This window comes from Quercus lobata, chromosome 11 (genome assembly GCF_001633185.2).
Source record: "Quercus lobata isolate SW786 chromosome 11, ValleyOak3.0 Primary Assembly, whole genome shotgun sequence".
NCBI lineage: Eukaryota > Viridiplantae > Streptophyta > Magnoliopsida > Fagales > Fagaceae > Quercus > Quercus lobata.
The window spans coordinates 45242688-45356176 of record NC_044914.1 but is presented as its reverse complement, the minus strand read 5'-3'; the positions used below and the strand labels follow the sequence as shown (position 1 = coordinate 45356176).

General features: G+C 34.2%; 7 protein-coding genes and 1 long non-coding RNA gene across 14 annotated transcripts; 3 read left to right on the top strand and 5 right to left on the bottom strand.

Moving 5' to 3' along the window:
- Positions 1-16047: 16047 nt before the first annotated feature.
- Positions 16048-23247, top strand: LOC115967825 (BEL1-like homeodomain protein 6). Its single transcript, XM_031086975.1, has 5 exons — positions 16048-16965; positions 18009-18987; positions 21134-21513; positions 21618-21678; positions 22317-23247. The coding sequence occupies exons 2-5, from the start codon at positions 18073-18075 to the stop codon at positions 23004-23006; spliced, it is 2046 nt and encodes a 681-aa protein (XP_030942835.1). The 5' UTR covers positions 16048-16965; positions 18009-18072; the 3' UTR covers positions 23007-23247.
- Positions 23248-25368: 2121 nt separating this feature from the next.
- On the bottom strand, positions 25369-34629 carry LOC115969634 (protein CHROMATIN REMODELING 35-like). 3 transcript variants are annotated; one of them, XM_031089329.1, is made up of 9 exons: positions 34430-34629; positions 34157-34206; positions 32266-32786; positions 31421-31831; positions 30048-30260; positions 29507-29914; positions 28284-28442; positions 25829-27609; positions 25369-25743 (listed from the first exon to the last, which is right to left on the bottom strand). In XM_031089329.1, the coding sequence occupies exons 2-9, from the start codon at positions 34191-34193 to the stop codon at positions 25740-25742; spliced, it is 3534 nt and encodes a 1177-aa protein (XP_030945189.1). In that variant the 5' UTR covers positions 34194-34206; positions 34430-34629; the 3' UTR covers positions 25369-25739. The 3 variants fall into 3 exon arrangements, with proteins under 3 accessions (XP_030945189.1, XP_030945190.1, XP_030945191.1); XM_031089330.1 differs by having other exon boundaries at positions 31436-31831; positions 34430-34628; XM_031089331.1 differs by lacking the exons at positions 31421-31831; positions 32266-32786; positions 34157-34206; positions 34430-34629 and adding an exon at positions 30711-31394.
- An 8138-nt stretch (positions 34630-42767) lies between these two features.
- LOC115966964 (probable E3 ubiquitin-protein ligase ZFP1) lies at positions 42768-43518 on the top strand. The gene has a single exon (XM_031086085.1). The coding sequence runs from the start codon at positions 42922-42924 to the stop codon at positions 43516-43518; it is 597 nt and encodes a 198-aa protein (XP_030941945.1). The 5' UTR covers positions 42768-42921.
- LOC115967768 (protein CHROMATIN REMODELING 35-like) lies at positions 43429-56183 on the bottom strand. 4 transcript variants are annotated; one of them, XR_004086546.1, is made up of 11 exons: positions 56159-56183; positions 55707-55827; positions 55446-55488; positions 53882-54202; positions 53670-53791; positions 52843-53238; positions 47466-47693; positions 46754-46912; positions 44636-46389; positions 44471-44542; positions 43429-43508 (listed from the first exon to the last, which is right to left on the bottom strand). XR_004086546.1 is itself a non-coding variant. In XM_031086906.1 (10 exons), exons 3-10 carry the CDS (start codon positions 55480-55482, stop codon positions 44539-44541), a joined length of 3021 nt encoding a protein of 1006 aa, XP_030942766.1. In that variant the 5' UTR covers positions 55483-55488; positions 55707-55827; positions 56159-56183; the 3' UTR covers positions 44160-44538. The 4 variants fall into 4 exon arrangements, 2 of the variants coding, with proteins under 2 accessions (XP_030942766.1, XP_030942767.1); XR_004086547.1 differs by lacking the exon at positions 43429-43508 and adding an exon at positions 44160-44373; XM_031086906.1 differs by lacking the exon at positions 43429-43508 and having other exon boundaries at positions 44160-44542.
- A 2889-nt stretch (positions 56184-59072) lies between these two features.
- On the bottom strand, positions 59073-66636 carry LOC115968088 (protein CHROMATIN REMODELING 35-like). 2 transcript variants are annotated; one of them, XM_031087294.1, is made up of 7 exons: positions 66291-66636; positions 66116-66191; positions 64374-64951; positions 63002-63259; positions 61911-62069; positions 59777-61530; positions 59073-59681 (listed from the first exon to the last, which is right to left on the bottom strand). In XM_031087294.1, exons 2-7 carry the CDS (start codon positions 66162-66164, stop codon positions 59678-59680), a joined length of 2802 nt encoding a protein of 933 aa, XP_030943154.1. In that variant the 5' UTR covers positions 66165-66191; positions 66291-66636; the 3' UTR covers positions 59073-59677. The 2 variants fall into 2 exon arrangements, with proteins under 2 accessions (XP_030943154.1, XP_030943155.1); XM_031087295.1 differs by having other exon boundaries at positions 66315-66636.
- Positions 66637-81324: 14688 nt separating this feature from the next.
- On the top strand, positions 81325-89898 carry LOC115968092 (SUMO-activating enzyme subunit 2). The gene is made up of 11 exons (XM_031087323.1): positions 81325-81693; positions 81777-81866; positions 84212-84295; positions 84366-84584; positions 85062-85163; positions 85887-86345; positions 86488-86717; positions 87404-87497; positions 87611-87793; positions 87870-87967; positions 89248-89898. The coding sequence occupies exons 1-11, from the start codon at positions 81661-81663 to the stop codon at positions 89579-89581; spliced, it is 1926 nt and encodes a 641-aa protein (XP_030943183.1). The 5' UTR covers positions 81325-81660; the 3' UTR covers positions 89582-89898.
- A 1473-nt stretch (positions 89899-91371) lies between these two features.
- Positions 91372-92375, bottom strand: LOC115968940. The gene is made up of 2 exons (XR_004086830.1): positions 92073-92375; positions 91372-91753 (listed from the first exon to the last, which is right to left on the bottom strand). It is a non-coding gene; the product is annotated as an uncharacterized LOC115968940 (long non-coding RNA).
- A 4206-nt stretch (positions 92376-96581) lies between these two features.
- LOC115967614 (probable receptor-like protein kinase At2g21480) lies at positions 96582-99774 on the bottom strand. The gene has a single exon (XM_031086753.1). It carries the CDS (start codon positions 99681-99683, stop codon positions 97038-97040), a length of 2646 nt encoding a protein of 881 aa, XP_030942613.1. The 5' UTR covers positions 99684-99774; the 3' UTR covers positions 96582-97037.
- Positions 99775-113489: the final 13715 nt, after the last annotated feature.

Here is a 113489-nt window from a genome sequence, read left to right as displayed (position 1 = left end):
ATGTATTGCATTAAAAAAAATTAAGTTAAGAAGTTATATATATATATATATATATATATATATATAAACAATCAAGAATGAACAAATAAACAATTTGCACATCCTACCAAATGATAACCTGATAAGCTTTTTTTAGGAGTTGACACAAATATTAAAACTATCATCAATTGTATTCAACATATACACATAATTGTGCTTATTTTAAAATTCATCAATGCATTACATGCTAGTAAGATTTTATAAACCCAAATCATCATTATATTCATATTTTTAATTTTAAAAAATATACATTATTATATATCACTCGATATCAATTAGAACTTATATACAAGTTAAAATATATCACTATCATATATATTTATTGAACTTTTTTACAGATCACATGGATTGGAAACTAAGTAAATACAAATTCGGATAAAATTTAGTTCTGAACTAGTTTGGCTTAATATCATCAAACATACTATGTGGCAATTTACGAGACTATCAATTATGTGATTAAAACTACACACAAATGATCTCTTTAATCGTCACATAGTAGATTGGAGGACTAAACTTTTGCCTATAAAATTAAGTATCACTATCCTTTAAAAACGGATTAAGGTATTGTGCAAATTTAATTGCCTTATTGGAAGAACACCACTTGATATGTAATACTTAAACTACTAGAAGAAAAAAAATTAAATAAAAAAAGAAAAGAAAAAAGTTGGCCTAATATAGGAATGCTAATGCTACTCTATTTTACCAATGAGACAAGGAGGTGATGTTTTCCAACCTTTGAAAATAAAATTAAAAATAAAATAAAAAACTTATTTTGTCTTATATTATTAATACTTTAATAGTATTGTTTAAAAAATCATTTTTGTAGAGAATATTTTTTGATGCCTTGTTACTATCTCGCTATCTTTAATGTATAAGTTTTCAATACTATTCTCCACAATTTAAACTATAATAAACAAATAAAAAAATAATTATACGGCAAGCCTCATAACTGGTTTAGGTCTAATAAAAACTGAACAAACAAAAAAACAAAAAAATCATTTTGATTAGTTTTATTTTAAATTAGCTAACATTAGTTTAAAATTTTCAAAATTCAAACTAAATTTTAGTGGGAATATGCACTTAAAAAAATTTTAAAAATAAAATATTTGAAAGAAGTAAATTTAAAGCTAGTCTTAAAAAATATATATAAATAAATAAGTTAAAGCTAGTATTTAATAGAGTCTTCTTATCCCGGTTATTAGAACCAATAACGCTTTGAACAAAAAGCTGTCAAACCAAAAACAATTCAAATTAGTTATGTTGGCTCGCCAAACACACCATTTAGTCATTTACTTTTTAAATAAAGTAGATGACTGAGGGAAAAAATTGATGATTTTGTTTTCACCAAAATTTTGTTATGGTGAATTTTTAAACATCAACATTGATTACAAGTCTAAACTCCTAACAACATGGTATGTTCAAAATACATATATGCTGTTTTCTAAATGTTTTTCTGGTTCAATTTATTATGCATCCCTTATTTGAGAGAAATACTAAAAAAGATATTATCAAAAGACAAATTACCTATGATTGTAAATTATATTACTCCTATATACTATTTTTACACTTTATTAACAATCAGCAAAAATGTGTAATTATCAAATAATAGTAACAATGCCCTGAAAACTCAAATTTTTAATGAAAGGGTCTTGTTAAGGATTTTCTTAAGGGTACATGTAGTTGTAATGCATGCTTTTTCCTTTATTTAATATATATATATATATATATAGAGAGAGAGAGAGAGAGAGAGAGAGAGAGAGAGAGAGAGAGTTTTCTTTCAAATTAGATTAGATAAATCTTTTCCAACCTAGCACGTGACAAGTTATCATATAGTTCATTAGACTATCCATGAAAACTAAATCTAATAATTCATTAAATCATTTAAATAAGTCGTATCATTAAGTAGGTTATATGACTAAAATATACGTGAATATTAAATGATCAACTATTAGTTGTAACACATGTTCGTTTTTTATAGAAAATATATAAGGACAAAGTATTCCTCTAAACTAGATTAGGGGAATCTTCTTCAACTTATCATGTGATAGACTGTCACGCAATTCATAAGGCTGTCTATGAATATCAAATTGCATGATTCATTGAATAATTTAAACAAGTAACATCTTAAGTAGGTCATATGACTAAAATATTAGTAAATAATTTGTTAAATAGGCTATACGACTAAAATATAAGTAAATAATTTTTTCTCTTGCCATGGGGTAGATCATAGGAAAACATTTTGGATTTTATACCATATAGTTTCATAATTTGAATTTTACCCTTAAAGTTACATTATGTTTGCATTAGTAGCCAATTCGTTCATATTTAATGATGCTATAAAATTAAGTAGCGGCATTGTAAAGTGTCAGTTAAGAAATAGTTTTATGTCAAATCATTTTACTTATATCAAATTTTTTACCAACTTTATAGGGTGTAGAGTTAATAAAGCTAAATTTTTTAGTTTCGCCGGTCACTTTAATAATATTTTCAATCACTCTATCAATTTAAACTAATTTTTTATTAGGTGAACCTCACAATATTAATGGTCCCATTATAAAATTCAAAGACCCAAATGTAGTTTGCACTTTAACAAAAAAGAAAAAAAGAAACAACATTTGGAATTTTAATTATCAAATGCTAAAAATCAAAAATTTCAAAAGTTTGTTGAGAATCAAGAATTTCAAAAGTTTGAAACATGTGTACCCGACTAAACTAATATATACTATGTATATACATATATATTATTATATTTTGGGTTTCTGTAGACCGAATCTAGTTTGAATTTTAATCTTGTTGGTTTAACCAAAGTACAATGATTACGTTGGGTTGGATCCGAGTCTAGGTTTTGTGTCAGAAAAAAAAAAATGCAAAAACGCAAAACCCCAAAACCCAAAAAAAAAAAAAGTTCTCTGAAATCATTCATACGTAGGAGTGACCGTATGAGAGCAACAAATCTCGAAGGTTTTTTTTTTCACACACACAAAATCCATTGGCCAATCAAACCCCTTCGTTTTCATTTAACCTTAGCTATCACTTTCTCTCTTTTTCGCGAATCCCAAGGTTACATGTTTCTTTCTCTTTCTTTCATTCACGTCCTTCTGCAACACTCTGCAACTCTGTTGCAGCGACCATATTTATTAGGTTCCTTACACGTCATCACAACCCCCACCCCAATAACTTCAGGGCTCTGTTCCTCTGGTCCCTAGCAGGCTACCTTTTTTTTGGGTCAATATGTTTGTGTTTATTACTAACGTGGTTTTCTTCTTTATTTTTATTGCTTTTTTATTCATCTACTTCTTTCCTTTGGATTGTGCTAACGAGGTTGTTAGCATTTGAGGGATTTGGAAGTCACTCCATAATTATTGAATTTTGATTTGTCTTCTAAGAAACATATTGTTGGTTTAATGCTATATTTAATTTTAACAAACGAGAGTATTCAAATTTTTTTTAATATTTGATTATTTTCTTGGGTGTATGTAGTTTTTTTTGTCTCACACACATTAGGTTATTATGAGAAGGAATCTTGTAAGAGTAGCTTTAAGACACCGATAAGAAGTTTTGAACCCAAGATCTCACGATAAGATAATAAGGTGTTATTTTTTTAATATATAAAACATGCATGAATAAAATGAGGTTGCTATTATTATTTGTTATGCTTTTTATAAAAAAAAATTAGTGGGAAAATGCTATTTATACAAAATTTTGTAAGCAAATTGACAATATAGTCACCAAAATGATCTAAAATCTTGGTGAGTTAAGCTATGTTTGGTAACTCTACCTAGAATTCATTTTACAATATTTGATAAAGCTAAATGTATTTGCAATTTTTTTTGCCATATTTGGTATTTTTCCTTAAACAATAAAGTGGATTTTTCCTAAATAATGGACTTTTTATTTCTCATTTTCTAAAATTAAAATGAGACAAAGGATTTTTATTATGCCCGCTACTTCTTCTTTTTGTTGTTGTTGTTGTTGTTGTTGTTGTTATTGTTGTTGTTGTTGTAAGATATGTGTAATCCACATGTACTAATGTACATTACAAGAAACACCTAATAAAGACTCTCTCCCTTTTATTTCTTTTTCCTTATATTTTCTCTCTGATTTGTCGGCGTAACCACCAAAGCCTAAAATCCACCCCACCCCCCCAAAGCCTAAAACATGACAAATTCCCCCATCCTCATTAATTGTTGCAAGCCCAAATCAACCCTAATCAACAATGACCCTAAACCCACAAGACCCAATCAACAACAATATCCACTGCTACCACACACCTCTATTCCCAACTATTTGGTTTTCTAATATTGGCTATTTCCATTTCAAAATTTGTGCTAGGATATTTGGAATTGGTTGTATTTATTTATTGTATGTTTGTCAAGATCTGCTTTGAAGATCTTGAAGAAATTAAAGACTAGAGCTTTCATTCAAGTTAAACCAAATTCGCTCAAAAAACAAATTTCACACAAGCTAGAGTGAATCTTGCTCAAGCAAAACTTTAAAACAACCTAAAAGTTCTTTTGTCTCTCACTCAGGTGAGATCATGTAAAATGTAAAAGGTTTCTTGTTTTTTCTTTTCTTTTTAAACCTACATATATAATTTACTCATTGCATGACTTTTCAATAGGGAGAAAGGTGGTCACACTAAGTGCAACACATAGAAAACCTTATGTTTTTTCTTTCGTGTGTCAAATTGGAAACCTAGATACAATCAACTCATCTTGTGATCTAAAAATAAAAAATAGTGATTATGAGGTTGTTTTGAAACCATACAAATTCTTTCTAGTGAGTTCATTACGATAGATGTTTTCTCTGTGTGGATGTGGCATTCATGGAGAAAATCATCATTAAAGGATTTCAAATTTTTAAGGATTACTTTAATTGAAAGGCAATTCCGATGTTTATAAGTATTACATAAAAAGTATAGGCTACAAAACTTTTGTAAGTTTCAACTAATTGTAACAACTCCGTTATATTGTATTTTTTACAAAAATTTAATCCCCGGGATGGTTTTTTATTGGTCTTTTCACTTGTTACCATATCTTTTTGTTAATGGTTTACTGTTTTAGATTTTGTATTTGATTTTCATGGTTGATATATCTGTTTGTGCTAAAATCCCCAACAAACTTACTTGCAATAAATTCATTAATTTATGCAACTTTTAGTTTAAAATTGAATTTTCTCCAACAATAATCTCAATTTCAATGATGAAAGCCACCACCATCCATGGTGATTTTTGCAAGATTGTGTGTCGCCCGGGGGGGGGTGGATTCATTGACTTGTAAGAGAGAAAAAAGATAAGGGAGATTTGGTTGGAGCAAGAAGAAGAGAGAGATTGGTGGGGAATAAGTGGTGGGGGCAAAAAGAGAGAAAAACAAAAGGGGATGAAGAAAAAGGTGTGGATGAACGAGTTGTGTGGGGGCGAAAATAAAAGAAAAAGGGGGAGTGGGGAAACAAATTTATGAACCAAAATTTGTAGGTGAAAAAAAAAAAAAAAACCATCAGAATTAAATTAAGTGCTGTGAAAAAAAATTGTAAGTAGGTTTCAAATGATTTTGTTGTTGTCCTGCTTAAATTCATGAGATATTTGTATATTGTAGATATGTTATGTAAAAATTGTGGATACTTGGTAGAGACATTTTATTAATTAGTTTAGTTTTTTTTTTTTTTTTAATTTAAGAAATGAGGGAAACTGTTAATTGGTTATAATGCTTTCTATTATAAAGTATTTTTGTACAAAATTATATAATTAAAAAGAAACTAATGTTTATGGCTTGTTATTGGTGTTAGAAATTGCGTTTTTAGAAATTTATTCCTGCAAATTACTTTTTATATTGGATTCTTTTATATGCATTTGGAATAGAACTATGTGGATGTAAAATTAAATGTTTGTTTTTTAAAAAGTGAAATTTAGGAACCCATCATCTTGTCATTGACTAACAAACAAGAATGAATTTATGAAAAAATATATAACTAAAAACAATTATATTCAACATAATTACGTTTTAGGAAAAATTTATGCACTTTTAAAAAAAGAAAAATGCATTCTCCTATAATGAATTTGCCGTAAAGTTACCAAACACTGCTTAGCAATGATATATATGTATATATATATATATATATATATATATATCACCCTTGAAAAAATAAATATATCGCCCTTGAACTTTGAGGTGAGTGTATTTTTTTTTCTTAGTCTTTGAATTTAAGCAGTTAGTTCCATGTAAATTGGGTTGCAACAAATTAAAATTTTTGTTAATGTTTTCATCAAAAACTAATGGATTTAATTATGTGATGTACACATGATTTCTATTACATTATCAATAAATTTAGAATACCATTATTACCATTTGTGATTAAATCTGTTAAAATTTCATAAAAAATACAAATATAAATTTGCTTCAACAATTCTATAAATACACCCAATTTCACATCTTATTCAATTTATGATGAAACAATATCGTTTTTATATAGGTTTATTATTGACACTACATAGAGAGTTAATGTATCAAGACACAATTAGGGGCTGTTTGGCCAAGGTTTTTTCATCACTCAATTTTCATCACTCATAACTCATCACTCATCACTCATCACTCAATTTTTCACACTATTTGTGGGCTCATACTTGTCAGCCGGTGTAGCTTTTTTTTTTTTTTTTTTTTTTTTTTTCAGTACCCAAACTCACCGAAGCTATAAAAAAAAAAAAAAAAAAAAAACCGAACTGAAGACCGAACCAGTGAAAAAAAAAAACCAGAGCTGAAGACCGAACAAGTGAAAAAAAAAAAAAAGTTTTAAGGTGGTCAAAAGTTGCGACTGTGGGTCCCTCCATGTGTGTTTATTTACGGAAATAACATTGAGTTATGAGTTATGAAAACTAAAAATAGCCTTTGGTTGTTTTCAGTTTCCATAACTCATAAATCAAAAATAAAAGAATTGAGTGATGGAAACAGAGTTATCGTTTGCCAAATAACCTTTTTACCATGAGTCCCACCATTTTTGAGTTATGAGTTATGAAAATTGAGAATTGAGTTATGAAAACTTGCAATCCAAACAGCCCCTTATTATTTTGAGAATACATAGCAGACTAAAGTTAATTGTTCAAAACTTCGCATCAAATTTTCAATTTCTCACTTTGAAGACATAGGGTACAAGTTCACGGGTACATTTTAATGGCCTAAATAATAACAAAACTAGCTCATTTCCTTTTGCAGTAAGACTGTTGAAATCCACTATTCCACATTTCTACTATTACTTTATGCTGAATGATAGTGAATTAATGGATTGAGTACAAAAGGACCAGGATTAGGTACATAGAATTCATAAAAAAAAAAAGGATTAGGTACATAGAAGAATAGTCACTCCAAAAAAGAGAGAAAAAGTACATAGAATAGCAGTAATATATTAAATGAGGTTGACCGTTGATATGTTAAAATTTAAAGGACCACTAACATCCCTTCAAAAAAAGAAAAAAAAAAGGACCACTAACATTAAAACATAAAAAGAAAAGGAATGACTAACGTTGGAAAAAAAAAAGGAAAAGAAAAAGAAAATAATAAAACAAAACATTTATAAATTTCTTTAAAACAAAAAAAGTGATACTATTTGTGTTGACTCAAAAAATGACATTATTGGCTAATAATTACCACTACTGCTAGAGTTATTTTGTGATTTTACTGGACGTTTAAAATTTAACAGTGAAAAAATATTGCCAGTTGTGAATATGAGAGTAGTAAAACCCAGCTTTGACAAGGGGTTTTTAGTAGATGAATGATAATGCTGTAGTCACAAATTTTTTTATTTTTTTTTTATAATAGTTGAATTAACAAGTTTTTCTTTAAGTAGATTTCAGTTAGGTCAATCGGTAAAGTCTCTGATGGTTAAATAAAATATTTGAGATTCAATTTCCGCCTACACAAAAAACCAATTGATGTCTTAGTCTAATGATAAAGAGTTATATTATCAGGAACGGACGCCATAGATTGAAACTCTCTAAAAAAAGAAGTTTTTCTTTGTTCTCATACTAACTAACCATTAACATTATTATTTTTTAATTTGCCAATAACAACATGTCATCTCAACAACTGTGAAATTTTTTATAACTTTTAGATTGATTGTTCTATGAAATGTCCATGAAATTTTACTTTGTACAAGGGATTTTTTTTTGGGGGGGGGGGGGTTGGTTTGTGGGAGTTGCCCAAATTTAAATCTTTTTCATATGGGGAGAATTGGAGAAATATTATCTCCATTTGTTTTTTGAAATAAAGACGGTTAGTTTCATGATAAAATTTTTTTATTATTATTTATTTATTTTCAAATTGATAATGTAATGTTAGAGAGAAGAGAAGATTTGAATCTTGAATATTTTCAATAGAAATACCAAGAAATACTATATGAGACACAAGGCTCTCAGCTCATCATAACGATTTAGCAGTTCATAAATATAAGTATTGTGGGGCCAGAGGATTTGTGATCCTGGCCCATTTTACATTGGGGCCCAAAGCCCGAGTCGAGGAGGGAAATAGCCGATGACCTACAGTGAAAGTCCAAGTAGCCTTGAGACGTGGCCGAGGATGACTCTATCCTCGGCATCCCCAAGGCACTCCTAAAAGAAAGGGCTAGAACGGCATAGAAACAGTTTTGGAAAGATCCGAATACATCCGCGTTGATAGATAAAGGAGTCCTGGATAATATGGCGACAAAGGACAAGGGAAAGGCTGCCATTACTGCAATTAAATACTCTGCGCCAGACAGAGCAATGTTTTCCAGCTTTTACAACCACCCCCAACCACTTTTGGATATGGGCTGATAGGACAAGTATCAGCATTGGAAAATTGAACCTACATGTGGACGTTGGAAGAGGCGTAAAGGCTAATATAAAAGGAGAAGTAAGAGTCCAGAAAAAGGGGCTGGCCAAAAACTAGAGCCTCCTAGACCGTATCGAGGAGAAAGACTTCTCGAGCGAACATGATTTACTTTTGTATGAACACCATGACTAACCACCGTTCGGTGACCAAGGCCTAACCTTTCAAGCCCACGCTCTACAAATTATATTGTTTGGGCCTTTTAACATACGAACCCAACATCATTTTGGGGTTGTTACAAATTGAGTCCTTACAAGTATAAATATAAAGGTGAATGTAATGTAATATTATTTAAAACTAGCAAGTAACCCATGCAAACTCATTGGTGCATTTAAAATTAAACACAATTTTTATTTTAAATATATAAATATTTAGTCAAATTATTTTTTGAAAAAATAGCATGTAACACATGCATAGGTATGAATACATTTAAAATTAAACACAATTTTTGTCATAAAAATATAAATAATTAGTCAAATTATTTTATTAAAAAGCAAACTTAACCAGTCACATATTAAAATTCTTACCTAAATTTAATACTACTTATGATCATTTTTTTCTTCTAATTTTTAATAATATAGAACATATGGTGATATTTGTTGTATAGTGATTTTTATTGAGTATATGTGATTGATTGATTTTTAAATTTTTTATTTTATATTTCATTAATATTAGATTCTTAGTATTTTGCACTCATTAACTCACTTTGCACAAAAGATTAAAAAAACTTAAGTGGACACTTGACACAAACTTAAGTAGATAATTATGATGTGGTCCCCACATAAATTTAGACACATGACACAAAGTTGGGGGCAATTATGAATTCTCAGTAACTAAGTAAGGGTTAATCACATGTATTTTTGGCCAAAAAAAAAAATCACATGTATTTTTCATATTTATTTTGTTCTATTTAAAATTATATTTTCTATTACCTCCTTAATTGGCATTTTTTTTTTCACTGCTTCTCCTAATGTTTTATTATTATTATCATTATTATTTGTGTGTATGTTGTCCTCTCAACTTGAATTAACTCACTATTTTTCATTAGTGAAAGTAGGGCTGTCCACGGGTCAAGTTTGTGCCCAACCCGGAACCGACCCGTCGGAATCGGGTGAGAAAAAAATGCACCCGCCGCCGACTTGCCGAAGTAATCGGGTCGGATGGTTCAGACCATCAACAGGTGGCGGGCGGGTCGGTCGGAGTCATAGATCTGAGAAGACAGCGAGAAAACAGTGAAAAAACACAGATCTGACGAATAAATGCAGATTCCGGCGATAGTTTTCCAGATTCCGGCGAGATTTCCCTTAGATCCGGCAAAAATCTCACCGGATTTGATGAGATTTCTCCAGATCCGGTCAAAATCTCACTAGATCTAAAGGAAATATTGCCGGAATCTGGGCTTCTTCGCCGGATTCTGGAAAATTATAGTCGAATTTTGGAAATTTTGGCCGGGATTTGGAAATTTTGGCCGGAATCTGGAAATCTTTTGGTCGGTTTGGGTTTTTTAGGTTTATGAGGAGGAAAACCGAAACCGACCCGCTGGAATCGGTTTATGGTGGTGAAGACCCGCCACTGACCCGCCGGAGCAGTTGGGTCAGCCGGATTCGGGTCAGGTTTGGTCGGTTCTTCGGGTGGGTCGGGTTGCTGGATCAATCTAGACAGCCCTAAGTGAAAGGAATGTGTACGATAAGTGGAATTTCCAAAGTCACCCATTCTATAACTTTTTTTTTTTTTGAGAAACCCATTCTATAACTATTATAGTCGAAATTATGATACGATCCAGCGTATTAGAGCCGATACGAAATGCTGTATTTTATATTTTATATTCTAATAAAAAAGAAAGATCTTCCTAACTAAGCGTCATTTCTCATCCCTCTTCCCCTATATATGTGTGTGTGTGTTTCTTAAATAAAAAAGATACTCAGTGTTGTCGAGTCATCCCACATCGGTAAGGGGTTTATCACTTGTTCCGCGACATTAACTGCCACATGCAGTTTTGGTGTTGGCGTATGAGTGTATTCCCTTATCTCATCCCCTTTCCCTATATATGTGTATGTGTGTTTCTCAAATAAAAAAAATACTTAGTGTTGTCGAGTCATTACATATCGGTAAGGTGTGATACTGAGAAGGAGTTTATCACTTGCTCCGTGATACTAACTGTCGCATGCAATTTTGGTGTAGACGTGTGAGTGTATTCCCTGATCTCATCTCCCTTTCTCTATATATGTGTGTGTTTCTCAAATTAAAAAAAAAAAAAAGAAAAAAAGAAAAAAAAGCGTCATTTAAATGCCTCTAAAAACCGTTGTTTAGGCTAATGACCCAAACAATTAATCATGCCAGCATTAAATGCATGGATTAGGAGAATGGCCGTTCTGCCTTCTGGTCTTTAGACTTTAGCCAATAAGATTTATTTATTTTATTTTTATTTTTATTTTTTGAGAAGGACAATAAGAATTTGATTAAAGGAGCTACTACTTTTTGGCAGCCAGTTCAGCATCCCATTGAATACATAATAAATAGAAAAGCAAACTAAACAAAAAATGCTGGTGGAATTTGCAACAACTCGTTTTTTCTCTCTCTTTTTTTTTTTTTTACTATATAAATAAATAAATGAATAAAGTGTTTGTTAATACATGTCCGGTCTACATTAATTAATTATTTTAAAATATTTTAATAAAAAATTAAAAAAATTGTAAAAAAAAGTGAGTTATTTTTTAATTTTTCCATAAAAATTTTTAAAAATAATTTATTAATTTATGTCTTACACGATAATAAATTCCATAAATATATATATATATATTAATTATGACTTCAAAAGTTTTTTTTTTGGGGCTGAATGTCTTCAAAAGTCTTACTACACAAATCATAGGACCCATCATCATCGACCATAATGACTCACATCACCTTTCGAGGTCCCATAGGCCAGAGGATGAGTCTGTTTAGCCACCATCATCAGAAAATGACCCTATTGATTTTATAACCAGTGCAAGCGTAACACTCCATGATAGTCAGAAGTTTTAAAACATAGAAACATTTTTTTGGACTATTCCATGCAATCCAAGAATACGTGTTGTTAACTCTTTGTATTGCATAATGCATTATGCATAGCACGTCGTAATTGGTTGAAGCTTTCTCTCAATTAACAAAACATTACATTAACATAATTTTAACCTTTAAATATGAAATCATAATGATAACTATTTTGAGCATTTTCAATTAACAAACCCACCAAGCATGCGCTACTTTATGAGTAATATTGGTTTATAGTTTATACCCTCTAATTAGAAGTTTTCAAATGTTGAGATTTAAATATATTTTGTGTGTTAATCTTCTCCACTATTAGATATAAAGTAAAAACAAACAATTAAACCAACAAATATTATTTTTTTAAAAAATCATATTTTTTTAAAGGGTCATGTTAATGAGTGCTGTAAGGACACGATTCGTGGCGGACCGTAACAGTGTCGGGTTCGCACGTGAAAAGGCCCTAACAATATCATTTGTAGAGCGTGGGTTTGGAAGGCTAAGCCTTGATCGACAGGCGGTGGGTTTTTCGTGGTGTTCGTACAAGTTTAAGTTTTCCTTCACCCCTGGAGTCTTTCTCCTGGAGGTGGGCTGGGAGGCTCTGGTTTTTGGCCATTTTTCCCAACCCCCTCTTTAGGTTACTTATTTTTCCTTTTATATTTGCCTGCGTTCATTGTCCTTCGTCCACGTATAGGGTCAACCTTTCCAAGATTGATACTTGTCCCATCAGCCCATATTCAAAGTCGTTGGGGGTGGTTGTAAAAGCTAAAGAATGCGGCTCTGTCAGGTTCAGAGCATTGAATAGCAGTAAGGGCAACTTTCCCCGGATATTTTAGATCTTTCTTCAAAGTTTCAGTCCTATACCGTTTTTACCCCTCTTTCAGGGGGGACTTTGGGTCTGCCAAGGACTGAGCTGTCCTCGACGGTATCCATAGGCTATTTTGTCGAGCTTGGGCCATAGCCTTCCTCGGCTTGGGCCTTTGGATTCTCCCCGGGTAGATGCGCCTGGCCCATAAATCATTTGGGCCCCACAAGTGCCATTGAGGTAATTGTTAATAAACTGTATTAGAAAAGTTTTGACACCATTTTTATGAGAAATATAAAAAACTGCCAACACAATTAATTGTTATATCATTTTTCCATAAAAATATTTCTAAAAATAGTTGCTAAACCAATGCTTTTAGAAAATTCGTTAACATTTATCTTTTTTAAAAATGGAATAGGATGCTTGTTTATTCACATACTAACAATTTTTTACAACACCAAGTTTATATACAACATAGAGATGTCATGTTCATGTCCGATTAAGTTCTTCCATACCAGCTTGCACCTTGAAGCATGCTTTTCTTACTAGCACGTGTTGTGCTAGTAAAATAATTTACTCATAAGTAATGCTAGGGACACACCCCTTCTTACATTCAAATCCACATTTTGCTTATATGTTAACTCCTGACCGGATTTAAATACATTTACATGGGTTTATCGTATGTACTTAAAAAAGTTGAAATTCAATTAAGAGTTGACAAATAAGCAATATGTGGATTTAAGTGTGGGAAGGGTTGTATACCTATTATTACTCAAATTAATATTTCCTTCTGTTCCCTTTTTCGATTTTGTTATAAAAATTAAAACCTTAAGTGGTTGCATGTAGTTATAAATCACATTACAAACATAATATAAGTGGTTTCAACTAATATCAAATTTTGAATTTTAAAATAGTAAAATGCACTTTGTTTATAATTAAAAATACTTTTTGCAGTTTCCATATGTTTCTTTAACTTTGAGTAACATTGTAACAATATTATTTTTAGGAGAAACCTATGCTGCATTCATGATCATAATATATAAGTAAGAAAACAATTTAAAATATTATCTTTTTTTTTTATGGGATTTAAAATATTATCTAAATAGAAAGCAAAATGGGGTAGTTAATTATTTGTGCACATATCAAATTACTCCTCCTCTTTAATGTAAGGCTGTGTTTGGTTCGCGTAAAATCATTTCCGGAAAATATGCTATTTTCCGGAAATGCTATTTTTTGGAAAGGAAAACGTTTTCATGTGTTTGGCTGTCACAAAATTCATTTTACGGAAAATTAATTTTGGTGTTTGGTTCGTTTAATCAGTTTACCAAAAATACATCAAATTCGACGAAACGCTTGTCCGACGAGCGGCGCTCGTCGATCGACGAGCGCGCTCGTCCATCGCGATCGTCGATCGACGAACGATCGCGATCGTCGATTGACGATCGCGATCGACGAACGCGCTCGTCGATCGATGAGATACGAGCGCGCTCGTCGATCGCGATCATCGATCGACGAGAGACGAGCGCGCTCGTTTGTGCTCGTCGATCGCGATCGTCGATCGCGTCGCTCGATCGACGATCGCGATCGTCCACCGCGCTGCTCGTCGGCGTGATCGTCCCTCTCTCTCTCTGATCTGGGCTCTCTCTTCTCTCTCTCTCTCTCTCTCTCTCTCTCTTTTTCCGGAAATGAAATGAAGTGAAAATGAAGGCAGATTCTAATTTCCGTGGTCAAGGCTTCAAATTTCGGTCAACAGGAAAAGGATTTCCGGAAAATAATATTTTCCGTCACAGCCAAACGCTCCATTTTCCGGAAATTGATTTCCGAAAATCGTTTGAAGTCGATTCAAACGCACCCTAAGTGGAAAATGATCCCACCTATAAAAAAAAAAGTGGAAAATGATCCCATTACTTTTCAAAAGGCTATGCCTATCATTCGAATTACAAACCCTACCTAGATACCTTTTCATTGTAACAATCTAAAAGAGTAGGGGGAAAAATCAAAAGAGGAAAGAATATATAAAAGTGACCATCTGAGTAGTGCCAATTAGTGGGTTAGGCGAGTACAGTGGGCAGTGTTTGATATACAACTCTAAAGAATATCCTCATCACATTATTGAAAAATTCCTTATATGATATTTTTTATATGGATTTTACTAACGTGTGCCCTACACAATAATATACCATTTTTGAAAAATTTTTTATCGAAAATTGAAAAAGTTTTGACAACTTTTTCAATTCTCGATAAATTTTTTCCAAAAACGGATTTGTTAATGTGTACCTTAAGGACATATATTAACTGAACCTTTTTTATATTTCGATTCTTAAGATGACTATGTTGCTAATAAATCCACTAGCAAGTAAGACAACCCCTACACTTCATTTCTATCTATTTTTCTTGTCATTTTCATATGTAACAATTTTTGAAGCATGCTTATGTTAGAATAATAATTAAATGATTAAATTCATACTTTTCTGATAATTGAAGCTTTTGAACAACTAATCGTTTATCATATTATTAAAATAAGCGGTATATTCTATCTTTTATGCACACGGAAAAAAGAAAAAGAAAAGAAGATTAAGTAGTATTAAATTTGAACTATGTTAAAAACTCATACTTTCATAACATGTTAAAATTTTGGGATTAGGAATAATTTATTAGTTCATAGATTTCCTTTAATGCTTAAAAATCCCTACACCCACCGTGACCATGTTTTTACTTCTTTAGCGTACAATTTTCAGTAATTTATGAATTCATCATTGTCCTCTACTTCATGTATTTAGTTTGTGAAGACTTTTTGAAAGAAAGATGTTTGTCCCTTATAGTGCATGGTCCTCAGTAAGTGCATTACCCTCTTCCATGGCAAAGGATGATATTGACCACTACTCATACCATTATCAATTTATCCATAAAAAGGCTACAATTTTTTTCATAATGGTTTATTGTGATTCATGCATTATAAAAACTGACATTGATAATAGGTTCATATAAAATCGTTACTATTCCAACTTTCAATCTTAACCACTCAACCAATTATAAATAATGTCGTTAAAAAAATTAAAATTGTTATTTAACATTGCTTTATCTATAATTACCAAAATTATAGGGAAAGAAATAGAAATACATGAAAAAGACAGGATCTAGTGTATAAGAAAACAAATTATATTACTTGGAACAAAGAGACAAATATAGTGATATGAGCACCTACAGGTGCGCCTCTTTATATTAAAAAAAAATCTAAAAGAATAGTATATATAATAATAATCAAGGGAAAATATCAAACAAGTAAAACAATAGTATATATAAAAAAATAATTATAAAATAAAATTGAACAGAAAGAAAAAAATAAAGGAAAAAGATTAGAATGTGCTGTATATGGTGGATATTGCAGCAACCAAAGACAGACCTTCCATGCTCAAAGATGAGAGAGACAGCCAGAGGTTGAGAGAGAGAAAGAGAGAGAGAGAGAGAGAGAGAGATGGTGTATGGGTTTAAGAGAGGGTTTAGGTCTACCAACTGGTAGTTAGAGATAGAGCTCCTTAACCAAACACTTGTATCACCAGCAAAGAAGTTAGAGTAAGCTCAAGGAGAAGAAGAAGAAGAAGAAGAAGAAGTAGAGGAAGAAGAAGAAGAAGAAGCAATAGCAACAAGCCAACAAGTCAAGTAAACAACCACCAAACTCTTACAAGAAAAAAAGAAAAAGAGAAGAAAAGAAAAAAAAGCAAACTCCAAAAAGAGAAAAATTCTATTTTAGAAAAAGGAGACAGAGATAGAGATAGAAAGAGAAAGTTATCATTCTTTTGAGTTTCTCACAGAAACTTTTAGAGAGATAGAGAGAGGTTTGTATTGTATATGTGTGAGTCTCACGTGGGGATTGATGGAGAATCGTAGATGGGAGAATATATGATTAGAAAAAAAAGAGCTTTAAAGTGAAAAAAAAAAAAAAATTCATAGCTCTTTTGAATTATCATCTTTCTTTTTATATTTTCCTCAAAGAACAGTTTTTTCTTTTCTGGGTCTCCTTTATTTTACCTTAACTGTTAGTTCTGTTATTGTTGCTGTTGTTGTTGTATTATATGTATGTACGAAAAATTTGGATGAAAAGTGAGGCTCTGTGTTTTTGTATCTGAGAAGTCTTGGGATCGGAAAGTGTTTAGTTTGGAGAGGATTGTGTTCCTGCGGATCGGTTGGTGTCTCCAAGCTTTGCTGTTCCCCACAACTCCCACAACTGCTACGGGTTTCCAGGTCTTTTTTTTCCCTTCTTTCTTTCTCTCTCTAAAAACTGTATTAAAAAAAAAAAAACCCCGTTATCTTAGGCTACTGAGCTATAAATATTTCTGTAACTCTCTCTCTATTTAGTGCTGGATAAGATAGTGATGATGATACAGAAATGAATTTTATCCAGTTCTTATTATAGTTATTTTTCAACATATTCTGACTTGTTATAAAAGGTTATTGGTCTATCTTTTTATTCCTCTCTTTTTTGTTTTGTTTGTTTCTTTGATGCTTTCATTTTTTGCTTGTAAATTTACTTTTTTTCTTTGATTATATCTAGCTTATGTGTTTCAAAATCATGTTTTTCTTTTTAATGTTATGTTTCTTTCCCCTTTTGTTTGTTTCTGATATTTTTGGGGAGGTCATTATTGCTTATTTATGTAAGTGGGCGATGGTGAAATTTTCTAACTTGGTGAATAAGTGGGTTTTATGCAGTATTTGACTCGCTTTCTTTTCAGATTGTTTTCAGGGTTTCCTTTAATCATTATGGAAGATTGCTCCTTGTTGATGTTTATACAGTAAAATTCTTTTAAAATACAAAACAATAAATTCTTATATTCATGAATATAATGTCATGCAAATGAAGATAGCTTCTTTGATTATTGGTTCTTTTACTTCTGACCCTTAAATTTATGGCTTTTGTCTACTGTTGAGTGTTGTGACCATGAACTCTTTGTCTTGCCAGTAATTAGTAAAATAGCTCCTGTTAATGATAATGGATAACAATTCATAATTCTATCTGCTTGTGATATATTGTTAATGAGTTTTTGCTCTTATATATAGATTGCATGAGATGTAATTAGAGAAAAAAATATGATATATGTAAATATATATATTTATATATATATGGTTTTCTATTGCGCAGTTTACCTTATACTTGTTTGTAGTAAGACTAAAATTTGAATACTGATGGATTTAAACTCAAAACTTCAGAGTGACATTGTTTATTAATTTATTTTGTACATATACCAAGAATTGTTTATAACATGAAGCTATTTGATTGGTTTTTTCAGATCCCCAGTGACCATGTAATTGAAATCAAATAAGCAAGTGGGAAAGTTTTGAGATTTGTAAAATATGGCGACTTTTTACACTAGTTCAAATAATCAAAGAGATTCTGCACCAATGCTTTATTTAAGGGAACATTTGCCTAGTTCATATGCAGAAGCACCAGTTATTCCTGGTAATATGATGATGTATATGAACTCTGGGCCATATTCAGATGCTTTGGCCGGGAATTCTCAGCAGCAAAACAATTGCATGGAAATTCCATCATTGGGTGCTTCAAATTCCACCCCGCAGCAGCAAGAAATCATGTCAAATCTTGGTGGGTCGCACATTGCAGAACATGATTTCAATGCATGGAGGGAGGCTAGAAATGAGATGCTAGTTACACACCCAATGGGAGGTGCTGCTAGCATTCTTCATAGTGGACAAAACTTGCAGGGTCAGGGATTATCCCTCAGCCTTGGTACACAAATGCCATCAGGAATTCAAATGTCATCTATCCCATACCGGAATCCTAATCCAGGATTTGCTTCATTCTTGAGTCCTAATTCATCAATTTCAGGTGATAGTGCTGACAGGAATGGCTCTTCTAGAGATGAGCAATTGAGAAATGCTGAATACTTGCCACCTGGTTTCCCTGGAGGCAATCAAGATTTAAATAAAGGGGATTCATCTCCATATGGGATGCCAAGCATAGTGAGAAACGTTCCCAATTCCAAATATCTCAAGGTAGCACAACAACTGCTTGATGAAGTAGTTAATGTCCGCAAAGCTCTAAAGCAGGCTGATATGAAAAATGAAAGCACACATGAAAAGAATTCCAAGGAGAGTGATGGGGGATCAAAAAATGAAAATGCGTTGCCACCAAGTGGAGTGTCTTCAAACCCTCAAGAATCAGCTGGGAACACTCCGTGTGAGCTTTCTCATGCTGAAAAACAAGATTTGCAGAACAAATTGACAAAATTATTGTCCATGTCAGATGAGGTAAGACCAATACGTTAGTTTTCTATGTCTTTTTAGATAATCATATTTTCTGTCTTACTTATTGGTCATTTGACCATGAAGTGGACTATTTTTATAGTATTAAAAACTGGTTGCAAATTTAGTGATCCTGATTTCAGATAATTTTTTGCTCTATTTGATTAGTATGTTGATCTATATATTTGTTCTGATTAAAATTGTGTTTGTGTGCACATGTGCATTTTTGTGAAAAGTTGAGATTGATTAGCACGTTGATTCTTCTTTCAAGTTACCATTATTGTTATGTGGCTTGAATTTCTTCCTAGAATACAAACTATTTCACGTGAATTTTTAGAAACATTTGAAAATTTTGGTGAATTCTTCCTTGTGGGGCTTTATTTTTTTCTTGTGATACAATGGTAATTACTTTACTAGTTATTCACTTCTGTCAACTTTCCACATCGCAGGCTTGTGAGTCATTAGGTACTTTAATTCCCAATGTGGCAAGTTGTTAATGGTGGATAATAAAGTAGTGTCAATGGTGGGCCCATAGGAGAATCGATAATAACTTGCCAAATCAGGAGTTGTGATATTTATTGTGAAAATTGTTGTGTTTGTAGCATTGCCCATTATTATTGGTGTTCAATGGAATCATATAATACAAAAGGCTAAAAATAATTAAGAACCAATTTGAAGTTTCTTCTAAATTGACTATGGGGTGAAGAAATTAGTGTAGTGCTACTTGACATTTATTTATGCATCTAATATTTACTAGTACTGAATTAGTTTTGGGGAGTCTCAGGTTCTCCCTAAGATGATAGATGATCAATGCAAGATGATTTACTCCCAACATCATTGAGTGTTAATTGCGAGGATGTCTATGGTAAGAGAAGACTGGTTACATAATAATTTGATCCTAATTCATTAATAAAGTGGCTAAAAGAGAGGCTTGAGTTTGTTAAGAAATCACACTTTGGTTGCGTGTGTGCTCGATTATGGATATATGTATTTGTTAGGCTTCTTCACATACTAGTTTAAGCTTTTGGGTTTGATGGTTTAACATGGTATTGGAGCTCAATTTGTTTGTTATTGCATTCCATGTGCCTGGCCCCTTTGTCTTGGCTTTGGTTTTGGTTGGGTGATTGCACTCATTTATCTTGGTTTCATTTTTATTAAGCTTGAACATGGGGGGATTGTGCTTGGTTATGGGCATATGTATTTGTTGGGGCTCTCCACTTATTAGCTTATAGTTTTGGGGTTACCAAGCTTGTTTATTGTTGTTTCAGTTTCAATTGGTTCATTGGGTCTTTGTTCCAGTTTTTGTTGGTCCTGGACGAGAGTGAGGGTGTTAAGGTTGCGGGATCAAGTCTGGGAATCGGTCTCTACAAAAAAGGGGAGGGAGTAAGGCTGCCCTATTAGCTCTCCTAGACACCCCAAAAGTGGGAGCTTTGTGCATTGGGAATGACCTTTTGCATTGGATGTTTTAACAGAGTTGGTTCATTATCCTTTTCTTTTCTGACTGGGTTTCAGGTCTCTTGATGTTGGAAAGTTCATGGATTAGTTTCTTTTCACTGTTTCTGATTAAACTAAGTGATTATCAGCTTACTCTTTTTTCAAAAAAGAAAAAATGTTTCACTGTTTTGCAGACTGCATTTAATTTGCTTACTCTTAATTATTATTATTATGGTGGGCCATGTTTGGTGTCATTACTGAACCTTGTTGCTGTTATGTTGTATCTAATAACTTACTTTAGCCTCCCACACACATTAAAAAAAGATCTCCTATTAAAAAATGCTGCATCGAATACATGAAAATTATGCACTGTAGAGTCTTTTACTCCTTTTGAACCTTTAAATAATAAATACTATCCCATTTGTGATTTGACTCTCTTTTCCTTTGTACCTTTGTGCTTGTCGTTCTGTCTGAGATGGATCTATGTCATTAAAGTAGGAGTTCATCTACTTTTTTGGTCTGCTCTCTTTGTTTTCGTAATCTGTCTGTTATATAATATAATGCCTATATACCAACCATTATTGCTGTATTATGATACAACTTCTGTGCAGGCTATGATGCATTCCCATGGTTTTATCCCCGTCTCTACAATATTCTAAGGAGTTGAGAACGTCTTTTTTTTCCACAGGGTCTAATGTTCATCACTTTATTGTCACAGGTTGATAGAAGGTACAAACAGTATTATCATCAGATGCAGATTGTGGTGTCATCATTTGATGTGATTGCAGGATGTGGGGCAGCTAAACCATATACAGCACTTGCCCTCCAGACTATCTCCCGCCACTTTAGGTGCTTGCGTGACGCAATCACTGGCCAAATACGAGCAACTCGTAAAAGCCTTGGGGAGCAAGATACTTCTGGAAGCAGTAGAGGAGTTGGAATAACTCGCCTCCGATATGTGGACCAGCACCTCAAGCAACAAAGGGCTCTTCAGCAGCTTGGTATGATGCAGCAACATGCATGGAGGCCACAAAGGGGACTGCCTGAAAGTTCCGTTTCAATTCTTCGTGCTTGGCTGTTTGAGCATTTCCTTCATCCGTAAACCCTCTCACATAACAGTCCCCCCTTTCATAGTTTCAATTCTTCTTTCAAGATACCTTAGTGCATTATTTAAAGTAGTTTCTTACTTTGTTGTTTGCCAGATATCCAAAGGATTCTGATAAGATCATGCTAGCAAGGCAGACAGGCTTGACTAGAAGTCAGGTAAAAAAACATCTAATTTTGTTATTTTCTGGGGTCGAATATGAGGTGATTTTGTGTTCTTAAGTAAGGAAAATTGGAAAGTCCTTCATTCTTTCAAAATTTGGATACACATTCCATTTGAAAATTGTAGCCTATAGAAAAGGACTCAGTTGGGAGATTATGGTGGTAAAAGTTGAGAAGTCACTGGTAGGTTACTAAGGACATTAAGAATTTACAGAAACAGTTGAAGAATAAACTCAAGTCTGGTAGAGCTTCATTAGAGAAGAAAAATAACATATGTTTTCACTTCTGCTTTTAATAGTAACAAAAGCAATGGCTATATGTAGAAAACACATCGCTGATTTTTTTACTGGGAACATGACTTTGGGTACAGTGGTGGAAAATTTTGAATTGCCTTCACTAAGTAGTTGGGATATGGTTATATTAATTCATTCAAAGAGATGCTCTTTGTGATAAGATGTTTAGTATTGATTACAAGTGTTGAAATAAGGCTCAGAATGCTATTAGTGATCTAAAAGTAACTGGAGAACTGTTATGTGCTCCTCTTTTATTGATTAATATATCCTGTGTCATAGGATTATGCATTGGTTATATGTGTTCTATCTTTCTAAATTGGTGAAATATTTGAGCTGGCTTAGGTCTCGAACTGGTTTATAAATGCACGTGTGCGTCTCTGGAAGCCCATGGTAGAGGAGATGTACAAAGAAGAGACTGGAGATATGGAGATGGACTCTAATTCTTCATCAGAAAATGCAGTCAAGGCAACAAAAGGTGATAACAGGACTTCAGAGGAAAGAGGGGAAGATTTGCAACAAAGTGCAAGTTCAACAGCCACTGAGAGATGTAGCACTGGTCAACTCATGGACTCCAAATCCAATCATGTTCCTGATGTAGAAATGGCAGGGTCCAGTGTAGTCAATTTCCATAATGGGAGTCGTGGAGAAGCTGAAAATGAATATGGGTTAGTGAAGCGAAGGGAGGAGCAAAGGCCTAATGTGGATGACTGTAGTCTCTTCCCTGATGCAATGATGCAGTCTGATGCAGCCAGTGAAAGGTTCATGGCAGCTGCATATCACATGTCTGAGTTGGGGAGGTTCGGGAGTGGAAGTGGAGTGTCTCTCACATTGGGGTTGCAGCACTGTGAGGATGGCAGCCTCCCCATGTCTAGTGGGAACCATCACAGTTTCATGTCGATGAGAGGGGATGAAATTTACAGTGCTGCAGCATCATCTGTAGGGCCTGAAACCGCTGATTTTGAATGCATGAATCCTGGTAACCAGCAACACAGGTTTAGTTCTTCCCATCTATTACATGATTTTGTAGTGTGAAAAATATTGATTGCGATTTTTGAACTATTATTGCATGCAAGAGGAACAGCAATTGCCAGGTTTTAGGATGTTCCTTCGAGAACATTAGTCCTACTTGGAAATTGTAATAGAAAGATTGCAGTCCTCCAAATATGGAGACATATAGACACGGTTGTAATATATCAATGAATTGATTGGAAGATTAGTATATTTGTAAAGATACATATTTTTTGTTTGATATTTGGAAGGAAAAATTGTACAATTTGTGCCTACGTCAGTTTGATGAACAAAGATGTTATGAAATAAAAGATGAGTAGATGATTGTTAGTGTGATGTTGATAATGACCTCTAAAGATATTTTTTAGTGGAAAAATTCTGGTGCCACACCCAATTGTTGGGGGAGATAAACACCTTGAGAAGTTTCCTTGAATAATTAATATAACATATAGAGATGCATTTTAACCCAAAAGGCCTAAGCTCAATGGGTATGTGTTCAATTATAATTATTCAATGTGAGACTTTAATGTGTGAGTCTCTGTCTCTCTGTGGACTTCAAGACCTCTCTGTGGGCCATGAATAAGTCCTACTCACCTCCCTTGCCTGGGCGTTTTCCTTCACTAGCGCATCATCCATGGGCTTTCATGTGTCAACCCCATTCTTGCTCCAATTGCAAAAGGAATTTCGATAACCACCATAGGCTTTGACACCACTTTTTGGGGAGATAAACACCTTGGTGAGTTTTCTTTTCTTTGATACCAGTTGTTGGGAAGATAAACATCTTGGGGAGCTTTCTTGAATAATTAATATAACATATAGAGATACACTCTAACCCAAAAGGCCTAAGTCCAATGGGTACGTACTCAATTATGTTATATTAATTACTCATTCTTCTAATCTTTATTTAATGTGGGATTTTACTTACACGTGTATACCCAACACCAATTACACAACTTTATTCACAACTCGCCATATGGGCAAGTTGTGGACCTACCATCACCCCTCTACCAACCACAACTTGCCACAAGGACGAATTGTGGACAAAATTGTGTAATTGAGATTGGCACTAGAATTTCTATTTTTATTATACTGGAGGAGTTGGCGACTCTGTTGTTGCTAGTACCTTTTAATGGCAACAGCAGCAAGACAATACTTTGTTGGGTGACTCTGACAACCTTTTTTTCAATATAAGAACCACTCAGGTTTGTGCTTCGCACTAGATACTAGTTAGTGCTTTGTTGAAAGGAGCATTTCATGTTACGGTACGGCTATGATTATTCACGAGATGTTCCTTAGATTCTTTGACTGGAAACATCTTCTCTTTTCTTAATTGGCCCAAAAATCCGAGGCTAATGCAACAAGCATGTCAAGGCCCCTCCTCCCCTTGATGGGTATGTAAATCACCGTTGAAGGAGCCTCGGAAGTCGGAACTGTTGTGTTAAATTTCAATTAGGAAAGCCACAGGAGGGTTTTTGGTTAGTACAAGGATAATGATTATTATACAGTAATATTGTGCCATGCCGGCTGAAATGTTTTGAAAACACAGTATCACCATTTCACAATTTGAATTAAAATCATGTTAGTGTTAACACAATTTCAAGGAAGTGTGTACAACAGTGTTACCGCAAAGCCAAAAAAAAAAAAAAAAAAAAAAAAAAAAATCCTCCTTTTGCAACTATTGACTAGGTGTATAATAAAAATGATGTCACCATCAATATAAAAAGAAACTAAAAATAACTTGTCATCTTATCAAATTGTGAAAATTTCCTATTTCTAATTTTCTAGCATGCTTGATTGGACATTTTACCTAAAGACAGAAGTAAAGCTATGAATTGAACTTTGATGTCAACGCAAAACTATGCATAGTCATCAACCAATACATACGAATAGTCATCAACCAATACAGGCATATGAATAGTCATCAACCAATACAGGAGATACAATGCATTACAAAAGTATGACCATTATAAACAGGACGGTTCATCTATCACTATCAAAGGGCTTCTTCAACCAAATTTCTTCTCATTATTCCCAAGGCAAAACGGTCTCCAGGTTCTATTAGATGACCTCTTTAGAGCTTCATATTTCAATTCATAATTGCCGATTTGGTTTATTTGAATTTTGAATTCAAAAGCCAGGTTAAGAAAAACAAATTTCAATTCTCACCATCTTTTAAATGCCCCCCCTAACCCACTTTTGAGTCCAAAGAACACAAGAAAAATTCACTATATTCTCAAATTAACCTATATCCCAACAGCTATTAAAAAAAATTACATATTGAACCCATGGGTGAGATGGTAGCTTAATTTGGGAATGCTGTAAATTTTTGTTGTCCTTAGCTTATTATCTCTCCACACCACCCCCCCCCCCCCCCCCCTCTCTAAACCTTCGATCCTTTAAAAAACAAAGTATACATACAGAAAATATGAACAAGAAGCATTAATACTTCAAAAGGCAGGTCCTATCAAATAACTATATGGAATCATGAAGAAGCAAGCATTAACACAATAAAATTTACTTTCCACTACTCGTAAGTTTCTGTTTTACTTATTTTTGGTGCTCCCTCCTAGCAACTTTTCTGGATGATGACCAAAAGATTTTCAACATGTCAACACAATGGACATGGGCAATACAATGCCGAGGCCCGAGGGGAAGTTTCTTCATTGTACCTCCATCATACTGATAGTGTTGTGAGCAAAGCACTAATAAACAATCCATCAAGAAGCACCTTGTACTGAATGTTTTGATGATTTTGGCTTACCTGAAAATGCGAACAAACTTTTTAAGGGCAGATTGACTAATAATGTCTACCTAAGAAACAATGAAATCAGCATGAAAACTCTAACCTTTGAGACAAAAGCTTTATATCTTCCTGCAATGACAGACTTTCCAAGAATGGATCACCACAATCCTTCACATCACAAGTCTTCATTTCAAATTCGCTATGTCCACAGTTCTCATTCCACTCAAACCACATCTTTGAAATCGACTCCTTTCTGAAGCATGTGTTGTGATCTTCCTCTTCAGGTGAATCAGCAGCAATCAATCTATAAGTGTATACTTTTCTCTTTTGACCTGGTCGGAATGCACGGCCTATTGCTTGGCGGCTTACTGATGGATTAAGATGAACATCCAAAATTAGGATGCGAGAAGCCCCCACTAGAGATATACCTTCCCCACAAGCTCTGATTGAACCAAAGAAGACTTTTGCATCACCAGAGATATTAAAGCGTTCCATGGACCGTTCCCTGTACTCAGAATTTGAATCACCAGTTATCATAAAAATTTCTTTTTGAGGTCTCCAACCTTTTACCTTCATTGATAATCTCTCCAAGAGTTTCAGGGGCAATATGTATTGGCTAAAAACCAGCAGCTTCTCACCAGCCGATTCACATAGGCCCAACATATTAAGAAAGAACTTCACTTTTACTCCCTCTCTCACATTCATATTTTCTAACATTTCATCTATCTTCTCATCATCAACTAAACTTTTGTCTCCAGTTGATGGATATTTCTCCGAAAAATATTTCAACTGTGGATGCATATAGACAAGACTACCCAAAGAATTTCTTCTGAAGTAATCCAACCTCCTCAAATTTTCAACTTCAATTTTCTGTATTGCACTGAGATTGAGCATTACGTTGAAATCAACAAGTCCAGGAAGCTCATCCAGGAAATCTCCTTTGTAGTAATGTAGGACTTGGCGAGTCATCTCACGGAGGTCTTGTATGACAGTCGCTTTCCTCTTGGAGTTTTCATCCTTCTGTTGCAGTGTGTGCTCCACTAAGTCAAAGAAAGCTAAGTCCATGCCAAGTTTTAAATTCTTCCTCACGCTTGTTAACTGTACTCTGCTCATAATGCGCCTAACAATATCTTGGGAAGCTTGCAATCTAAGAAACTTAGGACGAACAAGATTCAAAATGTTGAATACCTCTTTCACATGATTTTGATAAAGAGTACCCGAAAGAATGACTTTGAGAGGTGTTTGGATTCTTGAAAGGGACTGAACCATATCAGTGTTCTCATTCCTTGGAGTATGACCTTCATCTAAGATAAGAATGGATGGGACCTTCAGAAGAATATCCTGACAATCAGTTGCCACCTTGCTAGTTCCACGGTCACAAACAATGGCAGAGAACTGCTTATATCCAAGAAATAGGATGCTCTTCTGAGCTACCCATTGTCTCAATACATCCAGCTGCTGAGATCGACTCTCTGCTTTTGAACTGTAAAAATCAAGCAACGGAATGTCCTCAACTTGCCATATTTGGAACTCTTTCTTCCAGGTAGCCAGGATGCCTTTAGGTAGAATAACCAGTGGCCTAGCATGGGGATACCTGGCTAGGAAACTCTGAATGAAACTTATAACCAAAAATGTCTTTCCAGAACCTGGAGCATGGGCCAAAATGCAGCCTCCTGGATTATTAGATAGCAGGTTGCTACAAAGAAAATTGAAGCCCTCCACTTGATGGGGTTTCATTTGCTTGCTATGCCTAGGATGAGCAAAAATCTCATTTGCCATCAGATCATCATCAGAAGATTTAACTCCAAGTGGTAAACTCTTATCTGACCCTATGCTGTTGTTACTCTGAGAATCACGCATGTAAGTTCGTGTAGTCCTTTTGCCCTGGATTTTGAGGCAGACAGGGTAAATAGAATTCTAAGAAGGGAGCAATTAGCAGAAATGGCATCAAAACTCGTAATATTTGGATCCAAGTAGATCATTAAATCAATGATTTTGAATAAATAACCAAGAAACTATCAATGGATCATGTATATCAAGAAAAATTCACAGTAATAGAAAGACCATTATTAAATAAAGCATTCAATTAGGAATCAATAGCAGCCTAGCCAAGAAATTCACAAAGCTCAGAAACATTCACTTAAAGATAGCAACAACAAAATTGTACAACTTTAAGTCTTTACTGCAGGAATTTGTGACCTCAGCTCCCATTCCCACTCCAAAAACTAAACCAATTGCTGTTCCTGAGATATCAATATGTTAATCCAGGAGAATCTGTCTTAAATTATTGGAAAGCATTTCACTAGGTGAGGAGTCTAAATGTATTCTACTTTCAATTATGTGGCCATGTCAAATATTCCCATTAAAAGATGATATAGTTCCCCATTAGTTACATCTAAGCCCCAATATTCATGTCCGTTCAAAAATTCAGTTAATTTATTACATAACCAGCTTGAAGTATCTAAATGCAGATCCACTTGACGAACAACATATAATTGAATGGTTAAAACTAAAGAATAAAAAAATGTGAAAAAAATTTACAAGAAAAAAACCCATACCTTACTATATTGGAATTCAAATATGGATTCTATTGCTTTGTCAACAACTCCACAAATGCGACAAACATAACCAAGATCGTCCTTCAAGAAAAAAGAATGATCACATTCTTCCCCACCTTCTCTTGTGTGTTCATCAGTTGAAGGATCAACACCAATATCCTAGCATGAACTTGAACTAAATCAAAAATAACTTTGGAAGAATTGAAAATTTTCAGCAAAGATTCTATGATAGATGATTCTAATACAAAGAGTGAGATTTTCAAGTCACCGGCAAAGTTAAAAAACCTTATACATCAAAAATAGAAATGCCACCTCAAAACCACAAGCAAAATAAGCAACAATGCCCATGTTTATTCTGCACTCCAAAGCATAATAAATGAGCTCATTGTTGGTATATAAGCATGAAATTCAGATGTAATCTTATGTAGTACAAAAGACTGGATACAAATATGGTGGAATACATGCATATCAGAAATAAGCTTAAGCTTAATCTATGATTTTTCAACTTGGATATGTTTATATGGCATGCATCCAACGTGCACCCCATTCATATTACTCACATAAAATATAAAAGAGTCTCCTTCAAGGAAGTATTCATGCTTTAGAAGATATGCGTTTGTGCAAGGTAGAAATGACTTAGAAGGACATGTAATATAGTAGGAATTTTGTCATTTTTCTTAATGAGATACATTTAAATTTTAACCATTAAGATTGCAGAAGACCTTCAATATTAATGCATCTAATAAAATCAGCAACAAGCTGGTGTTGCCTTGCTTTTCTAATTATTTGTAATTCTTTTGAGTTTAGGAATTAATGGCAATTGTTATTGAATTTTTTTTTTCAAAAGTACCACACACATCAAACCATATTTTTTCATTTATCCCTACAAAAACCACTACACTCTTCAAACTAAATCAAACTTCTGACTGTGACTAGTTCCAAAAAAAAAACTTTAATTCATTAACATATTCCCTTTATTTTCTGCAAGTGCTTGTTAATCAATAGTAGAACCTAAACTAGCATGTCAGAGTCATCCTCAAATAATAGTGCAACAACACCATAAATTCCCAAGCATTTGCAAGACTGCAAAGCAAAGCAAAGAAATAGGAGGCAGTCTTAGAGAAAATGGCAGCCACACTAGTCTATATGTTTTATGAAGCAAGATTAATGAATAAAATACAAGAAAACTTTATCATCATGTATATAAAATCGAATGCAAATACCTTGGAACATTCTAATGCGACTGCCATCTCATTCCACATATTAGCCAGACCATCGTCTTTAGCATTTGATTGAAGATTATATTCCTCTTCCTGATGAGAGTGGTAATTGTCTTCCTCAATCACCATATCCTCTCCTGAACCATAATATTTATCTTTATCTGTCCTGATATTGATTTCATCAGCCACATTTCTTACCCTTTCACTTGGAGCTTTGATTTGCTTATCATCCAGCCTATCATCTACAGTATTAATTTCATAATTACTTTCTTTCTCCTGAAATAACTGGTGACTCTCTTCCTCAACTAGTACATCTTCTGCACCAAAGTTCCCATCTTTAATTATCCTCATATCAACTTTACCAATTATACTATCCACTTTTTCCCTTTCAGCCTTGCTCTTTAGAATATCCTGAACCAAAATATCATAATCACGCCAATTAATATGAAGTAAAGAAAAAAAAAAAAAAAAAAAAAAAAAAAAAACAAGAATAATAGGGCAAAGGAAACTCAAAAGCAAGAAACACATCAGCCACATTTCTTACCCTTTTCCTTGGAGCTTTGATTTGCTTATCATCCAGCCTATCATCTACAGTATTAATTTCATAATTACTTTCTTTCTCCTGAATTAACTGGCGACTCTCTTCCTCAACTAGTACATCTTCTGCACCAAAGTTCCCATCTTTAATTATCCTCGTATCAACTTTACCAATTATGCCATCCACTTTTTCCCTTACAGCCTTGCTCTTTAGAATATCCTGAACCAAAATACCATAATCACACCAATTAATATGAAGAAAAGAAAGAAAAAACAAGAATAATAGGGCAAAGGAAACTCAAAAGCAAGAATATTTTAGTTTTAGCATAATTAAGAAAGATCTTGATTCAACACAGGCATTCCACATAGTAAGTTACATAAGTCTTAGCACTTGCTATGAACACATCTTAAACAAGGTCACTTTTTGGCAGATAAGTTTAGGTTTAGAGCCCCTGCACTACTTTTTAAATATGTTTTAGCCAGCAATGGTTAGACAAAGGGACCATAGCTCCCCAGAAACTTATTAAAAAAAAGTTATCAAAGCTAAAAAATGGAGGCAATCTTTACAGAAAATGGCAGCCACACTAGTCTATATGTTTTAAGAAGCAAAATTAAAGAATAAATGACATAAAAACTCTTGAATATCATGAATAACAAGTCAAACACAGACAGTTTGGGATGTTCCAATGCAACTGTCATCTTCTTGCATATCAGCCATAATCCTTCAGCATCCATTTCAAGATTATGTTCCTCTTTCTGATGAGTTTGGTGAGTGTCTTCCTCAATCACCATATCATCTTCTGAGCCAACATATTTACCTGTATCTATCCTGATCAATTTCGTCAGCTACATTTCTCACCTCTTTGCTTGGAGCTTTGCTTTCTATATCTTCCAGCCTATGAGCTACAATATTAGTTTCATAATTACTTTCTTTTATCCTGAAATAACCAGAGACTGTCTTTCTCAACCACTCAATTTTCTGCATCAAAATTCCCACCTTAGAAGAATAATAGGGCAAAGGAAATGAAAAGCAACAATATATTGGTTTGGCATAAGTAATGATCTTCCTAATTTAACACAGGCATCTGACATAGCAATTATTTCCGTCAATTTGCTTTGAACACGTTAAAATAACTCTTCTGCTGTTATTTTTAGACCCCCTGCACTATTTTTTGTATTTGGTCATTAGCCAACAATGGTTCACAAAGGAGGGTAGCAAAAAAGAGATCCCCAAACATTTGCTATAATGTAGACCAAAGTTATCAAAGGAAAGAAAATGGAGGCAATTTTTACAGAAAATGGAAGTGACACAAGTCTATATGTTTTAAGAAGCAAGATTAATGAATAAATGAAATGAAAACTCCTAATATAAAGATTAACCTCAAACGCAGATACCTCAGAACATTCTAACGCAACCGTCATCTTGCATATATTTGTCAGACCATTGTCTTCAGCATATGTTTGAAGATTATGTTCCTCTTTCTGATAAATTTGGTGATTGTCTTCCTCGATCTCCATATCATCTCCTGAGCCATCATATTTATCTTTATCTATCCCGATATCAACTTCATCAGCTGCATTTTGTACATCTTTGCTTTCTATATCTTCCAGGCTATGATCTATAGTATTAGGTTCATAATTACTTTCTTTTTCCTGAAATGACCAGTGACTGTCTTCCTCAACCTCTACATCATCTTCCACAACAAAATTACAACCTTTATCCCTCCTAATATCAGCTTCGCCAATCATGATTTCTACTTGCCCCTTTACATCTTCGCTCTTTAGAATATCCTGAATCAAAATATAATAATCATGCCAATTGATACGTGGCAAAGAAAAAGCTTAGAAGGAAAATGAACAATAAAGCAAAGGAAACTCGAATGCAAGAATATATTAGTTCAGCATATGTGTTAAAGAATTTGCTAATTCAACACAGGCATTCCGCAATTAGTTATATCGGTCTGTCAACTTGCTTTGAGCACATGTTGAACAAGATGACTCTTTAGCTGATAAGTTTAGGCATTTTTTTAGGTCATTAGCCAGCAATCGTTACACAAACGAAAGTAGCCTCACCCTATACTTAAAATAAAGTTCTACAGCCCTAGTGAAAGCTTGACATAATCCCAGGTCTCTACTCTCTAGTACAACCACCTTGGTAGAGAGGCCCTTACAATATCTGCACTGTCCATGTAAGTATAAAGTTACATATGCAGGAAAAAACTTACAATGGAATCCTTCACGGAAGGCTCCAACGCAACCTTCGGACATATATTAGAATGCCTCCCATGTTCATCATCTTCATCATCTGAACTAAGATCTATTACAGGTGGAACTACTGAAAGGGCATCAATTAACATACAGTCATCCTCTAAATCAATGATATTTTCAAGTGCAAGATGAGTGGCCTTCTGAATCACCAGGTTCATAGGCTCTTTACACTGGTTCTTTGGCACATCTGAAAATGTGAAAGGAAGCATAGGATTTTTTGCAATAACATGGTTCAGCAATCGTGACCTTCGTGCACAAAGGGCCTCTATTTCTTTTGTCACACTTCCAAACATATTTGTATCCAACATTTGCACCAAATTGGGACTGGCAAATGGTTCTGAATCATTAACAATTCTTGATGTGGACTTTTGTTTCTTCTGTTTGAACTTATCACGCTTAGTCACTGGATAAGATCTGCTAACATAATTTTCTACTTCAGAACTAACTTTCATTCTTTTGGACCCCTTGGAATGCAACTCTGTTTTCAACATAAAAATCATCCAAATTTTAAAATCTCAGCACTAAAAAAAGCAAACAAATAAAAGCATTTCGGAACCAACAAAGTTCATAAGAATTCATCATAACAAGTCCCAGTATATCATAAACAACAGAAACCAATGTCATAATAATTCTGGACCAACACAAACACCTTGGACATGAGTAGAAAGTTCCTAAAAGGCAAGTTTTATATACATGTCATAACAACAATTCAAAGAGAATTTCAAAGCACAGCAATGATTACAGATTTACAATGCAAATAAACTTTATTTGGTAAGTTACAACGTACATACTGCCAAAACAAATTTTGTGAAAATTGCAATTTCATAATTGTATTTGATGTGCTGCATCATCAAACATGTACACAGAGCTACAAAGTTTCAAACTTATCCCACAAGATAATATACGAGCAAATTGCCAGCATAACAGTGGTAGAGCATGTTAATCATACAAAGGCTGACTAAATATAAGTATAATGATGATAAAGCCTTAAATTTCTCTAAACTCATGACCGATGAAAACCCATTAAGCTCCATTCATTTTAACGTGATATCTAGTTACAGAAAAATCTTCCTGTTAAGGGTTACTCTCAGAGGTCCTACACATCTTAAGTTTTTTTTTTTTAAATATTTTTTATCATGCAGAAAATTATTTGATTAGTAAGTTACTCACACTCAGTGAGTATTGAACCCGTGAACTCATTTTTCACTTATCCCAGGGGCTTTGAATTCACAACTCCACTCTCCACATTCTTCTTGAAAAGAAAGTGTCATTTGAGCTAAAGCTCAATGGACAATAACTTCCTGAATTTTATAATGCCCTCTTGAGCTAGGATACACAAACACGGATACAATACGGTGACACGAGCAATTTCTGAAAAATTATAACATGATATGACAGATATGACACGGGTACGATACAAATACGACACCCAAATGAAGTGTCCATACATCCTAGCTCCTGAGTTAACCAAAAAAAAAGAGTCACAAATACTACATAAAGCTCCCCCTTTTATGGGGTTTGAAAGCAGTGATTGACAATACAGTCTTTACCCAATTTTCTTTTGCAAAATTGTTTTCCTAGGAAACATTTTTCTTCAAGACAAACATAGCCTTAAACCAACTTCCTTTTACATGTACAAAATGGGAACATGCTTAAGAAAAAAAAAGAAAAAAGGGAGGAAAGTGTGCACACACACAGTAGCTAGATAACATATAAAAATGATTAAAGTAAAAAATAAAAATAAAAATAAAAATGCATGACCATAAATCCAAAATAAACAAAACTATAAGGAACCAACAATCTATTACTATAATATAGCGATAAATCCAAATGGGTGGTGAAACTTGCCTGAAGATGGACTTGGGTATTCAATATCTGGATCCATGGCTCACTATTCACTAAATATTAAAAAAAAAAAAAAGAAAGAAAGAAAAAAAAAGTCATACAGTGATATTTTAAATTCTTTCTTGGCGAGGAAGGAACGAAGAAGAAAATGCTTAAATCAAAAGTATCCCATTTTTCACTTTTCCTTATACCTAAAGCATTGCTCTATCCCATTAGTAAAAAAATTATTTCTTAAAAAACCAAAAACCAAAAACAAAGCAGAAATGGAAAACTTACAAGTTTCTTCCTTCTCTATTTTCTGAAGGAAGGTAACTGCTGGAGATTCTACACTGTGTCTCTTCAGTTTCTTTAAGGTCCGTACACTTTTAGGTAGATCCGTGTATTTTTCTCAAAAAAAGAAAAAAAAAAAAAAAGTACACCATCACAAACTTTGTCCCACAACTCTTTCAAGGTGTAGAACACGAGTGATGGATAAAAAGTAATGGATATAAAAAGCTGTAGGAAAGAGCGTGACAAAGGTTATAGTTTTAGAATAATTCATCAAAGTGGACCCATTGGGTTTTTTTAAGAGAGAGAAAATTCATTCACTATTGGTCCTTAAGGTGGGAAATTATTAGTGGATTTTAGTTTGGTCAATTAGTAAAGTATCTTGATCAAAAGTCTCTGTTGTTCAACTGGTTTTTTTTAAATAACTATAGTTCAACTAGTTGATGCTGGTTGTTTCCAACTAAATAACAACACATATTTAGGATTTAAATCCACTCATCCTCTAACTACTAAATTATACTTTTTTTTTTTTCAAAAACAAAAATGGTGAAGGCTTTTGTCCCTTAATAAAAGATTTGAAGTTCGAATTCTAACTACACTAAAAACTGATTGATATTTTAGTTTGATGATATAAAGTAATTATCATGTAGTAAACGCTAAAAGTTGAACTCTATTATATTTATATAGATAAAAAAAAATGCAAACTTATTAGTCATTGACTAGAGATTACCTACTAAACTAGTTATCAAAATTTCAATAAAAGCTATTGATTTTTGAACTTTCGGAATAATGATGTGACTTTTTTTAAATGATATGGGAAAACTAGTATATCTTTTTATAAATACTATGCAAATAAACTACTAGAAGTAATCAAAAGCCAAAATTGAAACATACTTCCTCTATTTTAGTTTCAATTTGAAACTCCTAAATTTTAAGTAAATTTAAAAAGCAGTTTCCTCTATCTACCTTTCACACCTTCAGTTAGTTTTTCCTTCCTAAAATCATCATCTAGCAGTTTCAATGTTATCTAAAATTTAAACATACCGCATTTCAACAATTTAGAACTATATTATCTCTCTACTCATTCTCTTTTAATACTATTCAATTTTGAACAGAATTTCAGCACGCAGTAACCTCTAAAAAAAGAAAAAGCAATTATGCAAACGGATAAGATTATATTAATTAAGTTATTAGAGGAAAGCAATGATTTATTTGTTTCACGGTAATTTTTCAATGAAATGATGAAATACATATACTGATATATATACAAATTATTAATCTTTACTCAAATATATCCTTATTGCCAACACAAAAAATTCATTCAATCTTTTTTTCCAGAAAGTTACATGTGCCCTTTAATTAGATATTGAAATTCATTGATGATATTAATTAAACCATTCGTCTTGGATTGAGTGGCAACCATTAGACTGTTATAGGTGGCGGCGGAGGTGGCCAGTGGGCGATAGGCAATGTCCGAAGGCAAAAGGCAACAGTGGATGAGGAAAACCAAATGCCAGCCCCACATAAGAGAAAAGTATTTTGTATCAAATTAAGGCATGAGGAAAACCATTTTAATGTTGACCAAAATCATAGTGTTTATTTAACATGCAACCATGTCACACCACACAAAGCAAGCAAAACAGAACATCACTTCAACAATGTTTCACACCATGTGTATGGGACATAGAATGCCACACTAAAAAAAAGTGTAGGATTTCATAGGCTGTGTGTAACAAGATTTAGCATAAGAATAATTAGCATTAAACAACAATTTGCATGATTTTGCATGTTACAATCAAGGGCAGCTCAAGGACCAGGCAATTTAGGCATAGGTAAGGCCCCCCCAATTTTTTTAAAGAATTGACCCTTGATAAAGATGACACATCTCATTATAAAAATGTATAGAATGATGTTAGAGATATTACAAATTTGTGTCACAAATCACAAAAAATTCAAACATTTTATTATGTGGTTTAAGTTTATGAATTACATTTATTGCCACATCAATTTATGTATTTTATATCGTAAAGTTTGTAGTAATTTTAGTATTTTTCAATATCGTATTATAATAAATGGTTAAAAAAAGGGTTATGTACTATTTTTCTCACCTCCAAAAAGGTCTCCAATATGTTATATCAACAAAATCTCAATCCAATTGAAAACCTTAAAACTTTTTTAGGGAAAAAAAGTTGTTTTGATATTTTAATTTTTGTAAACCAATATTCTATTCATGATAGATTGTTAACATTACCCAATACCCACCTAATCTTTCACATGACCACACACCAAATAATCTCTCTCTCTTTCTTAACACCAAAATCAAAATTTATTATGATGCACCATCTTATCCAACACGAAGTAAACCTTTATTTTAATAGAATAATACATTTTTCTTTAATTATTTTTTTTTAAAATTTTTGAACCATGATATTTTTATTCTTTGATTAATATTGATTCCTAAAATTATTTTTTTAATTCACAAAATTTCTAGAATTAAATAAAATTTTATTTAATTGATATTTAAATGCAGTGGTCCTACCCTGATTACAACAGTTTTCCTAAAGCCCATGTTCAAGTGCCTAGTAAGTCGGTGGAAATCGTAATCCGGAGAGTGCAAGGATTAGCTTTTCCGTAAGAATTTTTGAAAGTTTGAGAATTCTATAAATACATGATATATAGTAGTTTAGTCTCTCACATTAATTACTCAGTTGTTTTTGTCTACACATCAATGGCTATTACCGAAGTTGTTAAAGTTGTGTTCAAGGAAAGAAGAAGCAGAGAAATCTCAGGAACGCTTCAAGTTTCTTATCACTCTAGTCTCTAGATATCAGAAAGGCCACCGGGACCTTGACGGCGTTCTACACAAAGATGTAGATATTTGAACTCGTTCCAGGCCATTGTTTTCAATCCGAGCTCCTACTGAGCTACTCTTGTTGCCGGCTTACCACCAGCACCGTGCCTACCTTTCACACGAGGTCGCAACGACCCTCACAACGCACCTCAATCTTGATCCTCAGATAAACTACTTCGTGACTCTCCAGATAGAGTCCCATGCAACAAAATTTATGGTCAAGAAACACCCTTTTGGCTACTCCATTAAGGCCGAGCTGGAACTCCTTCGGTTTGTAGAGTCAGTGACCGATAACGATGACGATGAAGATGTGGATTATGGTGCTTGCCCTGTATGTTTAGAGGATTTTTCTTCAACAGTTGGATCGAAGATGGTTATGACGGACTGCTCACATTATTTTCGCAAGTACGTCTTGTTTACTTCCTTGGTTAAAGAAGCAGAATTCTTGTCCCACATGCCGCGGTCGCGCCATGGAATAGTAGATGTTGAAGTTTTAGGATCTATTTGGTAATGTTATTTTAGTAATGTTGTTTGTATTTTTTGAAAATATGTATGAGTAAAAAAATGTGTGAAAATACGTGTAATATTGTTTAAAAATTGAAAACAGTTGTTTAAGTCCATGTACCAAACGGACCCTTAATTTTTTGATTTTTATTTTAGTAGTATAAAAAGTTTCTTGCTTTTTTTTTTTTCTTGGATGTTGAAGATTGAATTTCTTCTAGCATTTTATTTCAGTTGTGTAAAAAGTTTTTAACTTTTTATTATTATTTTTTTTTTAAAGATTCGCCCATGTGACGCTTTGAATATGAATAGATTTATATTTTACATTTTGCCTCACTCTCATCTTCTAATCAATGAAATGAAGAAGATATGATTCTATAGAAAATTATTGAATATTTTGGAGTATTATAAATGCATATTCTTTCTTCTTACATGAATTGTTGGTTACATTATAAATTTAATTAGTGTGAATTACTATTATGTAAGAGGATGGAGTATGCATTTATGATAGTTCGAGTTCTTTGGGACTTTAGGAGTGTTCTATAATTACTCTCTTTTCCAACTTCCACTTGTAAATTCATAAATTTCATAAATGAAATGTTTTCTCCATTTAATGTTAGATTTTCATGCACATCGCATAAGATTTTGGAGTTTTGTATAAATAGTTTTTCATTTAGCCTTTCACCTTACGCATAACACCTTATCATAAGTATTCCAATTTCACAAAATATCTAAAGGCCAAAAGAAAAGTAGGAATAGAGATATATGAAGATTGAGAAAATTGGTTATATTCCAAAAAAACCAAGAAAAAATATTATAGATGATATTAAAAAAAAATAAAAAGAGGGAAAAAAATCTACTCTTCCTTTGCTGATGGAGAAGAGGGCTAACAATAGCAAATATTACCTTCACTCACTCTCCTTTATGGGTTCAAGTATTGTGCTTACCCTTCCAGAATATGATTTTACTTCAACAGTTGAGTCGAAGATGTTTAATTATGACAAACTGCTCACATTATTTTCACAAGTCTTGCTTACTTCCTTCGTTAAAGAAGCAGAATTCTTGTCCCACATGCCGCCGTCGCGTAGTGGATATTGAAAATTGATTTTCTCCTTTGTATAACATATCAATTTACATATAAAAGCAGACAACTCATAAGAAATAGTATAAAATTTTGAAGTTTTTTTTTTTTTTTTTTTAGAAACAAACACACACATACACAAGGAAGAGGAAAAGATGTTCTAACACAAAAGCATACCACAACTCCACTCAAAAACCGTAGTAACTTTTAAGGGAGGGTGTGGCAAATTATACTACACACAACACACTCTCTTAAGTAATGTAGAACAATTATCCTTTTTTTGAGAAATAAACACACACACACACAAAGGAGAGGAAAAGGGGTTCTAACACAAAGGCACATCATAAAATTTTGAAGTTTTATATAAATAGCTTTTTATTTAGCCTTTCATCTCACCTCATCTTCTTATTAATGACCAGTCTAAGCTATTAATGTAAAATATTAAGAGATTTGATTTGGTTAAAAGGCCAAAAGAAAAATAGGAAGAGAGAGAAATATGAAGAGTGAGAAAATCTGTTAGATTCCAAAAAAGAAAAAAAAAATATTAAAGATGATATTTTTTAAAAAAAAAAAAAAAAAAAAAAAATATTAAAGATGATATTTAAAAAAAAAAAAAAAAAAAAACCTACTCCTCCTTTGCTGATGGAGAAGAGGGCTAACAACAGCAAATATTACCTTCACTCACTCTCCTTTCTAAATCCAAGTATATTGGGGGCTTACCCTTCAAAAATATGATTGAAGAAACTGGAAAAGACATTGATAGCAGGTTGGGTAGAGTTATTGAAGTTGACAAACAGTCATGGGAAGCAGATCAAGCTAAATTTATGTGGGTCAGGGTTGATTTGCAAATTGATAAACCATTAAGAAGTGGAGGATACATTACAAATGCAAAAGGGGAAAATTTTAGGTTACGTTCAAATATGAGAGATATTACAAATTTTGGGTTACATTCAAACATATATATGATGCCCACAATGATATAATAATACTAGAGATATTACAAATTTTAGTGTCACAAAAAAAAAAAAAAAAAAATCAAGCATTCATTTATTATGTAGTTTAAGTCCACCAATTACAATTATTTTTTTACCCTAAAAAAAAAATTACATTTATTTGCATAGCCATTTGTGTGTTTTATGCACGTAGTAAAGTTTGTAGAACTTTTAGCATTTTTCAAAATTGTATAATAATAAGTGGTTAAAAAAAAAAAAGTGTTATGTACTATTTTTCTCACTTCCAAAAAGGTCTCCAATATGTTATATATCTAGTACCAACAAAAACTCAACATAATCAACACAATTGAAAACAATAAACTCTTTTGGGGAATAGAATTATATATATATATATATATATATATATATATTATTCTTGAACCATGATATTTGATTATTTATATGAAATAAACTTTGCTTCGGTTAATATTGATTACAACAGCTTTCCTAGAGCCCAAGTTCTAGACTTCCAGTGCCTAGTAAGTCGGTGGAAATCATAGTCCGGGAAGTAAAAGGATTAGCTTTTCCGTTAGAATTTAGGAAAGTAGAAGAATTCTATAAATACATGATATATAGCAGTTTAGTCTCTCACATTAGTTACTCAGTTGTTTTGTCTACACATCAATGGCTATTACCGAAGTTGTTAAGGTTAAATTCAAGGAAGCAAGAAGCACAGAAGTCTCAGGAAAGCTCCTAGTTTCTTATCACTCTATATATCAGAAAGTCCACCGGGACCTTGACGACGGCGTTCTACACCTGGACGTAGAAATTGGAACTCGTTCCAGGCCATTGTTTTCACTCCGAGCTCCTACTGAGCTACTCTCGTTGCCGGCTTACCACTATGCCTACACATGAGGTCTCAACGACCCTCCTCGCAACGCACCTCAATCTTGATCCTCAGATAAACCACTCCGTGACTCTCCAGATAGCGTCACATGCAACAAGATTATTGATGGCCAAGGCACACCCTTTTGGCTATTCCCTTAAGGCCGAGCTGGAACTCCTTCGGTTTGAAGAGTCAGTGACCGATAACGATGACGATGAAGATGTGGATTATGGTACTTGCTCTGTGTGTTTAGAGGATTTTTCTTCAACAGTTGGGTCAAAGATGGTTGTGACGGACTGCTCACATTTTTATCACGCTTCTTGCTTACTTCCTTGGCTAAAGAGGCAGAATACTTGTCCCACATGCCGCCGTCGCGTCATCGAATAGTACTGAATCGATGTTGAATTTTTTTTTTCAGTTGTATAAAAAGTTTTTAGCTTTTTTTTTCTTCGAGCCATGGTGGATAATGTTGAAGATTGATTTTCTTCTTGCATTTTATTTCAGGTCTATAAAAAGTTTTTAGTTTTTTTTTTTTTTTAAATATGTTTTTTTAGATTATGCGTTTTTTAATTAATAGGTTTTTATTTAACATTTTACCTCACTCTCGACTTCTTATCAATGAAATACGGAAGATATTGATAAAAGATATGGTTCTATGGAAAATTATTGAATATTCTAAGAGTATCATAAATGTATTTTCTCTCTTCTTATATAAATTATTGGTTACATCATAAATTTAATTAATGAGAACTGCTTTTATGTGAGATGATAAAGTATACATTTATGGCACTTTTGATCATTGGGACTTTAGGAGTATTCTATAATTACTCCATTTAATGTTAGATTTTCATGCGAGATAGCATAGCATAAGATTTTGAAGTTTGTATAAATAGTTTTTTATTTAACCTTTCACCTTCATAACACCGACACGTTATTATAAGTATTCAAATTTCACAAAATATGATCAAAAGGCCAAAAGAAAAGTAGGAATAGAGAAATATGAAGAATGAGAAAATCGGTTAGATTCCAAAAAAAAGCAAAATAAATAAATAAATAAAAATTAAAAATGATATTAAAAAAAAAAAAAAAAAAAATCTACTCCTCTTTTGCTGTGGAGAAGAGGGCTAAAAATAGCAAATATTACCTTCACTCACTCTCCTTTATGGGTTCAAGTATGGAGCTTAACCTTCGAGAATATAACTGATGAAACTGGAAAAGACATTGGTAGCAGGTTGGTTAGAGTTATTGAAGTTGACAAACAATCATGGGAAGCAGATCAAGCTAAATTTATGTGGGTCACTGGGTCAGGGTTGATTTGTAGATTGATGAACCATTAAGAAGAGGGGGATACATTACAAATGCACAAGGGGGAAATTTATGGGTTACATTCAAATATGAGAGATTACAAATTTTGGGCTACGTTGGAATATATATAATGATGCCCAAAATGATATAATGATGTTAGAGATATTACAAATTTTGGTGTCACAAATCAAACATTAATTTATTATGTAGTTTAAGTCCACCAATTACATTTATTTGCATATCAATTTGTATGTTTTATGTAGTAAAGTTAGTAGAACTTTTAGCATTTTTCAAGATTGTATAATAATTAAGTGGTTAAAAAAAAATGTTAGGTACTATTTTTCTCACTTCCAAAAAGGTCTCCAATATGTTATATATCTAGTATCAACAAAAACTCAATGCAATTGAAAACCATAAATTCTTTTCGGGAAAAAATTGATTTGATACTTTAATTTTTGTAAACTAATATTTTACATGGTAGATGGTCAACATTACTCACCTAATCTTTTAAATGTATATCATTTTCTTAACACCAAAATCAAAATGTATTACAATGCATTACCTTATTTAATATAAAGTAAACCTTTGTTCTAATAGAATAATAATATTTTGTGTAAATTCTATTCTTAAACCATAATATTTGATTATTTATATGGAAATTAACTTTAGTCTGTTAATATTGATTCATAAATTTTTTTTAATTCACAAAATTTCCAAAATTAAATAAATTTATTTAATTGATATTTAAATACAATGGTCCTAACTTAGGACAGTTTTCCTAAAGCCCATGCTCTAGTTTCCTAGTAAGTCGGTGGAAATCATAATCCGTAACCTGCAAGGATTAGCTTTTCCGTTAGTACTTAGGAAAGTAAAGAGTATTCTATAAATACAAATTCTCTCTCTCTCACTCACTCTCATTGCTCTGTTTTTTTGTCTACACCATCAATGGCTATCACCGATCAAGTTGTTGACATTAAATACAGGAAAGGAAAAAGCATAGCGTTGGAAGCCTCAGGAACCCTACAAGTTTCTTACCGCACAAGGTATCAGAAAGGCCACCGGGACCTCGACGGCGCTCTACACTTGGACGTAGACATTCGAACCTTTTCCGAGCCTTTGTTTTCTCTCCAAGTTCCTACTCAGCTACTCTCGTTGCCGGCCTACCACCATGCCTACCTTTTACAAGAGGTCTCCAACACTCTCGCAATGCACCTCGACGTTGATCCTCAGATCAACTACTTCGTGGCTCTCCACATTGCGTCCCAGGCAACAGACTTGCTGACCAAGGCACACCCTTTTGGCTATTCCATTGCAGCCGAGGTAGAACTCATTGACATTGAAAAGTTGGGGGCTGATAATGATGATGATGAAGATGGTGAGGATTTTGGCACTTGCTCTGTGTGTTTAGAGGATTTTTCTTCAACAGTTGGGTCCACGATCGTTAGGACGGACTGCGCACATTTTTATCACGAGTCTTGCATTCTTCCTTGGTTGATGAGGCAGAATACTTGTCCCACATGCCGCAGTCAAATCTGCGAATAGTGGAGGTTGAAGTTTTATTTTCTTGAATTTTATTTCACTTGTGTAAATAGTTTGTGGCTTTTTTTTTTGTTTGGTGCCATAGTGGATGTTGAAGATTGATTTTGTTCTTGCATTTTATTTCAGTTATATAAAAAATTTCTATCTTTTTTTTTGAAATTCTATTATGAAATAGTAGAATTTTATATTTCTTTGTTCAAATGTTGTATTATTTTTGAGTTACTTGAGGAGTATATTTAGTTTTACAAATTAAAAATTATAGACCTTAAATCTAAAATTGTCAACCTCCAAAAGTTCACATTTTTTTCTTTTTAAGAAATACTCCTAAAAAAAGTAAAAAGAAATAATAAGAAGTTTTATATTAAAAATGTCAAATGTAAAAACCAAATATACATCTATGCCTGATTTTAAAAAGAAAAAGAAAAAAAAAAAGGCATGTGGTGGCATTTTTAGGGTCTAATTAGTTATGGTTACTTAAAAATATATTGGATTACAATTTTTTGTCTTCATTATTTTAGTGAAATATAATAAATAATCGAAAATAATTTTCCAAACATCATAACATGTATTATAAAATAACTAATAATGAACACCTGCAGTAAAAAAAACATTTAAAAAAAAAAAAAAAAAAAAAAAACCTTGTAAACAGACATTTATTACAGACTGATTCTAGTAACAGTAATGGAAAACTGCCTGTACAAAGACATGTTACATAAACTAAGATCAATAAGGAAATTTTCGCATGCCATTAAGCATTTGATTGGACATAATCAAGGACTCCATTGGAGAGATTATGCTTATACAGGTGCTTCCTTAGCAAAGAAAGAAAAACCAGAAAATGCAATTTAAAATGGATTACTGAAAAAGCATAAAAAACTGTTGTCAGTTTCAAAAACTACATTTAAGTTCATGAGCCAGCATACACAAACTAGTATGAACAGATGAAGATTCTTACTCAGGCAGATCGAAAGTAAGAAATACTTGAGCCTACTCCAGTGCTCAGACCTAGAATGATGCTAGGATCTATCTGAAAAATATATAGAAAAAAAGTTAAGAGCAGAACTATTTTGTATTCATGTCTGGATCATGACAATGGACAAAGATAGATGTGCATACAAACCTTTTGTACAGAACCCTTACATCTTCCCCTAACTGTGAACTTTCCAAGAAGAGATCACCGCACTCTTTCACGTCAATAGTCTCCACTTCAAAATCCTGATAACCACAATACTCATCCCATTCGAACCACATCTTGGAAATTAATTCCTTCTTGAAGCAAATGCTGTGATCTTCCTCCTCAAGTGAATCAGCTGCCACCAATCTATATACAAACACTTTCTTCTTTTGACCTGGTCGAAATGCACGACCTATAGCTTGGCGGGTCACTGAAGGATTCAGATGAATGTCCATTATTATAACACGGGATGCCCCAACCAAAGAAATACCCTCCCCACATGCCTTGATAGAGCCAAAGAACACTTTGGCATCAGGGGAATTGTTGAACTGCTCCATGGACCATTCGCGATGGTCAGAACTTGAATCACCTGTAATCACAAAGAGTTCTCTTCCAAGACTCCAACCCTTCATTTTCACTGCTAATCTCTCCAGAAATTTTAAGGGTAGGAGATACTGACTGAAAACCAGTAGCTTCTCTCCAGCAGATTCACATAAGCTAAGCATGTTGAGAAAGAATTTTGCTTTCACTCCCTCACTCACATCTAATTTCCCTATCATCTCATCCACCATATGATCAGATGCGTACTGATTCTCTGAGAAAGAATTCAGTTTTGGGTGAAGATAGACAGCACTCCCAACAGAGCTTATCTTGAAATTCCTCCCCATCTTCTTTAATTTCTGAACTTCAAGCTTCTGTCTTGAACTAAGATTCAGTATTACAGTAAAGTCAACAAGACCAGGAAGCTCATCTAGGAAATCCCCTTTATAGTAGTGAAGGATCTTGCTAGTCATCTCGCGCAGATCTTGTATGACTGTCACTTTCCTTCTAAAATCTTGGTCCTTCTGTAAAGTGTGTTCAACCAAGTCATAAAAGGCTGAATCAGAACCTGCTTTGAACTGCTTTCTTGCACCTGGTATATCTACTCTACTCATGATACGCTTCACAAGAGACCTAGAGGTTTCCATCCGCAGAAACTTTGGTCGAACAAGATTGATGATGTTGAACACTTCTTTGACGTGATTTTGGTAGAGGGTTCCTGACAGTACAACCTTTCTAGGTGTCTGAACTTTCGCGAGGGACTGCAACACGTCGGTGTTCTCATTTCTCGGAGTGTGCCCTTCATCCAGAATAAGAATTGAAGGAACCTTAAGAAGTATCTCTTGACATGAAGTAGAGATCTCACTGTTTCCATCATCACAAACAATAGTAGAAAATTGTTTGTAACCAAGAAATAGGATACTCTTATGCTCTACCCACTTATGCAACACCTCCAGTTGCTGAGATCGATTTTCTGCTTTGGCAGTGTAAAAATCATACAGTGGAATATCCTCTACTTGCCATGTCTTGAACTCCTTTTTCCATGTTGCCAAGATTCCTTTAGGAAGCACAACCAGTGGTCTAGCCTGTGGATATTTTCCCAGGAAACTTTGCATAAAACTGATTATCATAAATGTCTTTCCAGATCCAGGAGCATGGGCCAAGATACAGCCCCCAGGATTATCACCCACCAAGTTGCTAACAAGAAAATTGAAACCCTCCTCCTGATGAAGTTTCATTTGCTTCATATGCCTTGGATGGGCAGAGATATCAGTTACTGTCAGATCATCTTCAGAAAATTTAACTCCAACCATCTCAGTTGAGTCTCTGTCTTTGCCATTCCAAGAATCAGAAATGTGTGTTCGAGTACTCCTTTTGTACTGAAATAAAATGGAAATAATAATCAGAAAGGCTATTGGATTCCCAAAAAAAGACATTAGTTAACAAGGCATCAAAATATCCAAATATGGGCTCAAGCATATCCATTTATTACTGATGATTTTAATTTCAGAACCAGAAGTCAATAATATCAAGCATCAATTAACAGATCAACTTTTACCATAAAAGTAATAGCAACTATAACACTAGTATTTAGATATTAACAAAAAAAAGGCACCAGTTAGAACATCCAATTGCAATTTTAATTCTAATTCCATGCACACAGAGCTGATGCAGCCAAATTAGCAAACTAAAGGAGTACAGTAATATAAAATTTGAATAAATACACCAACAGAAAAATCTCACCTTATTGTACTGGAACTCAAATATGGTCTCAATTCCTCTGTCAATAACCCCACAAATGCGACAAAGATAACCAAGATCATCCTTTAAAACAAAAGAATGATCACAGTCCTCCTCACTTTCTCTCACTTCTACATCAGATGAAGGATCTAGAGCAAAATTCTAGTGAACCAGCATAAGATTAATGAAATATTAGAGTCAATAATGAAAAGTCAGTTATAAGTTTATAACTATTTCCCATAAGCAAAAGAGTGTTTCTCCGGTCTATTAAATTAACAAGGTAGACAACCATGCGCCTATTTTCTAGTTTTTGGTAATGCCAAGCATACACCTCAAAGTGAAACCTAGATTCTCATGATTGGGTATGAGTAATATTGCCTCAGCTTGTGTGGAAATTTCCATTCATAATAATTGAGCTGAAAATTAGTGAAGTTCTTGTTCCACAATTACCCCCACCCCAAGAAAAAAAATTTGAAAGTAAAATATAAATGTAAAGACAAACTAGAAAAGAGCTTATGCAATGCAAAGATAGCTGAGAAAAAATTACAGGAAGAAAGGTTTAATAGAAGAAAATAACTTGGATGTATGTTAAACTGGACCTTGCTCTGATATTATGTTAAATTACCTATTGTCTCAAAAGCTTGAGCTATTCGGATATGGTAAATGTAATCATTTAACCAATACTTATAACAAGAATGATTATACATAATTGTACCTTTGAACATTCCAATGCCATTGACATCTCCTTCCAAATATCTTGCAGCCCGTCATTTTCAGTTTCAGTTTGATAATTGTCTTCATCTTCTACGCCAACATAAACACCTTTTTCTTTCTTGATTTCAAGTTCACCTCTTGCTTCTTCTTGTTGAGTTCCGCCTTTTGCAGGGTAACTAAGGGATTGAGCTCCGCCTTTTGCATGGTTACTAAGTGGAATATGATAGTCCTACCAATAATGGAAGAATAGGATAGATATGTCATTAGAACAATAAATTGCACTAATTTTGAAATTCTAGGAACAAAAAAATAATGTCCTTTTGCTGATTCTGACAATTAAATTTGCAAATGGTAACACCTAAACTGAAGCACCCAAACTGAAAATAAAATAACACCCAGCATATTGAAAATGAGATGAAATTTCATGCAATTAATTACAAAAGAACACAAATGGAAAGAAGAGTAAATTATAAATCATATTTCACATAGTTGAAAACATACAGAAATAAAAACCCTTCCCAGGGAAAAAGGGGAACAGAAATAGAAAACAGAACCAAATCATTGACAAACACACACACCCAGCCACAAAATTAACATTCCGACACAGGTTAAGAATTAAAATATTCTGTGCGGGATGGTCAAACAGATTGTCAAGTAAGGCTCCAGGAGAATATTATTATTGGACCAGATCATCAGGCTTGAGCAGACGTGCTAATCCCATGTCAAAACAAACCATAACAGTGCTGCTCTATCAAAGACAATGCATTTAAAGATCCCACATGAGCAACTTCTAATGTCAAGGAAATGCAAAGACTAGAAATATCATTGCATTACAAATTGTACGTATACACTTCACTGATACACTAAACTTATTCACACCAAAACTGTTGCTTACTAGAGGCACTGCATTACATTCTCACGTTGCAAAAGATACATTCATGGTAAAAATGTTCACTTCACTAATAAAAAGCATAAAATGTTTTTGGGCATGAGATAATGCATGGTAAAAATGTTCACATCACTATTAAAAAGCATAAAATGTTTTTGGCCTTAGATTGCACTATATTTTGTCTACATAGTGAATGAATGACCTCCAGTTTACAATTGTATAAAAATTAATTCGAACCATCAAAACTCATGCCGAGAAAAAAGTATGGTTAGAAACAACATTTGATACAGCAAACTACAAAATTCATGCATTTGAGGTATGTTGCAACCCAAAATCAATAGATCCACCTTTTACACTACTATGGGAAGAGAACATGCACTGCAAAAAGAATCTCCACTTGATCCAAGGGAAAAAAAAAATTTTTTTTTTTTGGGGGAAAATGACTCGTTTTCTAGAAAGCAATTTCCCAAAAATGACCAGTTTTCTTGTGTTTAATTACAATCTTGAAAATGAGCCCCAAAAAAAAGCATTTTCTGTTGTTTTACTCACACAAAAATCAGGAATATTTCTTGTAATTCAAATGATTACATGAATAATAACCTTCACATCAAGAGCCTTGAATTTCAATAGCATTGCCTGGTCTCCTTTACGAGGTCAATCAGGGTTCACCCCCCAATTGTTGGAAACAATTAAAATTAAATAATAAATTTAAAAAAAAAAAAAGTATAAAGAAAGGGACTGGTTCACAAAAATTCCCTTTCTTTAAATAATAAATTAAAGAAAGGGAATTTTTGTGAACAAACTCCCACTTCCCCCCCCCCCTGAGTATGTGATGAGTGATGAAATATTTTCTTGTAATTCAAATAATTACATGAACAAAAACCTTCATGCCAAAGAACTTGTAATTCAGTAGCATCAGCAGTGTTTGGTCTCCTTTATGAGGAGTACCCCGAGTTTAGCCACCCACTTGTAGTAACAACTGAATTAAAACAAGGAAAAAAAAAAAAAACAAAAACAAAACAAAATGGTGTGGGTATTTCAGAGCTTCAAATGAAGAAAACATACCTCAAATTCAAAATGTTTGCAAAAAAAAGGGGTGGGAAATGGATTGGTTTGAGAAAGAAAAAAAGTCTTTTCAAAGAAAAAAAAAAATGAGTCTTTGAAGAGAAAGAAGCTTGTGTAGTACAAACACAGACTAGACACAAATATGGTGGAATGCATGCATATCAGAAATAAGCTTAAAGCTTAATCTAGATACCTTTTAGATGATTTTTCAACTTAGGGTTATATCTCTATATGGCATGCATCTGACATGCATCTCATTCATATCCACATGCATCAAATATAATATGGTCTCCTTTAGGGAAGTATTCATGCTTTGGAAGAAATGTGCTTGTGCAAGGTAGAAATGACTTAGAAGAACATGTGATATATTAGGAATTTTGTTATTTTTCTTAATGAGATAAATTTTAATGTTAACCATTAAGATTGCAAAAGACCTTCATTTTTAATGCATCTAATAAAATCAGCAGACAAGTTGGTGTGAATGTACTGGATAGTAAATGGATTATGAAATAGCATCAGCACATTGGATGACAATTTTAAATTATATGACTGGAAAATGAATGATGTAAAATGGTGTTTCATATTTTTTTATGAATAAAATAATTTTATTCAAAAGAGAGATTAGACCAAATACACAATACACGTACTGGAAAACTTGAAAGAATTACAATCTCAAACTCAAGAGGGTCTACAAAGTCCAAAATTTAAACATTTTATAAATGAGACAGTTCTTGATCTCAGGTGATCTTGAAAGTTGCAAGTATTGTGGGCATAACAAGCCCACGTAACCAAACAATCTTTCGGATGAGTCAAATTCTCTCCTTTCATTTATACCTACAATAACTATCCTTTGGAGGAACCACTACAAGAACCAATGGTGGATATCAACTTTGAACCATTCCTATGCCTAATGAGCCAAATCATCTTTTTTCATTTACACCTACAAGAACCACTGCGGTCTTTAAACGAGCCAAATCATCTTCTTTCATTTATCCCTACCAGAACCACTACGCTCTTTAAACTAAAGTCAAACTTCTGACGATGACTAGTTCCAAATCATAGCATAAAAGAAATAATAATAATCCAATTCATTAATGTATTCCCTTAATTTTCTGCAAATGCTTATTAATCAATAGTAGAACCTAAACTAGCATGTCAGGGTCATCCTCAAATAATATTGCAAAAACACTGAAAAATTCCAGGCATTTGCAAAACTGCATATCAAAGCAAAGAAAAAGGAGGCAATCTAACAGAAAATGGCAGCCACACTAGTCTATATGTTTTAAGAAGCAAGATGAATAAATAGATTACATGAAAACTCTTAATCTGATGTATAACAAATCAAATGCAGATACCTTAGGACATTCTAATGCGACTATCACCCCATTCCACATATTCACCAGACCATCATCTTCAGCATCTGTTTGAAGGTTATGTTCCTCTTTCTAATGAGAATGGTTATTGTCTTCCTCAATCACTATGCCCTCTCCTGAGCCATCATATATATCTTTATCTATCCTCATATCAATTTCATCAGTAACATTTCTTACCTTTTTGCTGGGAGCTTTGCTTTGCTTATATTCCAGCCTATCATTTACATTATTAGTTTCATAATTACTTTCTTTCTCCCAAAATGACTGGTGACTGTTTTCCTCAACCACTACATCTTCTGCACCAAAGTTTCCACCTTTATCTATCCTAATATCAAATTTACCATTTATGCTTTCCACTTTATCCCTTACAGCTTTGCTCCTTAGAATATCCTGAACCAGAATATAATAACCACACCAATTACAATGAAGCAAAGAAAAAAAAAAGAATAATAATGCAAAAGAAACTCAAAAGCAAGAATATTTTAGTTTTAGCACAAGTAATAATGATCTTCCTAATTCAACAAAGGGATTCCACATAGTGTGTTACATATCACTTGCTATGAACACATCTTAAACAAGGTGACTGTTCAGCTGATAAGTTTAAGTTTAGACCCCCTGCACTATTTTTAATATGGTAGTTAGCCAGCAATGGTTAGACAAAGGGGGTAGTGATGCCGGACCATATCAAATGGGGGATAAAGGAGAAAACTGAACAAAAGGAAAATGATAAAACCCACCGAGGTGGAATCAGAACCCAGCAATTGGAAATTTTCCAATTCAAAATTTCATGTCATCAAGTCTCCATTACATGTTTATTGGAGCCTTTTTTTAAATAGGCTTTCAAAGAGTACATCAATAAGGAAAGTAATTCAAACATAAAACATAACCCCAAAAAATCCTAACCAACAGTAACAACCAAATTTTAAAAGAAAACTAATTCAAAAAATAAAATCTAGTATCTCAAAGGAAATTTGAAAGAAAAAATTATGAAATAATTCTGGTGCTCCTTGCATCAGGTAGCCAACCATAGCTCTTCAGAAAGTTATCAAAGCAAAATAATGGAGGCAATATTTACAGAAAATGGCAGCCGCACTAGTCTATATGTTTTAAGAAGCAAGATTAATGAATAAATGACGTGAAAAGTCTTAATATCATGAATAACAAGCCAAACAAAGACATTTTGGGACATTCTAGTGCAATTGTCATCTTCTTGCATATATTTGCCAAGCCATAATCTTCAGCATCCATTTAAAGATTATGTTCCTCTTTCTGATGAGTTTAGTGATTGTCTTCCTCAATCACCACATCATCTCCTGAGCCAACATACGTACCTTTTATCTACCCTGATCAATTTCATCAACCACATTTCTCACCTCTTTTCTTGGAGCAATACTTCGTATATCTTCCAGCCTATGATCTACAGTATAAGTTTCATAATTACTTTCTTTTTCCTGAAATAACCAGAGACTGTCTTTCTCAATCATTACATTCTCTGCACCAAAATTGCCACTTTATCTGTCCTAATATCAAACTTTACTAATCATGCTTTCTACTTGTTCCTTTACAACTTTGCTCAACAGAAGATCCTGAACCAAAAATTATCATAATCACGCCAATAAATAATATGCTGCAAAGAAAAAATATGGATAGGACAGGAATAACAGGGCAAAGGAAATTAAAAGCGAGATTATATTAGTTTGGCATAGTAATAATGATCTTCTTAATCTAATGCAGGCATTCCACAAAGAAATATAAGTTGGTCAGTTTGCTTTGAACGCATGTTTAGGTAACTCTTCAGCTGATAATTTTAGACCACCTGCACTATATTTTGTATTTGGTCATTAGCCAGCAATGGTTTACAAAGGAAGGTAGCAAAAAAGAGATCACAAAACATTTGCAGAACTTCAAACCGAAGTTATTAAAGGAAAGAAAATGGAGGCTATTTTTACAGAAAAAGGAAGCCACACTAGTCTATATGTTTTGAGAAGCAAGATTAATGAATAAATGACATGAAAACTCTTAATACAAAGATTAACATCAAACACAGATACCTCGGAACATTCTGATGTGACTGCCATCTTCTTGCATATATTCTCCAGACCATTGTCTTCAGCATATGTCTGAAGATTATATTCCTCTTTTTGATGAATTTGATGATTATCATTCTCAATCACCACATCATCTCTAGAGCCATCATATTCATCTTTTTCAATCCTGATATCAACTGTATAAGACACATTTCGTACCTCTTTGCTCGGAGCTTTTCTTTGTATATCTTTCAGGCTATGGTCTGCAGTATTAGTTTCATAATTACTTTCTTTTTCCTGAAATGGCTGGTGACTATCATCATCAATCTCTACATCATCTTTTGCACGAAACTTATTAATATTAACTTTTCCATTCATGCTTTCTACTTGTTCCTTTACAACTTTGCTCTTTTGAATATTCTGAACCAAAAATCATAACAGCACCATTTAATATAAGGCAATGAAAAACAATTAGCGAGGACAATGAACAATGAAGCAAAGGATACTTAAATGCAAGAATAGTTCAGCATAAGTAATAAAGATCTTCTTAGTTCAACACAGGCATTCCACAGTCAGTTATATAAGTCTGTCAACTTGCTTTGAGCACATGTTATACAAGGTAACTCTTTAGCTGATAAATTTAGACCCCCTGCATTTCTTTTAGGTCATTAGCCAGCAATCATTACACAAACGAAAGTAGCCTTACCCTATACAGACAATAAACTTTATCAACCCCAGTGAAAGCAGGACATAATCCCAGGTCTCTAGTACAAACACCTTGGTAGAGAAGCCCTTACAGTGCTGCACTGTCAGGCATGCAAGTATCAGTTACATGTACAGGAAAAACTTACCATGGAATCCTTCATGAGAAGTTTTCCGACAGGCTTCAACACAACCTTCTGATATATATTAGAACGCCTCTGATGTTCACCGTCTTCATCATCTGAACTAAGATCTACAACAGTTGGAACTACTGCAGGGGCATCAATCATCATACAGTCATCCTCTACATCAATGATATTTTTATGTGTGAGATGAGTGGCCCTCTGATTCACTAACTTACCGGGCTCTTTACTCCTGTTGTTTGACACATTTGAACGTGTAAAGGGAAGCCTAGGATTTCTTGCAACATCATGCTTCAGCAATTGTGACCTTCGTGCACAAAGGGCCTCTATTTCTTTCCCCACACTTCCAAACATACTTGTATCCAACACTTGCACCAAATTGGGAGTGTCAGATGGTTCCGAATCATTAAGAATTCTTGATGTGGCCTGTTGTTGCTTGTGTTTAAAATTATCATGCTTAGTCACAGGATATGATCTGTGGCCATAATCTCCTCCTTCAGAACTTATTTTCAATCTTTTGTATACCTTGGAATGCAACTCTATTTTCAACATAAAAATCATCAGAATCTTTTTCCCTTGATAATCAAATCATCAGAATTTTAGAAGCTCAACACCAACAGAAGCAATCAAATAGAAGCATTATGGAACCAAAAAAAGTTCATAAGACTTCATCATAACTAGTCCCAGTACGTCATAAACAAAAGAAACCAATGTCATAATAAATTTGGACTAACATAAACACCTTTGCCATAACTGGAAAGTTCCTAAAAGGCAAGTTTTATATACACGTCATAATTAACAACAATAGAGAGAGTATATCAAAGCATAGCAATGATTGCAGATTTACAACATACTTAAAATTTATTCAGTAAGTTACAATGTACATACTGCTGAAACCATTTTTGTGGAAATTGCAATTTCATCATTGTATCTGATGTGCTGCATTATCAAACATGTACACAGAGCTACGGAGTTTCAAACATATCCCACAAGACAATATACAAGCAATTTGCCAGCATAAGTGGTAGAGCATGTTGTAGACGCCTGTTAATCATACAAAGGTTGACTGCAAAATATAACTTTAATGACAATAAGGCCTTACATTTCTCTCAACTCATGACCAATGAAAACTCAATTAGCTCCATTCAATTTAATTTAATATATAGCTTGAGAAAAATCTTCCTGTAAAGGGATACTCTCAGAGATCCTACTCATCTCACTGATTTTTTTTTTTTTTTTTTGGGGGGGGGGGGGGGGGGGGGGTGGGATCATGCAGAAAATTATTTGATTAGTAAGTTACTCACATTCGGTGCGTACTGAACTCACAAACTTAGTTTCCACACATTCTATGGGTTTTGAACTCACGACCTCACTCTCTACGTTCTTGTCAAAACGAAAGTATCATTTGAGCGAGAGCTCACTGGGCTATAGCAAAAGTCACAGCCACTGCACAAACCTCCCACTTTTAGTGATTGATAGACAGCAATACAGCATTACCCAATTTTCTTTTGCAAAACCTTTTTCCCAGGAAATAGTTTTCTCCTAGAAAAACATAGCCTTGTACCAACTTTCTTCTACATGTACAAAATGGAACATGCTTAAGAAAATAAAAAGTAAAAAAAAAAAAAAATTCTCATACAAACAGTAGCTAGAAAACATATAACATGATAAAAAACAACCAAAATGTGCACAACCAGGAATCCAAAATAGACAAAACTAAAAGGAACCCAACATTTTATTACAATAAACCGATAAAGCCAAATGGGTTTTGTAATAACTTGCCTGGAGCTGAACTTGGATAATCAATATCTGGGTCCATAGCTTACTATTCAATAAATCAATAAAAAGAGTCAATATAATATTATAAATTCTTTCTTGACAAAGAAGGAAAGAACAAAAACTTAACATGCTTAAATTAAAACTACATTAAATATATTATCATTTTTCTCTATTCCTTATTATACCCAAAAAAAATATATAGCTTTATTACATTATGAAAAATTTAAAGAAATCAAAAAAAAAAAAAAATGTATAAAAACTCACAACTTTCTTCCTTCTCTGTTTTTCTGAGATATTCTGTTGTGTTGTGTAGAGAGGTCTGTGTCTTCAAGTTTCAATCAGCAAAATCTAAAGTGGGTCCCCATGCATTTGACGTGGCCATCAGCTGATATTTAAAAAATAAATAAAGTTCTTACCATTTAAAAAAAAAATTATAAAAAAAATTGAGAGACCCATATAACAATAAATTTTAATGTTGTGAAATTTTGTTGTGCTTCTGAAGCATTCTATTTTTTTATTATAATAATAAATTTTAATGTTGCGAGATTTTGTTATGTTTCGGAAGCGTTTTTATTATTATTATTATTATTATTATTATTATTATTTTTATTATTATTATAAAAAAATAAAAAATAAAAAGGTAAGATTTGGGTAATCTCTTGATGAAATGAAACAGGCGATATAAACTTGGATTTAAAGGGGGTCATGGTTGAAACCTTCAAAGGCTAAAACGGCGCAGTTGGATGCTTATTTTTTGGTGAATTGGTAGAATATTCAAAATTGATATAATTTTTTAGTGTTTGCTCCTTTTTGCCAAACTGTTATTTCTCTAAAATTGATATTTTATTTTTCATAGTTTAAATTAAATAATTACTATAAATTGAAAATATTTATTTTTTGAAATTTTAAATGACAACAAAAAATAAATTCTTAAAAAATTTATTTCCCTAAAAGTAGAAGGAAAAAAAAAAAAAACCGTTAGTAATAGGTAAGTTAATATTGTTCCAAATAATCTTAAACAAATAAGAGAAATTCATGTTAATTATGTGTTCTCTTAATAACTACTTACATTAGCCATAACCTTTTTTGCTAAAGAGTTTTGTAATCTCTTTTTTTTTTTTTTTTTTAGTTTTATGGGAATAGTCTTGTAATTGGTATTGCCTAATTTTGTTAATAAAAAGAACCAATGTTTGAATCCCTTTTCTCACTTAATGTAACAACTAAATTATTTATTAAAAAAAATTAAAAATTGGGGGATGCGGGAAAGGGCTCTTTTTCAAATCATTTGTAAATTGTAATGAGTAACGGCACAAAATTAGAGATGGAGTGAGAAGTTCATCTTAGGGGAGAATATAAATTTTGGAACCAAAAATGAAAAATATACAAAGATTTAAGACTAAATTAATACATGAAAATTAAAACTACTATATATTAATAAAATAAAACAAAATAATTGTATGTCAATTCATTTCAAATCAATCATCTATCAAACTTTTCTAACAGTTTTTGTTTTTTAATCTCAAAAGTCATATATAAGTGATTCTAAACTAAATTATGCATCCCTTTCAATATATAAAATCAAAGAGTTCTTTAGAAAACCATCTTTACTTTTTGTTACAAAATTTAGTTTTGACAATATCCACTCTCTTCCATAGCTGAAAATTCTTGTTTTGTAGTTGCAATAACAAAAGTAAGAGTAAGCATAATTGTAACTGTGGGTCCGAGAGTTCTGCAGTCCGGCCCAAACTCTATCTGGGCCCAGGGCCCGTGCCGAGGAGGTACCTTGCCGAAGACGAATGATCAGTGGCCGAGCTAGCAAGGGGAACGGCTGAGAACTTACCCTGTCCTCGGCATTCCATAGCTTCAACAGGAAGACCAACACCCTGGTGTAGGCAATCCCCGAACAGCCCCCTCAAGGGGATGTGAACGGAATGGGGCCCAAAGGGAAGCAGGGTGTGAACTCGGACCAAGGAAAGTGCGTCCCACCCCCTTCAGTAAATGCACCTGCCAATATCCAGAGCTGGTTAATGAGAAAAGACGTTTGGGCGGTGCAAACGTCGGTCCATGCAACTAATAGAAAGTTAGACGGGACGGTTGATGGGATGGATACAGAAGTAAGCTCCTGCCTAACCTACAAGTGGAGGGTCAGGATCAACCAAGACGGACTATATAATAAAAAGGAAGGTGTACCAATAAAGGGGTTGGGAAAAATGGCCAAAAACCAGAGCCTCCCAGCCCACCTCCAGGAGAAAGACTCCAGGGGTGTAGGAAAACTTAAACTGGTACGAACACCGCGAAAAACCCACCGCCTATCGATCAAGGCCTAGCCTTCCAAACCCACGCTCTACAAATGATGTTGTTAGGGGCCTTTTCACGTGCGAACCCGACACTGTTACGGTCCGCCACGAATCGCGTCCTTACAGTAACTACTCTATAAGCAAATTGATAGGATGTTGATTTTCTTTTCCTACCAAACATTGGCAGAGTTAAAAAAAAAAAAAATTATATATATATATATATATATATGTGTGTGTGTGTATGTATGCTCGTGTGTATAGTGTATACACTACCATTTCCGTCAAATTTTTGAAGAATATGAAATATATTAATGTAAAGAAAGCACACATATGCATGTCCAAGCGCATGGAACCACATTAGAGTAAAAATTATCACCTTACTTAAGAGCCCTTAACCTTTTACTCTCAGTTTACCCTTAAATTTCTATAAATTAAGAAAATATATTTGTTTATTGTAAGATTATATTTATGTAAAATACCAAAAAATGTAAAAATAATTTTTAAAACAATATTTAATTTTTTTTTTTTTTTTTTTGGTTGGTTTTGGGAGGAAGGCCACATGCCCTGTGCCAATTGGCCATCTCATTTTTTATAGCCTCTTAGACCAATGGAGTTCTTGGTAGTATTAGATGTATTTTTTTAAAAAAAAAAACTACTATATACTAGATATTATATATATAAAAATCAATTAAATTTAGTGGTGAGGACGTGTTAGGGCCAGGGGCCAGGGGCCATTTGCCCACCCCGCCCCCCACCACAAAGCCTCAACATAGGTCCGTCCCTGCTCAAGGCTATAATATACAAGATACAAATGTCATAAAAGCTAAGGCCCATGAGGATGACCGCTATTGAAAATGTCTCACAAATTGATAAAATGATTGTGCCCTCTGTATCTTGAATTTATAAGCTTATATTCAAAGATGATATTAAAATCATTCATCTTAGGCAGAATGGCAGTTTAGGCTGCAATATGTGGTAGTGGTGGTGGCCAAGTGGTGGTTTTTGCAACCGACAGTTGGTGCTGGCAACGATGAAAAACCCAAGTTATTAATTAAAAACATGAAAGGGGATGGATACCACTTTAGACAGAAAATGCTGGCCTCAGTCATGAAGGCTCAACATAAAAATATCTAATATGCTTCAGAAAAATATAGAAAATGCTCTCCATTCTTTTTATCATTGGGGTATTGTGACAGCCACTAAAATAGTTGCCATTCCTGTTAAAGGCATTAGGAAAACCAGTTTAATGTAAAACAAAATCAAACAGTTCAGCTGTAACTTGAAACAATGTCACACTACACAAAGCAAGAAAAACAGAACAGTATGCATATTCTTCTTCCATGAATAAAATTGGCCCTTTGCCAAGTTGCAAGAGTCACCTAATTCAACAGCTGAAAGTACCACAACACCACTTCAAGGCATAAGACAATTAACATTAAACAGCAATTCACATGATTTTTAACCAAACAACAGTGCATTTCCAAAAACCACAAAGCTACTTTTTCTTTTCTATCTAAAACCCATTGTTCCTTGTACACAGACATTTATCACAGACAAGGCTGATTCTAGTAACAGTAATGAAAAACTGCCTGTACAAAGACATGTTACATAAACTTCGGTGATTCTAAGAGCAATCAGAAAATTGTCACATGCCGTTATGCATCTAATCCGACATAGCCAGAGACTCCATTAAGGTATGCTATACAGGTGCTTCCTTCACACAGGAAGAGAAGTTAGCAAACGCAGTCCAAAATGGATTACTGAAAAAAGCATAAAAACCTGTTGTTGCTTTCGAGCAAGCATCATACTTACACTACTTTTAAGTTCCTGAAGATACATAAACTAAGTATGAACAGATGAAGATTCTCACTAAGGCAGACAGAAAGTGAGAAATACTTCAGCCTACTCCAGTGCTCAGACCTAGAATGATGCTAGGACCTACCTGAAAAAAATAAATAGAAAAAAAGTTAGGGCATAACTATTTAGCATTCAAATATGGATCGTGACAGTGGACAAAAGATGAACATGCATACGAACCTTTTGTACAGAACCCTTACATCTTCCCCTAACTGTGGACTTTCCAAGAAGTCATCACCGCACTCATTCACACCAACAGTCTCCACTTCAAAATCCCGATAACCACAATACTCATTCCATTCGAACCACATCTTTGAAATTAATTCCTTCTTGAAGCAAGTGCTGTGATCTTCCTCCTCAGGTGAATCAGCAGCTACCAATCTATATGCAAACACTTTCTTCTTTTGACCTGGGCGAAATGCACGACCTATTGCTTGGCGGGTCACAGACGGATTAAGATGAACATCCAGTATTATTATGCGGGATGCCCCAACCAAAGATATACCCTCACCACATGCCTTGATCGAGCCAAAGAATACTTTGGCATCAGGGGAATTGTTAAAGCGCTCCATGGACCATTCACGATGATCAGAACTTGATTCACCTGAAATCACAAAAATTTCTTTTCCGAGAATCCAACCCTTCATTTGCACCGTTAATCTCTCCAGAAATTTTAAGGGTAGGAGGTACTGACTGAAAACCAGTAGCTTCTCTCCAGCTGACTCACATAAACTAAGTATATTAAGAAAGAATTTAGCTTTCACTCCATCTCTGACATCTAATTTCTCTATCATCTCATCCACTACATGATCAGCTGTGGCATGATTCTCTGAGAGAGTATTCAACTTTGGGTGAAGATAGACAGCACTTCCAACAGAGCTTATCTTGAACTTCCTCGCCAACTTCTTTAATTTCTGAACTTCATGCTTCTGTCTTGAACTTAGATTCAGTACTACAGTGAAGTCAACAAGACCAGGAAGCTCATCTAGGAAGTCCCCTTTATAGTAGTGAAGGATCTTGCCGGTCATCTCGCGCAGATCTTGTATAACAGCCACTTTCCTTCTAAAATCTTTGTCCTTCTGTAAAGTGTGTTCAACCGAGTCATAAAATGCTGCATCAGCACCTGCTTTGAACTGCTTTCTTGCACCTGGTATATCAACTCTACTCATGATGCGCTTAACAACAGAACGAGAGGTTTCCAATCGCAAAAACTTTGGTCGAACAAGATTGACTATGTTGAACACCTCTTTGACATGATTTTGATAGAGGGTTCCTGAAAGCACAACCTTTCTAGGTGTCTGAACTTTTGCAAGGGACTGCAACACATCAGTGTTCTCATTTCTTGGAGTGTGTCCTTCGTCCAGAACAAGAATCGAAGGAGCCTTAAGAAGTATTTCTTGACACGAAGCAGAGATATTGCTGGTTCCATTGTCACAAACAATAGTTGAGAATTGTTTGTACCCTAGAAATAGGATACTCTTATTCTCTACCCACTTATTCAACACCTCCAGTTGCTGAGATCGATTATCTGCTTTGACAGTGTAAAAGTCATACAGTGGAATATCCTCTACTTGCCATGTCTGGAACTCCTTTTTCCATGTTGCCAAGATTCCTTTCGGAAGCACGACCAGTGGTCTAGCATGTGGATACTTTCCCAGGAAACTTTGCATAAAACTGATTATCATAAATGTCTTTCCGGATCCAGGAGCATGGGCCAAGATACAGCCCCCAGGATTATCACCCACCAAATTGCTAACAAGAAAATTGAAACCCTCCATCTGATGAGGTTTCATTTGCTTCGTATGCCTTGGATGGGCAGAGATTTCAGCTAAAATCAGATCATCTTCTGAAAATTTAACTCCAACTACCTCGGTTGAGTCTCTGTCTTTACCATTCCGAGAATCAGAACTGTATGTTCGAGTACTTCTTTTGACCTGAAATAAAATGGAAACCATGATCAAAAAGGCTATTGGATTCCTAAAAGAGGACATTAGTTAACAAGGCATCAAAATATCCCAATATGGATTCAAGTATATCCATTTATTACTGATAACTTTAATTCCAAAACCAGAAGTCAATAATATTAAGCATCAATGAACATATCATTTTTATCATAAAAATAACTGCAACTATAACACCAGTATTTAGATATTACCAAGGGAGAGGGGGGGGGGGGGGGAGACCACCAGTTGGAGCATCCAATTGCAATTTGAATTCTAATTCCATGCACAGAGTGCTGGTGCAGCCAAATTGGCAGACTAAAGGAGTCAAGTAGTGTAAAAATTAGAATATATACATCAAAAGAAAATCTCACCTTATTGTACTGGAACTCAAATATCGTCTCAATACCTCTGTCAATAACCCCGCAAATGCGACAAACATAACCAAGATCATCCTTTAAAACAAAAGAATGTTCACAGTCCTCCTCACTTTCTCTTGCTTCTTCATCAGATGAAGGATCTGGAGCAACATCCTAGTGCACCATAAGATTAATTTAATATTAGTCAATAATGAAACTTTAATGAAAAGTCATTTATTGCAAAAAAGTACTTCTCCAGTCATTTACAACCATGTGGTCATTTTCTTTTTCTTTTTTGGTAATGTAAAGCATACACCTCAAAGTAGAACCTAAATTCTCAGGATAGGGTTATGAGTCATATTGCTGCAGCTTGTTCGGAAATTTCCATTCATAATGAATAAGCACAATTTGTCGTTAAGTTCTTGTTCCAAAATTTCCCCCTAGAAAAAAACTTTGACTTTCAAAGCAAAATATAAATGTATAGACAAACTCTAAAAGAGCTTATGCAATGCAAAGATAGCTGAGAAAGAAGTACAGGAAGAAAGGCTTAATAAAAGAAAATAACTTCGATGTATGTTTGATTTATTAGCAATAAACACACATTTCATCTAGCAGAATTACCTGGTATTGACTTCTTTGCAGAAAAGTCTTTCAAGCTACATTGACCAAATCATTTTCTTTAGTCTATAATCAATATCTATGAGAGTCACTATTGACTTTTAACTAAACTGAAGCTGACAACTCATCCTTAATGTCTAACCCACCATTTTTCCTTTAAATTTCTAGGAGGTTTATGTGAAACAAATAGAAAGTCATATGCAAAACCATTTAAGAATCCTTAACAAACTTCAATAGTAAATCCAAAACCCACCATTATATTTCTTAGCTACCAATTCATATAAGTCAACAATCCTAAACTTACGTTCTGGAATCTTTGTGAAGCTATAAACCAAAGGCATTGCAGCAAAGAGTTTTGGCATTATTCACAGAAAAGAGTGGATAAACAAGCTACATCTATCTTATTTTGGAGAAAAATAAAACTAATGGTAAAATGATTAACAAAAATCCAAGTCATTCTTATTGAGAATGATTATACATTATTATACCTTTGAACATTCTAATGCCATTGACATCTCCTTCCAAATATCTTCTAGCCCATCATCTTCAGCGTCAGGATGATTGTCTTCATCTTCTATGCCAACATACTCACCTTTTTCTTTCTTAATTTCAAGTTCGCCTCTTGGTTCTTCTTGTTGAGCTCCACCTTTTGCGGTGTAACTACGTGCTTGAGCTCCACCTTTTGCAGGGTAACTATGTGATTGACCTCCACCTCTTGCAGAATGACTAGGTGGAGCACGGAAGTCCTGCCAGTAATGGAAGAATGAGATAAATAAATTACACTAAATTATGAAATTCTAGGAACTAAAACATGGTGTCCTTTTGATGATTTTGTCTATTAAATTTACAAATGGAAACAACACCTAAACTGAAGTGGAAATAACACTCAGCATATTAAAGATGAGATGAAATGAAATTTACGCAATAAATTACAAAATACAACAGATGGAAAGAAGAGTAACTTATATATTATAATTCACATGGTTGATATAAACTAGGAAAAGAAAACATACATAAAAAGACTTCCCAGGAAAAAAAAGAGAACAGAAATTGAAAGCGGAACTAAATCATTAAAACACACCAAATTAAAGTTACAACACAGGTTAAGAATTAAAATATTCTTTGTTTGGGATGATCAATCAGCCTGAAAGGCAAGAAGGCAAGAACTGCAGGTTGCATTGACTTAAACAAAGAAACAGAATACAGATTGACCGGTAAGGCTTCAGGAGAATATATATTGGAAAATATCTGGTATTTTTTTTTTCTTTTATAAAGTGTTTTTATGTGGTAAAATATGCCAAGTATGTGATGTGGAAAATGTTTTCTGCTCTCAAAAAGCGAAGAAAGAATAACACAAAAAATTTTCAGGCTTTTTTCCATTGACTTGCTGTTTCCTCCCTACCAAACACCAAAAAATTTTAGAAAATTTAAATGAAGCATTTTTTAGACATATAGATCTATAGTATCTTTAGTGGAAACATGAGGAATCATAGTGCTAAAGTGTTCACATACATGTTAGCCTAAGGCTTAGTTGTAATGTCCTTACTCCAATGATTTCCCCCTTTAAAAAAAAAAAAAAAAAAAAAATTCAGAAGAATAAATTATTATATTTTAAATAATAATAGCTTCATTTACAAAACTTCAGAAGTAACAAAATTTGAAATTTCAAAAAATTCAAAAAATTTTATTAAAAAAAGCTTTAAAATCATTTCATTCAACTCAGATTAGTCCAAATTTGAAACCAGTGCTTGTAACTCACCATTGTCTGATTATGTGTATATCATGCATGTTTTGATCATTATATTCATGTGTGTGTCCTTAAAATGAAACTCCATTAATACAAATGCAGGGTAGACTTACCAAAAAGTCCTTCATGAGAAACTGACCAGCTGGTTTTGGCAAGACAACCTCCTGGAAAGGAACAAAATGATTCTGACATCCATTGTCTTCCTCATCTGAGTCAATGACCACAACAGGATGTGATAATGCTTTAGCATCATTTACATGTTGTAGTGATATTGCTTTTGCATCATTTACAGTACAGTCATCCTCCAAATCAATGACATGATTATCAGGCAAACGAGTAGCTTCTTTCGAAGCCTCTTTACTCTGGTTCTTTTCCGCTTCCAAGAATGTATTTGAAAGTGCAGGATACTTCGCAAAATACGGGTTCAGCGTCTGCATCTTTCTAGCAATGAGGGCTTTTATATCTTTCGTAACACTTCCATATTTACCACAGTCTATACTTTCCAGCAAGTTAGGGATAGCAAATGGATCGCTGTAATCAATAACTTGTGGAGAGACCTTTGGTTTCTTCTGTTCACTATCATCATGCTTGCTTGTAGAGAAGACTGTTCTACCATAATCCTTTCCATTACTGGACAACTTCCGTCTTTTATATTCAATTGTGTAAAACCCAGTTCTTGATACAGGTTGAACTATCATTTGTACAAACATAACAAACCATAATCAATGAACTATTGCTATCATAAAGTTAAGCATCAATGGAAAGGGTAGGGAAGGGAAATTATGATATGGGAAACACCACAAGCGCTTCTTTTCTAAACAAGTATATACTATAAACTTAGTTGTCAAAAAAAATCAATAGTTCAATAAATGTCACTGCATATAAGTAAGTTACACACACACCCTGTGAGTCTTGAACCCGTGACCTTACCCTCCATCCCATTTAAGGGAGGAAGAAGCGCCATTTCTACTAGAGTTCATTAGCAACATCAAAGATTACTCTATACACAACAAAATAATCACACTTTTTCTTTGAAAATCTGTATGCACTTTATAGTTCACAAAATTAATTTCATAGTACATTTAACCCAAAAAAGGGTCTCTTGAATTTCAGCTATAACTCATTAGATAAGTGGAAGATCTCTATACAAAACAAAATAATCACACTTATAAATCACCAATTGTTTTAGAAGCTCAAGCTGTTATGAAATGGTGAATTTAATCATTTAACCATAATTCCAACACTTTCCCTCGCGTGTGGGCACATATTTCCTCTTAATAAATGGGGCCCAACACGTAGAATTTAAACCACCCCTTGATCCCAAAAGCTTAAACTATAATTTAACCATAATCTAAGAAGCACGGACACGGGTATGGGCATTGGTACTTGTACAGGTACAACACGGGCAGTTTCTGGGGAAAAAAAAAATTTATATCGTGACAAGACAGGTACTACACCCCAAATGAAGAGTCCTTGTTTCCTATATCATAATTCTCTCACACACTTTACTTTTCTTCAAAAAACAAGTATACATTTTGTGGTTCAAAAAATTAATTCCAAAATATAGAAATACCTTAATCCAAAAATGGCTCTCCTGCATTTCAATTATAGTCATGGATTCAAAATTTACATTTCCTATAATATACCCCCACCTTCCTATAATTACTCTAAAGCTTAAGCAACCAATAAACCCATAAATTTTTACAAACCCCAAAAAATAAAAACACACTAAAAACAGAAAAAATAATCTTTAATAACCATACAGAAATACAAAGTAAACAAACAGGTCCAAATTTATCTCAAATTCAAATTAGTGAAAGAAAATGAAACATGCAAATAGACAGAGAGAAAGTACCAATCGGAGTAGCGTGATTACTCGGCAAGATATCAATTGCTGGCTCCATGACTCACCAAAATTCACGAGAAACTCTCTGTGCAGAGAAAAAAAACACAGTGTTATTATTTTGAAAAAAAAAAAAAATCAAATTGAAATTGAAATTGAAATTGAAGCGTCGAGAGAGAGAGATTACGATTGGAGCGAATATTTGACTCACATTTGCTTCACACACACACACACACACACACACAGCGCTAGAAGTCTCTCTCTCTCTCTCTAAAACACAGTCAGATGAGAGAGAAAGAGAGAGAGAAGCTATAGGCTATGGCTATTCGTCTCTTTGGTGTTGTGTAGGCAGTGAACTTCTCAACTCTGGCTAGTACTCTCTCAGTGTCTCGACGTGGAAAGCATCGCGCAGAGAGAGGGTATTAAGTGTGATTTGCTCGGACGGGTTAAGGGTGCGAGTGAGTTGCGCGGCGGGATTTTATTGGTGGAGTTTGGGATGTGACCAATGGGGATTGAGATGGAAAAGTCTGTGTGTACGGTACCTGGATAATCGTGTAAAACGCGAGGAATAAGGTGTGCGTTTGTTGGGGACCCACGTCTCTTCCCCCGTGTGTTTGGGTCTCCAGAGAAGTGTGCTCTGGTCTCGGAGTAAAAGAGTTATCCATTCCAAATGAAATTAATATTTGGCATTCTATGAAGGAAAAAAAAAAAAAAATGACACAACAAATCCTAAGTGTGATAGAAAGTGAAGTAAAATGGTGGAAAATATATGGATAGAGCAATAGCAATTTTATTTTTATAATTTATTAAGATGGTGAGTTGTGATTTGTGGCATATTATTTTACATTGACTTAGGGGTGTGCGCAGTTTGGTTAAATTGGTTTTTTTTTTTTTTTTTTTTTTTGTAACTAAATTGATAAGGATTGGTTTTCCCAAAATCGGAACCGATCCACACCACCAAGGGTCGGTTGCAGTTTTATGTGGTTAGTTTAATCGATTTAAAAAATCATTACTAATCAGTTCAACTCTAACAGTTGAATTGGACTTAATTTTAAATTCTATCTCTATCACACAAGACTTCTATAGTATATGACAGGGAATAAATGGGGCGAAGTGGTTGTGGAAGGGAGGTGATGACAGAAATATGAAAGGTAGAGGTACACACACAAAATCTCAGAGGTTGACTAGTTAAAGTAGCACAATTAGAGTCTACAAGTTTTGGAGGACATTGGTTTTCTGAGGGTAGACCTAACTTCGAAGTGAGCTTATAAACTAAAAAGGCTATGTTCTTATGGAGTTTCCCTCATAAAACCATTTTTTGGTCTTATTTTTTCCTACAAAAGAAAACAACCACTCTCATTGTCCAGTAAGAGACCTGGTTCCAATATTGCTTATACTAAATTCAGATGGTTTCGTGGTCAAATAGTTTTAAAAAAAAATAATTATAGGACAATTAGATCAATTATAGAACAATTATAGAAAAATCATTATAGAACAATCATTATTAAAAAAAAAATTATTTCTTTCTTTCTTTCAATTGCAATTACTAGACAATTAGAATCTTTCGTGAGAGAGAGAGAGTGAATCTTAAGAACTTAAGGGCGAGAGGTGAAAGAGAGACTTACCAGCAGTTTGCCGCGATTGGGCTGAGTGGATTGATCGGCGGCACTTGGTGAGAGTTAAGAGCCGAGAGGTGAGAGAGAGAGAGAGTTAAGGTGAGAGGAGAGAAAAAAGAAAGAATTTATAGTATCAATAAGACAATAACCTAGCACAAAACGACGACATTTTGGTGCTTTTTTTTTTCACAACCAAGTGAAAATGATGATGTTTTATAGCTTCAATTAAATTAAAAAAGAAAAATATATATATAGATAGATATATATATATATATATATATCAAGATTATATCATAACGGTCGGTTTGGTGGGTGTATCGGTTTCGGGCATCTCCTCCATTGCTTGCACCGCACCGGCATCAGAACTCGTCTCGCCCTACACTCGCCAACCTCAACTTAGTTGGTCTACCCCACCAACGGTGCGGCTACGTTGGCATCAATCGGTTGCTTCGGCAACGTTTTGCTCACCCCTAATCAAAGATATGATTTTTTTTTTTTTTACATTGTAACCAACTATAAAATATTATCTTGACAATTGTTAAAAAATGTGTAAATTTTCTGCATCATTATACTTATATAAGCAATACTAGGACCACATCATTTCACACAACTTTAATTACAACTTGTCACGTGACGAGTTGTGGATGGTAGATATGTGATGGTGGATCCATGTGGGACCATACCTCTATCACTCACAACTCACCACCTGGTGAGTTATGACCAAAATTGTATAAAATAATGTGGTTCTAACATTTTTCTACTTATATATGGTAAATTATATTGGCACTCCCGAGGTAACAAATCTTGACTCAGCATGCCAACTTTTCAAAAATGACACTATACTCCCAAAATTAGCAAATTTAATAAACACTCCACCCCTTAACACCTTTTTGGTAAAACGGTGTTAAATATTGAAGAATAATATTACTTTTTAAAGGAATATTCTTGATAAAAGAAAAGTCAAACTTCTCATCCACCTTCTTTGACGTAATCAAACACTCGGATCATCCTATTTATGAAAACCAAACAAGCAGTCTCCTCTACGTTTTGCTTCTTTGCTATTCTTATTAGAGCATTTATGTTAGACTTGTAAAATATAACGAACCTCAAATTTTACCCAACCAACACCCAAAGGCTTCCACATCAGTCATCAGTGTAAGTATTATTGTCAAAAAAATACATTTATGCTATATTAATTGTGTAAATTTATATAGTTAGAGCATTCACATTAGCTCGTGTAAATTTATCATCTATTTTACATGGAAAAAGCTACATTTTATATTTTACACATCTATTTTTACAAAACACCCAGATCAGTTTATCTATTATACACTATATTTTATATAAATAATATTTTTATATTCTTTTTTAATATTATTTTACCTACCGTTTCTTTTTCCAATACATCATTTTCTTTCTTTTTCTTTTATCTCTACCGTTTCCTCTTTCTTTTCTTCCCCTTCTTTCTTCTTCTTTCTCTCACAGTCAAAACCCAGAGGCACCAGAGCAAGGATTCCATCAACACCACAGTCATCACAAGCACCACAACACCTCTCCAATCCACCGATCTCTGTCAACCCAGAAGCACCATCACAAGCACTCCATCAACACCGATCTCCATCAACACCGATCTCCGTCAACCCATCATCGATCTCCATCAACACCAATCTCCATTAAAACCGATCTCCATCAACACCGATTTCTGTCAACCCATCACCGATCTCCATCAACACCGATCCACATCACCGATCCAAATCGCCTCTCCAATCCACGATCCACAATCACCGATCAGAGATCAAACGATTTTGTTCTAGTGGTTGATTTTGTTGTTGATTTTGTGGTTGATTTTTGATGTTTGTAGTTGATTTTTGATTTTGTGTCTGTGGGAGTGTGTATCAGATGAAGAAAGAACATGATGAGGAAAGCTTAGTTGTGCAAACGAAGAAGAGAGAGAAAAAAACGAGCGAACCAGAAATTATTAAGATATTGTATACACGAGCTACAGTAACCGTGTATATATTCACGGTTACTGTAGCTCGTGGATAAATATACATGATTATACAAGACTTTGGAAGCACTGATGTAGAGCAATTTTGCTTCAAAATGTGTAAAAATGGTAGTTTTTTCTATTATACAAGAGTTTTCACCCACTAATGTGGATGCTCTTTGTAGCTTTACAAATTAATATTTTAATAATTATTTACTTGTTTTGGTTTGAATATTAAAAGAGGAAGAGAAAGATGATTTTGGGTAATAATAAAAAATTTGATAAGAAAATAATATTTTAATAAAATGTAGTGTAAAATAGATAATTTGATATAGAGCGTTTTGAAAAGTGAACATGTAAAATAGAAAAAAGTTTTGAAAAGTGAATATGTAAAATAGAAAAAAGTATATTTTTATTCTAAAATAGATATAAATTTTTGCAAAATATGATATGAATGCTCTAACCAATACGTTTGAAATTTATTAGCAACTAATCCACATAAAAAAAATATTGGAAAAAAAAGAAAGAGTGACAAGGTGAATTAATGTAAAAAGAAATACTTTGAAATTCAAATAAAAAATTAAAATGATAAAATTTATTAAAAATCAATGACAAAATCTTGGATCCGTTACCTGAAGAATCTGTTTAACATAAAAATCCTATCATCATCATTTGGTTATTTTTAGCAAGATTATAAAACTGAAAATAAAATAGTTTACGAAAATGATCAATAGCTTGAAAATTGCTTATTTTTAAAAAGAATGTAAGATTTTTATGTAGTTTCCTGTGGAAGTTAATAATAAATATCCTAGGCATTGACCGTAAATAGTAAATAAAGAAGTGGAAAATAAATAAAAGTGTGAAAAAGGAATGTTTGGTCACATGAAATAAGCTGGTGGAGTGTTTGGTTACATTAAAGAGGGTGTTTGGACGTTTGACTTTTGCTTTATTGGGAATATTCCTTTTCAAATGAATATTTCGGGTGTGTTTGAATATTATTTATTTTGCTGAAAACTGAAAACACAATAGCAAAAATAAATTTTAAATGTGTAAATACTATCGTGGAACCCATTTTTAATGAAAATTTTGTTGAAAAAAAAGGTTTGTGAATCCCGTAAATAGTGCACGGATCCATTGGAAAAGCCAACAGCCACAGAAACGTGCGGCTAAAAAAAAAAAAAAAAAGGAACGCAAACACAATAAGCTGGCTTTTCATCAGTACCCAAACGGGTACTTCATGTCAAGTTTTAAAATAATTTAGCTTGGAATAAAATTAAGAGGGCATGAAGTCTTGTAACTCAATTAACATTTACTGATATGTACTACTGTCAGTTTCTTTAAAACATTTTTCCCTTTTCCTTGTATGTGTATGTTAAAAATACTTAGTATTCTTAAAAAAAAAACATTTACTAATATTTTTAAAGAAAGTATTAAGGGTTCATATTGTCCCTCCCCTGTTATACTGATCATCGAATTATTGAAAGAAAAAAAAGGTTAAGGGGGGCAGGGTTTCAATTTATTCTTAGAATTTAAGGGTGTAATGTCATTATAGAAAATCGAGTATATTTAGCCTCCGTTTGGATACCAATGAAAAATGAAAATTATTTCACTATTCAGCTTATTTTTGATACTATTCATGGGTCCCACTGTACTATTTCAGCTAACTTTTATCTTTATCTATAATACTTTCAACAATAAGTTTTCAATTTCAACAAAATAAGCAATATTCAAACAGACCCTTAGTTTAGTCTTTGCTATAGCTCAATGATGTTAGTGTAATTAGCCTGAATAATATATGGGTAAATTGTGTTGACCTTCCATGAGTTTTTTTGTTTTTGCACTCATCCATTTAGTTTGAAATAAGACACTCACCTTCGCAAAAATGCAAACTATTTAAGTTGACTTCTCATTTATAACTTAAAGAAAATTTTTTAAAAATTCGAACATTCTATTTTACCCTCCACTTAAAAATGTCATCTACACCCCCTATGATGCAGGATGTCGAAGCGTTAAGAAGTAGAACACGTCTATCTCTAAAAAACAAGAAACAAAACACGTTTGCTTTTGAAAATAACCTCGAATCCATGAAGGTTCATTGAATCCACGAGGGTTCTTTGAATTCACGAGGGTTCCTTGAATCCACAAAGGTCCTTGAATTCACAAGGAGAAATGGTCTGGAATCCACCAAAAAATAGAAAGACAAAAGTCTGAATTTTATTGATTGAAAAATTGTTCAAAAAAAAAGTGTACAGACTTAGGGGCCTATTTAAAGGCTCCGTAAAACTTGACAGGCAATAAAATATATTCTAAAATAACTCGTAATTGATACCTAACCATAACAAGAACCAAATTTGACCTAAAAAGCATTAAAAACACCTAAAACAAGGAAATAAATGCCCTAAACCTAAAATAATGAAAATTACATAAAAATACCAAAAATTAATAAATTACAATAATTAAATTGTAGATTCCGTCATACATCAGACCCTTTCACTTGAAACAAACTCGTCCTCGAGTTCATCTTTAAAATCTGAAATCTTCCATGCCAAGAGAACAAATACTTTGAATACTTCATCTTCCTTGTCTTCTTGCCAAACTTGAAAGTCATCAATTGAGCAATTGGAACTTCTTATCCCTTGATCTTCATGCAATTAACAATATTCACCAAATAAGAGTCAATAATCACATCAAATCTTTCCACCCCAATAAAATTAATAAACTTTATTTTGGTGTCTCCCACCAAAATAATAGGAGCTTGAAAGTTGCAATTATCTAACTTGACTTCATCAAGATCGTTGACAACTTCCTCTATAATTTCTTCTTTAATAGTTCCTACTATCTCAACCTCAAGATTTTTCTCTATAATAGGGTCTTCATTAAGCTCCTCCACAATCGTGATTTTAGGTTCTTCTTCTATAACAAAGCCTCCATTAATTTCCTCAAAAATTTCTATATTTTCTTCTTTGACTTCTACATATTCTTCAAGAAAAGTATTTTCTTCAACATGTAATTCTTCTCTTAGTGGTGGAATATATGGCTCTTTAAAATAATTCAAGTGTGAACTTCTTGGCTAATGATAATCTTGTATTGTATACGATAAGATTTCTTCACAATCCAAAGGATAAAATTTGATAGCAAGCATCTTTTTCATCCTTGGCCATGAACGAATTTTGTCTTTGCCTTGTCGGATTCTATCAAATTGTACTCGTTCCCACCAACGTAAGGCATACTCACTAAGTTTATACAAAGCAAGTCCAACTTTTCTCTCATAATAAATATTCTCAAAGTCAAATAAATCCTCTAGATCAAGTACCAATCAAGAAAATCTTCTTTATAAAAATAACCATTAAAACTTGCAATTCTTCTATAAGGTTTATATGAAATTTGCTTACCAATAGGTTGCTCGTGAGTTATATCTCCGTGACAGTTATCCCTATTGTTTCCATGCTCCAACGACGGCATCCTAGCAAAGATATTTGTGAGTGATAGCTGTACATCACGTAATACTTAGGGTGAGTTTGGTTCAACTTTTTGAAAATAGGTTTTTTGAAAAAGTGGAGTTTTCAAAAAGTGTAGTATGAAAAAGTGTTTTTTCAAAAAACTGAATGTTTGGTAAAAGCTGTTAAAAAGTGCTTTTTGAAAATGTTGAATGTTTGGTTAATATTTATAAAAGTGGCAGTTTGAGTTATAAATTATAAAAAATGACAAGATATATATAAAGAGAATTCTTTGTTTTAATTACCTCACTTAATGCAATTTATGGACACAATATTTTCACAAAAATTTCACAATAAAGTTTATATGACAAGTTGTTAATGGTACGAAAAAAAAAATAATGTCACTAGCAGGTCTAGATGAGAACCATAAGAACTTATTATGTAATTGTTATAAAAATATTATGTCAATAGCACTATTTTTTTTTAGAAAAAAAATAGTACTAATTTAAAAAGTTTAGAGATATAAGAGCAATCACATTAATATATCTAAAAGATTCCGTCTATTTTACACGAAAACTTACTTTTTCTATTTTACAACATCACCTTTACAAAATACTCAAGTCAGTTTATCTATTATACACACTTTTTTTATTAAAATAATATTTTTTCTCACTTTTTTTTTATTATTTGCCACCTACCCCACCTAACCCATAAAGTATTTGCCTCTCACTTTCCCCTAACCCATAAAGTCTCCGCCCCTCTTTCATCCCTCAAAGTCTCTGCATCTCTTTTTTTTTTTTTTTGGACAGTTCGAAAGCTACAAGGAAGAGAGAAGATGATGATGATGATGAAGAAGATGAAGATGATTGAAACATAAGGAAATCCCTCATCCCTCTCCTTAATTCTCAGATCCCCTAAGTCTCTGCCACCATTGGGTTTGTATTTGATTTTGATTTTAGGTTTGGGTTATGGGTTTTCAGTTAATGGTTTAATTTTGAGTTGATTTTCTATGGATTTTGGGTTTGATTTTGAGTTGATTTTGATTTTGAGTTGATTTTGAGTTAGGTTTGGGATGGGTTTTCCAATGGGGTTTGGGTTGATTTTAAATTGTTTTGTGTTGATTTTGAATTATTTTTGGTTTGATTTTGTTGATTTTGTGTTTGGATTATCAAATGTTGAAATGGGTTGTGGTGGTAGACCGGTGGTAGTTGGGTGGTGCTGTGTTTGTATTTGATTGATACTCAGTGCTAGCTCAACATACTAAGCAAGTAAGGCGATCGCTTAAGGCCCCCAAGCAAAAAAAGGCCCCAAATTTTAACCAATCAAAAATTTTTAAGTCCCAAAATATTAGATGATAAAATAATGTTAATGGTGACTCAAATAAAAACCAATAAAAACCAAAATTCGCTAACTCAATTGTTGTGAAAAATGTAATATATATCGTAACATTACTTCTACCTAATAGGATCTAATTCTTGAAAGTATTAATTAAGCCCAGAATTCTAACCAATAAATAAAAAATAATTTTTTCTCAAAGAAAAAACTAGAACAAATAAAATTTTCGTTACCTTTCACCTTCTCCATGGGTGTTTTTCAGTGTAGAATTCATCCACATAGAGAAGCTAAAAAAACACACACTCTCTCTCTCTACCAAACAACTAAAATTTTAAGACAAAAATTATATACATATTCAATCTCAGACCTCAATTTCTCTTGTACGAATTGATGGAAATTTTGCCCCACTCTCTATTTAAAGCATAAAAGAGAAATTGTTTTGAAGCTGTAGCTGTTGTGCTTCATACCTTCTTCTCCTCATTTGAGTCTGATCCTTAGGTCTGTTACTTCTCTAAAACCATTGCTTTTTTCCTGAAATTTCTCATAATTCGAGCTATCTTGTTTTACTTTCTCTTTATTTTATCCTTGGTAATTACTTTAAGTTCTAACACAGCACATAGGTAAACTCATTTTCATTCGTTCATTCATTTAACATATTGGTTGGGACGTGGGGTAGCATAGGACCATAAATTTATTTTATTTTATTATTTCAGTAATCATGGAACTACGTCTATACTTATCTTTTAGGGTTTTAATTTTTTAAATAAATTTTACCTTCCATTTTTTGTTGAGAATTTCGTTGATTCGTTATAAAAAAATTTTACTTGTATACTCTTGTATGGGTCCACATTAACACTACTAGTTGTTATTCTGTTAACAAATAAAACTATTTTTGCGAGAAAAAAAAATCAATGGATAAAAAATTTTAATATTTAAATTAAAAAAAAGGCCACACTTAGAATTGTTGTTGTAAGGACACGATTTGTAACGACCCGTAACAGTGTTGGGTTCGTACGTAAAAGGCCCAAACAATATCATTTTTAGAGCGTGGGTTTGAAAGGCTAGGCCTTGGTCGCCAAACGGTGGGTTTTTCGTGGTGTTCATACATGACTAAGGCGTTCTCGCCCTAGGAGTCTTTTTCCTGGAGGCGGGCTGGGAGGCTTTGGTTTTTGGCCATTTTCCCAGTCCTTTTACGTACGAACCCAACACTGTTACGGGTCGTTACAAATCATGTCCTTACAGTTGTTTTAGGCCCCAAAATACCTTAAGCCGGCCCTGTTGATACTTTCTTGATTGGTGTTGGTCTGTAACAGAGGAGCAAGAATATGAGGGAGAAGAGAAAAGGGCAAAGTTAGAGTTTTAAGTAAAAGTAACGCGTAGGAGCTTTTGTAAAATGCTCCTCAGAGCTCCATACTGCAAATGCGCGTTCTCTTCACAAACCCAAAATGCAACTTTTTTTCCAAAAAGTTGCTTTTTATACCTAACCAAATGGGCTTTTTGTATTTGTAGTTTCAAAATGGGCTTTTTGGGTTGGGAAAGTTGAAACAAACAGGCACTTACTAAGTTTTTTGTCACCGAAATTGCTACTGTCTCATACATCAACCACCAGACCATGATAAGTCAAGGCTCTAATACCAACTGATGTGAGATGCAGAAGCATTAAGAAGCAGAACATGCCTACCTCTAGAAAACAAGAAACAAAACACGTTTGTTTCTGAAAATAATCTCGAATCCACGAGGGTTCCTTGAATCCATAATGGTCATTGAATCCACAAGGAGAAAGGGTTTGGAATCCACCAAAAAATAGAAAGACAAGAGTCTGAATTTTATTGATTGAACAATTGTTTAAAAAAAAGTGTACAGACTTAGGGGCATATTTAAAGGCTCCGTAAAACTTGACAGACAAAAAAATATATTATAAAATAACTCCTAATTGATACCTAACCATAACAAGAACCAAATTTGACCTAAAAAGTATTAAAAACACCTAAAAACAAGGAAATAAATGTCCTAAACCTAAAATAACGAAAATGACATAAAAATACCAGAAATTAATAAATTACAATAATTAAATTGTAGATTCTGTCATACATCACCCTTTAATAAGAAATTTGGGATTTATTAAAACTTTTTTTTTTGGGAGTATTTTAATGCCTTTTTTAAAGTCATTCATAAGAGGTAAGTGTAAATAGTTTGCATTTTAGAGGAGATTAGTGTCTTATTCAAAACTAGAGAGAAGGAAGTGCAACAACTAAAAACCTTATGGGAGGTTAGTGCAATTGTCCCAATAATAGATCATTTAAAAAAAAAATTTGATAGTTATAACTTATAACCATGGGGAAGAGAGATTAAAACCTTGAATCTCCTAATAGATGAAAGCATGTTATACCATTGAGCTAGAAGACTGTTGATATATATCATTTTTATATCTTAACATGTTCAATGTAATATAGTGTCTATTTGGGAATAGTTTATTTAGTTGAAATTGAAAACTTTTTGCTGAAAATACTGTAAATAAAACTAAAAGGTAGCTGAAATAGGATAGTGAGACTCATAAATAGTACCAAAAAGGGCAATGAGACTCGTGAATAGTAGCAAAAAAAAGTTAAAGAGTAAAAAAAGTTGGCTTTTTAAGCCATGCCAAATGCATACATAAGAGAAATATAACAGTAACAGTACTGAAAGAAAAGCTTTTATGTTGTTTATGAATGAAAGAGTATAACATAGCCCAAACTTTTAACCATAAAATTATTGCATCTTTTCTTTTGATTGGAAAGGAAAAAGATCTGTGTATTTTTGCATACTTTATATATATGAAACGAAAAAGAGTAAGAGTTTGTTGTTGGGAAAGAAAAAGAGATTTTACGATATTTATATATTATGAATACACATGTTTTAAACACTCATAAAGTTAATGAGTTTATATATAGCGGGAAATTATCTCCTTCAATAATTCATTAAATTTCCTCTTATTTTTAGCTGGATTCGAGACATATGATATTTATTTGATCTTTGAACACCACGTGTCTTACATACAAATAAAAATTAAAGGAAGGGTGTGCATTTAACCCACTAACCTGACAAAACCGACCTAGTCCCACCCAATGCCCCTAGGTGGTTTTAGTGGGTTAGAGGATTGAGAGATTTATTCCCCTATTTATTTATTTATTTTTGATTCATTTAGGTATTTAAAAAATTAGCTTAATGAATTTGGAAATTTGCAACATGGTTAAGGCTTTTTATGTGAATTATAATTGTGGATACCTGCACCCCATTAATCGGTGTTTGTTCGCTTTGGGGAGCCAGGCCCTCACGGTTTTGTCACGAAGGGGTGGGAGCTAAGGATTTTTGCTATAAGGTGATTGATACCTAGGCTCACCCGAGTCCCACATCGTCTAAGTAACCCTCCCACTCATGGTTTATAAGCTTCTGGAGCGACCATGAGTGTACCACTATTAAGCGACTTTAGAAGTAACAATAGTCCCTCCAATAACTGTGGGTAGGGACTATTTTAAAAACGACTTTTGAAAATTAGGGACTGACCTAGGACCTAAATCAATTTAGGGACCAAATTGTAACAAGGCCCAAAATGTAGGGACCAAAAGTGCATTTTCGCCTTTAGTAAAAAAGTATAATTTAATAATTAATTAATGAAAATTCAATTTTTTACCAAGGCATGAAGAATGTAAGCATAATCCAAGGATCCAACCCAAACTGATCCAAATGGATTAGGTTGAGAATTTCTTAACTCAACAAGCTTAGGTTAGGTTGAAAAATTCCCAACCCAACATATACACACACCCTTGAATGGTAGTGAATCTTATTCCAATGGAAAATTGAATAAAATTTACAAATAATTGATACTTTTTATTAGTAAAATACAAGAGAAGAATAAAGTTTTTAAAATGTCAGAGGGCCACCCCTATTTATAAAGAAATGATTTATAATTTAATACTTAATTTATGAATTTAACTAAAAATTAAGTTTTAAAATAATAAAAATAAATAAAGAAAAAACCTTAAAAGTAGGGCTGTCTACGGGTCGGTTTGGGTTGAGTTTGTGCTCAACTCGCAACCAACCCATATTAGTATCAGGTTCATTAGTTCGAGTTGCTATCGAGTGGTGGTTGGTTTTGGGTGAAATTGAAAACCGTCAAAATCCACCGAAACACGGCGAGATCTTGCTAGATCAAGTGAGATCTTGTCGGATCCTGCAAGATTTTTGCCAAATTGTGCAAAGAATTCGTCGGATTTAGCTAGATCCAATGTATATCCATCGTATTTAGTTGAAAATGTGGTTGGAAATCTTGAAAAATCGCGAATTGATAATCATTGGGCTGGTTGAGTTTCATGGGTTTTGGAGGACAGGATCCGAAACCGACTCACGAACATTGGGTTTTTGAAGGTTGGGACTTGAGTTTGACCATTGGAGTAGTTGAATTGAGTGGTTACAGGTCGGGTTCGGGTGGGTGGGCTTGACACCCCTACTCAAAAGTTTCAATACTCAAAATTTTATGATATAACATTTACATTAAAAATATTAAAACTACCACAAGTTTTACAACATAATCTAACAATGTAAATATTATATGATAAAATTTGTAGTATCTTTAGTAATAGCATAACACCTTATAAATATCACGATTAACATGTTTGGTCCTAACAGATTGAAAGGGGTGGATATTAAATCCAAATCAATATGAAAGATATGGTATTGGCACTTTAGAAAGCATTTCTAATGTGCATATAAATATCTCGATTAACATTTGTAGTATCTTTAGTAATAGCATGATGCCTTATAAAATCTCGATTAACATGTTTGGTCCCAATAGATGTGGATATTAAATCCGAATCAATATTAAAGATATGGTATTGGCACTTTAGAAAGCATTTCTAATGTGCATATTTCTAGACATAGGATAGCAACTTGACTGATTAACCCCATGTTTGCCAAAAACACAAATGCACCAATGTCCCTTTGTCTTTCCTGTCCCATATTAGAATATGATGGCTCACCCACCAAGTACACACATTGTAGAATATATTCATTATTCCTCATGAAAGTTGGTATACTATTAGCAATATCACCTATATATTCATTATCAATAGCGTTCCTAATTTCATACTTCTGTTCTTCGACTATTGATTTACATGAAAATCTAACATGTAATTTTGTGGATTCCATACACCGAAAAAAGATAGTATTATTGACTTTTATTTTGTCCGGATATATATATTATGTAGCTATCATAGTATCGCAACTATGAGATCATAATCACCGTGGGAATAAATGATGTGGCTTGATAAGCATTGACTAGAAAGGTGGAAAGGGGGGCTGTATTGTTGTCGTAGGCCTAGGCATATCACATTATCACCCATGTAGGCATTTACGTTACTGTTGGAACTTGGGACAATATTCCAAACTCTAATTTCAATAATGAATATGAAAAAAAAATTATGCCAAGAGTCTCGTTTAAGGCCCTTTAGTTTTTTCAATTGAGATATTTATGATTCAAATCTCTCATATCAAAATGTGAAATGAGTAAATTGAGGCAAACAATAGTAAAGACGAATCATAGTAAATTTGTAAAATATAAATGGCATTATAAGAATTTCATTCCAAATTCATTAAACTATATTTCATTCCCTCTAATTTTTTCCAATTATGAGTGAACGAAAAATTGACTTTTTGAGGAAAAGAAGAAGAAGAAGAGGAATTAGTGTTTTTTTTTTTTTTTTTTGTTGATAATAAGAGAAATTAGTGTTTTGTCCTACCAATTCCACTATTTTTAGCTTTTAAGTGGAATTGTGGTGTGCTTTTGTATTAGAACCCTTTTCAATTTCCTCTTCCTTGTGTGTGTGTGTTTGTTTCTCAAACATTCCACTATTTCATACTTATCATGGTAAGGGAATGAATTTGACCACATCATTTAAAATCTAAATAAATACAATAACACTGATAATAAATACTATTTAAAAAGTTGATGATGTGATAAAATCTAATATACTCATTTCAAAATGAATAGATAGGATTTTAGGAACTTCTTTATGAAATTTATTGAAAAACTATAGATAATTTGAATCCTCCAAACTGTAGATAATCTATGCAACAACAACAATAATAATGATAATAATAATAATAATAATATATATCTATACTATTATCTATATTATTAATAAGATAATTCTTTGTTTGAATTTCAACATTTTGCGTACTAAAATACCTTCACACAAATTCTTAAACTCTCTCAAATACCCCTATTTTTTAGTTAAATAATTTTAAATTAAAAAACACAAACTGGTTAAAAGAGTAATTTATTGTTTCTAAATTTTAGACATTTTCCTTTATCTTTTCCATTCAACTTAAAACTCACGACACTATTTTTATCTCATTTTTAAACATTATCCCACTTTACTTTACCTCTTTCTTAAAAAAAATACAAACAATTATTTATATATCACTTTTAAACATTATAACATTAAAAAAATATTATTACATGCATAAACACTAGTCATTAAGTGAATTAATTGAATGAAATTATAAAATACTTATTTAAAGTATAAAATACTTTTATTATACTAGTATCATATTCTGTCATCAAAAGACTCAAAACTCTATTAAAAAAGAAAAGAGTAATTTCTCAAATGAGCTGACATAACAAGGACAATAATGGGTTACAAATATATAGTAATTTATTTTATTTTTGCAGGACTAGTAATAGTAACCATTATTTATTTTTATAGGCTTGCAAAGGCAAACAATTCCAATCCTCAATTTTCCATAGAGACAGAGAGAGAGAGATGAGATTGAATATATCATCACTTCACTTTTTGATTAGGTAATAAATCTTAATAATTAATTTGGCGCCCCCCCTCAGATCCCAATCCCCCCACTTTAACACTCTCTTTGCAGCAGCAGCAGCAGCAGCAGAAGCAAACAACTATTTAGTCGTGTCTCGTGTGTATGACCTTTCCGCGAAGCCTACGGTCACTCATGCCCTTTTCCCACTTCCTCTCTCTCTCTCTCTTAGATTCTTCACCATTTCTCTCTCCTAGTCCCACCTTCGATTCCTCACACCCTCTCTCTATCTCTCTCTCTATGGATGGTATATAATAAAAATAATAATAATTCTACTCTTCTTATTAAACCTTCCATACTCTCTTCTTTCTCTATCCCTCTCTAATGGCTTCTCAAAACCAGTTATCTTACATTAAGGTACTCCCTTTCCCCCTCAAAAACCCTAATCTCTCTCTCTCTCTCTCTAATATTTGGGGGTTTTGGATTTTTTTTTTTTGTAGGGCAAGAAAGTCCTTATGGTTGGTGCTGGCGGTATCGGCTGCGAGCTTCTCAAGACTCTCGCTCTCTCTGGCTTCCAAGACATTCATATTGTCAGTTTTCTTTTAATTCTTATTACTGGGTTTTTGCTTCTTTTTTTGGTTTTTGGTTTTTGGTTTTTGGTTTTTGGTTTCTTCTACTTTGACCACTGTTTATTGTTCTAGGGTTTTAGTAATTTTTGCTTGTGTTGACTAGTTGATTGAAGTTTTTTTTTTTTTTTTTGTGTTTGGTTCTCTGAGGGTTTTAGTGATTGCTTAGGGTTTGTCTTGTTGGGATTTTTTTTGTAAGGTACTAGGATTTATGAAATTCGATTTAGTACTTACCAAAAACATTGATTAATTTAATGTTGCTGTGCATTGCATAAATTAACAAGTGAGAGGAGTTTTACTTTAAATGGTTATAAATCTTTTCCCTTATTGTGCTGTATCGTGTATGTTTAAGAATTTATAAGCTTGGAGTTTCCGATTTTGTTTGTATTGTGTGAGTTGTGCTACGTGGATGGTTCCGGCACGTGTAGTGATAGATCAATAAGGTTAAATTTGAGTGTCGTCGAGGGTTTAAACTTCAGTTGCAGTTGGACTGACTGATATGTAATTAAAGTGTCAGTTATATCTTGAGGCCAGCTAGTTAGCGAGTGCTACTGGTACTTCAGTTTGGGCTAGGATTTTGAGATTCTTCCATTTCAAGATTTTAACGGTTTGGTAGAGACGTGGTGAGAATACTTTATTTGATGGACACATGGTGTCATCCTCCCCCCGTAACTTATGAGGAAGGAGGTGCCAGTTGTGCTATAGCTCATTGTCAGTGTTGTAAGGTCAGTTGTGGTGATAACGTGTTGAAAATTTTGTGCTATCAACTGATGTAGTCCTGTTATAGGGAACATGCTACTATTCTTCAAAAAGTTATGGAACACATGCTGCTGTGGTGCATTTGTTGGGTGCTAGGCTTGGTGATTTGCGTAAGGTTACAGCACTGATGGATGCTAGAGGTGTGTAAGGGAAATTGTTTCTATGGGTTTGGGTGGTCAGTGTTGGGTGTATTGGTGGTGAAGGTTAACTAGTTTTGGAATGCAAAAGTGTTAATAATTACTGGGTCATCGTGGAAGGTTTTAGTAATGGAGGCAAAGTTGGTTTCTGTTTATGAAGGGTTGTTGGAGATCACGAGAATGGTCTTGCCGTTTTATTGGTTCAGCGATAGCATCTAGCAATGGCATATGTGCTGATTGAATCTTAAATATTGTTGGATGTGGTGGTGTTCCTAGCAATGGGCCTTAGGTGGCTGTACTGCATTAATCATGATTAGTAGCCTAAAATGGTGGTGTAATGAGCTCAGTAAAAATGTTTGTCTTGGCAGTGGTGCTTTTGAAGGTCATGATGAGGTGTGATCAAAGACTGATGTGTTGGCTAGTGGTGGTTTTAGGATAGGTAGTCATGGTGATAACGTATGCATGGTCTTGGAGTTAAGAGATTCTGGTGGTTGCAGTTGAGTAGCTATGGTTTTGGTTGTGCTAACCCTCTCTTGGGTGATCTATAAGGTGCAAATATGATTTTGTTGAACCTAATGTCAATCTTAGCATGTAATTGCCTTGTGTGATTATGTGAGTTTTTGTAATATTCTTGCAGTTAATGTGGGAAATATGGCTACTTTTTGCAACATTAGCTACTACAGATTCAAGTTAACATTTTCTAGATAATATATATATATATATATATATGTATATATGTACTAACAATTATTTGTCTTTGTGCATGTGCTCAAACGTGTATGTACGTATTGGGTTAGGTTCAAATTGTAGTAACTCTTTATAAAGTTAAATTGCTCAATAATCATCGATGTTAAATTTCAAATCAATCGGATGTCCTTTACTACCCAATCCATAAAATTATGCATTTGGTGTATTTTAAAATATTAAAAAAAATGAAAAATCTTTAGCACTCTTAAAGATGGAGATGGCTCTTAATTCCCATTCATCTTGATATTTGATGAGCATGATGGGTATGGAAAACATATATTCTGATGGGCAATTTGACAAAATGCTTGGCCAATAAAAAGATATTGGGTGGTATAACTGACATTAACCTATATTTACACCAAGTATAATTTGAAACTAACCATGTATATCATATTTGTATAATGATAAGATAAAGAAGTCCATTTGTTCCATACCCCATCTCCTCGCTCCAGTCTCCACTTGATATTTGATTCTTTCTGGATAATTTAGTGATTAGTCATTCTTGTTTGATAAACTCTTTTCTGTCTACAATTTTGGTGGCCGTTTTGATACTGTATTTTCTGATGATCTTTTCAAAGTTTTTGTGGTTTTAAGCAGGAGATTTGTCGGTATACATTGTTGTTTTCGTAACAATTTTCTCATGCATTTGTTACTTCTAATTTGCAGATTGACATGGACACTATTGAAGTCAGCAACCTTAACAGACAATTTCTATTCCGAAAATCACATGTTGGGCAATCCAAGGCCAAAGTTAGTACATTTCCAATATCTTGCACAGGCACCTTCTTTTTTATGATCTTCTCATAGAATTTTCAACCAGGTTGCTCGGGATGCTGTCTTAAAATTTAGACCTCACATAAGCATAACGCCATACCATGCCAATGTCAAGGATCCTGACTTTAATGTGGACTTCTTCAAGCAATTTAATGTTGTTCTGAACGGCCTTGACAACTTAGATGCAAGACGACATGTGAATCGCCTATGCTTGGCTGCTGAAGTTCCTTTGGTTGAAAGTGGGACTACTGGCTTCCTTGGGCAGGTTATTTACATTTACTATCTATATTTATTTGAAAGAAATCATTTATCTTATACTAAAACAGGTCTGTAATATGGACTTTATTCAATTATGCTTTGTTTGTGCGCATGTGTGTTTGTCATTTCCCCTTCCCTTGATCATTGTATTTTGTGTATTTCTACACACACACACACACACACACACACACACACACACACAAAGTAGGTTTATTAATTCATAAAATAATTGCAAATCATAACTCTTGTTTGTTTTTCCAAAGATGATTTGATAAGAAAGTGGTTGCACTTTTTGTCCGTATATATGGCATTTGTAACTTATCAAAAAAATTATATATGGCATTTGTTATTTTGATAAGGATGGTGCTCACTATAACAGTTATAGGATAATTATTCTGAACAGTTGATTTTTAGAGTACTAGATTGTGGCTCCTTCATTGATGATGGCATCTTTTTCCTTATTTTTACTAATTTGTGGAAGCAGGTAACTGTACATGTGAAGGGAAGAACAGAGTGCTATGAGTGTCAGCCAAAACCTGCCCCCAAAACTTATCCTGTTTGCACTATTACTAGTACACCATCAAAGGTATTTCAAATGCTTATTGGTTTGTTATTGTTTCTTTTTTAATCAACTGCTTGTTTGAGTTGGAAAACATGAGCCTTTAGTTGGCAGTTGTCTGCCATGAATCAAATTTTTTTTTGGATGATTAGTTTGTCTGCCATGAATTATTACTTAATACTTTTAACTAGACAATTGTTTTTAATAAAATAGTCGAGGTCTTATGTTGGTTAGGCTTGTAAGTATTTAAATAACAATTTCAATAATGCGAAAATAGAAGATATGTAGTAAGATGATGTTGAGGAAAACAAGCTGCAGTGAAGAGGCATTGAAGGGACCAAGCGCAATATTGTGAGAGGTTCACCTCTAAAAATGAAAAATTACCTTGGAAACCTAGGAGGTGGCAAAAAAAAAAAAAGGAAGAAGAAAAGAACAAGAAAAATTACACCCATTTACAAAGGACAGAAAAACTTTAACTTGTGGCTCCCTAGTTATTGTGACTGCCATTTTTTTAGATTTCGGTAGATAATTATCTGCAACTGCAACTGTAATTTGTTTTCTGATCGAACAGTTAAAAAATGCAGAATGTCATATGGTTTCTAACAGCTTACAGGAATTACATTTATAATCATGTGTGAATGATCATTTGTCACAAGGGTTAATGATTTAGGCTTCTTGCTTTGATCATTTTCAAGATAAACTCATGCTCTGTAAGTCCTAGGCTATGACATATTTGTTTAACTTTTGCAGTTTGTTCACTGTATTGTATGGGCAAAGGACTTACTTTTCACAAAGTTATTTGGAGACAAAAATCAGGAAAATGATTTAAATGTGCGTTCTACTGATGCTACGAGCTCATCAGAACATGTAGAAGATGTATTTGAACGTAGAAAAGATGAAGACATTGAACAGTATGGAAGGAGAATATATGATCATGTGTTTGGTTATAACATTGAAGAAGCTTTATCTAATGAAGAGACATGGAAAAACCGTAATAGACCAAAGCCTATATATAGTAGGGATTTCTTGCATGATGAAATCGCTCAACAGAATGGAAACGTGGATAAAGACTGTGCAGCAGGTGATCCATCTTCAGTATCTGCCATGGCATCTCTGGGCATGAAGAATCCTCAGGATATATGGTGCCTTAAGGAAAACAGTAGAATCTTTATGGAGGCTTTCAAATTATTTTTCATGAAAAGGGAGAAGGTTTGGTTTGAACTATTGCTGTATTTTGGACAAAGCTATCGACCATTTGATTTATTTTCGATGTCAACAGTCAACACCATACTTTGAAGGGTTTTTTTGTTTTTGTTTTTATTCATTTATTTTTTAATTTGCTGGTAAGCAGGATATTGGAAACCTGACTTTTGACAAAGATGATCAGTTGGCTGTGGAGTTTGTTACTGCTGCTGCAAATATAAGGGCTTCTTCTTTTGGAATCCCTTTGCATAGCCTTTTTGAAGCCAAAGGTATTGCTGGTAATATTGTCCATGCTGTTGCAACAACAAATGCTATAATTGCTGGGTTGATTGTGATAGAGGCAATCAAGGTGCTGCAAAATGATACCAACAATTATAGGTGTGCTCGGTGTATATTCTTTTCCATTGGATGTGTATTCCTTTTGAAGTACAGTTAGCCTTTGATTTTGTAAATGCTTGTTCTCATGTTGTGATAGTGGAAGCAATGGTTTTACAGTTTTTGGTTTGTTTTAATTCATGTTTATTGACTTGTAGTTATTTGCATATGACAAGTTCTTTACCGTATTTGTCAATGAGCATTTTGCAGCTGAATTCATTGTCATCTATGGTTGCTTAAAGAAGAAAAGATGCTTTAACTTTTGACAACCCCCAACTAATAAAAAGATAAAAGATGCTGTGTGTGTGTATATATATATATATATTCTGTAGCGGGTAAGTTCATGGTTTTCCATTTGAATTATTTTGTTATGGTTGGCTTATTAGAGTTAAAGGGCAGGGTCCAACTTGCAGTCATTTTCAATTTTTCTCTAGAGTGAGTGAATGGTGTCAATTCCATCATAAGTGAACATTGAGGCCCAACTGCTGTTGGGGAAGAATTTTTTAGATTTGCAACTTATGAAGGATATTAATCATTTTTTTGTTCAGAAATTTTTACCTGTTTGAAGTTGGCGAGGCACCATTTTTGATGATAATGTTATAGCATGAACTGAGTAGTTTTTTTCCTTTTCTTTTTGTTTAAATCTATTTTGGGGCTGGCTTGCTCTAATCTGATTGGGATGTTTATAGGATGACATATTGTCTAGAGCATCCGACAAGGAAGATGCTACTGATGCCAGTGGAACCATTTGAAGCTAACAAATCTTGCTACGTTTGTTCTGAGGCATGTTAGATCTTCCCTTCCCCTTCACCCTCTTGTAAATTTTAATGGTATTTATTTTTATTACATTTTACTCACAATTGCAATATGCTCACATATGATTTGACCCAAAATAGAGTCCACTGACGCTTGAGATCAATACTCACCGTGCAAAATTGCGAGACTTCGTTGAAAAGATTGTTAAGGCCAAGCTTGGGATGTACTTTCCACTTATTATGTATGGGGCAGCGCTTCTATATGAAGTTGGTGATGATCTTGATGAAGCAATGGTTGCGAATTATGCAGCAAACCTTGAGAAGGTATGTTTTCTTTCTTTGTGTTTAGTCTTTCTTGCCATTGCATTCTCAATGCAGGTTTTTCCTCTTTAAATCTCAGGTATTGTCTGAGCTTCCTTCTCCAGTTACTAGTGGGACTACGGTTACAGTTGAGGATCTAAAACAAGAACTTACTTGCAATATCAATATCAAGCACAGGTTTTTCTTTACCCTATATATATATCCTCTAGTATGAGCTTCATGCTTAAAGAAAAAAATTATAAACTTTCTATCTAATTTGTGAAAGTCCCTTAGATTTCCAAGTTTCACCAACTGTTTGGATGGCCAGCTTTTCTGTTTTAACACAATTGTGAGATGTCCTGAGACTCATCAAAATAAAAAGAGAGTACAAGGAAAGCAAAAGACTGCCCAAAATTACATAAATCTACAAAATCTAAAGCAGAGGGTTGTCAAGACCACTCAAAGTAGTCCTCCATTCAAACAAAGCCAGAAGGAAAATGTGCTTCAATTCGATGATAGAACACTCCTCCCCTTTGAAAATTCTGTTGTTTCGTTCTCGCCATATGTTGCACATAATAAACTGCAAAATAACATCCTAAACAGATGCCAACCTATGTCTTCAGAGTTGCATCTGGATATGTTCTTTATCTTCCTACATTCCACAACCCTTAATTTGTTTTATTTTATAGGCTTATAGCTTGTATATGGGATGATATTATCATATTGTATTTGGACTTGCCCTTCGAATAAAATTTTTATTACATGTAAAAAAAAAAAGGTATTTCCACTTGGTTTTTGAACTAACATTGGCTGTGTAGCAGATCCTTTGGTTTAGAATTGTTTTAGGATAAATGCTTTCCAGTAAGATTTCTTGGTGTTTGCACTCTTTTCATTTGTGGGTAGAAGAATTTTGTGAAAGGGTGTTTTATTAGTGAGTCATTTTCTGAGAATGGGTTTAGTGGCTGAAATCAGTCTCATTGTTGTAGTGATATCTCAAATGATTTTACATGGTTGTTAGAAGTCACTTTTTTTATGCTTGAAATTGTGCCTTTAAACTAGCAAATGCCAGGTGATGAATAAACTACTACGGATTCCCTTCTGATGTTTGATTTTACAGGATCTGTCCAACCTGCTTATGTGATAATACATGTATAACTGCTTTAAAATATGCCGTCTGTAATGTCATGTGAATAAGATGTGTGTGTGTGTGGAATGTGTAATCATCCTCTGGCTTTTAAATTTTGATAGTCAATTTGCCAATGAGTTCTAGCTCAATTGGCACTTGCTCCCCTTATAAGTGCTAGCTGGAGAGTGAAGTCGTGGATTCAAGATCCTATGTGTGTAACCTTCCAATAATTTTTTTGAGAAATGTTCCCCCCTCCCCCCTTCCCTTTGGGCGAAAGTGTTGGGTTGGGGTTTGTCTTTGGTTTCTGTATTTGAGCTACTTAGTAAATTCAGTGTACATTTCTTTCTGACAGAGAGGAATTTGATGAAGAAAAGGAACCTGATGGAATGCTTCTCTCTGGATGGACTCAAGCTTCTTCAGTTGAAAAGGATGATAATAAGTCTAATGGCAATGGTGGGAGCACATCAAATGCTTCACAGGCGCTGCCAGTGGAGGCTGAAGATAATGTTGAGATGGATGTTCCTTCTGGGAAGAAAAGAAGACTATCTGAGATTTCTGATCAAGACCTTTTGAGTGTTACTGATGAAACTAAAAATCATGAGAAATTGGAAGTGGTTGATGATGATGATGATCTTATGATGCTTGACGGAGATCCAGGCCTCAACAAGAGGAAGAGGATGCAATAGTCCTTGCTTGGACTTAATTATGGAGGGTGCAACTTACATCATAATTTTGTATCAAAATAGGGAGATATGGCGATTCTTTGGTACTCACAATGGTTGCTTTAGGCCTAAATATTTAGTTTTTGTGCTCTGAGTTAGATATGGTTAATTGGCCTCTCCATTCCCTTGTATGTTTTACAGTGTAGGGACAATGTGTATTCTTCCTAGCTAAATTAACAGAGTTTAGACTTTAGTGGGACTGTAGCATTGATGGGATTGACCTGACATGAATTCAGTGATTGATTTAATGACCATGATGTTGCAAGCCAGACTCGTGCTATTTGAAACCGTGGTTTCAGATGGTGTAATCTTTCATTGTTATTTCTGTTTTTGAAAGCCCCATCGTTCATAAGACGCGGATCAAAGAAACCGATTGGAGCATCCAGAGGTGTAGTAGGCACTGTAAGTTACATGCTACATTTTTTTACTAGGAGTCCCAAAAAGCTATTCTTGTTTTTGTTTCTGGTGAATAATAATGAGATCTAATGAGAAACAAAAGGAGGAATAGGGGGGATTGGCTAGTCCTGCTCCTCGATTAATGAGATGGGGTCCCAAGTCTTACAAAAGGAGGCCCTAAGTGCAACATTGTGGCGCTAAGTATTACAAGATCCTGGGCAAAATTAAAATTCAAAAGCAACAGAAGGAACAAGTCAGGAATATCTTTTCTGATGGCTTCAAACTCCCGTTGGGTGGGCAGTTAAACTGTTGGAGTTTTTTTTAATAGCATCCATCATGACTCTTGCATCAATTTCAAATTGAACATATTTGAGCCCTAGTTTTGAAGCTTTTGAGACGGCTAAAGCCTAACTGGGATGCTTTTGCCTCTTGACCAAGCATGAGAGCCTGAGACACAGACATCTAAAGCAGTCCAGACAGTGGAAGGCTTTCGTTTTTTTGGGTTTTGGAAATGGTTAGAAAGGATGAAGGGGATAAGATCAATCTTTACCCATTTAAGTGCACTTTAATGGCAGATTTGCAAAATTAAAAGGCCATTTTGAGTTCATCCAAACTATAGAGGCAAAGAGATTTAGGAAAAAAGAGATGGTTAATATGGGTGATGGGCAGCAGCTCCCAATCAATTTTCTGTAAAATTCAATCCTTCCATTATTCTGAGACTCCAAAGCGTTTTATATTCACGTTTCAACAGTAAGAAGAGGACCTGAGTGCTCAAATCTGATAGATAGATTGATCAGTAAGGTAGGCTGGTTTAACCAAAAATATCTCACTGTGGTTATGGACCCAAATAATGCTGTCTTTAAGAGGAAGATGCGTACGTTGGATGAGGTTTGCAGTATCCAAATAAAAAATCTAATTCATATTACAATGGGAGAAGATCATGGACATCCATGACATAAAAACTCAAACTTGAGGAGTACCACCATTGGATACATAATTTTGAGTGTGACATTATGAACAACACAATGTCTGATATAGGAAGATCTTAGCATCAATACAACTAGTCTTTTACTTAGAACGTTGAACTCACTGTTATCATTTACGCACCTATGAATTTACATGAAATGAACAGTTGAAATCAAATCTGAATTAAAAAAAAAAGGGGAGAAACATTGATAAGATGGTGTCCTAACGATCTAGATGGGGGTATCAATTTAGGATATAGGGTAAGGGTTCTTTTATAGAAGAGGTAACAAAATGAAAAATGTAAATTTAACTTTTTAATTAAAAAAAAAAAAACCTTTTCAAGTAAAAAAAAAAAAAAAATTTAACATATATAAAAAATCATAGTTTATCAATAAAGACGGAATATTTACAATATAATTATGTTATAGAATGAAACACGTTACAATTATAATAAAATTTTTGAAACTCCTATAATATCCACAATATGGATTTACAAAATCTCAATAATTAACACAAGAACCGAAGATATGCCTTTGATTCCGCTTGATACATAATATTTACACTCCAATATAAGGTGGAGCACATTGTGTGCTACTGGATATTCTTCTACATGGACTTGGTGGAATGTGGGGGGTGCCTTTATTCCTATCCGAATATTTCTTCCTTTTCTTAGCATCTTGGTGTTCTTGTTTCTTCAAATCCTCTAAGCAACGAACATCTTCCATGCATGTAAATGACCTTGATTTACCTGAATAAAACCTTGACAGTCCTCTCCTGCTAAAGAAAAAAAAAAAAGCATTTAAGTATTTTGAGCCATAGGATTTGAAATAACTTCCAAACTTTGCAAGATAAAAAACTTAATCATGGGTACGTTATAGTTGAGCAACTGGTAAAATGTTTATGGATGAGATCTAAACCTGCTTACACTAAAAGAATATTGGAGTATTGACTAGATGGTAAAGAACACAGCGATTATCATATAGTGGTTGCCATATATTCAAATTCTATTGTATTTATCAAAGCCAGAGAAGAAAACTCAAACTATAGTAAAACAAAAAAACAAGAATAAATGAGTGCATAAATGAGGGCTTACTTCTGTGGAAGATTTGTCCTAAGTGCATCCATGTCAAAAGAGCTCATGTTGTCGGTTTCTTTCTCCATATTTGGCTTAATTTTGAAGAGAGAGAGAGAGAGAGAGAGTTGATGAGGAAGAAGATGTTGATTATGAGGGGGCTTTATATATAAATTATTTTCATGAGAAAAGAGTTTGGTTGATGTAACGTTCACAAATATGTTATAGGGGATAAGAGCTCACACGTAATGGATAGGAGTTATATTTGAGGTTCGATAAATGTGGGATAGTTTGGAGCCACCCAGAGGTTTTGGTTTTGCTTACAGATGGAGACATTACAATATCCTTATCTACAACACTATCTCTGCTTCATTCAAACAACCTACCTTTTTTTAAGGCATCTCACTTTTTGCCTCTCATATATCACTCTTAATAATGCATAGCAACTTTGAACATTTTAAATGTGGTGGAGAATTAAGATGATTTAGGCCATTCACTTTGTCTTCCCACTTGGGTAATGGATTAAACGCGTATTCAATTTAGTCACCCACTTGGATGAGCATGTCTAATATGACTACACAAATTTATAGCACATAGGCTGACCCATGACCCATCTAGGTTCATAGGAAATTTGTCTTCATGGTCCTTCTAATTTGCTAAATCCTGTCTTCCATTGGAATTAAAGTAATGATTTTTGTAGTGGGTTTTCTTGTTCAAATCTTATTATATCTGTTTTTTTTTTCAGTATTTACTATATCTAACGGTTTAAATTGCACAAATTTGGGTAAGGAAATTGGCTCATCTAATCACTTGTAGGTAAAAATGACCGTACATAACATGAAAATATTACCATATTTTTGCAATTATGATTTCTGTTTCCACAATTGTGAAGATAAGAACATTTCATAAATGGTATCTATGCATAGAGAAAAGCCCTCCTTCAATATTCTTTTTTTGGTCGGGAAAAACCATCTTCAATTGTAACACCCCATAATTTTGATACCAATTAAATTATTATACGTAAATTATAAAGGAAGCCTACAATTAAATGGATTAAATTGATTTGGGCCTAAGATATTAAAAAAAATAAAATACTATGGGATAGAAGCCCAAGTGAGGTGACATAAGTAATTATATGGGCCTTGAAAACCCTAGTCTTTTACCTCTTAAGCTACATGTGCATATACTTATGAGGCTTCCTTTTGCTTCAGCCGCATCACACTACTGAACTTCACTTCTCTTCACTGTGGCTGTGAGTAGAGATTATAGGTATGGTTTCTATGATTATATTAATAGAAAAAGGGCTTTTAGAATTGTTATTATATTTGATTAAGAATGGTAAATATGGCTGTATGTCAGGAAGACTTTGAAATTGAACCAAATAGAGTAATAGACTTGTACTTTGTCACCATGCTAAAGGGAGAAAAAAAAAATGCTTGTGGTTAATATGCATTCACACTAGTTCAGCTGGACTTTGGGTCTTTGGGTTGATGATTACAATATTATAATAGGAATTGTTTATATAACCGTATGGTCCAGGCTTTGAAATTGATTATGTATGAATAATATGTATAGTCATATGGTCCTCTATTGGCTCTAACATTGATTTGGCAGAACTATATTATTGCACTATCTTTCTAAATTCTCAATCTGTCATTCACGCACTTGCCAAGGTTCAAAAACTTGTCTAGCTTTATTGTTAAGTCTGGAGGCATAAGAGGAATAAAGGGCTAGCTATGGGATTGATAGAATTAAGATGTAATATTAGCTTCAACTATATATTAGATTGATCAAATATCTATCTTTTAGCTATATTGAAGTTTCATGAATATCTATGATTACGTTAATGGAAAAATCTGATTAGGCAGCAATATTTTTAAGTCCAGAAATCTGATCAAAGTTGAAAGTAAATTGGATAGTTAGGTGAATAAATGGAGAATTTTGGATATATCAATATTGTCTAGGATAAAACCGTTTAAGTGTGAAAATAGATTTTTAAGTGGGAAATTGTGTATTGATGAACCTATTTTTGGTGTTGCTAGGTTCTAATTCTACTGAATTGTTGTGATTTAAGGGAGGTTGATTTTTTTTTTTTTGCAACTAAGAGGTAAGTGGTGTTTACTAATTTTAAGGGTTTTTCTAAAATAATGTTGATTATTAAACTATTTTATATCAAAGAAATATGTTGATATTCTATATATAAATTGATATTTTATAAATGTTTAATGTGCACATTGTCTATTCGTTTTATGAAAAACTTGTGGGACAACCTAAATTTATTTAAACTTGTATGTGTGAATATAACTTTATATTTTTGAGAATTATGAATGGATTATTTTGTGAGCATATTGAATATGTTTTGAAAACCTATGACAAGTCGTGATTAGAAGCTCAGTATGGTATTTAGTCCTTAGCAAGGGACAATCATATTGCAACTAGTTCTTAGCAAGGGACGGTCCCAGAAAAGGCGATAGTGCACATTTGATAACTCCTTAGCAAGGGAGTATACTATTGAAGATCCAAAAAGGAAGTTCCTTAGCAAGGGAGTGCACCTTTAGGTTCCAAAGGAGCCATCCTTAAGAAAGGGGATGAAAATGAGGTTTTAGTCCCAAAAAAGGGGACAGCACAACCCTGTCAACGGGGCATAAATGTTGACCACGAGCAAAGCCTAGGAAACTATGTATGTGATGGTATTGATATATATATATATATATATATAGATATATATATATATATATATATATATATATTGCTCACAATATAAATATATATATATTTTTTTTACATGAAATATTTAATGATAAATATTGATGAGTTACAAGTTATGAAATTGCTGTAAGAATTATTTATTTGAAGGTTTGTTCCCACCACCCAATGTTAGTGAATTTCACTTATTGAGTTATCTCACCCCCCTTTATTTCCCATTACAGATACATTAGAGGGATTATTGGAATATAGATTCTTGGGAGACAGCAGTTATGAACTATTTTGTGGAACTGAAGATTTTATTATTATTTTATGGCATTAAACATTGTATTGAAGAATTATTTTGAAGATGTTTTGTATTTGGTGATTAGAGTTTTGACATTTGTGATGAGATTTTAGATTGCTGGTTTCTTTTATTCAATATTTTTTTTATGGATTATTCAGATTAAATAGACTTCTATTGTTTATGATTTTGGGGCGTTACATCAATAGTTAATATTGCTTAAGCAAAAAGCAAGTGTAAATATATTGGGATGGTTCATAGCCTCATACAGAAAATTAAATTAAAAAAAGGCATATAAAAAAAAAAGGACCTTTGGGACTTGGGAGCGGCAATTGATGTTGCTTCTAAGGCATTTTAATTTATAGTTCATTTATTTATTTTTAAATAAGGTCTTGTTCTAAGGACATAATTAAGGAAAAATTTAGTATTCTATTAATAATTTTAATGCATGATTTCTAGAAGGAAAAAATATATATCTGTTAGTAGGATCCCCGGATAGATTGTGTGCCTGCAAATGTAGGATTTTTTTTTTTTTTTTATTTTAAAATTTAATTTTTATTTTTGAAAATTAGTGTATAGTTTGACCTTTTTCCCCTTGAACTCATAATAGATTAAGTGTTTTTTTTCTTAATACTTGTGTAAAAAGTTGATTTTCTTTAAAGAGATTTTGAGAACTTTTTTATTTTATTTTATTATTTTTTTAAGAAAAAAGAAATTTTGAGAACTAGTTTTATAAAAGGTTGAGCTTTATAAATAAAAAATGACAAGAATGGATTTTGAATCAAATCATTTATGCTATGTTAAAAATACTATCTAATTAATACTTAAGTCACCCTGCCTCGCTTAATGTAAGTAAAAAAAAAAAGAACGCATAACGAGTTTATTTATTTTTTATATGTTTATATAAATGTAATATGATCACTTATTGTGTCTATGTTTGCTAAGTTTCATATAACCATATAGGGATGATTTGGTAGATTGCAACAGATTTAAGACTCAATTTTAAATGCCTAATTGGGTTCAAAGTGATTTAATTAGTTTCTGGAAATGTTTGAGTCACAACAATGATGTTGCTTATTTGGAGGATTGGTAGAAAAATAAATTTTCAAAGTTGGCAGGTGCTGTGTATTTCTTTGTACTGATGTCTTTTGGTTTGTAGCAAGAAAAATTATGTATGAATCCTGCTGGCATAGTCTATATTTCTTCAAACTATTAGATTCTGCCTCTTCTTCACTGGGAAGAACAGGGCAATGCCACTAAACAACAAGGCTTCGGACTAGTTCAAGTTATATTCAAACGTTTAGTTGCCCTCAACCTCTTAGAGAGGACAAGTGTGATGACCATATAGAAGAAGCTAATCAGGGTTGTCATAGCAATTTCTTATTTTATTTGATAGTTCACTTGTTGGGGGAGAGGGGATCTGAACTTTGGTTAGAAATACGAGGAAGCGCTGATTGAGTTACAAGGTTTTTGGTTGTCATTGCAATTTCTAGTTGATCCATTCCTGTAACATAGAAAATAAGAAATTGATATGCTTTCAATAAAAAATCATTCTCCTTTCAAGTTGCTGACAAATCACTTCTAAGTTGCATAGTCTACCCTAAATACAAGTACAATAACAAAAGTCTCAAAAATATAATAGTGACAATGTATAGAATGATTAGTACTACATGTATACATCCTTCCATACCAGTACATTCGCCATACCATGTAGACAAATACAGAATATCGCCGTGACCATGGAACGAAATACCTTTGGTAAGAGAGGAGAAAGACAGAGAAGAGAGCTAGTGTAGGTATAGAATCGTTTCAAATATCCTTGCACATCATTATAAGAGAAATGTATGCCCATATAGCTTAAAATTGCTAAAATATCCCATTCCTGATGAAGCAGTAAAACCATCACCACTGCTACAAATGGTTAAATGGAATCTCCACCAGATGCTTTAACTTATACTGATCTAGAACACGAACACCACAACCACAATTTAGAATTTTTACCTACCACTGAGATTAGTAAACTGGGCAAACATTGCGGTTCCTGAATGCTCATCAGTGGCCTGAGATTTAGCTGGACTGTTAGTCTCTTCCGGATGAGAGACTGGACGCGTATCAGGGGTGGAAGCATTTGGGGTTGCAGGCACAATAGCAGGAGAGGCAGCAACAGTGGCAATGGAGTTGCCATCATCCTGATCATCCTTTCCTTGTGAGAAAGCCTCTTGAAGCTGCAAAGTATACTCCAAGTTCCACAGCACATCTCCCATTGTAGGCCTATCCACCCCATGTTCAGCCAAGCACTTTTCTGCAGCCTCAGCAAACTTCTTTAATGATTCAGGATTCATAGAACCAACAAGTAAAGGGTCAATGATCTTGTCAAGCAAGCCCTTTCTCTTCCATTGCATTGCCCAGTCAGCCAAGTTCACTTGCTCCCTTGGGAGTGCAGGGTTGATAGCAGGCCTTGCACATATTGCCTCAAGCAAAACCACCCCAAAGGAGTACACATCTGACTTATCAGTCAATTGCTGCCTCCTGAAATACTCAGGGTCCAAGTAACCAAAGCTTCCCTTCACTGCAGTACTCACATGCCCCTGCCCCATAGGTGCATCCTTTGATAGCCCAAAATCAGATACCTTGGCAGTGAGGTTTTCATCAAGCAAAATGTTGGTGGTCTTAACATCACGATGAATGATACCTTGTGCAGTGCCAGTGTGAAGGTAGTGAAGTCCACGAGCTGCGCCTATACATATCTCTAGCCTTTGCTTCCATGACAATGGTGGCAAGTTCTTTCCATACAAATGATCCCTGAGAGGTCCGTTGGCCATGTACTCATAAACTAAGATCATTTCTGAGTTCTCATCACAATATCCAATCAAGGACACCAAATGCCTGTGCCTTAGCTTTGACAGCATCTGAATCTCTGTCTGGAACTCTGTGAGGCCTTGTTCGGATTGTGCGTTTCCTCTTTTGACTGCAACTTTAGTACCATCATCAATTACACCAAGATACACATTGCCAAATCCACCAACACCAATCACTTCATTGGCATCAAAGTTCTTTGTTGCCTCCTGCAACTCTGCGAATGAGAAGTACCGGCCCAATCCCAGAGTTGAAGAGTAAAAGTTGTTCTTGTGAGACCCGATTGAGTTCTTGCTTGACATGAAGCTATTGTCACCAGCATGAAGAGGAAGCAACCATGAAGAGAAGCTATTCCTCTTCTGCCAATCTTGAGGCCTCTTGTGCCATTTGATCACCATTGCACCAAGACCCACAAAGGCTCCAAACATCATGGCAAACCCGACTACAGCCACTGTTTTACGTGTGCCAATGCCACCAACGGCCTTGCTTCCATCTACCCCGAACTCTCCATCAAGACTATTCACAGAATTGCTTATTTTCAATATCTCTAGACCGTTCAAAATGGCGTTCAAATCACCAGAATCCAATTTAGATGGACCAATTTCGACACTTACTCCATTAGACATCAAAGAAGCATTAACCACAATATCCTTATAGTATGCAGCTGCCAATTGATTTTCCAACTCATGCGACAAATCCAGATCAGCTATTGCCATTTTCCCATTAATGTAGACATTGAAGTAGAGGTCATTGAGCGCTTTGCTCACAATGTCACAAAAATGAAACCTAATTAGGTACCCAAAAGCAGGGTCAGCTTCAAAGTTCCACGTCACATTGAAATTAGGATTGTTCACATTTGACTCAGCCATTTCAACAGCAGAGGCATACACTGACTGTGGTGCAATCAGAGGTGTCAATCCATCGGGGTACTTGACAACGGTGGTCGCAACGGTGACGCTTTTTGCCAAGGCTTTCGACTTAAGGTAAGACCCATCTGGTGTCCAAGTCCTTCCCAATGTGTCGTTTGCAGAGTTAACAAGGGGTCCTCCCACATTAAGCCGGTACATGGTTTGATAGGACAATGTGGATAGCCCAGAAAACTTGCCTACAGGGGTAAGGTCATTAGCATCATCGGTGATCAAGTCATCAGGAGCTGAAACAACCTCAATGGCATTGATGAAAGCAGCGGAATTCTTCATCGGCATGAACTTGATTGAGAATTGTGGATCGGTCACGTTCAAAAGGTACTCCTTGAGGACATAATTGGTGTTGTTATCCATGTTGAAGCTATGTAGAAGCACGTACTTATTGGTGTTGACAGAGAAAGTAGCTTTGCTCAAGTCAAATTGATCATTTTTGAATGGATAGAAATGGAGACGAACCCAATGCCAACCGGGTTTTGTCAAGTGAAATGAGTAAATTGCATCCGTGACAAAAATCCTTGCTGACAAGTAAATAGGTGAAGGAACATCACCCTTTTCAACTGACACTTTGATTTCTTCCTTGGCTTGTAAGAATTGCTTGGATTGATCTTCAGTTTTGAAGGTTCTTCCATCATTGAGAATGCTTGATTTGTCAGCACCACAATCAATGAGGAAGTTGTCTGGAGGGACAAAGGGAGCAAAGGCTGAATAGGCAATGGTGGAAGCAGAAAACAAGGTGTAGAGAAGGACCAGGAGGATAGCCATCGATGATGATGATGAAGAATGTGATGATGGCAATAAGGAAGATAGAAAAAGTTTGGTTCTTTTGGACGAGTTTTTTCTTGGTCTCTTTTCTATCTCCATCCCTCCTGGGTGAGGAGGAGGTTAGAATTGCAAGAGACTACGAATGAAAAAATAGGTTCTCTTTTGTATCTCTATGATAAATTGGCATTGGTTTTTGTTTCATTTTGGTAATTTGTTACAATTTTCTTGAATATAAGTGGAGGAAAAGATGTGACAACCGAAATGGGTTGGAGTTTTCCCAACAATAGTGGCTATTTTTGTGGACAAAGTTGGTTTCTTACTGTGGAAAATACTGTTTTATCTTTAGTGCCCATTTTAGCAAGTACCAAATATCAATGGACATTAATGTTTCCAATAGTTTGAAATGGTCTAACACCATTCCTCTTCCTCCTATGTATGTGTGTGTGGGAGATTGTCTGTCTCTCTTTCCTATGTGTGACAGATTTACTGGTAAGTTGGTAACATAGTTCAGGTCCTTCATGTGAGCTTCAAGAAACAGAACAAATTAAAAGAGAGAATCAATGGGAGGAGTTTAAAAATTCGAGGACACAATAGAGAGGGTTTGTTAGGCTTTCGGGTGCCTTCCAACTCAGCTCAAGTTTTAAACATGGCTGACTCCATAGTGCCAACGGGCTTCAAGGCTTGCTCAATACAGTTTGAGCTTAAGACGATAAGTTTAATTGATGCAATTTTTCTTTTTTTAAATATTTGGTTAGTAATTTTACATCTCAATACAATTTTTTTGCTTCTTGAGAGTTGAGATGCAAATTTATCAATTAAATTTTTTGTATTTACAGTTTTGCTAATATATCATTTTTAATTGATAATATGATTAATCCAATTAATTTAAAGTAGGATATTGCTAATTTAATTTAGAAAAACAATTTTTTATGCCAAAAGGCAATAACAAGTATTGCTAATAAAATTTTGTTGGCGATATATGCATTCGAAAAATAATTTAGTCTTTTTATTATATAATCAAGAATTGTTAAATTACATATTTGAATATCATTACAATAATTTTCATTGTTAATATTCTCTTGTATTATTTCCTTATCTTCAAACTCATTTTTGCTGTTATTCATTTGTGAGATTTTTATTTAAATGGTGAAATGGAGCTCTCCTCCCTTGGGTTGGATCAAGTGCAATGTGGATGCTGTGGTAAGCGACAAGCAAGTTGCAGAAGGAATTGTCTACAGAGATAACAAGGGCAGTGCAGTAAATGTGTGGGATATTTTCATTTTCCCAATTGTTGAAGAAGCCTCATCTATTGTTAAAAGGAAGGGAGGATTGGTCCTTCTCTTTTGTTCATAGATGTTGTAATGAACCTGCTCATTGATTAAATTCTGTATTACTCAGCCAAAAACACCTATATTTATATATTACTAAAATTAAAGCGTAGTATTTAATGTTGTTACGCTCATGTTAAGCCACGTCAGCAGTCATGTCATTATCAATTTTTTTTTCTAATTTTTTATACAAATTTTTAACATTTAAAGTGAATTAAAAATTCTATTATATTACAGTCAAAATATCATATTTAATTTATTTTATTATTAACTATTCTTATTTATTATTAAATTTTCAATTCCATTTTAACTTTTTATATCCCCACTACTCTCAATATTACTACTATTCTATCTTTTTATCTTCCTTTATTTTTTACTCTTCTTATTCTTATCCTCATACTATAAAATTGTCATTCCCTCTCTTATTCCATGCATAATTTTTATTTTTCCACACACAAAAAGCCTCCCTCTCTCTCTCTCTCTCTATATATATATATATATATTTTTTTTTTCTTCAGTTTTTGGTATATATATTTTTTATTTTAGTGTAACAGATTGACCATCAAAACATACTGATGCAATATTGAAAGCTCCACCAAATACATCGCAGAAATCAATTTTAGACTACTAGAAGTCAGTCAGTTTGCTAAAATTGGAATTGACTGGTAATCCAGCTTTTTACGATTTAGTTTTTTATTTTATGTTGTTATTTTTTTTACTCTCATTGGTTTTTAAATGTTATATTATTACATTATAAAGATAGTATATAAAAATATAATATTATTTTATTACATAGCATAACCAAAATAATATGGTGTTTATTGCTATACATTTCATTTTTACTATTTTTCTTCTCATCTTATTTTATTCAACATTTAACTTCAGCAACATCCTCCATATCATAATTGTGGGGCCCGGCCCAGAAATAATGGGCTATTCCAAATTCAGGCCCGTCCGAGGAGCGTCCTGTCCGAAGAGAAACCACGTATGAAGCATTACTCAATCCCAATAAACGCCAAGGAAACCTGTCCGAGGAGTAACTCCTCCTCGGACATCACGAAGCCCAGACGAGGAACTCTCCCCAGCCACTTCAGTTCATCCTCCCAACATATAAAATGAATAAAATCCAAAATATCACATGGAGAGCTACCACCACATTAATTGCGCCCCAACCACCCTCTTGGCCGCATTAATGAGGAAATGACCCCTGAACAGTACCGCCTTGGCCTCTGCAACTCACATGGGGAGAGATGAAGACGTCTGATGGGACAGCCACTCAAGTAGGTGCTTAGATGGTCAACAAGTGTAGGGTTGAGATGAGAGAAGGGAACTATATAATGTAGTGGAGTCCCTCAGAGAAGAGGACGAAAAATTCTGTATGAGGAACTAAAGAAATAAACTTATACGTGAGAGATCCATTCTGGTGTTTTTATTTTCTGCAACAATGCTGTCCATGTATCAGACCGAATAGACTCACTGAGACCAAGTTCTTTGACCCATCCTCTACAAATATTTATTGTGGGTTGCGCTTTGGGCCAGGGCCTGATTAATCGAATTTGGGCCAGGAAAATCGTGCAACTACAATAATTATTTATATTCTGTCTCATTTTTTTTTTTAAAAAAAATTAAACATATAATATATTTTTTTAAATTCAATAAATAATTTTTTTTTTAATAAAGTCTTCCCATGAAATGTTACAATGCATCAATGGAAAAATGAAATACAAAACAAATATCAATTTAGAAACACTCAATAAAAAAATAGAATAAAAAAATTTCTTATAAAGTAGTCCCATAAAACGTTACAATGCATCAATAGAAAAAGAGAATACAAAACACATGCTATTTTAGAAACACTAAATTTATAATAATAATAATAATAATAATAATAAACAACCAAACATATCATAAAATAAACTAATAGTTATGGATATACTAATTTCATGGTAGCAAAATGGAATAAAATAAAAATAAAAATAAATATTACAATATGCGTATTTAGTACATTAGAATTATCATTAAATTTGGGAAACAATAGGATGTTGAGAGAGAGAGAGAGAGAGAGAGAAATCAAACGTCAATTAAATAAATTAATTAGTAACCATTAATTGGAAAACAAAGAGGCTAACGGCTAAAGGAGTAAAAAATTAATTAACGATGAACTTACGAATGTTATTAAAAACTTTACAATGCAAATAAATAAATTGTTAAATTCACTTAATTAAATCATATTATCAACAATTAATTACAATCGTAAACAATTTAAACTTGAAAATAATCAAACTCTAATCTAGAAAATCATTTTATTATCAAAACTAAAAGGAAGTCGTTCTTCAGCAATAATAGAAATATATAAGAAATAAAGATGAAAATTTTTGAAATCCTTTTTTTGACATTTCATTTAACATAAGGAAGACATTTCATTTAAAATCTAATGAAAGGTTCTAAGAATTTAAATCTCATTTAATGCCTCTATTATGAAAATCACCAGCCAGTAAAATATGATAATAGTAAGAAACATTATAAATGAGATCATGAAAAGACTAATTAGTCACTATTATTATGGAATAAATGTCTTTTTTTATTTTTTTTATTTTTTATGTATCTAAGAAAATGAAATATATAGAGTTTACTTATTAAGGTATATGTAAAGATTCACGTTAAAAAAATATTTAAAGGTTTTTTTGAATAAAAAAAAGTATATGTAAGGTTTTTATTAACTTAAATGACAATGAAAAACCAATTTTTAATTACTACAACCGTTACTACTCTATAAATCACACACAACTTTATATTCAATTACATAAACTACATAGTTAGACCATTTTAAATATACACTACCATATTCAACTTATAAATTACAACCCAAATCAATCATAAAATTACACAATCAAAACCTGAACATGTAACGTGAATTACCTTCTGAATTAATGCTTGGAATTTTCGCAATTATTGAAAGAAAATTGCCTAATTTAATTTTTAGAAAACATCAAGACAGGGTGAATTTTAATTTTTTTAAACTTCCATAGAAAAAAAATTACCCACATTATTTCAACTCTTATGGAAAAGAAGGTTTACATGTAGCATGGAAAATGTGTTTAATTAACTTAGAGATGTAAAAATTAGTCAATCGACTATGGTAGAATTAAGGTTTCAAATTTTAAATAAAACAATTCTACAATATTAAAAAATTATCTTGTGATAAATATGATTATGACACGCATTACTTTTCATTAAATTAGTTCAAATTACAAAATAATAATAATAATGAGACTACCTTAAAAAATAATCACGTGTAACTCGTGAGTCCCTGACTAGTATATAATAAAAGTAGTATCAGTAGTGAGCTCAATTGAAAAAGATGTTGCTCCAAGCACACAAGTCATATTAGTTCTTAGTAGTTGTGAAAAATAGTGTCCATACTGTATAAGAACATAGAGCACCTGTGTTTGTTTTTCTATACTTTATCCTAGCTTCTATAGCATTGCCAAATAACCAATACTATCAATAATAACTTACCACAAAAAAAAAAAAAATTAAAAAATAAAATTATAATATAGGCCTCAGGTTTAGCAAAGTGCACATTTGATTCTGACCTTATCTAAGTACTACAGTATTATTTAATTCGAAGCTTTAGCACAATTTCTTCTTCCATATTTTTGCCTTTCTATGTATATTGTCATTTTATTTTTGTTCTTGCAGTGGTGACTCTATTCATTGCTACTCCCAAATATCCCTATCCAATGTCTAGCAACAGGTGGCATTCATTTGTACTCCAAACCAACTTGTACAAGCATATCTTGCCTCTTTCTGGTAGCATTTAGCACCTAATTGTGGAGACACAATATGAAATACATCAATAACTTGAGAAAGACAGACAAGGAGGGAAATAAGGTGCATAATTTAGCTGCTTACTATCATATCCAGACAAAACATCATAGTAAATTCAGTAAAATATGTGCATGTCAATGAAATTAGTGAATTCTGTAAAATTGTGTATGTACCACCTGTTACTTCAAAAAATGCCAATCAGGTTTTGATGCTAACCTAATATGAAAAACAAATTCATTTTTGCATCCATATACAAAAGTTGTATACCTCTTTCTTTAATTTTCCTTGGGGCTTTTTATTTTACTTTTATTATTGGTAAGTTACACACGTATCTAATGGATTTTAAAGCTACGGCCTCATCGTCACCCTCCCCTAGAACTTATAAGGAAGAGCTGCCAGTTAAATTAGAGCTTATGGCTTCATTTTTTCTCCCACTACTTAGAGACAGTTCATCCACAATTAATCTTTCAATGATAAAAGAGAACTTTTTGAAACCACAATACTCCTTGATCAATGAAAAACAAAAATATCAGTAATTAAGCATTGGCAATCAACCAGATAACAGGATCAACCATCAAACATATACTGGGTAAACTCATGTGACAAATTATATAACTGAATAGATGACACAGAGAAAGATACAACTGAAAAAACCACTACGTAAATCTAGGATCCAAAACAAAGTGGAAGAACGAGCATGCCATACAAAAGTTTTCAGCTAGACAATTATATTCAAAATTATAGATTCATAAATTCAGTTAAGTGTGCGGAAGGTATTAGGTAGCCCACAACGTCTATCCAAAAGGATAGTACCTTGTTTCAAATATAAACTTAAATTTCACAATTTTAAATAATAACTAACATATTTGACTTTGGTAAAAAAAAGAAGTATGCATGTACATATGAAATAAAGTATAGATAAAACTTATCTTAGGATGGCCTGTGATCTATCCTAGTATGAAATATATAGAAATGATATGTAATCTACCTTAAGATGATCGAGCCCGTTTGGGATGAGCTACAAGTTTTAGCTTATTTGAGTTTTTAGCCTTTTTTTAGTACTATTCATGGATTTCATTGCATTTTTTTGTACTATTCTTGGGTCTCATTGTACTATTCTTGGGTCTCATTGTACTATTCTTGGGTCTCATTGTACTATTTAACTAGCTTTTAACCTTATTTTCTACACTTTCAGTATTAAAAAAAATTCAGTTTCAGTTAAATAAGTTATTCCGAAATAGACCCATATGTGAATGCATGACATGTATAAATCTACACTAAAGTGACCTATGAATGCATGACATGTGAGAAAACAAGAACAAAAATGTTGAATTCCTAAAAAGTCTAATAATAATTTCATTTGACAATTTTATTATTTTTGAAGGAAAACATTTGCCATGATTAGGAAGAGTACCACCCTATTAGGAGTAACGTGGAAAATGGCATGCAGGGTAGCAACCATTTTTACAAGAGACTGAATTTATAAATTATTGTTTCCTTGCCGGTATAGAACTCAGGAACGGAACCAGGATTCAAACTTAGGGGGGGGCCAAAGTTCTTTGTTTAAGAATTTTAAAAAGTTGGAATATTAATGCTAGAGGTTGACAATGATGCATTATTAGCATTAATTTTTTAATTTTTTATAAATCAATAATAGATGTGGGGTCCAATAATTCGTGGGCCAGGCCCATTTATTCGTTGGGGTCCAAAGGCCCAAGCCGAGGAAGATTATGGCCCAGGCTCGGCAATACAAGTACGAAATAGCCTTGGGATACAGCCGAGGACGATTCAGTCCTCGGCATGTCCGAGGTCTCACCAGAAGGAAGGGCAAAAACGATATAGGACCAACTTGGAAGAGAATCTAAAATATCTGGGTCAATAGAGAAGGATACGCTGGAAAGTATAAACGACCAGGGAAAGCTGCCCTTACTGCCATTCAATACTCTGCACCTGACAGAGCCATACTCTCCAGCTTTTACAACTACCCCCAACCACTCTGGGTATGGACTGATGGGACAAGTATCAGTCTAGGAAAAGTCGATCCTACACGTGGACGAAGGATAAGGAACGCATGCGAGTATAAAAGGGAAAGATTGGAATCCAGAGAGGGGGCTGGGAAAAATGGCCAAAAACCAGAGCCTCCCAGCCCGCCTCCAGGAAAAAGACTCCTAGGGCTAAGACGACTTAACCATGTATGGATATCACGAAAAACCCACCGTTTGGCGACTAAGGCCTAGCCTTTCAAACCCACGCTCTACAAATGATATTGTTTGGGCCTTTTACGTACGAACCCAACACTGTTACGGGTCGTTACAAATCGAGTCCTTACAATTGGCGCCGTCTGTGGGAAAGGCTTGTGTGTTGGCATAGACGGTAGGTTGAGACAGTTCCCTTGTCATTTCTAGCAGCCAGTTATAGCGTTCTAGCATAGAGTTCCACTAGGGGCTATGATTCTTGACTAGGGGCTGCGCTTTGTAGCGTCAGTCGCATGGATGGTTCTAGGGGCTCGGCCGAGGAGCCAATCCCCCTAAAACCAAGGTCCCATGCCACAGCTGAGGGGTTATTTCCCATGCCATAACTGAGTTTTGGACAGAACTAAGGTATTGTATGGTTCTCAGACTCAAACCTATGGGAAAACCAACTACTTAGATGAGAAAAATGAGTTTTGGACAGAACCAAGGTATTGTATGGTCCTCGGACTCAAACCTATGGGGAAACCAACTACTTAGATGAGAAAACTGAGTTTTGGACAGAACCAAGGTATTGTATGGTTCTCAGACTCAAACCTATGGGGAAACCAACTACTTAGATGAGAAAACTGAGTTTTGGACAGAACCAAGGTATTGTATGGTCCTCGGACTCAAACTTATAGGGAAACCAACTACTTAGATGAAAAACTGAGTTTTGGAAGAAAAACTGAGTTTTGTAAGGTCGGCTACTTAATAAAAATTCTAAGTTACTCAATCCTCGGCTTAAATACCATAAAAGGTTAAAGCTATTAAAGTTGTTAAGAAGATGGTGAAACGCCCTATTACTCAGCAACCTGAAGGGGCTGTTCATTTTTTGGGTTATATGTCTTCGGATGATTACTTCCTGCACCGCACCGAGCATTCAGATGATATCTCGGCTATTTTGGGGTAAGTGTTGTGGGCATGCTCCTGACGCTTCAGCATCCCGAGCGTGGTAGCATTAAATTTTGGCGACGCCCCTGTCTCCCACGTTCAACGGTATGATGTAAATTAAACGGTGGGGGGTCTATCTCGTTTCGCAAGCAGGAACTTTCCCGCTCATAACTTCTGCACGACTATAAAGGAATTCTCAAATCAATTCTCTTTCTTACCTTCAGCGATCACACAATTCTAGAGCTCATACACTGAACCTGTCTTTCTCCTTTTTCATCGTTTTCCTGGCATCTACAAATACTAAAATCTTGTCCGAGGACCCTCTTTCAAACCTGTAAGTTTTCTTAAAACCTTTACAGCTTTCATCTTAAATTCGTTAATTTCTCTACTAAACCCTTTAGGAAAATGGGAAAAAAGGAGGGTAAGTTTTGATATCTGGTTGAGTCCGAGGAAGGTATGAGAAATTTGCGCTAAGTATAGGATTCCCTCAACAGTGGGTATGAGGTACGCAGCCCAAAGGGTATTATCTTTTCTAGGGAATGGCATGATGGTTTGCCATGCCCTATAGAGGAAGGAACACCAGGTGGGAATGCAGTCATAGATTCATAATGTTCAATTTATACATACATATTTTTCCTTTTTTTTTTTTTTTTTTTTTTTGTTTTGTTTTGTTTTGAGTCTTAGTATTCTTATCCCTAATGACGCTTCATTTCAATTTAATGATTTTGCAGATAGACGTTTTACCAAGCCCAAACTTAATTTAGTCAACAAAGCAAGTTTGGATAGGGTATTGAAAGCCGAGATATACGTGAACGAAACTGACGGCCAACTCCGGGTAGCCCATTTAATCCTCGGCTACACCCCCTTCTCGTTTGCTTTCCAAGCGCCGAAGTGCATGATCAGAGCCCGCGATCCTCGGTTTCACCGTATTAGCGTTGCCTACAAGCAAGGGGTTCATCGTTTCAGAAGGTATTCCACTTCCCAAGGATACCTCCCACACAGAGCCCCTTTTTGTGACTGCCATCTCAACAGGAGCCTCTTCATCCCAGCCTGTCCTCAGAGAAGAGGAAGTAGAAGGGAAAGAGGAAGACGAAGAAGAAGAGGAAGAAGAGGAAGAAGTTGTAGAACTCTCAGACTCCTCGGACGAATTTGGGATTTTTGATCAGCCTATCGCTCCGAGGAAGACCTTGACTAGATGGGAATACAAAGGAAGCCCTAAAGAAGTCTAATGGAGCTGATTGAGAATCAGCCTAGGAAGAATGTGCCGGGAAAATCAATGCAATCCCAGATTCCTTCTCTTCCCACCAGGTCTCCTCCTCCTGCTCCTCATCAACCTCCCCAGCCAGTCAGAGCTGATGCTGCCGAGTTAAAAAGGTGCAGGGAACAGAAAGGGAAGGATGTGGTGGATGCTGGTAAGTCCCGTCCGACCCGAGAGGAGGATGTCCAGCGAGCTGCAAAGCAGCAAAAAACTAGCCACCCTACTCAGCGAGACCAGGAGAGGTCTGACATTCAACTTCCTGAGCCACAAGCATGGTTGCCAGCACCCATGCACGGTGGGGAGCCCCTACGTGATGATGCATCTATTAGGGACTTCAACAGTGGCGTTGGGTGTCACATAGCCTCGGCTATAGAGGAGGCTTTGTTACTCCCAAGGGACATGGCCGAAATAAAGAATGCAAGGAAGAATGAACTCATCCTCAATAATAAAAGATATTTGATCATGGTATAGTGCTAACTTTTTTCTTTTTCTTTTTGTGATCATTACTCACTGATGTGTACTTTTTACTGACTATAGTGTTAATCTCTTCCTTCTAGATTATCCAAAACACTTTAAAGCTGGATGAGATGCTCAATAACTGCTACAATCAGCTAGACGATGAAAGGAAGAAACGGGCGTTGGCTGTACAAACTTTGACAATATCTTAGCAAGACTTGGCTGTTGCGAAGAAGAAATTACTTGCTGAGGAAAAGAAATTACTTGCTGAGGAGCAAGCTCGCAAAAGCGCTGACTCGGCCTTGGAAGGCTTCCAAAAGCAAGCCGAGGACCAGGGAAAGTGCTTGCGTGAAGCAAATGCAGAATTAAAGGTTGCCCGGGAGCAAGTTGTAGTCCTTAAGAAGCACTTGGAGGAAACCCAAAAACTGAGGGAGTAAGCTGAAAAGTCCAGGGAGGAAGCTGAGAGAGTAAAGGCCAAGGCCGAACAGGTAACGAATAAGGCCGAACAGAAAGGCTATGAAATCGGTGTGGTTGAGATGGAGGAGACACTACGGGAAGAGGTGCCAATGTTGTGCTGCATTTACTGTGCCCAAACTTGGGATGAAGCCCTTAACCGAGCTGGGGTTGAGGCTTCATCTGAGTTAAGGAAGGCAAAGAATGTGTTCTACCCTAAAGCAATCCGCACCTCGGCTCCTCCATCCAGTCAAGCTGAAGACACTCCCTCAACCATTAATCCTAATCAGGAGGTTTTACCTCAAAATCCTCCTCCTTCTGGCTAACCAGAACCAGCTAAAGAGGTTAATGCCCCTCCAAAAGCCTCCTTGGACAAGACTGCAGTGACTTCTGAAGCAGAGGTAGCCTCTCAAGGCTTTCAATAGGACTTGGCTTCCACAGTCATGCCAGCTGGGGGAGCTACTAAGGACAAGGAGGGAGTTACTACCTCGGAGGCAGATATATCAGCCGACCAAGCTCCCAAGCTCCAAAGTAAATTGAAAAAATAGGACTTATTTTATAATTTGATTAAGACTTTTGTAAGGATTTTATGTCCATTTGCTTATTGTTGTTGCCATTTTATCTTATTTTTGTACTTGTTCACTGTGTTATCTTAACCTGAATGGATTTGTTTTGACTATCTTTCGTTTGCAAGAGAAAAAATAACTTATAAACATTAACAGTTGGCGATTAAAGATGGGTGATAAACATTAATACTATGAGATCTTAGGGAGACATTTTGCACACATATACATTCCCTCTAATAAATTGAAACTTAAGGGAATGTTAAAAAGTTGGATAAAGTTGGGTCTAAAGTACTTCAGTTATATATTAGATGATGTTCATAGGCTTAGTGGGGTTTATATCTCCAATAGGTAATTAAAAATCCTGTGATCTTAGGACGATATTTGAGAATTTGTTATCCTGGAATGCATAAGCCCAAGTGGCCCTAGCATTTTAATAGCAAGAGACTGTATTAGTTTCCAAGGAACCCACTAAGTGACCTAATAGATTTCACAGGGTATTAATGTCCACTAAGTTTGTGGTCCGAGGACTTGACATAACTTAGTTTCTGTTTAATACTTCAATAGATGTCATAGAGCATTAATTTCCACTAAGTTTGTGGTCTGAGGACCTGACATAACTTAGTTTCCGTTTAATACTTCAATAGATGCAATAGGGTATTAATTTCCACTAAATTTGTGGTCCGAGGACCTAACATAATTTAGTTTCTGTTTAATACTTCAATAGATATCATTAGGTGTGGAAACAGAAGATGCATGATCAGCATAAATTGAAGGAAAAACCCAAACTAGACTACTTTTATTAATAATAATACCTCTTGAGATTATTTACATTCCAAGGATGGAATACAGCTTTTTCATCTAGGTCTTCCAGATAATAGGCTCCTATTCCAGCTACTGAAGTAATCCGATAAGGCCCTTCGCAATTAGGCCCCAATTTTCCCCAAGCTGGATTCTTGGTGGTTCCCAAAACTTTCCTCAGCACCAAATCTCCTACGGCTAACGGTCTCAGCTTCACATTAGTATCATAGCTTTGCTTGAGTTTATGCTGGTAGTAAGCCAATTGGACTATTGCATTCTCCCTTCGCTCTTCGATCAAGTCTAAACTTTTTTCCAACATCCCAACGTTACTGTCTGAGGAAAATGTACTAGTCCTTAACATTGGGAATCCAGTTTTCAGAGGGATGACGACCTCGGCTCCATAGGTCATGAAAAAAGGAGTCTCTCTTGTTGATCGTCGAGGCGTTGTTCGATAGGTCCAAAGAACATGTGGCAATTCCTCCACCCATTTTCCTTTTGCATCATCCAACCTCTTCTTAAGTCCACTAACTATTACTTTATTAACAGCTTCAACTTGCCCATTCCCTTGAGGATAGGCCGGAGTGGAATATCTATTCTTTATACCTAAGTCTGAACAGTATTGCCTGAAGGCCTTACTATCAAATTGAAGGCCGTTATCCAAGATAAGAGTGCACGGAGTTCCAAATCGCGTGACAATATTCTTCCAGATAAACCTCTTAATATCTATGTCTCTGATGTTAGCCAAAGGTTCAGTTTCGACCCATTTAGTGAAATAATCTGTACCGACCAGCAGATACTTTTTGTTTCCTAAGGTTTTAGGAAAATGGCCGACAATATCTAGCCCCCATTGAGCAAAAGGCCAAGGGCTGGACAGAGGGTTAAGAATTCCTCCAGGTTGGTGGATGTTTGGAGCGAACCTTTGACATTAGTCACATTTTCTAACATACTCCTGCGCTTCCTTTTGCATGTTTGGCCACCAATATCCTTGAGTAATGGTCCGGTGTGATAGGGACCTTCCCCCTGTATGACTTCCACAAATGTCTTCATGCAGCTCCTCTAAGAGTGACTCTGACATCTCGGGATGTACACAAAGTAGGTACAGCCCAGAGAAGGACCATTTGTATAACTTTTTGTCCTCGGATAACCAAAATCGAGAAGCTTTCCTCCGTATTTTCTCAGCTTCTATTTTCTCTTCGGGCAAGATGTCACCTTCGAGGAATTTCAATATGGGATCCATCCAGCTCGGCACTAGATTGACTTGATGAACCTGACATACGTCCTTTTCTGGTGGGGTGGGGGTATACAAATCTTCGACGATTATCACTCGAGGAAAACTTCGTGTTGAAGAGGTGGCAAGGGTTGCTAGGGAATCGGCATGGGTATTTTCACCTCGGGGGATATGTGACAAGTCGAAAGATTCAAATTTCGTTTGCATACGCCTAACTTGACACAAATATCCTTGCATTCTTGGACCTCAAGCTTTCAGTTCTCCCTTCACTTGACCGACTACCAATCTTGAATCCGAGAATAATTCTACTACTTTTCCACCCATTTTCCGGACCATACTCATTCCATCAGTAAAGCTTCGTATTCTGCTTCGTTGTTAGTAGCTGAGAATCCCAACCTCAAGGACTTCTCAATGATGATCTTTTCAGGGGATATCAAAACTAGCCCCAATCCTGCCCCCCGTTGGTTTGTTGCTCCGTCTATATATACTCTCCAGGAGGGACCGCCTTGTGTGGAGATCAGACCAACCGATTTTTCATCCATGTTATTTTGCTTCATGTTAGCTTCTTCTGGGCACTTGGCGAACTCAGCTACCAGATCGGCAAGGACTTGGCCTTTCACAGAGGTGCGAGGCATATATTTGATATCGAAAGCACCTAGGATTGTGCCCCATTTAGCAATTCTCCCAGTATAATCTGCACTTCTAAGTATGGACTTGAAAGGTAGCTGAGTTAAAACAACCACAGTATGGGCCTGAAAGTAATGTGGAAGTTTACGTGTTGCATGGACCACTGCCAAGATGGCCTTTTCCAATGATAAGTATCTCACCTCGGCTTCATAAAGGGACTTACTTACGTAATAAACTG

Coding starts and splice junctions, on each gene's coding strand:
- LOC115967825 (XM_031086975.1), top strand. CDS start 18,073: ATGGCGACTTTTTACACTAGTTCAAATAATCAAAGAGATTCTGCACCA. Junction 21,514..21,617: donor TTTGAGCATTTCCTTCATCC/GTAAACCCTCTC, acceptor GTTGTTTGCCAG/ATATCCAAAGGATTCTGATA. Junction 21,679..22,316: donor CAGGCTTGACTAGAAGTCAG/GTAAAAAAACAT, acceptor GAGCTGGCTTAG/GTCTCGAACTGGTTTATAAA.
- LOC115969634 (XM_031089329.1), bottom strand. CDS start 34,193: ATGGATCCAGATATTGAATACCCAAGTCCATCTTCAG. Junction 31,832..32,265: donor CTTCCGTGAAGGATTCCATT/GTAAGTTTTTTC, acceptor ATTTTGATTCAG/GATATTCTAAAGAGCGAAGA. Junction 30,261..31,420: donor CTGAGGTATCTGCGTTTGAG/GTTAATCTTTAT, acceptor ATTTTGGTTCAG/GATATTCTAAAGAGCAAGGC.
- LOC115966964 (XM_031086085.1), top strand. CDS start 42,922: ATGGCTATCACCGATCAAGTTGTTGACATTAAATACAGGAAAGGAAAA.
- LOC115967768 (XM_031086906.1), bottom strand. CDS start 55,482: ATGGACCCAGATATTGATTATCCAAGTTCAGCTCCAG. Junction 47,694..52,842: donor TCACATCAGAATGTTCCGAG/GTATCTGTGTTT, acceptor CATTATTGGTAG/GACTATCATATTCCACTTAG. Junction 46,913..47,465: donor TGGCATTGGAATGTTCAAAG/GTACAATTATGT, acceptor CTGGTTCACTAG/AATTTTGCTCTAGATCCTTC.
- LOC115968088 (XM_031087294.1), bottom strand. CDS start 66,164: ATGGAGCCAGCAATTGATATCTTGCCGAGTAATCACGCTACTCCGATT. Junction 64,952..66,115: donor TAATCACGCTACTCCGATTG/GTACTTTCTCTC, acceptor TACAAATGATAG/TTCAACCTGTATCAAGAACT. Junction 63,260..64,373: donor TTCTCATGAAGGACTTTTTG/GTAAGTCTACCC, acceptor CATTACTGGCAG/GACTTCCGTGCTCCACCTAG.
- LOC115968092 (XM_031087323.1), top strand. CDS start 81,661: ATGGCTTCTCAAAACCAGTTATCTTACATTAAG. Junction 86,718..87,403: donor AATGATACCAACAATTATAG/GTGTGCTCGGTG, acceptor GGATGTTTATAG/GATGACATATTGTCTAGAGC. Junction 87,794..87,869: donor ATGCAGCAAACCTTGAGAAG/GTATGTTTTCTT, acceptor TTTAAATCTCAG/GTATTGTCTGAGCTTCCTTC.
- LOC115967614 (XM_031086753.1), bottom strand. CDS start 99,683: ATGGAGATAGAAAAGAGACCAAGAAAAAACTCGTCCAAAAGAACCAAA.